The following is a 139,423-nucleotide window of genomic DNA, read 5'->3' as shown; positions in this document are numbered from 1 at the left end:
TTATCCTTTACAGATCCGTTCCCTCTGAAGTGAAATCCTTCGCCATAGGAATTCAATTTTTACTCATTAGAATAGTAGGTAAGTTGTGACTCAAACGTTGCTGTGTAGCTTGTATTCTCTAGTTGTTCTATTAACCGTGTGCAGCAGGGCCTCCGAAGGACAAGATATAACATCCTATCTTTTTTAGTCCCTGATGCTATGTGAAGTTTGTTTGTTTTTTACACCTAAATCGACACAATCTTAAATATCAACCCTATAAAATATTTCAGGCTTTCTACTGGCGCCGGTTTTTTTCGGGATAGCCATCGACACGTCATGCATCAGGTGGAGATACTTGTGTGGAAAGAAGTTAAGCTGTGGTTACTATGACAACAACATCTTCAGGAACAGGTGAGAAAGCTCGTTTTTCAGAATACATATTGCATGCAAAAAGAAAAAAAACCCCATCCACAACACCAATGCCAATTAAGTTGTTTTTGTGGACCCTGCAGGTACTTGGGCTTACAGATGGGTTATAAGATCATGGGCATCATCCTGCTGTTTATTCTGGGATGGAAGGTACAGCGGACACAGGAATACAATCTGGAGAAGAGGCCCGAGGGACTGCTGTGACCTGGTTGAGCATCGCCGTTGATCCGAGTTTTTCTGCGCTGCTGTAGTTCAACATGTACAAGAACAGTGTGGCAAGCAAAGCTCTGTCGGATGGAGAAGGACACAGCCGAAACGGGCCCACGCAGGACCTCGCTTTCTGTATCCTCCCTGTTTGAGCTTCACAGGCTGGAGAAAAGAGAAAATAAATTCTCACTGGGAAAACTTCAGATGCTTTTGAAAGTTTGAACATTCAGAATCAATCTGACATCCATGACGGAGAAACAGATAAATGGTTCTCTTGTGTAATACGTATCTCACATGTTCCACACGTCTAGAGAAAGTTCACGCAACAGATAAACGTCTCTGTGTATTACTCGTTCCGAGAAGGTAGGGATCTATCGATGGGAACATATTGTGGCGTTAATTCGTTGTATTGTTGGTATAAATCCTTGTTCATCCAGGGCATCTTCAGGGAATCTGAATCAATGAGTATCTCCACCTGATACATGACGTGTCGATGGCTATCCCGAAAAAAACCGGCGCCAGTAGAAAGCCTGAGAGGGAGAAAAAAAAAAAATAGTGTTCCCAGTAAAAGCATTTATAGCAATTAATAATGATAACCTTCATGCCCGCAATGTGCCGGCGACACATCTAGGGTGTACCCCGCCTCTCAACATACTGATTTAGATCATTCCTTTTTAGAATGGTGGTGCATGATGGGGCATTTAGTTTAAGTTCTCATAAAATAAACCTTAAACTGTGAGGTTAAAGAGGGAATGACGTTTTTATAGGGTTGATATTTAAGATTGTGTCGATTTAGGTGTAAAAAACAAACAAACTTCACATAGCATCAGGGACTAAAAAAGATAGGATGTTATATCTTGTCCTTCGGAGGCCCTGCTGCACACGGTTAATAGAACAACTAGAGAATACAAGCTACACAGCAAGGTTTGAGTCACAACTTACCTACTATTCTAATGAGTAAAAATTGAATTGAATCAATGAGTTGATTCAGATTCAACCTCAAAGATATTGGCTTAATATTTAAGTTTATTTTGTATCGATGTTTGTCTCACACATAGAGACATTTGTGATTAATATAATACTCGTTTCATGTATGATCTCATGTAACACATGTATGGTAATTCCATTGCTAATGAATTTTCACTACTTTTTCAAATTCAGTATTCTACCTACTGGCGTTGTTAGGGGATTATTCCCTGACAATGCAGGGCATTAATGTGTGAGGATTAATCACTAATAAAATTTATGATGAACTAACCGTGTGAGCGCCATCTATTTATGCCCTACTACTGGACTTTTGTCCCGTGAGCGGTCGCCACAGGAAATGAACCTTCTCCACTTCACCCTGTCCTTTGCATCGTCCTCCCCAACACCAGCCACTCTCATGTCCTCCCTCACTCCGTCCATGTATCTTCTCCTGGGTCGACCTCCTCACAACTGGCATTTGTGCAAACGTCGGAAGTGCCATCCGCTGATGAGGTTCCTGTATTTTTTAATCATACAAATTTTGGTAATATATTCAACAGGGGCAGTATCTCTCCAGTAGCCTCCCTTTTATTTGGGACAATTTTAATGACGGTCACATACGGCCAGAAAGTTAATGTTCCGGTGCTCTGTAATATCAACTTATTACATAGTAATTACTTTGTAATAACAGGGCAAGTTTCCTCACCTCCACGGTGGCATGGTTGGCAGCATTGTTGAGGGGGGCAAAATGGCCCTGGTATCGAATCCCACTACGGGAATGAGATGGAGCAGGGGCAACAGGGTAGGTCCAGGGCACACCTGAGCGGAGTGGAGTGGACCAGTGGCCCAGTTCACTCCGCCCAGGTAAGGCCCTAGGCCTACCCTGCCGCCCCTACTCCACCCCCACTCCCACAGTTGGATGCGAACCCAGTTCCTCTGGCAGTAGACCGGTAACCCTACCGACCACGCCACCGTATAGGTGAGGAAACTTGAGGTATTCTCAGACCACAGCGTGTTGTTGTGTTGTTCTGTGTTGCTGTGTTGTTGTGTTGTTGTGTTGTGCTTTTTCCTTTTGTGTTATGTGGAGTGGGCGTGTCTCAGACCAGGTGACGTCGTACTGGATTCAAAACCAGTGCCTCTGGTCTAAAGTCAACAATGCTACTGTCTATTTATCCTAATGTCCGATGGGGTGACACCTAGGTGGTGTAGTGGGTAGTGCCCTCGACTCCCTGCTAGAAGATCCTGGGTCCGAAACCAAGGCGTGCAGCGTTCAGGTTTTTTACAATAATTTGAGGTTCGTTGTTTGCTCCTCTGCAGCTGTATTGGATCAGCTGATTGATCCAGTCGTTCTTCGCCTCTGCACTTCCTGATAGTGCTGGAGAGAGACTGAGTTTGGGTGTGAGAGGCATTGCGTGTGTGACACTTTGAAAAAAGTGTTCAAGTGTTCAAAGCAGGCCCGGTCGCCTGAATACCGCAGCTAGGAATAATGGAATAGTCCTGGAACTCCTGTTCCAATGGCGTCTATTAGCTGCGTAAAAACATGTGAATCTCATCATTAGCCGGAGCAGCCAGTCACCGGAGACTCACTGACTCAGTGGAAAATAGCACAGAATGAATTTTTACCTGTTTATGTTATTTTCAATTTAGGTTGGATTTTTTTTTTTGTGTGCAACATAGATTTTCGCTGCGCGAAGACCGTATCAGCTGTGCGTAATTACGCACGAGCGCACCTTAGAGGGAACGTTGCTCTTAACCATTCAAACCTGTGTTTTATCTTATTATTGCATCAAACAAACAAAAAAAACATCTTAGAATGCAGACAAACGTCACATTTTACGTCTGCCTGCCCGTCTCCTCCAACACACATGACGTCACCTGATATCACGGCTGTCACGCTCACCGGAGAGCGAGGAGAGGCCGCGCATGCGCAGACACCATTGCAAAAAACCCACCCTGATCGTCACGGACCGGTGCAGCAGAGAGAGAGAGAGAGAGAGAGAGAGAGAGAGAGAGCCGGGCTGAACGGAGAGCGACTCCACCGCCCATTCCATCCAGCATCTCCACCAACACCCCCCCGAAGTCGTGCGGAAACACAGGACACCCAGACTTGTCCTACAGAGCCCCCCCCCCCTCCTCCTCCTCCTCCTCCTCCTCATCATCATCATCAAAATGTCCGTTGGCAGTGACTTTGGAAATCCTTTAAGAAAATTCAAACTCGTCTTTCTGGGGGAGCAAAGTGGTAAGAAATGTTTAATTCTCTCCAGAAGTTCTGTTTTGAGCGAGGGAGGGGGCAAATGTTTCGCCTGTTCGACAGAGGATGCGGTATCTGAGTTTAACAGCGTAACACAGAGATGATGTTTTCATGGGCGCAGGCGACTTGTTCGCTGCGATGGTTTATAGAGCATCGATCCGCCCCAGATGAGTAATGCTCCGTTATTGGATGAGTGTCCGTCTGTGGGAGGCTGTGATGCTGTGATGCTGTGATGCTGGGAGGCTGTGATGCTGTGATGCTGTGTTGCTGTGAGGCTGTGATGTTGTGATGTTGTGATGCTGTGTTGCTGTGATGATGTGAGGCTGTGATGATGCTGTGTTGCTGTGATGCTGTGAGGCTGTGATGCTGTGAGGCTGTGATGCTGTGATGCTGTGATGCTGCTGTGAGGCTGTGATGCTTGATGCTGTGATGCTGTGATGCTGTTGCTGTGAGGCTGTGATGTTGTGATGCTGTGAGGCTGTGATGCTGTGAGGCTGTGATGCTGCTGTGAGGCTGTGAGGCTGTGATGCTTGATGCTGTGATGCTGTGATGCTGTTGCTGTGAGGCTGTGATGTTGTGATGCTGTGAGGCTGTGATGCTGTGAGGCTGTGATGCTGCTGTGAGGCTGTGATGCTTGATGCTGTGATGCTGTGATGCTGTGATGCTGTGAGGCTGTGATGCTTGATGCTGTGATGCTGTGATGCTTGATGCTTGATGCTGTGAGGCTGTGATGCTTGATGCTGTGATGCTGTGATGCTGTGATGCTGTGAGGCTGTGATGCTGTGATGCTGTGAGGCTGTGATGCTTGATGCTTGATGCTGTGAGGCTGTGATGCTTGATGCTGTGATGCTGTGATGCTGTGAGGCTGTGAGGCTGTGATGCTTGATGCTTTGATGCTGTGATGCTTGATGCTGTGATGCTGTGATGCTGTTGCTGTGAGGCTGTGATGCTGTGATGCTGTGATGCTGTGAGGCTGTGATGCTGTGATGCTGTGAGGCTGTGATGCTGTGATGCTGATGCTGTGATGCTGTGATGCTGTGATGCTGTGATGCTGTGAGGCTGTGATGCTGTGATGCTGTGATGCTGTGATGCTGTGAGGCTGTGATGCTGTGATGCTGATGCTGTTGCTGTGAGGCTGTGATGCTGTGATGCTGTGATGCTGTGAGGCTGTGATGCTGTGATGCTGTGAGGCTGTGATGCTGTTGCTGTGAGGCTGTGATGCTGTGATGCTGTGATGCTGTGATGCTGATGCTGTGATGCTGTGATGCTGTGATGCTGTGATGCTGTGATGCTGTGATGCTGTGATGCTGTGAGGCTGTGATGCTGTGATGCTGTGATGCTGTGAGGCTGTGATGCTGTGATGCTGTGAGGCTGTGATGCTGTTGCTGTGAGGCTGTGATGCTGTGATGCTGTGATGCTGTGAGGCTGTGATGCTGTGATGCTGATGCTGTGATGCTGTGATGCTGTGATGCTGTGAGGCTGTGAGGCTGTGATGCTGTTGCTGTGAGGCTGTGAGGCTGTGATGCTGTGATGCTGTGAGGCTGTGATGCTGTGATGCTGATGCTGTGATGCTGTGATGCTGTGATGCTGTGATGCTGTGATGCTGATGCTGTGATGCTGTGATGCTGTGAGGCTGTGAGGCTGTGATGCTGTGATGCTGATGCTGCGATGCTGTGATGCTGTTGCTGTGATGCTGTGATGCTGTGAGGCTGTGATGCTGTGATGCTGTGATGCTGTGATGCTGTGATGCTGTGATGCTTGATGCTTGAGGCTGTGATGCTGTGATGCTGTGAGGCTGTGAGGCTGTGATGCTGTGATGCTGTGAGGCTGTGAGGCTGTGATGCTGATGCTGTGATGCTGTGAGGCTGTGATGCTGTGATGCTGATGCTGTGATGCTGTGATGCTGTGATGCTGTGATGCTTGAGGCTGTGATGCTGTGATGCTGTGAGGCTGTGAGGCTGTGATGCTGTGATGCTGCGATGCTGTGATGCTGTTGCTGTGATGCTGTGAGGCTGTGATGCTGTGATGCTGTGATGCTGTGATGCTGTGATGCTGTGATGCTTGATGCTTGAGGCTGTGATGCTGTGAGGCTGTGAGGCTGTGATGCTGTGATGCTGTGAGGCTGTGATGCTGTGATGCTGTGAGGCTGTGATGCTGATGCTGTGATGCTGTGATGCTGTGATGCTGTGATGCTGTGATGCTGTGAGGCTGTGATGCTGGGAGGCTGTGATGCTGTGATGCTGTGATGCTGTGATGCTGTGATGCTGTGATGCTGTGATGCTGTGAGGCTGTGATGCTGGGAGGCTGTGATGCTGTGGAGGAGTCGAGTTGAGACACACCCAGGCTGTTAGTGGCGAGGAGATATCTTGTGTGGCTGCAGCTTCTGGCCTGGAGTTGTGGTTTTGCAGGTTGCCCTGTTCTATAAACTTTTCTTCACAGACTCAGTCATGATTTATGCCTTTTTTGATTTTGTGTCTCTGTCTCAAGCTTGACTTGAGACACTGAACAGATTTTCCCTTTCAGTGTGGAAGCAAGACTGATTTGAGTCTTTTTGCCTGCGGTCTGAACAGGGGAGATTTGTTCTATAGCGTAATTCACAAGCCCTGAGCAACCGAATTAGCCATATTAGTCATGGCTCACTACTTCAGAAGGCCTTATTGATCATCCAGTGTCATGGGGCCATGCATCACATAGTGCATTGGCCCAGTTACAACAGTCCAGCTTATAAAAAATAAAGTAAAATGAAATGTTAATGTGCAACCGGGCATCGCCTGCATACCCAAATTGTCGCTGAACATAGAGATGCCTAAAGTGAATTTAAAGGAACACATGAATGACGTTATTTTTCACACGCATGGCTTCAATAATGACAATTGTGTAGGTGATCAGTGTGGAAAATAATCATTTGCTAACCAACCTAAGATTACTTTTAATGCATGAAGGATTTTATATTGTATTAAAAGTTAGTATTGTGATGCTTCAGAGCAGACACAACGCTAACCTATAATACCCCCCCCCCCCCATCACCCTTTCAGGATAGTTTTCAAGAACATTCAACAGCACCTGTCTTTCCAGGATTTATGACCCAGTTACTTAAGGCAGACCTTGTATCGAGCAATGTTCTCTAAGAATTATTTCCCATCTAGTTCTCAACATTTTCAGATGGATGGATGTAGCTTGCTAAGCTACTTCATGTAGCAGCTCATCCAGCGACCCCGTCAGCAGCTGGAGCCTCCCCTCCTGCAGCGGATCCTTCTGTGTGATCCATCCACTGTAGCTGGTTGAAAATAAAATAGTTCCTCTATGACACTCTGTTTTCTTTTTTTAATCCACTGGAAGAACTACGAATGATTGTAGTTCTTAGAATTAGAAATTGTTTCGCTCCTGCTTCCTGTAACCTTTGTGATGTAAGTTTACGATGATTATTTTACACTTATCTTATTTTCTTAAAGCATGTGAAGGAGGTCCCGGCTCAGACCCGTATTTTAAAATACGAAAACGTTGCCGTTATAAACTACTACTGTTTTTGTGCATTGTTTTTCTGTTTGTCTCAGAGGCCCACAGCTGTTTGTTCTGAAACCACCTGGGCGTTGGAATAATTCTAAGAAGCGGGTCATGATTTCTGGAAAGGGCTTCGCTGTTGGTTTTTTTCAGTGAATTCTTTTGGCACTTTGAGTAACACAAGTCAAACGTCATCTCATCTCATCGTGTTTGGATCACACCAAAGTAAAGTAAACGGATGACTGGCACCACAGCAAAATTATTTGATGACATATATCAGTATGTTTGTCCCACTGAAACATATGTTATGGCAGCGGTGTAGCGTGGGGTCCCAACCATTGTGACGTGGTGTTGTCTGTGCTATCTGTGTGAGGGGGGGTGGCAGTGGGGGGGCCTGCTTTGTCAACCAGTGCTCCTCCAGACAGTGGCAGCGCCCGCTTTGTGTTTGGCTGGCTCGTCTCCGGTAGCCGTGTCTCCCTCTGACATGTCGGCCGTAATTGGCAGCGGTGCCCAGGCGGCCGTGAATCCTGTCAGTTCTGACACTATCATTTATTAATGAAGTATGAAGTATGTCAAGAAGCAGGAACATGGCTGCAGAGGCTGCAGTAAAAGCACCGCTTGTTCTTTTTAAGCTTTCCTTTGTATAATGAAGGCCCTGGAATGGTGGGAGTGTGTGAAAAATGTGTCTATAAAGGGAAAGAAGGCACGATGTTCTGTTTTTCATCACAGAATCAGCTAATGTCAGAGAGGTGGGTGGAAGCAGGCAGCATGCTAAATGAGCTGTCAGAAGGTCTCTCTTCCTGCCTGCTTCTTTTGTTGTTTTCGACTCTGCCTGTGCAAAGAGTCTGGCTAAAGGTTCCCCCCAACAAAGCCGAAGTGACAAATGGCAAACCCCATTTGTTTGTTTTTATTTGCCGTGGGGGGAAAGGAAGCATAATATGACGCTACATCCAGGAACCTGCTCATTCCAACTGGATTGACCGGGTCAGGAAATGCTGCTAAACACCAGCACAGCAATATGTGGAAAATGAGCTTTTTTTTTTTACTGCTGTGTCTGGAGCCTCAGGTCTGTGAGGGGTTGTGGGTCGCATCATGACACGCCACTGGTGCTGCTCAACGCTCCGCTGAGCCTCATCAGCTCCCCTAATAGGCCTGGCTGTTCTATATCCACGCAGTCCTCTTACATTAAGGCCCCGTGGATGCCAGTGAGTCGTCACCAGACCCTCAGCCTTGAGCATCTTCCTTGATAAGGGTTTGAGGGGAATTGATTTTGACTCGTAATCTTGAAATCTGAAGCCTTTGGGATTCTGGGACACATTCATCTTGAGTGGCTGCAGTCTAAAGCCAACAGGTTATCTTTTCCATTTCACTTCCCATCACTCCATCCTGGCAGGTGATTTCTGATCGATAAAGGGAAACAACTCAGTGACGGCGTAATCTGCTACTGCTAAGCTCAGGTGCCCCTTAATGGACGCCGTTCATCAAGACGCGTCGCTTCCAGCAACATGCCAGTCCTGTTCTTTCCTCAGAACATGTGTGATCACTTCTGTTTACTGAACAGCATGGCAGCGTCAGAGACATGAGTTCACGCTGTTTTGTTCTATTTCGGACACAATGCTCCATGTAGTGTATTATGGACTTAGCATGAAATACAACAAGAAGCTAGACCTCTATCTGCATTTCCCATATAACCCATATTCCCATATATAATGTTGATGACTGCATAACACCAGGTGTGTTGTTGGGCTGTGCAGGAGCTGGTCTGCAGTGACTGTAGTCCCATGCATGTGCTGCACAGCTGAGTGGATTGCAAATGAAGAGACTGTCTGATTCGGTTCCACTTGCCTGTGTGTGTCAATGGAAAGCATCTGGCAGTTTTATGAAACACAAGAGACTTATTACAAATGCGACTTCTTCTCCGTCGTTGTTTTAAATCAATGTGGATGGAGATGGACTTCAGGAATAGATTCAGGGACTTTTTAAGTGTCTCGCATGACTTCACTGAAGACACTGCTGGTAGACCATTCTCTCTAAATGATGTGTCTTTAGAATTAGATTGGGCTCTTTCTTGATGCGAGATCTTTGAAGGGAGACAGACAGAGAACAACATTTAGATTTAATCCTGGTTTTCTCATACAGAACGACTTGAGTGAAATCACCACTGTGGAGGAAGGCTACCATTTACCCAGCAGGAGATGTAACACTTGAACAGGTTTCCATCAGTTTTTACCTTCTCCCCGGCTTCCCTAAAGAATCCTAATTACTGTGCCACTTTAGCCCAAGTGCAGCGCAATGGTACAATGATCAGCGGGCTTTAATTTATTGATCCATACGGTCAACATCATTGTAAGAATATATAGTGTCTCAATGAGGTGTAAATGTGCGCTCCACACTGAAGTTCTTGTGGGGATTAATGGCGTGGGGGTCTGCCGTGCATTAACTTAACATAGGGAGAGTTTTTCTTTAGCACCCCAGGAAAGCCATGAATCATTAGCACACGGCTAGCAGTGGAACGGGTGACAGAGATGCTGCAGTGCTGCAGCAGTGGAGGCCCAAGCAAAGCATCAGCATGAATGTAGTCGGTACTATTTTATGTTATATTAGCTTTTGCTCTTACTCAGAAGCCGCCTATTTCTCTTTGTTTGCCCTTTAGTGTTCTCATCCCGTCAGCATCCTCTGATGGAGAGGAAGGGCCTCCCCAGGGCCTTCAAACAGAATCATATTTTTCTTCATGGAACCAGAATGCTTCTTCAGAAAGACCACGTCTGTTCAGTCGAACGCTTTATTCCCACGGCATTAATGCATGCTTAGAAGACTAGCGCTCCATCTGTCTGTCTGTGAACATTTATTGTCGGGCATAACTCAAAAATAGTTCAATATTAGTTTCATGAAACTTGGCAAGTGCATCAGCCAATTTCTGGTCATGTTGTTTGCTATTCAGGAATTTTTAATAGGTCTGTGGACAGTGCAGGAAGGATCTGCTCCATTTTCTCTGCTGTGGAACAAGGATTTATATAGGAGGAGCGTTAATAGGATTTATTTTTAACTAGATTTATTTGTGGGTGGCACGGTGTTGCAGTGGGTAGCGCTGCTGCCTCACAGCAAGAAGGGTCTGGGTTCGATTCCTTTCTGCGAGGAGTTTGCATGTTCTCCCCGTGTCTGCAGGGGTTCTCTCCGGGTTCTCCGGCTTCTTCCCACCACCAAAAACATGCAAATTAGGTCCAGGTCGTTATTGAAAAAGAGAATTAATTCTCAATTGACTTACCTGGTTAAATAGAAATTAACCTGTTTTACTGTGATACAATTCAGAATAATTATATATTCACAAATAATTGTCCGTAGTGTATGAGTGCGTGCGTGAGGCTGCCTCTGGGTGTCGATGCACTGGCGACACATTTGGGGTGTAGCCCCGGCTCTCACCCCTAGCAAGCTGAGATAGTGACCCGCAAAGCGGAAAAGCTGAAGAAAATGCAGCATGAAATGATGGAAACACTGTTAGACAGAAACCCACAAAGTTTAGTGGAAGCTCGGACATGAGCCAAGAACCAACCAACTAGATCTTGCTGGAGATCCAGATGAAAGGATGCAGCCAGGAATTGGCGATGCAAACTATCATCAGTCCTCGGGTGGTATTTTCTCCATTCCGTAAGAATTTGCTTGCCTCTTTGTTTCACCCTTCTCTCCGCATTAAAATGTTATATTAAGGGAAATGAACCTGTTTTGGGAGTTCACATCCCCACTGCTACGTTCTCCAAGTGTCTGACTCGAGAAGGACCAAAGCCTGCCGTCTCATTTAACACCTGCTGTGCTTTTGTCTTGCAGTGGGAAAGACGTCTCTGATCACACGATTCATGTATGACAGCTTTGACAACACGTATCAGGTGGGTTGCTCTAATGATGGTTATAGCCTTTTAAATCAGAAATCATTTGTGTGAGTAAAATTGTGATTTTGCATTTTTGTACCATTTAACTCAACAATATCAAGAGCCCTGTAGACCCTCAGACCCACTTTGTCAATAACCCAACAGAGTACACTTCACAGAGTGCCTGAAATTAAACGTGCTGCTATGTTTTAGTTTATGAACCATTAAGGTGTCTGATATATTTCATAATTTTCTTTTACCAATTCTGAATAGAAGGTGAACGCAGAAGTTACCGAGTCATGGTAACAAATGCAACACGTCAGTGTTGCAATTGGCCAAAGGAAAGAAACCTTTCCCTCAAAGCCTCTCCAATCCTTTGCACAAGTGCTGTAATGAGATTTCAATGCTTTATTGTGTGTGGATTAAATTGTCTCTGTGATGCTGCACTTTCACACTGGCTGCTGAATCCTCTTATGTTACTACATTTGTATGTCATAGGACTACACACAACCAGACAAGCCACACTGACTTATTTCTGGATTGTATTCAGCTTCCAAATCTCTATGATTCATGCGTGTTCCAGCATGTCTGAGTTGTTAAGGAGCTGGCGCATGTTGGAAATTAGGAAATGTTTTACCGTATCAGAAATTAATTACCGGTAGTTATAAGATTCTCGTTGAATGGCAGCATTATGTTGGTTGTTTTTGTTGATTGGAAATCCATTATTGCTACTTCTATAATCCATATATTGCTTTAACACAGTGAAATCAAAATGAATGTATTTATTGACTTATCTCAGATGACTTTGTTCCTCCCAGTGTTGTCGTGGGAGTGTAGAAGGAGATACTTGAAGTTAGTTTGATGCATTGATTTCATTAACTTGTCAACAGTCCAGGCAGCGGTTGTGACAGACAGCTAATGGAGACCATTTTAAGCTCCTTTAAAACCCTCAGTCCTAGATTGCTGCAATTTACACACACACACAAAAGCGCTGCTCCTTTAGATCTAACCACAGAGACGTGATGCACGTATGAGAAGATTTAAAGCAGGGGTCCCCAAACTACGGCCCGCGGGCCGGATCCGGCCCATTTCCACATTTGGCCTGGCCCCCTGAACAATACCAGAGACCCAAAATAGAATTTACTTATTTTCCTTTCCGTACAACATGAGTAGCCTCCCTTTTATTTTTAATGATGGTCACATACGGCCAGAAAGTTAATGTTCCAATGTTCTGTAATATCAACTTATTACATAGTAATTACTTTGTAATAACAGGGCAAGTTTCCTCACCTCCACGGTGGCATGGTTGGCAGCACTGTAGAGGGGGGCAAAATGGCCCTGGTATCGAATCCCACTACGGGAATGAGATGGAGCAGGGGCAACAGGGTAGGTCCAGGGCACACCTGAGCGGAGTGGAGTGGACCAGTGGTCCAGTTCACTCCACCCAGGTAAGGCCCTGGGCCTACCCTGCCACCCCTACTCCACCCCCACCCCCACAGCTGGATGCGAACCCAGTTCCTCTGGCAGTAGACCGGTAACCCTACCGACTACGCCACCGTATAGGTGAGGAAACTCGAGGTATTCTCAGACCACAGCGTGTTGTTGTGTTGTACTGTGTTGCTATGTTGTTGTGTTGTTGTGTTGTTATGTTGTGCTTTTTCCTTTTGTGTTATGTGGAGTGGGCGTGTCTCCGACCAGGTGACGTCGTACTGGATTCAAAACCAGTGCCTCTGGTCTAAAGTCAACAATGCTACTGTCTATTTATCCTAACGCTTGATAGGATAACATCTAGGTGGTGTAGTGGGTAGTGCGCTTGACTCCCTGCTAGAAGGTCCTGGGTTCACAACCAGGGTGTGCAGCATTTGGGTTTTTTACAAGAATTGGAGGTTTGTTGTTTGCTCCTCTGCAGCTGTATTGGATCAGCTGATTGATCGAGTCGTTCTTCGCCTCTGCACTACCTGATAGTGCTGGAGAGAGACTGAGTTTGGGTGTGAGAGGCATTCCGTGTGTGACACTCGATTCATGTCACTGTGTGTAGTTGTGATGGTGAGATGAAGCCTAAACTACAGCCTGCCTCCACATTCGGCCCCTAAATGTTTAGGCACCCCTGCCATCGTCACACTTTTCCTACAAACTGGCCCCGGCCCTCCATCAGAGAAGGGAAAAGTGATGTGGCCCTCACAGGAAAAAGTTTGGGGACCCCTGGTCTATACCTTCCTCCATTTCTCAGTCAGGGGGGTGTTATGCATTAATTATGTGACCCTGTTCTTTTGACAAGTGCTTATCTCTATCTATCTTTAATTATGTTATTTCTGATTTATTGTTTTGATTTCCATTTTTCCTTATAGCTTACCTTATAGGATAAAGATCACACCACAACAAAGTCACTTCTGTGCACCTTCTGCATGTTTACACTGACCCAAACAACAAGTCAGCATGTGTAATTTTAATAAATGATAAAGAGCTCCTAACAATTAAATGGGGCAAATGACCCATGAAAACAAAACGTAAATTTGTCATCTTTGAAAATGGAAAACAAAAAGGATTAATTGATTATCAAACCAGTTTATTCATTTTCAACCTGTCACATTTGCCATCATTGCATAAAGCATACTTATAACCCTGTACACGTGGAAGGACACATGCCCCTAGTAATTAGGCCTAACTAACTAAATGAATAGAAGTCTGGATTCAGATGTGCAAACAGCCATCCATCCAGCTTCTTGTAGATGAAAAGATTGTTTAATCTACAGCTGCAGGCCACAGGCCTACTGGAGCCTATAGGAGGGGGAATGGTTCTGTGGATGGCTGGGGTGATCAGGTCTATGTGGAAATGAACCAAGTTCTGTCGGCATCTGGTGCACAGATGGAAAATGGCAATAGTAGGACCTGCTTAACAAAACAAGATGTATATTTAATATAGTCCTGCAAGTTTTGGTTAGCTGACATTACGGGTTTAGTGAGATACAGTTCATAGCGGTGCTGCTTTGATTATTTGGACTCGGCATATTCCACAACAATAAATGCTTGTCTTATCATATCAGTGGCATATCGAAATGTCAAGACAAAGTAAATTAGTGGTGACTTTAAACTTATAGGATATCTTCGGATCAATGTCTCACAGCCATTAAAGTTCTTATGCCAAAAATACATTTAACTTACTTGGTGAGTGGAGCCTGTCTGATCTGATAAAAGCATTTCTTGCTCCAGATACTTGCAGGATGGGCCTCAGGGCTGTGAGTGTCTGTCTTCTGGCGAGATGCAGGAGTTAAATACGTAAAAGGATTATTAATAATTTCTGTTGAGCTAATCTGTTCATGTATTTCTGTCTGTGTGGGATTCTATATTTAATATTAGGGCCAGAAAGAGCTTGCAGCACCTCTGCCATCCCCCAAGATACCCCCCCCCCCCCCAGGCATTTCTCTGCTTTCAAAGCCATTCTCTATTGGGTTAGAGATATTACTACAGATCAGCAGGTTTCAGTGTTTTCTCTGGTGACCCACTTGTTCAAAACCATCTCTAAATTCTAAATTATTTTTAAGGGCTGAAGTCGTCTTTCAGTTGAACAAGCACACAATCATTGTTCGTTGGGATTTTTCTGTTGTGCCTCCCCAGTGAGTTGTGAAATACATTTAAAGCAGATTCCTTCAGGACGGATAAGAGATTTATTTTGGGAATTGGTATAATGTTGGAGACGTAAAAACTAAGACTTTATACGTAATGAATAAAACTTTGCGTCAAGTCATTTGTACTTCTTTGAGGTTTATTTTCAGCCAGGCGGTGCTTGATGTGTGTGTAAAAGAAGAGTATAAATGAGGTCCGTTCTACATGCCAGTCTCTCTGAATTAGTCCTGTGCTAGCTGGGCAGCACAGAGGAAGTGAATCGGTCAACCTTCTGAACTCAGAGCCCACTTTCACATTGATTTCTATGTTTATATTTGTACAAGCAAGAGATATCATGAAGCTTACTACAGAACGACAACAGCTGAAAAGAAAAGGACCTGTGTCGCAATCAGGGAATTATAGCATTGTTATAAATGGAGCATATCAGATGCCTTTGAGAAGCTCAATGAGTGGAAAAATAAACAAATACACAACTCTATGCGTTTCTGATGAATGACATATTTACATTAGCATGCTCTAAAGGAAAAAAGAGAGAGCTTTGATCCACAGACATTGGAGAGTCAAAAATAATGTACAGTATTAAATTACATGTTATAAGCTTGGCTTAATTCTTTCATCCACTCTTAATAGGTTTAATTTTGTATCAGAGCTACTTGGGATGACGTGACTTGATGATCCAGTCTGCGGTGCTCTGTCGTTTGCTTCCGGACGTATCCCCGGAGATGTTGATCCATGTGTGTCTTCTCTCTGTAAACTAGGCCACAATTGGAATTGACTTCCTGTCGAAAACCATGTACCTGGAAGATAGAACGGTAAGAAGCCTGCTTAATGTCACAACAGAGCTGTTTAATGCTGCTAAATATGATAAAGTATGATTTCTGGATGTAGATGAATACAATCGTGTGTGTGTGTGTGTGTCTGTGTGTGCGCGTACCGGGATCCTTCTGTTTCAGGCTCTCTGACTATCTGAATCATCTGCTTAGCTTTCTCTTTCTGAACCTCAGGTGAGGTTGCAGCTCTGGGACACGGCGGGACAGGAACGCTTCCGGAGCCTCATTCCCAGTTATATACGGGACTCCACTGTGGCCGTGGTCGTCTACGACATCACAAGTCAGTACCTTGTTCGACGAGCGAAATGAGCATTGATCAAGATGTGATGGCCAAACAGGAGAGCTCAAGAAGAAAGCAACAGCAAATGATGTGGCCCGTTGGGCACGGCCTGTTAACTCCCAGCGTAACCAAATACACAGTTCGTTGATGGAGTTGCTTTGTTAATGTGCTTGTTTTTTGTCTTAAGCTGCAGCGTGTTGAGCTCTCAGGGCTCATCTGCTCAGCTGCAGAACATTAAACTGCGAGCAGTTTGCTCCCGAGACGCTGTCTGCCTCTGGCAGGTGGACAGTTTGTCAATCACTGAGAGGGAGAGGAGCAGCTCTGATGTTCAATCTCTTCCTTTCATTCATTTCGCTGCTTATCTGAATCTGGATCTCTGGTTACACTGGAGAGGAGGGCTACACCCATGACTAGTCGCCAGTTCCTTATAGGGCCACACAGAAAGAAACACCCACTTGTGCTCGCAGTCATGGACAATTTGTAACGATCAATTCACCTTTGTTTCAAATGTTCGGTGGTGGGAGGAAGCCGGAGAACCCAGGGAGAACATGCAAACGCCTCACAGAAAGGACCTTCTTGCTGTGAGGCAACAGCGCTACCCACTGCACCACTGCTGCCCTGGTCTTGCTTTATATAATAAAAAACTATGACTGATGCACTCACAAGATGACATTAGATTTAAATAATGACTAAATAAATAAGATACCCATTGTAACATGGATTCCTTTAGAAAACCAATATGATGGATTATCGGGCCTCAAAGTTCCGGCTCTATTTCCCACTGAAAAGGACAGACTCGATCACAGTCCCTCTTTGAGAGTACGTACCGCAAGTTTTATTCTGCAATCGGTCTGCAAGTCTGAAAACTCTAGTTCTGTGGCAAGGTGAATGTGATCGATGACACACTGTTACATTGGTTTATTATGCAAGTTATTTACTGGGTGTGATACAGTATAATGTATCAGAAAATATATTTTTAATATGATTTACCACTTTATTTATTTTTTGTCTGTATGTTCTTGCATCATCATTCAGCAGGTTTCTTTCTTCATTTCTGTCAGCTGTTATAAAAAGTCCAAGACTGTTTGAAATAGTTTGTTGGTGAAAGCAACAGCTGGAGTGGCAGCGTGCTGAATGTCACCGCTGTTTTTAACTGGCTTCTTCCTCTTTTAAACAGATGTTAATTCATTCCAGCAGACATCAAAATGGATTGAGGACGTGAGAACAGAGAGAGGAGGTGATGTCATCATTATGCTTGTTGGCAATAAAACAGACCTGGTAGATAAGAGGTATGTGAGTCGACGGCTTTGTTCACACTGCAGTGCTTAATGCTCAATTCTGATTATTATTTTTTTGCGAGTTTGTTCACATTTCTGTTTAAATGCGACTTGTATGTGATCTCCTGTGTTATACTCGCATCTCAAAACAAAAACTTTTGCACCAAAATAGACGTTCAGCTTTAATGAGAAACTAAAAATCAAAAATCAACTTTAAGATATTGTAAAAATGAACATGCAACATGATCTATTCAATGATGATCTATTCAGAATAGATAGAGTGATAATAGGATTAGATAGATAGTGATTTCATAGCCTCCTTTTTGAACGTAAATGTTCTGTCACACAAACCCCTCAGAACTAGCTGCTAGTTTGCATGGGAGCTGTTGGGATGACACATTTTACACATCCATGATGCAGGTTTCTTGCAAGCTGCCGAAAGAATAAGCCTCAGTGTTGTTTTAAGTTCTGACTCAGAGGCAAATGTCCAGAGTGGTGACAGCAGCACTGGTGCAGCTCCGTCAGAAGCTGTTATGTAAATGCATCTCCTGTGCAGTGTGTCCTGTTCTCGCTGCAGGAACGTTGCGGTCCTATCGCACCAAGGCTGGATTTTTATTTTTTCTCTTCTATGATGCCGAGCTGGGGGTTATTTCAGGAGCGGAGGATCAGTTAAATTTAACAATGCAGGATAACATGCTGACGTGAGCCTGTTGAGATGGGCTTTACACCACAGCAGTGTAAGTTGAGAGGATAGAAAAGCTTTTTGTTTACAAGATGCCACAACACCAGCGGCAGATTGACTGAAATCAGTCGTCTTAATGAACCTAGCTCCAGGACGGCACCACTCTTTCTGTTCACGTCCTTGGACACCTGTCAGTCTCTGCCTCTCAGCCAGAACAAAACAGCCACTGCCAAATCCATTAAGACTGTTATTAATATATCAGTGGACGATGTAATTAATCCTCCACAGTCATTAGCTAATAGAGTTTGTTGTATCCTCACCAGCCCAGAATAGCAGGAGCTTCATTTGTGAGTCTGTGTGTGTGTGTGTGTGTGTTGTGAATGTAAATATGACAACTCCACCACTGTTTGTACTCTGTACGCAGGTATCAAACCTGCAGACCCTGAGGTCACGTTTTTACTCCTCACATTCACCAACTTACACATATCACATATCAGGATGTTTATGTGCATTATATGCAAAAGCATAGGATGAAAACAATTCCGTCATAGTCTTCATCGCTCTAATAACAGACAGCCGACAAGCAAGGATTATGTTTTAAAGCGTCTGTGAATAAATCTTGCTTTTCTATGTCGGCTCCTCTCATCGGTTGGTGGGTGGGTTTTACTGAAGTGATAATTATGAATTATATACAATGAGCACAGATGGGGCTTAATTCAAAATGACACTCAACGTTCCTCGTCCACCTCAACGCAACGCTAAGAAAGACTTTAGCACGACAGACTGAGGAGAGGTAACCAGATGAAGCTGAATCGCTTCGCTCGCTATGAACGATGGAAACGTTTTTCACTGTGAACAACCGCCAACTCTTCTTCTGGTGTTTTCCAGCTGGCGAAACACTGCTGCCTCTTGTGTTTCGACGTTACTACTGCACGTTCACGATTGAACAAATAATCGGTGTTGCTATGCAACATCCTTAGTCTCTCTGTAATTCTCCTTTTTTCCACAGACAAATCACGATTGAGGAAGGCGAACAGAGGGCAAAAGAGCTGAGTGTCATGTTCATAGAGACCAGCGCCAAGACGGGTTATAATGTCAAACAGGTGAGTGTAGAATAAACTTCAAATATGTTTCAAAAATGTTTAACTGTTAAGCAAAAAGCAGAGAAAGGAAAGAAACATGTATTTTGTGGTGGAATGACTGTAATATCACTCCCCAGTTAGATGATGTTTCAAATTTAAGATTCAAGACATAAATGTGCCTGTTAGTCATGACAACTCGTGAGTATTGTCATAAGACCGCCTGGCAGCAGGGTTTTAATAATGAAAAATATCCCATATAAACACGCAGTGTTGTCTTTTCTTAGCTTTATCTAAAATTAATAACAATTTTTGGTCATTTTGGGTTGCATCTCAATTCATTTTCACTTTTATGTAAATGTTATTTTACTCAATATACTACTTTATATCCAGGTCCTTAGACTCCTTCAGCGCTGCCGCCTCTTCCAAAGGCAACCTCTATGAAAGAAAAACGAAATCTGTGAATCATTTTTTTGTGTGCAAACTATTACTCCAAATCCAAGCAAACAGACCGACTGAGAACGAATGAAAACGTAACCTCTTTTGCAAGGATAATGAAAACGGTGCAAAAACATCCCATCGCCCCGGTATATGATTTCAATGATCAGACATTTGTTCTCTACGTGACTTTATAGGTTTCCTTTTTACTGCGTTTTATGATTACACGGCTGATTTCATTCACAGTAATCAAGATGTCATTTTATTTTTGCATATGAAAAATGTAGAATGAACTTTGTAAACCAATCTGTAGATTATTATTACGTAGCGCTGTTGTACGGCTCAGGCACAATGTTTCAAAGTCTGTAAGTTCATAATTATCCCACTGTAGGAATATAAAAACAGGCATATGAAACACTCCGGTACATGTTGCAAACATATCAAACTCTTGTAAGGTCTTGACTCCTGATATTATATAAGTGGATAATATTTCAACCTTTTGGATTATCTGCTCCTCAGATATTATTCGCGATGTACCCTTGTTCATTCTGAAGACTCTCTTTCTGTTTCCAGCTGTTTCGGCGTGTGGCTGCTGCTCTTCCAGGAATGGAAAGCATGCAAGAAACAACCAAAGAAGGGAGTATCCTTTAATCCACTTATAGGAAAATTCCCTTTTTGATGATATGAAAGAACAAATTTAATCACTTGTGAACAGCGTGATATTATTTTCTCATTTTAATCTCAATATGATGGCATTTTCCACAGCTTGCCTTCAAATTAAAGGCTTGCTGCAGGCGAGCTGTGTGTCCTGGCATATATTTGAATAGTTGTCAGCTACCTGTCCTATTGAAGGTGTTATTAAAACTGGCTTTCTGCACTGGGCCTGGGCTGCAGGTCACTCAGTAGGTCCACACCTGCTGTTTTGTCGAGGTAGGTTTTCTCATTTGAACCCGTGACTCGAGTCTGAGCCTGCGGCGCCGCTGCAGCGCACGACTCTAAATGACTCCTCGTCTGAGCTGCAGTCATTTGAGCGTAGCACACCTCCACCGGTGGAGGATTCTCCAGGAGGTGGAGCACTTTTAGTAGCGTTTAGTTCTTTAGGAGGCAGCATTTGGCTGTCAGTCTTACACATTCTAAACACACATAAGCAACGCATTGCTGCATGTGTGTGTGAGGAGGTGCATGGCTCAGGTCTGCAGATACAGAGAGGCCTCAGGCTGTCTGGGCTCCTCTCACGCTCCTGCATTGATCTTTGCTTCTGTTAATATGTCCGCCATGGGGAACAGTAAAACAGCTTGCACTCTTTTGAATTATTTTTACAGCCTTTCATAAAAGAGGCGCTTCACACATAATAATTCTGCGCCCTGCTTTCATTAGTGAAGAGAAGAATTTTAGCTCTTTGAATGTGTTTTAATTTGTGTTATATTCACTGGGAAATCTTAAGTGTCCAAACGTAATTTAGGACTCTTTTATTCTGCACAGCGTCGCACTATCCTCTTTTAAAACCTTTTGACGACTTGTAAGGGAAAGAATAATTGAACAATAGATGCATAACGGATATGAAATATCGGCGGGAAAAAAGCAGCACAGATTACCCAAGATGACAGCATTGCATCATAGCGAGTTAATGCTAAATGCTATGATAGTTGGTATTTCTTATTATACAGGTGATGTGTTCTGTAGCGCCAGTAAACTAGCAGCAGATCTCAGTGTTCTTGAAGGCAAATAGTGACAATAGAGGTTAGCAATGTACGGTAAGTTTCTCCCAGCCCTTTAAGGGCTGTGTGTAGAAGTAGTACTTAGAAATCCCCTCTGGGTGTTACAGAAAGCTCTCTCCTCTTGCTTCCGATTTAATAGCTGAGCCTCATAAAATGTCATGTTTTGATTTGCTACCAATGCCAATGCAACAAAACGGGCCTGCAAGGGGATTATATATTAGACCTGTTTAGGGATGTGCATCAGAAGCGTCTCATGTTACTGTTTCCGCTCTGAACTAGAAGCACATCTCTGTGCTAAGTGGGTGATTTATGAAATTGCCTTTGATGCGTATCGTTAGTCCTTCCACCCAAATGAACACGGCAGCACGTACCTGCTCTAACGCGAAACATAAATCAGAGGCTGGCCTTGGTGTCGTCAAGGATTACCTACATTTATCTCTCTGTGCATATCTGATTCTGAGATACTCATCAGGCCTTTGCAGCCTGCATGGCCTCAATAATAAAGTTAGTAGCAGAGCAGCCCTCTGAACTTTTTATATTACAGTCAGCCATATTTCCTGATTGCAATGCATCACACATCACATCCAGCCAATTCACTTTTTCTGTTTCGCTGTTTCTTAATGAGGCTTAATGGGCGTGGGAGTGAGCTGTGTGAGCCGGCGGTGTGCTGATGGATGGCCCCGGTGATGACGGCTCCTCAACAGCTCTGTGCCTCCGACTGTCATCATCATTAATGGAGCAGCTCCTCTGTGTTTGTATTGTGAACAGTATTGATTTTACTGGAACAGCACAGGATATAGTGTCGTAGATCCTGAAAGTCCACCTGCACCTTTAACTAGCTTATTACATTCTACTTCATATTTAGGAACCATTCATTGACTATAAAGGAGATGACACGAAACAAGGAATATATGCAACAACAATGTAATAATGGAAAAGTTGCACTGCTTTGGGTTCATCTGTTTCTCAGATAGATTCAGGACGTTCAGTTCCGTAGCTTCGTAACTCTCTGCGGCATCTATGGGCTGCTCTTTCCCTTTAATTGCAGGCTTTAAACGAGAGACAGATGGGTCATGCTGTTAGTTGCTTAATGCCAGGGCCCGTGGCCACAGTCTTCTTCTTTTTCACAAAGTCACTAGGATTTATAACCACTGCAGCTCAGAGAGAGAGAGAGAGAGAGCGAGCGAGAGTGGAGAGGGTGCTTGACCCAGACGAGTACGAGGGTCGCCCATGTGAATAGGAGAATATCAAAGCAGAGCCACACTCACGTTTACCGCCGTCTTATCAGGCTGCTTCCGTTCATAACCCTTCAAGGTGATGCTTTCCAGTTTATTTTGAGACATCATGGAGGTGAGAATGGCGCCACGATTGCCACTTTGTTTGGTTCTGGGGAAGAAGTTCAAGTTTAACAGGAAGACGAAAGCTGACGAGGAAGAACGCTGTATTTGCCATTGAAATGTTGGCCACTACAAACACTGCAACGACATTTCTGGATATGGCCCAAGGAACTAGCTGCACAAATTGTATTTTTAAAATATGTGTGAAGTAAAAAGTGCACTTCATTTCCCCATATTCTTTAGTTCTTTAGCATTGTAGCATCTTTCAGCTGAACGTTCTTACATTCCGTGACTTATCTGTTTCGTTCTGGTCATCGGCTGCTTCATTTAAAACAAACAGAGTGCAGCATTTAGCAGCTAAAGAGACAGACAGCTTTTATGAAGAGGAAACAGGAAATGAGGGAGAGTGAGAGAGAGTGGGGGGGGGGATCAGAAACCGAATACGTTATTGATCCCAGAGTGGAATTCTGTTTGCAACAGCGCTCCGCTCAACAAACTTAGAAATAGGAAATGAGACTGCGCATAGATCATTGATATAAATATGATGGAAGCAATAGAAGGTGTACAGTGTATGTTTTTACTGCCACAGGAAGGAAAGACCTCAGTTTTTGAGGTGGGGTGGGCTCAATCTGTTTGTCCGTGTGTTGTCCAGGAGGCTTCGTAGTTTCTGAAGCATTCTCTCCATCACTGTCAGTTTCACCCCCATAACATCACCTGCTTTCCGTATTCCGTCGTCCTCAGGTCCAGCACCAGTTCCTTTTTCTTTGCCACGTTGCGCTGCAGGTGGTTCAGCTCACGCCATGTGACAAAGTCATTAACCACAGCCTTGTACTCAGACTCCCCCCCCCCCCCCCCCCAGATACATCCAACTATGTATGGCTCTGCAGACGTACATGCTATGGTCTGCCAGTCAGGTAGTAGTTGTAGTAGTATCATCTCTAGTTTTTGACGTGACCAGTGGACAGATGTTGAGATGTTTATTTCAGCTCTTTGTAGATTAAACACCAGTACAAGCTCCTAACCTCATTTACGACTTGCGTGACTCTAGATTTCCTTTTCATTCAATAAAAGGTACCTTCCAACTGTAACAGGATTCATCACTCATTGTTCAGCAGATGCTGTAGACAGCGCACGCGCGCACACACACTTACACACACACACAGGTATCAGAGAGGACTAAGATATTCAGCACTGTTCATTTGGTTTGCTAATGCTGACTGCTGAGATGAGGCCTCAAGATCCCTGATGAGATCTGATCCAGCTGGAAACCACCGTGTGTGTGTGTGTGTGTGCGTGTGTATGTGTGTGCATTAAAAGACTGCCTTTCAAATGATACCACACCATTCTTCTGCAGAATATGAAAACATGCAGCTGCTGCATTTCAGAGACAGAAATACAAAAATGGAGCTGCTTCCAGACTCGCATGCATACAACCTGCAGACCACAGCTTTTAAAGACAGTCCTTATTTATGTATCGTACAATAGTGAAATGAAAAAAATAGCATGGTTTCCTCAAAACAGAGGAGATGCACATATAAATATACTTCAATTGGAAAAAGATCCTCTGGGGGATTGACCGGGAAAGATTCTGTATCAGGTAATTGCAAAAAAAAAACTGCAGCATCATTTGGACTTAGCGTCTCATTGAAGCACCTTTTGTTTGCCAGCTTTATTTTTAGAGCCAACGTTGATTCAGTTTATTGCTCCACTAACAATAAAACTTCCTTACACCCTCCAAACATGTGCTCTGATGAATGGCAGGTTATATAACAGGTTATATTTGGAAGTATTTGAAACCATTTAAGTCGCCATTGTTTGCTCGCATACTTTTTGTTTGTTGACTGATCTGTTTGTTTTGTCTATTAATTGACTCATGGACCCATCTAGTGGTTGTGTAGTGGTACTACATTCTAGATAAACTGTTTTGGCTCTCTAAACACATGAACATTGTAAAATAACATAATATTCACATCTGCAAATCGATTAATTCAGCATAATGAACAGAATAATGTAAACTACTGATGTTTCCGAATCATCCTTAACGTTGTTCTCCAGTGATTGACATCAAGTTGGACAAACCTCAGGAGCCGCAGACTGAAGGTGGCTGTTCCTGTTAATATCCAGCGCCATCCTCGAAAGAAAACATTGCACCACATGCTTGTTATATCGCTTCCTATCGGTTAACTTGCAGTTGATTTTGCACGTTGAGAATTTGGGCTCCTCATCTGACTACTGGTTATAGTTTGGAACTAGCAACATGTGACTTTAGTTGTAAAGTAGTGTAGCCTGCTTTGTAAATGAAACTGTCAAAAAAAAAAGTCTTACAACTTGCACAAAAAAGACACACTATATTTGGAAAGGAAAAATCCCCAACTAGCTTATGTAGAAAACTGTTTTCCAAGTGGATGAGGAGGTTTTCCCACTTTCTGTTTTGTATATTTTTGTATATTCAGGGAAATCTCTCCAGAACGGATGGTTTTAGATGCATTTTTATGGGTCCCACAATTGTTACAGGCAACTCTGGAAAGTCCTCCCCACAGTACTCATTATTACGAGAGTATCTAATGCATGCCTAGTCTTTCCTGCATAGGTACTGTTTACCAGTGTGCACCAGTTTGAACATGTAAGTGCTCACGCCATGCACTCTAAAACAACTAGTCCAAGTCATAATGTTTCTGAAAGCTTCGACTTCAGAATCACTTTTTGTCGTACTCGTGTGTAAATGTGTGCTCTTCGTATAGGCAGCATTAGAATGCAGTTCCACAGAAGGCCGTCGACAGGCTGTGTCATTCCCTCCACCTTATGGCACCATTTAGTCACCATTTGTCTGCACTGTGTCATAGAGCCCCGCGCACTCGTGACAGCAGGGCTGCTGCTGCGTTGTGTGACGTGTCGTAGTTGTGGTCGTGGTGTTCAGTGAGCAGTGAGGGTCAAAGGTCAAAGGCCTCGCCTCGTGTCACAGAGGAATGCAGGTTCTGTGATGGAAACGGACCTTTAACTTTGTCAATTGTTTTACAATGTTTCTGACAAAAGTCTAATTTGCACATGTAGACCTTTCAGGTTAATACGAAGTTGAGAAACGCTTCATGTACAGTCACTTAATAAAGACCTGTCTGATTGTCATTGAAAGTGTAGAGTGTGTGCCCCCCCACCCTGAGGTGAGATTTCTTTTTTGCTGCTTGTCTTTACACTGACTGCTTACGTTTGGCATTATGCAATGTTGTTTAACTTGAGTTGACCTTTGTGTTCTTGCGGAGCCCGGTGTGATAATGTACCCCGAGTGAAGTCACAAAAAAAAGAGACCACTACTTTGCATTGACTTGTGTTTGAAGTGAAATATTACTGCACTTTTTCAGAACATGTTTCAGAAGAGAAGAAGGTGTTACACGTGTCTAAGAGGAGCACTCTTGTGAAATCTAGCGAGAGTTCCAAATAATAGCAGTAATACTCAGAAACAGAGTGCGGTGGTTGACGCGGGAGACCCTGACTGGAACGCTCCTTCGGTGTGTTTGGGAATGAGGAAGACGTGAAAATCCGTCCAAATAAAAAGGACGATGCGTCGACCCTTTGTGCTGCTGCCTACGTGCTATTTCCAAACAGGAATGTACTGCCCTCATTAGCGACCACACAGCCTTTAAAGAGGACACTTTTTTTCGATGGGTATTTATGTTCAAGTGAATTCTTGTTTACTGTGGATGTTTGTATTTACTCCTCTCACACTTTCAACTCCACCTTTGTATCCAGAAGGAATATTTAATATTCCCTGGAAATGGACCAAGTGATACAACAAACGTCTTTGCATGTTGGGGTTCTGAATGTTTGGCTTGAGGCCAGGGCCGTTCCCTTGTGTTGGTGGGGGGGGTAGTACTGTCACAGTTCTGTGCAGCAGAGCTGACTCTGCATTCACCTTGTACTGAGATCTAGCATGTCTCTCCAAATGATTAATAAAGATGTCTTATACCAAAGTCACGTGACTTCTTGTCTCCAATTTTCCTTCAGCTCACTTGCACGACAGAGGTGATCATTTCTGACACTAGAAAGACCATAGAGGTCATACTTCTGTCTTTGTTGAAGAAGAAGAAGAAGGAAAAATCTTGTACCTGATCTGGTTGTGCACCAATGTGTAAATTGATTCTATTAATATTATTATTATTGATTCCTCACTCGTTCAGACAGCCAACAACAAAAATACGGTGGTGTTGATGAATGGGTTCCTGAGCTCATCTGAATGTCCTGGTGGATTCGCCTGTTGGGAACCACTGAAGCAATAATTACACCAGTATCTGTACATGTTAATGCGTGAATGGTTTCTTCTGAATGATGAGCAAACATCCAGACAGGTAGGACAAGAGGCCACCTGGATTGAAATGGGAAACTGGTCTATTGAGTAAAATTAAATTAAACAAATCCTCAAAAATGTTTTATTTGTCTTAAATTGGAAAAGTTTAGGCATTATAGTGTTATTGTTGCGTTGTAACCAGACTGCTGTGGCTAATGTTAGCTAACTCATGGATGTCTAGCCGAGAAACCACACCTGTCGGTGTTGCAGTGTGTTTGTGTGTCCGTTACCAACAGCCTGTCCCTGAAGGCCTCACTTCCAGACCCTTACTGATGAACTGTGGTGGCGAGAAACAGATTTGGAGCTCATCATCTGTCACACAGGGACCCAGCCGACTCGGTGGATGAGAGGCTGGGTCCCAGAGACATGTTGGTGCTGAAGTCACGTCGCTTCATTCAACAGCTCAAAACTTGCTGAGCGAGACCCACATGATCATGAAGGAATGCACTATTGCACGATGTAATCTGCAGCGATGTGGAAACAGGCTTGCGTCATGTTTTCGTTGACTCCCTGCTCTGGTTATTACCCCCCCCATGAGGACCTGATGCTTTCGCCTGCGTTGGTTTGTCTGTCTGTCTGTCAGCAAGATATCTCAAAATGTTCTGGACGGAACTTGATGACATTTTCAGGAGATGTTGGGAATCCTACCAGGAACAGTTGATAGCACTTTTGTGATGGTCCACCTGGATTCTGGATCAGTTTGAAATTTGCGGTAACATTGCAGTCAGTGGCGTTTCAAAATATGTTCCTCAATATCTTGGTGGATTATTGACCAATATTTATGAAATTTGACACAGCCATGTAGGGCGGGGACCTCTATGTCACCACTGGATTTCATCTGGATCGGATCCAGAATGAGGTCAGGAACTTTTTATCATTAAACCCCGTTATTTGTGAGGGTTGCTATGGTGACTTCTGCTGCAGGTTGATTTCTGCCCCTGCACAGCTGCGGAGGCATCGTTGAACTGAACGAGACGCACCTGTTACATATCTCACCTGATCAGCTCCTGCCTCTTCTGACCCGGCTCTCTGGACAGTTCTCTGCCAGAACATCCTCTCTGTTACCGAGGAAACTGATCCAGTTGAAATCGGGGTAAATCTTTACAACAATCTTCGAAAGCTCTGGATCTAGAAGAACCCACCATTACTGAAAGTGTGCTTTTAGTGAATAACTTCTAAACTAATGATATTAATGTGAATACAATTGCTAAATGTCTGTTTTCATGGTTAAGGACTCTAAAAATATAGATAAAATGAATGTAGGGCCGTTATTTTGGCCGTAAATCTCAATATAGAGAGACTCGGCGGAGGTCTGTCTCCAACTCCGACTTCACTGTGGCAATGAACTGATCCGACCATCCGGCAGCAGTGAAGTACTGCAGTACCCATGAACTCAAGTAGAACTCAGAGGTACTTGTAGGTCTTGTGAGTATTCTCTTTCATGTGAACTTTGACCTCTTCTCCACCACATCCATAAGAAAGCAGTACTTTCCAGCTGTTTTTACTATTTAGATTATTAGTTTATCTACTGAATTTAAAAATGTTGCAGGGATCTTTTCCTACATAATAATGGAGTACTTTTACTACTGAATGTGGGTCTCTGATTTGTACTTTAACTTGTACTATCGTGGCATTGCTACTCTTCAGTAAACTGCGTTTGAAAAACAAAACAAAGAGGGACAGTTTCTTAGGGCCTGTGGATCAGCTGTATGTCTGGGGACTGGGGAGGAAGAATGAAGTCACCCTGCCTGGGGTGAAGCATGACAGTGGATCCCCTAGGCTCTGGGGCCGACTCGCTTCCTTGATCACTCGAAGCCTGCAAGTCGTAGAGGGTCAGGAGGATTCATCACATATCAGGAAACCCGAGGAGAAAACACCTCTGCATCCCTGAGGAAGACGAAGCCTCGTCATCAACGGACGTGGCAAGGAAGACAATGATCCAAGCAGACCTTTAAGTTCCCATGATTGCTTGGCTTCACAACATCCTTGACCAGGGGTCCCCAAACTACGGCCCGCGGGCCAGATCCGGCCCATTTCCACATTTGGCCTGGCCCCCTGAACAATACCGGAGACCCAAAATAAAATTTACTTATTTTCCTTTCCATACGACATGAGTAGCCTCCCTTTTATTTTTAATGATGGTCACATACGGCCAGAAAGTTAATGTTCCGGTGCTCTGTAATATCAACTTATTACATAGTAATTACTTTGTAATAACAGGGCAAGTTTCCTCACCTCCACGGTGGCATGGTTGGCAGCATTGTTGAGGGGGGCAAAATGGCCCTGGTATCGAATCCCACTACGGGAATGAGGTGGAGCAGGGGCAACAGGGTAGGTCCAGGGCACACCTGAGCGGAGTGGAGTGGACCAGTGGTCCAGTTCACTCCGCCCAGGTAAGGCCCTGGGCCTACCCTGCCGCCCCTGCTCCACCCCCACTCCCACAGTTGGATGCGAACCCAGTTCCTCCGGCAGTAGACCGGTAACCCTACCGACTACGCCACCGTATAGGTGAGGAAACTTGAGGTATTCTCAGACCACAGCGTGTTGTTGTGTTGTTCTGTGTTGCTGTGTTGTTGTGTTGTTATGTTGTGCTTTTTCCTTTTGTGTTATGTGGAGTGGGCGTGTCTCAGACCAGGTGACGTCGTACTGGATTCAAAACCAGTGCCTCTGGTCTGAAGTCAACAATGCTACTGTCTATTTATCCTAACGCTCGATAGGATAACATCCAGGTGGTGTAGTGGGTAGTGCACTTGACTACCCGCTAGAAGGTCCTGGGTTCGAAACCGAGGCGTGCAGCATTTGGGTTTTTTACAAGAATTTGAGGTTTGTTGTTTGGTCCTCTGCAGCTGTATTGGATCAGCTGATTGATCCAGTCGTTCTTTGCCTCTGCATTTCGTGATAATGCTGGAGAGAGACTGAGTTTGGGTGTGAGAGGCATTGCGTGTGTGACACTAGATTCATGTCACTGTGTGTAGTTGTGATGGTGAGATGAAGCCTAAACTACAGCCCGCCTCCGCATTCGGCCCCTAAATGTTTAGGCACCCCTGCCATCATCACACTTTTCCTACAAACTGGCCCCGGCCCTCCATCAGAGAAGGGAAAAGTGATGTGGCCCTCACAGGAAAAAGTTTGGGGACCCCTGTCCTCGACTGATCAGAAGCCTTTGCTTGAGGAGTGGGCTGAGATTGGTATCTGGATGTGCAACATGTTTACAAGCAGGTCATGCAGCGAAATGGCCCCTCAAGGACTAGAGATGCCTTTAAAGAGTTAAATACTTCTGAGATTGCAGAGTAAAAGTAGACTTTGAACTTATATTTGGCAAAAGCAGTTGTATCTTCTGTTGTACTGAGCTTGTCTTCTCAGTCATCTGGTTGTTTACATGGACAAAATCTATTTAATGCGATCAGAGTAATTGGATGCACTGTGTTCATGGATCCTAAAAATATTGATCCGATTAGGACTCATGCATCACACTTTCGATCGGAAACAAATATTTTGACATGCGCAATTTATACCAAATATACCGGAAATAGTAGAACAAGAAGCCGTAGCGACTTCCGTTGTGAACAAAACATGGCTCCGCCCTTTAATGCTTGAAACGTCGGCGTTATTTTGCTAATTTTCCCCGTTTGTTACTTTCCTCCTTTAATATCTCCGGTAACGTGTTTGGCTCAGATATTGACCAGTTCTGTCTTTTGCTCGCTCTGCTTCAACTCGCTTCCGAGAATAGCAGAAGCGCGTATAGCTGTCACAGACATGCGCTGTAAAGCCGGTGTTTTCATGCGCCCTGATCGGAATAGAATCTTGAACGGATTGATCTTGGGTCAGACTAATCCGATTAAATGTGTCCATGTAAACGCACACACAGCCGTGCGGCAGAGGCGGCCTGTTTCGACTCGTTTGTTACCAAACCAGCACGACGACTAACGGCTCTCCGTCTTCATCCAGCGTGTCTCCAACGGAAGAATAACAAACACTGAGACGCTGAACAATGACCTCGAAATGAGATCTAGTTCTCCTTTACCTCAGATCCCGCTGTGTATTTTTGAGCCTATATTTGCGCATAAGGCCACACAAAGGAATTAAATAACGATTCTGCAGACGTGGAATACTTCGCCAGATGCTGTTTGAAAGGAGTTCATAATTTGATTTCACGGTTCAGCAAGTCTATTGTGACGTGTTTTTGTCGCGTTGTGCACAGCAGAAAGTAATTTTCGCTCTTCGCAGATCTTCTGGCCCGTTTTGTTTTCACTAACTTGAATATTTAATGTGTCAAAAATGACGTAGAACAGAGGAGCAGGAGCTTTGAGCTCGTGATTCGCGGTAATATCAGCATTCATTATGAGACAGAGGCAGAAATGTTCCTCCGAAAATAGTTTTAATATAAAAGCTTTTAGGAAATATCATAAATAATGGAAAAAAGAAGGAAAAAAAGGCTGAATTGAATGTTCAGCAGCGGCTATCCGACAGGGAGCATCCTCTGGAGACCATCTGTTGAGAGGGGGTCTTCGGGTGCGAGTCCTTTTGGGAAAGCTGAACCAAATCCCACAGCACCAGCTGGGAGAATTAACCCCAGAATAAATAATGAGACAGCTTTGGCTGAGCACAAAATAAAAAATAAAAAAGTCCTGATGGGAGCACAAAGGCTTACTCAGTCCGAACAGCCTCAATTCTTTTTAGGTTTTCTCAGATATCCTGAGGAGGAGACACCTGGCGCACCGTCCGTCGTCCACCTCTCGTTATACTCGCTCTGCAGCTGAAAGCCGGCGCCAGGATTTCATTTCTCTTCACAGAAAAGACAAATAGAAACGAATCAGTCCACACTGCAAATGTCCTCTTGTTGTCTCAGCCAGTTTACGCCACAGTAAACTTACACATTGCTGCCAGGCACAATCCTCTCTTGGTGTCGCTTCGTCAATCGGAACCTTCGGAGGAACACGGGCAGTTTGAGCTTGGTTCTGCTCGAGCCAGAGGAAGCACTGAGAAGTAAAAGCTCCAGTTTTATTTCTTTTTAACTCCAACAGGGAACTGATGCTCTGCAGAGCTTCAGCTCTAATGAAGCTCTGTGGTGTGAATGGGTAGGTACGGATGAAATGTTTGGGAAGCATATTAAAATTATTCAAATTCAACACTGTTTTCAAGCAGAGACTATTTTTTAGTTTCTTTTAAACTATCAACAACTTCAGGGCCTTATAAGGAATCAATGAGGGGAAAAACAAGAAGTCTCAAATATAGATGACATCACAGTCCTGAAAATGCCTTTTTAAAAAAGAGACTGGTCATAGGATCACAGAAAAGCATCCGTCTGTGACAAAACTCACCATTCTGCTTTAATCTCCATCCCCTGCTCCTCAGCTTCTTGTTTCAGTGCATCCTCCTCCTCCTCCTCCTCCTCCGGTATCTGCTCCCACAGCTTGCTGTTGACCCACAGAGCTTGTTGGATGCCGAGGCCGTGTCCTACGCAGGTCACCCGACGACACAGCGGGCAGCCCACGGTGAGCAGCCCGCTCCCGGCCTGCGATATGGTTTCCAGGCAAAGCTCACAGAAGGTGTGCCTGCAGTGGAGCATCCGGGGGATCCTGTCCATCCGCGAGTAGGGCAAGAGGCAGACGCCACAGTCTCCATCCTCACACAGCACCATGGTCGAGATTAACCAGTGGACCACAGGATGGAAAGATTTGACTGCAATTATATAAACAAACAAAGTCCCGAGACATCCGGATGAAACACACTTACTCTCTACCAGATGTGTATTTTGAGCATGGTCCGTGTTGTGCTGACAATAAATAAATATTAGGTAAACTGCTATTCAATTATATTGAAACTGACAAGCAGTATCAAAAAAAAAAAAATAGATTTTAAGAAAAATAATGACATCGAATAATATGAATAAGGAGAATTCGTTTCTGTAGCGATTACTTACAGTAATGTATAAAAATGAAGTAATTCCCAGGACAACGCGACAGGACTGTCCCCCCCCGGAGTGAACAGCACAGACACACGGCCGTGAGCAAAGGAGGACTCGTCTGCCGCCTTGTAGGAGTGTCTGTTGTATTTGTGGGGGCGGGAGAGACTCGTCTCCCTCCCCACAACCCACAGCAGCTGTGGCTGGAGAAGCCCTTTGTCCGGTGTTTGACGTGGGACAGGTGGAGGAGTGGATCTTGAAGACAGGGTTTACTTTGCATTGGTGGGTGCAAAAGATTATTCTTTCAAAATGTGGCTGTTCATCAACGAACCGAGGAACGAACAGATCCGACGCGACAAAACGCTGGGCTCGTCCGGGATTTGAACCCGGGACCTCTCGCACCCAAAGCGAGAATCATACCCCTAGACCAACGAGCCGTGTTAGTAGCAGGCAAACGTCGATTTTAAGTAGATTTAGGTAGAATCCATCTCAAATATGATTATATTTCCACGAGGCTTATAAATAAACTCGTTTTAAAACACGACACACGTCGACACAGATTCGCCCAGTCCTTTACTAAGGCGGTAGCTGCTCGTTCCGGATCAGCGCTAAACGTCGCTTACAAAACAACAAATATTAGGATCAGAGGTAGGACAAGCAGGCGCATAAAGTGCCATTGCAGTTGCAATACGTCTCAATTACACAACGGTAAACAGCAAAATTCTATGTTGGTTTAAAAAAAAGGCAACGGGCTCGTCCGGGATTTGAACCCGGGACCTCTCGCACCCGAAGCGAGAATCATACCCCTAGACCAACGAGCCACGTGCTCACCAAAAGAAGATGTTAATATATAAGAATGACAATATAAAGTTTGCACACAAGTAAAGAGAAAATGGGAGTAGTAGAGTATATGAGCCTCGATACGTTTTACGAAATGATCAATACGGCAGCATCGTAACACAACGCTATGAAATCGTTATAATTGATGCTCCATGTGTGTTTTAGTAAAACCGGCTGCCCATGTTTGGTGGCCATTCACCGTCATCTCTTTGTGACGCACGGCGTGATGAGGTCACAGGTCTGCTGTGGAGTTACCGCCTGAAAAATCCGCAGGACAGGAAATACTTTAATGCGGTTGTAGTTCTGAGTTCAGGAAGCAATAAGCAAAACATGAACTAAGTGACGTGGTACAGCAGGAGACGCGATGGACGTCGCTGTCGGTAGCAAGCCACACATTTGTGCCGTTTGTTCGCTTGGCCTCAACTACGTTTCTAAATTGCCATCATTCGTTTCAGCGTTTTAATGTCCCTGCAGCTGAGTTTGTTCGAGATTAGCTAGTTGCTAACCGTGAACAGCTGCTGCAAGGTTAGCTGTTAGCTAACGTGGGACCACAATAAAGCCTTCCACGGATTCACCGGGCTTGTTCAGCATCGCCTCCAGATGGAGGCGTCTCCGGGAGCGCTTCGCAACCCGGACATCAGGTAACACCGACGAGCTAAACGCGCTAATCAGCTGGAGCTGATCCCTGCCTTTAGCCTGACGTCAACCTCTGGGTTACCTGCTGTTCTAACGCATCGCCCATTGTGTGCTATTCTGCGTTCTAGCGCGGTGCTGTCGTCCTGCGAGCCGGAGCTTCAGGAACTGATGAGGCAGATCGACATCATGATCGATCATCAGAGGAAGGAGTGGGAGGCTGAGGTGCAGGCCGTGACGCTCAGGCTGAAAGGTGCTGAAGAGGAGCTGCTCACTTCCAGGAATCTAGTAGAAAGAAGGGACCTCGAGGTGCAGACGCAGATCCTTCAGCTTTCACTGCTCCATGGATGGAGAGACCTGCAAGGTTTCTCTGTTTCTGTCACGAATAGTAACATTCTCTTCAGTTATCACACGAAGGATAGAACCAGAGCATTAAACTTGATAGAACTATATTTACAATCATTCACCAGAAGTGATCAGTCGCCTTTTGGTTTATTGCCCTTACGGGTTAACTTGCCACAGTGGATCATCATCATCATCGTCTTCTAATACCCTCTGGCCCCTCCTCTCCTCACTTCTCTTCCTATTCCCTTCTTGCTTCTCCACCCTTCTTCTTCCCTACATACCTATCATTTCCTACATACCGTACGCGTGCAAACCGTCTCAGCCTCGTCTCTCTCACTTTCCCCTTGAACCGATTCCATAAAATAACTTGTTTTGTTCTATGGAAGCAAGATTGTTTTTTGAATGAAAAGGAGAGATGTTATCTTCAGTTTTCAAATATCATTACTGGCTGCACCCCCCCCCCCCCCCCCCACTTCAGATCGGATTGCTCTGCGATCAGCTGGAAGCGGCGCAGCCGGGCCGACGGGAGGTAGCTGCCAAGTATGAACAGCAACTGCTCAAGGTCAGAGAAGAGGTGAGGCGCTTGCATTTACACAATGAAAAGCAAATGGAGGACATTTTGTAAATGGTCATTTAGGTTAATTTCATGAATCTGTGATTGACAGTTTTGCATTGTCAGAGTTTAGTTTGGAGGATCCTAATATGATTGTAATAATGTGTTCAGCCCTTTTTGACATTTTAAACCAACATATTTAATGTCTTTCTTGACTTTGTTAGTCTTTTGTACATGAACTCGTACGTCTGAGCTTCAAAATGAATTGAAGAATCTTTCACTATGACGATGTCCTGCAGTTGGATAAATTAAAGAGAAATTATCTCAAGCTTCAGCGCAAACATCTCAAGAACAACAGTGGAGCAGCAAATACTAAAGAGGCAGATCGATCTGAGGGAGCTGGACTCGAGCAACAGACTGAGGTACGGCAGCCTGCAGAATTATAGCGTTTCATTTTGTTTTACAGTTTTAAGGAGTAGAATGATGCGCGTCTCTCCGTGCAGGAATACCAGCAGCGCTCTGCAGAGTGGGAGCAGCAGCGCATTCGTTACCAGAAACAAGTGGCGGCACTGGAGGCCCAGAATAAGAGCGTGACTGAGGAGCTCTTACACGTGAAGGTAAAAACACCATCGTCATGCCAGGACAGTTTAATGCTGAGTTGACGGTCAAGGTGGGAGATTTTTCACACCTTTTCTGTCATTTCATTCACAGGCTCAGCATGAATTGTTGAAAAGGGAGAAGGAGCACAAGGAGTGCTGTTTGAAGGTGCAGCGTCTGCATACTCAGCTGGAGGAGGCTCGGGGAAGCCTGCACTCTCAGGAGCTGGAGCTGGAACGCCTCCGAGCCCTCAAGGTTCGGCTGGGACAGCACCAGAGAGAGCAGCAGGTTGGTGTCTGCAGGCGGGGGCCTGCTCGTTCTAATGAGTAGTGGGTGGGTTGTGTGGATCACTGCGTTTGAGGGGAAATAATAGCTAAAAAAAAGGGGGGGGGGGGGGGTGTTCTAATCAAGCATTTACATTAATTATTGAGTACTGAGCATTAAATGTTCATTTACCTGGGCCTTTGAAGTAAAAAAAACAATTTAAAGCATGCGAAGCATCCGTTTGATTGTAGTTCAATCAGTGATGGGAATGGAGGATTGAAGCGGGTTTGTGCAGCAGAAGCCGACATTAAGCGGCTGTTTTAGGAGCCAAAGGTATTCACTGCTCCACAGGTCCTCGCAGAAGAAAGGCAGGAGCCCCATGCCACACTGGATTCCCAGGATGCATTTGTGCAAAGAGCCAGTCTGGAACGTCAACGGCTTCAAAACAAAGCCGCCACACTCGAGCAAGTTCTGCAAGCTAAAGACCAAGTGATTCGGTGGGTGTAGTACAGCAGCCGTACACCGGGGGGCCACCTAGACCCTAAAAACCGGTGTGCAGCGTCAAAAGCGCTTTAACGGAAGTCATACGAACGCCATACGAACGCCGTTTCCTCAGCTCTCTGGAGGACTGTCTGGCAGCTCAGGGCTGCGCTGGCGTGGAAACCCTCAGACGAGATCTGGAGAAGACCACAGCCAAGCTTCACGGTGTCCAAGCGTGTGAGGCGCAGCTCAAGGCTGAGCTGGCATCTGTCCAGGGCAGGTGAGTGTGGAAGGGGACAACGTCGTCCTTTGTGCAGAAAGTGTCCCATCTTTGTGGTTCCAGCATGGGTCCCCCTTTGTGTTTCTGCTGTTTGTTCAGAGTGGAGCGGATGAGTCGACAGAGAGCTGACCAGTCGCAGGCGGAGGAGCTGAGGAGCCTTAGAGCAGGACACGATGCCTCAGTTGCTGAAAGGACAAAGGTCAAAGTTACCTGACTGGCTGGACGCTTTGACGTCCGTTCTGCGTCTTATAATTATCATCTTGTTGTTTTGTCTGCAGCTGAGAGACGAGCTTCAAAGGGCCAAGCAGACGCACAGCGGGGCGGTGTCCGAGCTGACTGCCGAGCTGCGCCGGCGAGACGTCACCATCGCCACGCTGCGGGACTCCGCCGCCGACATCAAGCAGCAGCTCCGCGGCGAAGAGGAGCGAACCGAACGGAAGGCCGCCGCGCTTGACGTAAGCCGCGTGAAAGAGCGAGAATTTCACTGAACGTTCAAATGTGCCTCATTTTAGAAAGTTAAAAGGGCGAACGGAAGAATCCTGGACACACATCTGCCCTCAGTCCATATCTGTATTACGGGATGTGACAGAGACGCGTTGCCCTGTAACTGTTGCATAAAAACGAATGACAGATGTGTTTCTTTGACTTCTTCTTTCCTTAAAGGCTGAGCTGATGCCCACGCACGTGATCAGTGCTCTAACAACATGCTCTCCATTTTTCTCAGACGACTCAGGCCCAGCTGGAGACGCTGCAAGCTGAGATCCAGCACCTGAAGGGCGTGATGCAGAGGCTGGAGTCTCAGTCGCCTCAGGTTCGTCTGCGTTGTCATGGTTATTGTTTAGTCATTTCACGACCCTGCAAACAAACCATCAATTAAGGGAGCTTGTTTCTGACTCTGACTCACCCCTCCCTGAATCACTCTGCTCTCCTCAGAGGGGGGGCTCCTCTCTCGCGTCCTTGAGGGAGAGTTACGTGTCGTCTCTCAGCGGCCTGGAAAAAGAGAATCAGCAGTTAAGGCAAACTCTTTCTGCGATGCAGAGCGGCGCCGTCGTTGACCAGCCGCGGCCTGCCCCGGACAGGTGCCTGGCAAATACGTGGGATGAGTGCCGTGTTTGCACGAAAGATTGGAACTCTCGTCTGTCTTGGTGTTTTATCTGCAGCAGCGACGAGCATCCCAAGCAGATGGAGGAGGCGCAGACTTCCACCCGCTCTGAAGGGGAGATACAGCGGCTCTTCCAGCAGCTGCAGACCCTGTCCCACTCCCCTACAGAACCCTCCTGCAGCCAGGACCATTCATCAGCATCCTCCTCCTCCTCTGGTAGCACGAGACTCTACAGGAGAAACTCCGTGCCAAGCGTAGCCTCCAATGAAGGTGCTGCTGAGGGGCAAGTCTCCCCGGCTTCATCCTCCAAACAGAAAAGCACCCGCTCACCCTCCCCAGTGGTATATAAAAACCTTCCCATAATAATCTCATGTTAAAGGTGATGTTTTCTCCGTCCTCCGTTAGCAAATACCTACCGTTGTGTGTTTCTCTCCCCCCCGCCAGGAGGCGTCGTCGGCGTCTCCTGTCGACCACGTGGTCTCTCGGTTCCTGCAGGAGGAGGACTTGCGTTCCTCGGAGCTGCTCCTGAGACTGGACGGCCACATCCACGGTATGATAAAGGACAACGTCCGGACGGTGGCCAGGTGCCTTCCTAGCGGCTCAGAGCCAGAGGCAGCCCAGAGTTCAGCGCAGAGCCTGGAGCAGTAGCACCAAAGACATTTCGTGTGACGACGTGTTTCACTGAACAAATGTGATTGTTGCCTGTGAACCTGTTTTTTTTTTTTTGTATGTATTTGACCTCTGCTGGTTACAGTTCAGTGTTTCCATTGGAAGAACACTTTTATCTCGTTTCATCAACGAGCCTGACTGATTAAATGTGTTGCTTCAGTTTACGTGTTAAAAGCTGCATTTTATTTTTTACACAAGGAACAGATGACAAGACACGGTCGATTAATGTCTGATTTATAACGCCAATATCAAAATGATAAAATCACTCAGGGAGCACAGACCTCCACCGAGCAGCTCATTCCCCTCATGGTTAGATCTACACCGTCCACATGGATCTGGATCATCAGCAAATGGTTCTAGATTGTTCTTGGTGTCTTTATACACCAACCATGAAAAGTAAAACGAGGATTTATGAATCCTTAAATGGGTTTTCAATGTTAAAATGTAATATTTTTCCTCATGTCCTTCTGGATCTGATCCAGATGTAATTCGGTGGTGAGATAGAGCCCCCCCCCCCCCCCACCCTACACGATGTCAGATTCCATAAACATCGGTCAATAATCAACCGAGATGCTGAGGAACAGATTTTGAAGCTCCATTGTCTGTAATGTTGATGAAAATGTTTTTAAAATTATCCAGAATCCAGGATCTCTTCTGGATCATCACCAAAATGTAACCATCTGTTCCTTATAACATTCCCAACATTTCCTGAGTTTCATCCATTTCCGTCCAGAACTTCTGGGGTTATCTTGCTGACTGACGGACGCGCGCCGATTAGATAACCTCCACCTCGCCTCGGCGTGGATTCTTCTGTATTTGAAATTTAAGGTTGCCACATTTGGCTCTGGGAATGTGTGAAACATTTATTTACATTTTCTAGATGCATGACCCATCTATCTTTTGTGATGATTGTTTGTTGGAGCCTTACTGTTGCTCCTGTCAGATACACTGTGCAGGTTCTGTTACCTGTTAAAGAGGTAGCAGAAGTTCAGTCATTTGCGTGAGCCAAAATAAAACCCTGCAGGATGACAAACGAGACCCTTTCATATCGCTGTGAATCTGTTTCAGATCATCTTGGGCCTAAGAATGTTTAGAATACCTTCGCTTTATTAGCATTTACCGTACTGGACGCATTCCTTCCTTCGCCTTTCTGCCGGTTTATCACAGAATCCTTTCAGCTCTGATCGGCTTGTTGAAGAAGAAAAGGGAAGTGAAGACGGCATCCGGTGTGAGTGAACGCTCACTGATCATCTCCACGTCCAGTTCCTTACATCCAGCAGGATGAAACATAGTCAAATACTGGAATAATGACGAGTGGCTCTTCTTTTTTTAAGTACTAACAGTTCGTCCACGTAGTTCTGCTCGGTAATCAGCATGGCTGAAGTGCAAAACATGTTTGATGCCGTTTCATGGCTGGGAAAAACATGGCGCAGGAACGTCTGCCTCATTAATGGCTGGAGTTAACTTTTACACTGCAGGAGTCTCTGCAAGTAAAAGTTTTATTACCAACTAAAGTTGAAATGTGCCTCCAAAGTGGGTTTTTGTTGTTTTTTTAGCATTTCAGAGGAGTTGCGCCTTCATGCTGGATTCTACCCTCCTATCTGTCGCACACGTCTGACCTGCTGAATTCCTCCTGAGCTAATTGTCAGAGTTCTGCCATGAAAGTGGAGCTCCCTGGGCTTTCTTTTTTGTTATGTTTTTTTCCGAGGGTGCGCTCTATCTTCCCATTTCTCAAATGGCCTGGAACGCAGCATTAATACAAGCTTTGCATTTACGTCCAGAGAAAGGTATGCAGCCGTGAGCCAAAGAGACGTCCATCCGCCCTGCACGTCTGTCATAAGCGGGGATAATACCACATATGTACATGTCTGCCCAGACGCCCCAGACGGCTGGGGAGGAAGAAGTCAGCTTTTCTCCTGCTCTCGTTTTCACCACCACCACCACCACCACCCACCCTACGGAGGCCCTCTGGCTCGTCAAGTGCAGGAATGCGAGCGCCGTGCCAGTGCTGTCATGAACCCTCCCCTGCAGCCTGATTTGTCCTCATCATTAGAACGCTGATGGAATGTTAATATCAACCATGTGGGGCGCTCACCCTCAGCAGCCCTGGAAGGCCAGAGGGAATAATTATACGTTCCTGCTTCCCTATTGATGGGCATGGTTTTAAATCAATAGGATCAAATCTCAAGAAAAGTGTTTTTTTTGTTTTTGCTGTCGTACAGTTACAACAACAACACAGAAGTTCACCTCAGGAGTCCCCCGAGCCCGGTGACTTCTCACTTTGGTATTTGTTATTAGGCTGTGTAACTAGTGCTGTAAGTCCAACAAACAGTGCAGAGGTATTTGGCAAGGCAGGCATTCCTCTGGCTCGCTCTGGAGGGAGGTGAAAATGTTTTTTATGTGTGGAGATTCTTTGAAGGGGCCTAGTAGGAGGGAGGAGGGCTGAGGCTGACTCCAGTCCAGAGGGAGTTCAGGATGGCTTATTTATGCAATGATTTGCAGGCAAAGTGATGAGTTTAATCAATTGAATTGCCCTGATTAAGTTTTTAACTCTATTAGGAGAAATGCTACCAGAGCATTACAGTGTGGTGCAGACAGAGGACACCACTATGAAGGAATTATCCTGGGTAGGCATCACTGTCAATGGAATTTTACCCTTTAACAAGTTTAATTTTCAATTTAAGGGGAATCCCCGCAGTTCAGTTTTGCACTTCTATAACCTCGGGTGACTTTTCCAGAAACATCCATCCATCCATCCATCCATCCATCCATCCATCCATCCCTCCATCCATGCATTCTCTTCCACCTTTCCGCTTTGCGGTTCTCAGGAGTTGCTGGAGCCTATCCCAGCTTGCTATGGGTGAGAGGCGAGCTCACCCCAAATGCGTTTCCAGCGCATCGCGGGGCCACTTTCAAGAAACATTCAAAAATAAATTCTCAAAAATTGATTTCTCAGGTGGTTTCTAAAGAAAGTCAATCCTTTGTACCGAGTAACGCAGATGAGCCACTGTTTCTCGTCTAAGCCGTCCATCATGGCATTTCCCTTCGTCCTCGCTGACACTCTCCTATCACAGAGCACACCTGATACTTTCCTCCACCCCTTCTAGCCTGCCTGCTCACGATTCTTCACCTCCTTTCCACATTCTCTTCATCACCCTGCGCTGTTGACCCAAGGTACCTGAAGTCCTCTCCCTTCTTCATTATGCTAAATCACCGTCGTTGCTGTAAAACTGACATAATGGAGAAAAAAAAAGATGATATAATGACTGTCTGGTCTGATCACAGATTAATGGATTTAATCAAACACAAGCAAACAGAAATTACTAAAGTTTAGAGAAAATCATCTTTAAAAAGTTACTAAATTGTTTAATGGTGTGTGAGAATATGTGGTCCTACATATGTCCCATCAAACCAGTCCAGTAACAATCAGATCCATTCCCATCTCACCCGACACCCTCTGTTATAACCTGCATTTGGGGGGCGGGGTTACGCACCGGTGCGCAATCAAATAAATGGCTGCGCCTCATTGAGAACTGTGTGTCGTGTCCATCTGCAGAGGACGCAGAGTAAACATGAGGAGGTCTATACAGTTCTAATGCGGCTGTCGGATGATAAAGGTTTGTCCTTTGTCATGACGCCGCTGCGGATGCTGCGCGACCATTACGCGCGGCGCGGGGAAGGGGAAGTCGCGCGTAATCAGTTTGTACACGGAATTTATTTCCCTCCAGAGAGGGGTGCATGAGAGCGTCACAGATTATATCATCCGCGCAGCGACTGATGTCACGGCGCTGCGTAATTCAGGAGACGGTTTGTCGACCTGCCTGATTTTTGCCGAGTTTAAAACAAAAACCCTCCGAAGCTGTGGGAAGTTCAGACATGCTTGGTTCTTCTAGCTCAGGAGATGACCGTGAAAGGCGGAGACCACTGGAGCGTAGAGCTCGCGCGCTCTGCGGCCAGAAAGGCCACGAAGCCGCGGCGTGCGCGTCAGATGGAGGGCGCACGCAGAGATAATGGTGCAGCCTCAGCAAAAGCGCCACGCGCAAGGACGCACACTGTCGGCGGGATGAGGTGAAGCCAGCGCTGGACGAGGGGGACCACACGTTCTCATTCGATGCCCTGGTCAGCGCGGTGGAGGTCAAGGGTCAAGGGTCTCATGGTTGACTCGGGGGCGACGAAGCACATCATCACCGACATGGAGAGGTTTGAGGAGTTTGACCCACGTTTCAAGCCCCGGAGCCACATTCTGGAGTTTGCTGATGGAGATCCACGGAACCGGTACGACTTTTGATATCAACACCAAGACAGACGATTTAAGTACCGTCAATGTGAGGCTGATAAATATAATGACGTTCAGACATGGCATCAAATACTGGGTCACTGTATAATCAGGTTGTCGTTCTACGATCGAGAGGTTGGCGGTTCGATTCCCGGCTCCGCAACATGTGTGGATTCCCGGCTCACCCACATTGCCTTTGTGAATGTCGGTGATGGACAGACTAACAGATGAGGTGAGACAGGAAGCTCCTTGGAATATGATGTCTGCAGATGACATTGTGATCTGCAGTGAGAGCAGGGAGCAGGTAGAGGAGAATCTAGAGAAGTGGAGGTCTGCTCTAGAAAAGAGAGGAATGAAGGTGAGAGTACATGTGTGTAAATGAGAAGGTCCCAGGGGGGACAGTGAGGTTACAAGGAATCGACGTAAAGAAGGTCGAGGGTCAACAAAGCAGAATACTGGGGAGAATGTGGAAAGGAGGTGAAGAATCGTGTGCAGGCAGTCTGGATTGGAAATGAGGCATTAAGAGGGACAGAGAAGGTCAGATGTTTTGGAGACAAGGTCAGAGAGACCAGACTTTGATGGACGTAGTGCTGGGGAGGACGATGCAAAGGACAGGGTGAAGTGGGGAAGGTTGATTTGCAGTGGCGACCCCTCAGTAGTAGATTACAATTAAACTCTAGTATAAGTTATTGTACATTGTGGCATGTTGGTGCTCATTTTGCTCTGCTTTGACTTTACATACAGTATATATTAATTGTTTTAAGATAAATGACTTTGTGGTCTTGGTTACCTGTTGTCTCGTTATATAGGAAGGTTTCTGCTTTATAAAATCAATCGCTCAATAAAAACAAACTCCTGCGGCAACTTGAATTACATGACTAAACACTAAAATAATGATAAACATTTCAGCTTATAAAATCCAGGATGACCCTGCTGGCATACACTAAATAAATATTTAAGACGTACTCTGAGGACATGCAGCATGTGTTTTTAAAACATTTTTCCACAAAATATAAAATAGAGTATGATTTGTAAATAGTTTTATTATAATGTTAACCGTCAGTGCACATAGTCTGGAGGTTACAAGATTTAAAAGGTTGCATGATTTAAATATTGGCTCCTGCAACGATGAGGTCAAACTCCGGCCTGGACATTATCTTTCTCGCCTCGAGGCGAGATGAGGAGACGCGTTTCCCCATCCAGTGGAAGACGAATGAAACGCCGTTCTGCACTTTATCATCACGGGAGGATAAAGTGAATCTCTTTCACTTTAACTTCAGGAGAAATGTGCAAGAAGAAAAATATTTATATTCCCTTTGGTTCCAGAGCAGCCACATGACGGGTGTCTGAGATGCTGTCGCCTATTAGGATTATTCCATTAACATTATCAGAGAGAGGAGAAATGGTTAAATGCTCTTAAATGCCCGGGGCTCCATACAAATGAATCTGCCTCGGCGTTGAACCAGTACTTCGGGGGTTCTGTGTTTGCAGGGTGCTTCACATGTAATGAAGCAGGGATGGGGTGATTGTCACGAAGCACACATCTCAAACGTTACAAGAATCCAAATCACTGGCTGGGTGAATGAAACACGATCAGCCCATCTTGAATGCGGGCGTTGTGTTAAATGTTTTTCTCTCAGTAATGTTTTTTTTTTTACCTTATCTCTGAGATCATGACTTTCTGTGGGAAGAAATATGGATTGTCTGCGCAGAGGCCTGATTAATCTGTGGGGTGGATGAAAGGTGGTGGCGGTTGGAGGAGGGGGGGGGGGGGTCTCAAACCAGGACTGCCAGGGGAGGGAAGAGCATCCGATCCTCTGAGTGATAATCCATTAAAACCATTCGGCAACAATTGTTGACATGATTGGGAAACGTGTTGTTTTTTGTGTGCCAAAGATATTATGGGCGTCAGACACATGAGAAATGTCTATTTAGTATAAATTGTCCCCATGGTGATGAACGTCTGCTGGTTCGTTGTAGGCGCGATGTTTTTAACTGCTGCTGAACTTCTTTTAACCAGTTTTCTGAGAATTGTGGCAGCCTCCGTGCATTCTTTGTTACGCATTCCATCGAGGACATGCCTGTCGAGCTTTGAGCGTGTCCACGTCCCACTTCCTGCTCTAGAAATGTCCCTTATTTAATTAATGAGAACATTTCATTGTTCGTGAGTCTGTGCGTGCTTGGTGAGGGCGGGGTTGAGGGAGTGGGAACAGGTTGTATCCAGACTTATGCAGTGGGACTCCGGACGTTCGCTCCAGCCTGCCAGGAGGCCGAGGGGAAACGCGACGGACCGCATGCACGCGCGTCGATGTCCCGCTTCCAGTGTTCCGTGTTTGTTTGCACACTGAAGCACATTAATCGTTGCGGGATAAGAATCAAGAAGAAGAAGAAAGGCAAAACATTTCAATCGGGCAGTAGGCTACGGTCCATCCGGACCAGAACCTCCCGCCACAAGAACAGCTTCTTCCCCTCGGCTGTAAGACTCATGAACACTTAATAATTCTGTCCCGGACTCCTGAACATTTTACTGCCGGTAACTTGCACTGTTCCATTTGCACTGCGTGATTACGCTAGTTTTACTGGTGCTAATATACATCTGTGTATCCACTCCTGATGCTGCTGTTTTGTGATGTGTCCGTACTTGTATGTTTTTTTGTATTTTGTCATTACTGTTATATGTTGCACGACTTCACCGAGAAACATTCCTAGTCTGTGAACCCTCATTGACAATGGCAATAAACTACTTCTGATTCTGATTACAATTACTTCCAATTAGATCATTCCAGGTTTACGTGTACATGCATTTGCCAAAGAAAGAACACACAGTTTGTACAAAACAAATCTGATGATGCAGTTTCCATCAACAAAATCTAATAACAGAATATTAAATTGTTCGCCCTAACCCTTCCTCTCTTTAGCTCTCTGTTCCTGATCTCTTGTGCCAGTTGGATGGCCTCCTCAACGTTTTACTGAATTTTGAAGGATTTTTATTTATTTATTTATTTATATTCTTTTTTTTGGGGGGGGGGGGTAAATTTCCTAATCCACTCTTCAGTAATGCTTTACAGCAGTTTCTGTAATTTCATCCTCACTGATGGAACGATCCGGTCTGTGGAAGACGGTGGCCGTGTTGTCAGTGATGGTTCCTGACAAAATGAAGATATAAAGCAGTGACAATAAATAGAACAATAAGTAGAACCCTGAAAGTAAAGGAACTAATTAAGGTGGACTCTGGACGGGACACGTGGGGGACGGGACATCACAGGGGAACTCATGCAACTGTTAGTTTCATATGTGTGCTGGTTTATTTTTATTTTTTTAACCACTGTGAAGGGACTTATGATGGAAGATGAAAAATAACATCAGAGCCACACCTTCAAAAATTACAGAGTCTCCAGGGGACACGTAATGAATGTAGTAATTGTCTCTGGACTGAGGTAACTAGAGGTCATTTACTGAGGCCGTCTAGATGGAAGGATTGTTTTCCTCCAGATCAGACTAATCCACAGGTTCTTAAATGTAACGAAGAGCTGAATTTGGAGAGCAAAGGAGGAATCGGCAGATTAGAGCTTTAAATGGACAATAACGGCAGTCCTTCTGAAAAGAATCAGCATATTTCTGTTCAGATAGATAGATCTTCTGTTTTTAGGATTGTGGACAAATGTGTCTTTTATATAAATAACACACTTTACTGTTCTATATCAGGTTAAACCATATCTAATAATCCAGAGTATGTACGTACCCCTGTACACTGCAAAAAGAGCAGCTAACATGCAAAAGAAACTGAGTAACTTTTAAAACTAATTAATTTGTGTAATTGTGCAGGATTTGCAATGCACAACTCGATTTGTTCTAATGATTTTATTTCACAGACTCTTGCACTGAGTTAATGCTGGAGTGGGGGGGGGGGGGGGGGTCACTCTGAACTGTTAAAGAGGAGGACATCTAGTGGATGGAAAGAGAATGGTAAAGTCTGAGGCTGCCCGGTCATCAGGATGAGCCGGCGGTGGCCTGAGGGTGCTAAATGCTGCCTCCTTCCTAACAGACTGGCGGGCTGACATTTATTTTGGCTTTCTGGGTATTTGCTCGTAACACACATCATGGAAAACTTTGAAACGAGGTGATTTCTCTGCCACAACACAAATAAAAGATAAGATTTGGAAAATTAAACTCATGCGAAGCCTTGAAGCTCTTCAAAAGTCATTAAAGCGCAATAAACGCCAGTATTTTGTTTGTTTCAATCGTATTCAGACGTTTTTAATGTCACTTTGACCCCCGGACCCAAACCCATGTCATATTATGATAGCATGATAATAAGACTATCCTGCCGTCAGACGGGGTTTATCTGCTGCGGTTCCTGCATGCACACTTTGATGCTGGTGTCTGTTGTGTAAGAACTATTTCCTTGTTCATTAATGGCTAATGAGGGCGTCCATTCGGAACGTCTCTTGTAATTAGTTTCCAGATTTCCCCTGCAACCGTCCACATTCCAGTCCAGCCTCATCTGTTCTGTCTTACGTAATGACGTGCACAAGTTTTATTTTGTGTTACAGACTGTGCTGTAACTTCACGTTAAATATATAAACACATGAAGCAGATGCTGATTTATCGCATTATTCCTGCAGCCTCAGACCGAGACCAGTCATGTTCTACACAGCTGTCACATTCTGGCTGGAAAAAAAATATTTATGAAAATGGTAGGTGCCATTCAGTCTGAGAGTTTTGGTGCCTGAAAAAGAAATTCCACTGTGAGAAAAAGAACCCCCCCCCCCACGGCAGGACTGATTAGAATCTGAGCCACGCCAGCATCCCGGGATACACCGAGGCGTTGTTGATGGAGGAAGTCAGTTTACATTCTTACAATCATAGTGACACGAACAGCAGATCCTGTTTGTTGAAAAAAAAAAAATGCTGGAGGAATTGATGTCTTCATTATTTCCATTTCTAAATCCTTTCCTTGCAGAAATATCCTCACCAAACTACAAAATCTGAAATTCTACCCATGCTTAGATTAATATTTTCTACTCGACACAGCACAATACGATTCTTCTTTTCCAGTAAAGAGTCAGTCGGCCATGCAGCCTTTCTTCCTCTGACTGAAGCGCACCTTTTTATATTTAGCAGCATTTCACCATTTAGTCCACATTTCAGACAAAGAATCCTTTCGGTGATGACAAAAGTAATTTCTGCAAGTGTCGAACTAAAGATGGTGCGTGGAGCCAGGGAGGAGGATCTGATCACAAGGGCCACGAGGAGCTGCATTTGAATGCCAGGTGTGAACAAGCCGGCTCATTGAACTGTTCCCTGTGATTGGATTATAGACACCAGATCTCACAGAGCTGCCGCCACAAACTATCAAAATGTTGTTTTATCTCTGAACACGTCTCATGCTTTCATCATCTTCTCCCTTTAGGAGCACGTTTAATGTAGAACAAGTAATCTTTCATGGAAGTTTCCTTTTTTTAAAAAAACCTGAAAATTCGTTAATTAATAGCTGCTAGTTGCTAAAGGCTCAAAAATGTGATTACTGTCCTGCTGTAAATTTGCATTCTGCCGTTTGCTTCTTAAAGTTGCTGAAATGTTTTCCTTCTTATTCAGATTCCAGAGGCTCGGGGGTAAGATTCCTGACTTGAGCCTTTCCTGTCTGGTTCCCCATTACTCACTAAAACACGCTGACAACGTTGCTCATCCAACGATGCCCGGCTGTCTGACGTTCCTGTAGGAACATGGCTGTTCTCATGTGAGGCAGACACGCTGCCCAGACACTCTAGTCATTACTTTGAGGAATCAGTCATTTCCTGACGAGGCGGCGGGAGCAGATAACTTCAGTGTGAACAGAAATGTCAAATTGATTTCTTTATCGGTTCCACACCTTCTCGTGTGCACTCTTATGTAAAGTCTCTCCCCTCTCTGGAAACTTCGCTGACATTTAACAAAGTCGCAGGTTCCTCATAAATAATGTGCTGCATCTTTAACTTTTCTCTGATGCCACCGCCTCAATCTCCTTCAAGCAATTTAAATACCAGAGCCAGATTCCAGCGGCGCCGCCCCTTAACAGCTTCCCTTCCGTTCATGCTGGAGTCAACTTCGGTGCTCGTGTGTTCACGTCTTTAATTACATCGGCCATAAAATTGTCAGTGCTTGCTGGAGGTCAGAGACTAGCCTGTTGTCACCTGTGGGGGGGGGATCACGGTGTCATAAATCCACTGGCTCTCCCCAGCTGCTCTGCAGAGCTGATTCAGCACATCTGAAATATGCAGATATGGTGGAATTTATGTGCGCACTTTTGAGAACACTGACATTATTTAGAATAAGTGACGAAGCTTGAGAATATGCGATAAGAGGCCAAGAATCTGCGGCATCCATTCATTACATAAACAGGGTCGCCTTGTGGCGTGGGGCTGTTTAAAGTCCTTTAATGTGAGCCGTTCTTCATGTGATTTATCTAATCGGGCTGCGTACATTGCTGTCAGGATAATATGCAAAGGCTTCTGTGGGATTATCCATTTATTTATACGAGTTATGTTTTTATCAACTGCAGAAGTTTCCAATCAAAGGTAAATCAAAATGACTGGCCTTAATGTAACGGAATTGAACCCACGCCTTTGAGTCTGTGCTGCTTCCTGACTAGAATAGGCCAAACCGTTCATTCAGCCGGTCTCTGGTTGAGCTGAGGGGGACTCCTGGGCTCCGCATGAATGTCTCCTCTTTATCTCCTCGCCTCCTCGCCCACAGTCTGGCTCTGTGGATGTCATCAGGCATGCACCGTCCACATGACAATGCACTATCGGCGATCCGCAGGTGTCCTCCCACGCTCTGAACACGCTCACCCCGAGCTGCACATGTTGCATCACTCAGGGTGATTTTGTATGCAAATGGGGCGCTTCCTGTCCTCTATCTTGCTGGGGCCAGGGTGGGATTTCCTCATTCCTGACATCTGACCCCTCCACTCCCCTGTCTCGCTTTTCCCTTTAACTCCGGTCTGCCATCTGGACATGGAGGTTATCACAGCAGGCCTGTGGCATCTTTCTGTTTGTTCCGTTAGATCTGGACTTACCAAAGCACACTTTCACAAATATCAACAGAGTCCCCCTTTATTCCGGAGTCTACCTGTAGATGCACCGACTAACGGCGATGACGAGGAGCGGTTTGCAATACAAAAGTAAATGTGTCAGAGAGGAAATTATAACTTAAATAATCTAATAATAACTAGAAAAGCCCTCAGCAAGCGCAGACCTCCGCCAAGCAGCTCATTCCCCTCCTAACTGGATCTCCACCGTCTACATGGTCATCTGGATCATCATCAAAAGGTTCTAAATTGTTCTTGGTATCTTTATACACCAACCATGAAAAGTAAAAGTGAATCAGAGTTAATGTGTATTTTTAACTGAATGGGGTTTTCAATGTTACTTTTCTTTTTTTTTTTTGGATCAGATCCAGATGAATCCATGACTATTTCAAATTTCATAAATCGGCCAATAATCAACCCATATATTGAGGAATAAATTTTGAATTTCCATTGACTGCAATGTTACCGAAAATTTCAAAGTGATCCAGAATCCAGGGTCTCTTCTGGATCATCACCAAAATATAATCATCTGTTCCTGGTAACATTCCTAACATTTCCTGAACATTCCATCCAGATTCGTCCAGAACCTTTTGAGTCATCATGCTAAATTCCGACGGACAAACAGACAAACACAGGTGAAAACAGAACCTCCTTGGATGAGGTAATAATAGTGGAAAGACCACATACCAGGATAAAAAAAAAAGTCTAAAATGGATTTAAGAGGAAGACTATAAGGATTAAAACTGTATTCTCATCGTTAGGAATGATAAGTACTGAAGCCATAAGCCAGAGACATTTGACAATTTTATAGTGTCAATAGTAAGTTCTAATTTTATTCATAAATTAAAATAATGTATTTGTAGTTTATTTATTGTTTTGTTGGTTGATCGGGTCCCCCCCCACTGAGTGTAACGTTCTTAATTTAGGTCAAAAGAATGATAACAATCTGCACTGGACTCTAAATGAAGGCTTCCTGTTGGAATCCATCCGTCTGGCTGCACACTCTGTGTTCACGTGCACGTCTGTCCAGAAACACTTTCTCTGAACACCGCCGGGAAAATGACACAAATCGACCTGAGAAATCCAAAGACGCATCCGTAACTTCAGACGGGAATGTCACATTCCTTTACAGTTGGCTGAGCCCAGTCTTCCAGAGGGCCTCCCATCAGGAAGTGCCGCACAATGGGCGCAAATTGCCAGAATCACAAAGTCAGACATTTGGGACCGAGGTTGGGGGCAGACAGAGGGAAGTGTGTCAGGGCGCTGCTTTCAGACCGTTACTACAATTATACCTATACGAAGAGGAATCAGGAATAAAGTGGGGATGAGTCCCAGTTTAGAGCGATCCAATCAGCCTCGTCATTTTAAACAGTGTTGATGTAAACAACAGTTTCCATGCAAATAACTGATGACGCTACAATCAATGCTGTAAACGGAATTTACAGCATATTGGACATTTTGGGCACAAGAGAGCAGATGAGCAGGCTCGGCCCGGCGTAGCCGTGTAGGAGACGTCTTTATCTGGTGTGGAAATGGCGGCTTGACTCAGCCATCTGCTTCCACTGAGTCCACCAGGCCAGCACGGATGCTGTTGGAGGCCGTCGACATGCGTGCGTTCAGAAGCACGCCGGCGGTTTGTTGCCCACATTTGTTATGGCTGTCATTTTAGATCCACAAATGGTGGCGCGGTTTAGAATTGAGACTTTATGAGACGACCAAAAAACAACAACAGCTGCTCTGCTAAATATTGTTTGTCCGTTGTAAGTGAGCTGCAGCTGATGGGACAATAATTGGTTCTCCCACCTGCTCCGACACAATGGCTTTAAGAATCCGAACAAAAGAAAGGGGTGTTTGCTCTTGAGTGGGTCCTCTCGGTCTGGACGGCAGGTGCTCGGTTTATTTTCTGCAGAATGCAATGTCATATTTGAAGTTTCTCTCTTTGTGTTTCTGAACTGTTGACTGTACGCTCTGTTTTGCACACACTGCATTCTTGTCACAGGCCCCCATATGGTGGTGGTGGGGGGGAACAGATGCATCTGCCCCTGAGCTGGAGGGCAGGAGGCAGCATGCACTGTGCTTTGTTTGCACCAAACATCTGCCCTTCAGCCTGAGGCCTTGTAATACTCCAATAAATCCTAAATGCATCATTTAATCCGTGACAATCTAGCTGTGCTTTTACTTTGAAGGCGGTTTGTCATCAGGCGGTATGTGAATGAACCTGCCCATAACACCGGGTGGAAAATGCATTACATTAAAATGCGACTGTGCAGGTTCTTGATACTTGCACCCTCTTTTAGATGAGCTATTTTCCAGTAAACACAGAGCAGCGTTCAGAAGAGTGTGTTTTCTGTTGACACAAGATCCGTGTTGTGATCTTAAACACAAGTCGCTCGTTTTTCCTGAAACTGGCCAAATTCAGCCGAACACCTTCCAACGGTTTCTGCAACAGTGGCCGAGAGGAATGTTTGTGCATCAGCTGCTCGGCGTGTTTACACAGCAGCGGTGACTTTTATCGCATTAACAGCCTGACTTGTCTTGTTCTGTCTTGTAGTGTCTCTCCATTACGATCCTCCATGATCAGAGCGACGCATTCGTTTTTACACCACGTTTTCTCCTCAGGATCGCTTCCTGCTTCCTCCACAGAGTGAGTCTTTGTTCATTGTGTGGACGTGACGCACATGAAAAGCGGTTTAATCCGCTGTCTGCCTGTGAAGGTGACCGTCGAGACATTTTGCCCACAGAAAATATGTCCAGAGGCTCATTAGGACAAGGAGCCCTTTAACGTCTTCTTGGAGTTTTACACCTGTTCCACACCTGCAGGAATGCTTCCCTTTCAGAGGGGAGCCACGATGGCTTTCAGTTAAGCCAGAGATTCCTTGAATTAGTTCCCCCGCTCTCTAGTTTCGGTATCTTTGAGCAGAAAGTCCGGGTGATTGATGCGGTTGACTGCGAGCCTCCTGATCAATACTGGAGCGGCAGGAGCGGATCTGTTGGGACAGATGAGGCAGCAGGATGTTGGCGTAGCTGCAGAGATAGCCATCACCCCAGCAGCTGCAACTCTGACCCCAGGATGGGGCAGATGACCCCGGCCAGAAGCATGCCTGTCCCTACTGGCCTCATTAGATTAGGCTTTAACATGCAGTAGCCATCGTTCAAGAGCAGATACACACGGAATAAACGCGCTATTTTAGGTTTACACATGGGTTTAATCACATCATACATGATTTTACACAATAATGCAACTTAAACGTATGCAACCCACAGCTGTTTCACTGCGGGTTGAACTGGGTTTCTTGTCTGTGTGTCCAGAGGACAATCTGCCGTGTGCTGCGTTAGCTTGACTCACAGCACAGGACGGGACGGGGCAGGACAGTGAGGTCTGGATGTGGAAAGGGCAGCCTTTAAAGGTCACACAGGCTGTAGTAATAATGAAGCTGCAGTCACCGTGTAATCTTAATGTAGTAACGTTACTAATGCTTTTATTTTATTTATTTTACTTTTTCAATGAGAAATAAATGACGAGTCCATTATTGTATTTTTTAGCTCCCTGGCTGAGCCCTATTTGAAATGCGGGTTAAAAACATCAACATATAATTGCAGCATTAATAATAATCAAATGCAGGACTTGAACATTTTCATACATTAACTCATACTTTGAAGGTCCTCAAGTATTCTAGATACTGGAAAAGACTCTTCAAGACAAAAAAAAGAAGAGTTTTTGCTGTCAAGGCAAGGCAAGTTTTTGGAAGGAAAGAAAAAAAAACGTAAAACAATATAAATACAACGAACAGACATTCGACAGAGATTTATTCCAGTTTTTAAGGTTAGCGTCGTAAGCCGTCATCGACACACCTCACATTTCACACTTCACAATATCTGATGGTGCTGCGTTGGCTCGGATGTTCAGCCAATCAACAATCAGCATATCGGTGCCATACTTCAGTCAAAGTTCTCAGCCGAGTGGCTGAAAAAGCCACGTAAAAGTCTCTCTTTCACCGTTAGTTAGCAGTAAACTATGTTCTCATGGCTTAATAGGACATTCAGTAACAGCTGGAATGTGCAGCCGCTTTAACTGAGATAAAGTGGGACGGAGCAGAACCGCAGAGAGATGAACATGAACAAATCCTGTCCTTGTCTTATCTGTAAACAGAACGACACCCCCGCAGGCGTAGTCCTGTTTACAGCCCCTCTGGAACTGTGGGACTTGTGTACCTTTATGGTTAAGTGAGGAATGTCTTGTGTCAGCAGGTGTGAAGGGACGTTTCTGGCTCAACGTCCCAGTCAGTCTTGTGTAAACACTTTTTTTTTTTTAATCTGTCCTCCTGACGAAGCGTGTCATGCTGCTTGCTTTCCTTTTTTCCCCAAAATGTGGGAGCTATTCTGATCTGTGTATTGATCTATTAGCCACTCATGATCACTACTGCTGCTATAAATCAGGCTCTGTTACTGCAAGGTGGCCACAGTGAGCTGCAAGAGAAGTGATGGACAGCACCGCGATCCATCGGGTGCCCTCCTGCCGTCCCAATGAAACAGCAAATGGGGGGGGGGGGTCTCGGTCCGACCCCATGGACATGGTAATGTGAGGAATGTGGCCATTTCCGCCTTTGCAGGAAAACAAAAGGAGCTGCTGAAGCGCCCGGCTTGTCCCACCTCACTTAACAAGGCTGCTGCTGCTGCTGCATCACGGCCTTCATTCTGTGAAGCCAGTCAGCCCAAACCTCGATGACTCCGCCTTCAAAGGGATCATCATCGGAAATATCATTCCTGTTGGACAAGACTGTAAAGTGTGCAGTTTGAGTCTCCAGCGTGTTGGACGGCTTTATCTGCCAACCGTCCAGCGACCACAGAAGCACAGACTCTACAGAAGGGTCCTCACTAGGCTCCTCCTGCATCGTCGTAACGACGCACGTGAACCATTGCTAATCCATTACAATATGTACCGACTGGAATAATCAATGCCCTTAATGAGGCTGTGGATCAGAGAATATAGGTTTGACATTTGATGGGGTATGATATACTTTTTTTTTTTTTTTTTGAGAATTAGAAGTAAGGGAAAAAAAGAAACACAATAGTTCCATGTCCATAAGAACATGATTAGTTTCAAAACTTTCTACTCATATCTGATCGTAATATTACAACACATAGACGTATAGATTCCCTGCGACTTGAATATTGTGTCATTATCCTTTCAACGGAAACAAGACTGCAAGGGCACTGTACCTGTACGGTAATACATGCTACTGTTTGAAAGTACTTGTACTGTAATACATGATATTGTTTGAAAGTACTTGTACTGTAATACATGATATTGTTTGACTGTACCTGTACTGTAATACATGCTATTGTTTGACTGTACTTGTACTGCTCTAACATTCTATCTAATAAATATTTCATCATCATCCATTCTCTTGTCAGTAAATATCAGTAGAATCCTCAAATGAGACTAATTTGCCAAATGGCTTGAAAGAGAGGCGACGGGGGAGTTTCTCAGTTTTGATTCACACGCTTCAAGTCTTCACATGAACTGATGTTGACAGACGAACAGGAAATCATTGAAGCATCTGCTGAGAATGGAAGGAACACGAGTGAAGTCGGGCCAGTTAGAGCAGACGTTTAACAAGCGGCTGAGCCCCGCCCTCCATCCCTCAGGTGTCTGGCAGCCAGTGTGTGATCGGCATGAAGCGGCGTCATCAAGAAGTTGTCTCAGCAAGTTTCAGCGGCTCAGTGTTGGGGGGGGGGGGGGGGGGTATTTCCCTCTGAATGGGACACAGCTCTTGACAGGACACAAACACGCCTTTCTGCCAGGTGTCTCACCTGCTGATGACGTGCAGACACGGTGACGTCGTGTTCCCACTGCATGGGCACGGTTGGTGGGGGGGGGCACGGCTCCAGACAAACACTACAGGCCGTGTGGTGAATGTGGCCCATTGTTGTCGACGCGCAGCTGAAATTCCTCAGGTGTATTAACCTTTGAAGGAGCAGTTTGGCGTTTTAGTGAACGTCAGGTAGGGTTTATGTGCCGTGAATGTGAAACTGGCTGGTGAGTGGAAGCAGACGGAGCAGCCTCGCTGTGTCCGAAGGTTGAGCTGTTATTAACATGTTGTAACATGTTTGGTTTTCATGCTCTGGATCGCATCCCTGTCGGGACGCTTTGGGAGGCCTCTGCCAGTGTGCGGATGTGATTAAGCTTTTAAACCACAGCTTGTGGCTTTTAACATTTCGATTTCAATGCAAAGTAGTGAATAAGATGCAGAGAGTCATTTGGACGTTTTTGGCGGCGTTTTTCTTCCTCCCATTTTAATCGGCTGTTTCCGATCTTCAATCTGCAGCCGGGTTCACACTAGTTCAGCTCTCCTGATTGGGAAGAACGGGTTTCCAGAGTCCTCGGCGCTCTGCTTCCTCTGACGCCAGATCCTTACTCACATTCTGTCGAGTGTGACGCCTCGTTATTTCGTAGTGTGTATGTTTGAAATCTCAGAAAAGATCACCTGTGGAGGTTCTCTGTGTGTGATGAAACCTGATTGCAAAATGGTTTAGCATTAATTTATCTCCCGTTACGTTGGCCTGGATTAAACGATCTGTCTTCTGACTGGAATATCATATAGAGACAGATTATTGAACGTTGAAGAAAGCAGCCGAGCGTATCAAACTAGCCCATTAGCCTCTCTCTACATTACCCTGTAATATAAGGAAGGCAGGTTCCTGCTGATACAGCGGACGTGCATGCCCAGATACAGAAAAGGCAGAACGTATTGATTCTTATCAGCAGGTTTCTGCATTCTTTAGCGACCGTTAGCCTTCAGCTGCCATGCAAATCAGCAGGCGGACATAAAGCAACCTGCAGTTTGCCTTCCTGGTCCAACAACAGAGGGTTTGTTTATACCCCACAGCCTCCACCATCACATTAGGACCATCCTTTTCATGCAAAAAAAAAGAAAATCCTGCATAATACAAGCCATTAGCTGCCCCTACCCCCACTGCTCTATAGGGTCCCCATCTACATGTGTGTTTTGTGTGTGAATCCAGGGTATAGTTGGTGCTAGTGGCGGAGGGGAGAACAGCAGATGGCAGGGCTGCCCCCGTCATGTCTGCTCTTTTGGGGAGAACAATGCATCTCTCAGAGCTCTTATTAAAGGAGGGGAAGGGGATTTCAGTCCACAGACAGCTGGCAGGCAGCGTGCCTCACACCGCCCCCTCTCCCTTTGGGTCCACACAGAGACACACACTGCAATTAACTGGCACGGGCCACGGCTTAAATATTGACCAGGCACATGCAAACAAAAGACTGTTCTAGAAAATAATGATTAATCCATGTCTGCAGCATGACGGTCTCTTTCCCGCCTCACCAGTAGTCTCAGCCTGTAATCATGGCAAACATTTGAGATTCAGAGCTGATCGTCTGTTTATTACATCGTATCTGTAATTACCAACAATTAAAGAAAAAATCAAATGCACATTTAAAACCCTTTAGCAAATGTAAAAACACATTTTTAAAGCACTTCTCATGATGACACAAAACAAAAGACGCAACCTGAGGTGTCTGCGAAACTCTTATTTTATTATAATATTTATTATTTATATTGTAAATGGTTCAATAGATAATAAATCAGTCATTTGTTGCAGGCCTTATCTTTTTGTCATTACTTGCCACCTTTTGCAGGGAAGGTTTAAAACTTGAGTGTGTGTGTGTGTGTGCGTGCGTGTGAAGTTGTGCATGTTCTGTAGAATATATCAAGACCTGGAGGAAGATCAGGATATTTTTTATTCTCCTCCGCAGGAAGCCAAACATCTCACCGGCTGTGTTCCTGGGTTGATTTCTTTATCGCATCGAGGTGGTAATGTTTTGTAATCTCCTTTATCTTCCACAGTCTGACATTCCTGTCTCACTCCTACAATTTATTCCGTCGGAGCAAAAGCATTCCTTAAATTACAACAAAACCATCAGCAAGCTTTTTATTTATTGTATTGTATTTTTTTTATTTTTTTACATGACACAGGCAGCCGCTGAGATATTGCTGCCGCTCCGAATCCAAGTTGCGCGCTCTCCCCCCCGCCTCCTTCTGTTCCGCCTCCGCCTCCTTCTGTTCCTCCTCCCCTTTGCGCTGCTTTTGATCCCACAGATTCGGAGCCTTTACATTCCAGTCATTCCATCCGCAGCGAACAATCGGCCCTCAGTTATTTATGCGCAGCTCCAGCTCCGCTCCAGATCAGTCTGCTTCTGCTCGTCGGCGCGCGTAAAACGGAGACCCGGAGTCGAGCTGGGCGCAGAATATTGGAGAGGTCGCTCCAGCGTTCACTAGTTCCCAGTGGGATGAGGTAAATTTCACATTTTGCTCTCCGGGTTTTCGCTTCTGGTTCGGATTGTATGTGGAATTTAAATCCCACTTGCGCGGATTATTCGCGTGGAGCAAGATTGATGCGATCGTTTCCGAATTTGAATGCTCTTTGTTGTTGGAACGGCCTCTCGGAACAGGTTTAGTTATTTTCTTTGCTTTCTGGCAGCATTTCTCTTATGATTTCATAAAGCGTGAGTTTTTATTTTAGTTTTAAAGTAGCGCCGTTTTGGACGGATGCATGGGACTCTGTTAACGCAGCACGTGTCATGGGAAGCTTTGTGATGTTTCTTGAAGCTGGGGAAGGGGGGCAGTTAAATTGAATCTATTCTGACGTGCCGGGGTATTTCTAGCTCAGGTATTTGGAGCAATAGAAGTGTGGAAAATAAGAGAGGAATAATGTTGGTTTTCTGCTGCCTGTGTCTCCACGGATCTTTGAATGATCCCGGTAATAACTGGAGACAGGGATCCCGATAACAGCCTGACATGTATGCATTATTTAGTCATGGTAATCAATTGCTTTCATTATTTCTCCGACAGGTTTGTGATTCGTCAACTGCCCTCTCTCGGCTGTTCATTTTCTTTACTCTTCTCTCGTCGACTGAAATGAGAACCTCTGAAGACTCGTCTGGAACGGTCCTGCACCGTCTCATCCAAGAGCAGCTCCGCTACGGGAACCTGACGGACACTCGCACCCTTCTCGCCATCCAGCAGCAGGCCCTGCGTGGAGGCAGCAGCGGCGGCGGCGGCGGCGGGGGGGGCACAGGCAGCCCTCGCTCCTCTCTGGAGAGCCTGACTCAGGAGGAGCCCCATTGTGTCCAGATGTCAAAACGGCAGGAGCCTCAAGGCCAGGAGCACCAAGGGGAATGCATGTACTCTGAGAACCAGGTGTGCCATCTGTACCAGCTCCATGGAGAGGACCTGCCTACGTACGAGGAAGCCAAAGCCCACTCCCAGTATCTGATCTCTCAGCAGGGGCAGGCAGAGCAGGAGAGCCCCGGCATGGACAAAATGGGGAGTCACAGTGAGGGACAGTGGGATCTGAAGAGGGAGCATGCCCGCTCCCTCAGCGAGAGGCTCCTGCAGCTTTCTTTAGAGAGGAACGGACGTAGCCACAGCCTGGCTATGAGCGCCTCTCACAGCTTCCCACGGCTGTATAATAATAATGGGACGACCTCTATGGTGCCCGGCAGGCAGCAGTGTGCGGACCAACGAGGACCACCCCCGGAATACCCCATCACTCCCAGATCACCTGGATATATGGTCAGCCACCAGCTGGAACAAGTGCAATACTGCAGAGACCCCCCTCCGCCCTTTTACTCCCAGCATCACAGGTAAGATGGAGGACCCTATGGCGCCGTGATGCTGCTTGCCATCGGATAAATGTGGCTAAAGCTTTGACTCACATGTCTTCGGTGTCGCCCCTCGACAGGTATGTGTCTGCTCAGTCCCAGGTGGCTCACAGCGGCATCACCAACCCGGATCAGAGCGCCGCGTTGATGCGGGAGAATGAGCGTCTCCGGACGGAGCTGGAGGTGTATGTGGAGAAGGCAGCCCGGCTGCAGAAGGTGAGAGCAGGAGGTGGCGTTGTCCGAGGGTGTGACTATCATGAAAGCGATGCTTTCCTTCCTGTGCACGGGATTCCCGTAAGCTTGCTAATTCATGGAGTGCTTTGAGGGAAACGTATCTTTTACGTTGATTGAGTGGCAACACATTTAAATTTAAAGACATTTAAAGTCGTGTTGATTTTATCGTTTTCATGCCAATTTGGGAGCTTCCTTTTCATCCCAGTCCTTCAACACGTCCTGCCCCATTCTTTCAAGAATGCCGGCATATTGCCCTGAAAGGAAATTTAAAAAAGCCTCGACACCTGGGATTCGAGTGTTCACTGAGGAATGTTGATTCCCACTTTTTCACTTGCGCATACAGTTAAAGGGCCATTTGCCTGCAGGCAGTAAAAAAGAAAAAGAAGAAAGGCCAGCATTTGTAAAGATGACTGATGAGCTCCATTCAGGCAGTTAGCAGCAGAGACCCAGAACAATGACGGCGGGTCCCTCTCAAAGGCTGATCGGCTCACCGTTTCTTCTCAGCTGGAGTCGGAGATTCAGAGGATATCTGAAGCATACGAGACGCTGATGAAAGGCTCGGCCAAGCGGGAGAGTTTGGAGAAAACAATGAGAAACAAACTGGAGGCTGAGATTAAGAGGATGCACGACTTTAACAGAGACCTGAGAGGTACGCCTCCATTCTGACCCAAGCAAGTCTCGTTTTAAACAGAGCCCAAGGTGGATAACTGTCCCGCTGCATCTTGTCCCCTTTACAGAACAACTCGACACGGCTACCAGACAGCGAGCAGCCAAGGAGGCCGAGTGCACGGACCAGAGGCAGAACGTCTTTGTTAAGCTGCTGGAGCAAAGTGAGTGTCTTTATTATCTCGGGGGGGGGGGGGGGGGGGTAGACCCTTGTTGTTTCGGTTGATTACGTTGCCCTGTGACAATTGATCAATGACACAATGACAGGAACACAGCCGATCAGGGACTGGTTTCCTTACCTCAGTGAGGTGGCACTTGTTTCAGGACCCAAATGGGTCCATCTTTAAAGTGAAGAGCAACTCCTGGCACCTCGCTGCCAGTCATTTGTTCATAGCTCTAGTAAATATGACCTGGATTTCCAGGATTTGGGGGGGGGGGGGGGGGGGGATATTTCAGACTGGGAGACTTAGGAGTTTTGCAACACTGCTGACTTCCCTCTTCAAGTGGAACTAATAAGTCGGGTACTGCAGGTCATCAGATCCGACCCGAGAAACTCACTCGCACTCCTTGTTTGGGTGTTTCTTGTCCTCCTGGTTGAATCAGTTGCCCAGTTCCTGTTCCTTTATTAGCTATAGCCTCCTGTGGCTATAGAATAAATGCTCGGAATTCATTTTTGAAACTTTCATTGATTCTAAATTTAAAACTCATGCATCTTCCTGACCGCTTCGCCCGTTACCGGGTCATTCTGGAGCCTGTCCCAACAGTGAACGGGCAGGAGGCGGGTCACACCCTGGAAAAGCCGCCAGTTAAAATAAAAATCCCTGGAGTTTCATCATTCGACATAGACTGCAACCTTCACACAATTCCGGTTGCAGTAGAGACGTGTGGGATTTTGTCTCAGAAGGACCACTCAAATTATGTTTTGAGCTGTTTGTTTACTTCATGTCCTGAGAAGCATTCCAGAGCTTTTCCCAGTACAAAGCTACGCCTGTGTGTGTAAGTGGATAAGAGGAAGTCTGTACTCCCTCTGTAGGCATGCCCTTGTGTTGTGTAATCACCCCCCCCCCCTTTTAAAGTGGCACAACGGATAGACTGCCACTCTTTTTATGCACTTTATAAATGAGTCGATGCAACATTTAGTTTTCTCTTTAATTGCTAATTTGTGGTGCAGCAAACTGGTTGGACTTCTTATTCACGGTAGAACACTGAGGCGGTTGAAGGGTACAAATATCTCTTGTTGCAGCGCATTCCATCCCAGTCTCATCTAAAGCTGCTGAATACCGCTGCTGTCGATCCACGGCAATAACCGATGACAACTCCCCAATCCTCCAGGATTACCTCCTTGTGACTCCCCACCTCCATTCACCCAGTTTTCTCCTTTTGTGTGTCCTTAGATGAGGAGCAGCAGCGGGAGCGCGAACAGATGGAGAGGCAGATAAAGCACCTGCGTGTCTCCGGGGAGGAGTGCCAGCGGAGACGGGAGCTGCTGGAGCAGGCCCTGGTCTCGACGCAGGCCCGCAACCGGCAGCTGGAGGAGGAGCTGCAGAGGAAGAGAGCCTATGTGGAGAAAGTGGAGCGTCTGCAGAGTGCCCTGGCTCAGCTGCAAGTGGCCTGCGAGAAGAGGGAGACGCTGGAGCTGCGGCTCCGGACGCGCCTGGAGCAGGAGCTGAAAAGCTTCAGGGCGCAGCAGGTGAGGAGAAGTCAACACGGAGACATGTTTGATGTCATCTTAAATTGGGTGTAATTTAATCCTGCTTTTGACCATCTAAAGGTCACTATTTCTTTTGTGTGTGTGAAATGTTGTATTCTGAATCCCTACAAATGGGTTTTATTAATCCACGGCTCGAGCCCAGCTCGATGTTTCCCCTCTTTGCTCAGCAGCCTCTGTGACATCATTGATTTTATTGTGGTTGTTTTCTATCGTTTCAGTCCCGGAACCAGTCGGCCAACCCCCCGACTTCAGAGCTGAGCTGCTCCACGACGCAGCAGCAGCTGCTGCGAGAGAAAGAGGAGCGCGTTCTGGCCTTGGAGGCAGACATCACGAAGTGGGAGCAGAAGTACCTGGAAGAGAGCACCATGAGGCAGTTTGCAATGGATGCAGCTGCGACTGCTGCAGCACAGAGGTACCAGCAACTGGATTTTTAGCATGACCCCCCCCCAAAAAAATCAGATAACAGGGCAGTTTTTTTTAGCTAATTTGTTTTCTTTGCAGAGACACAACCATCATCAATCATTCTCCTCGACATTCACCAAACAGCAGCTTTAATGGAGACCTGCCTTTGTCGAGTCATCGACACCAAGAGATGGAGAACAGGTATTCATCATCCACCATTGCTGGTTTCAGCCTGCTTCCCGTGGCTGTGATCTAAAGGTTGTTCTGTGTTTCAAGGATCCGTGCGCTCTACGCTCACCTTCTGGAGAAGGATGCTGTGATCAAAGTCCTCCAGCAGCGCTCCAAGTGGGAACAGGGCAAGCTGGAGAAGCAGGGGCTTCGCCTCGCGAGGTCCGTCCCCTCCATCAGCACGGTGTCGGTCTGCACAGAGACTAAAGGTGAGTCCAAGATGTTTTCCTCCACGTTTGCTGCAACACGAAGGAATCTTTACTCTTTAATGACACATGCTAGCAAGCGACAACTGGCAGACTGCTCAGCGCCGCCAGACAGAATGTACACGTCCTAAAAAAAAAGGCAGTTCGAGACAACCACCTCAAATAGACAACGTGTTTTTAAACCGGAATGCATATCATCTCTCACTCCAGAATAGCCCCATCCAGAATAGTCATGGGAAGGACCCGCGGGGCAGATGTTCAGAATTGTGGATGTGAGCGGGTAATTAAGCAGCCGCTTTGTTTGCATTTGCAGTAAAGAGCCTCTCCGATGACCAGACAGGTGCTGCTGGACTGCAACCCGGACCTCATGGGGTGTCTCGGGGTCAGAGGGAAGACCGGAGCATCCAAAGTGAGCCGTTACAACAGGGTCCCGAGCCCACCGCAGCGCTGGACAGGCTAAAGACGTCTGAGGCGACCTGGGCGGCTTCCACTGGTAGGTTAATGGTTGTTTAACATCAAATCAACAGCAAAACGCCGGCCTTGGCTCTTTCTTCAACTGGATCACAATTTAAAGTGTAACCAGACCCTGGATCAATGGCCTGATGATGCTGTCGATGCTAATAAGTTAAAACCCTGTAGGTAAAATTAAACAAGGCCGTGTGCAGCTTTACAAATAGGCAGCTTTGCAGCTGTACTTGCCAGCATAGTTAACATGCCGCCCTTTGCTTTTCTAATCTTCTAATTTTATCTCGTCTGTAGATGTCTCGGAGGAGCCAACGGCACCGCTGAAGACACTCAAGAGCATCAGAAGCTCAGATGCAGAGGTGGTGGAAATCCTGATATGAACGCTCCCAGCAGCCCAAGTGACTGAAAAGTGATGGCTAGCTGATGGCAGAGACGTTTGACTGGGGCGCGTCGGGCCTTTCTTAACGCCTGGCGTGAATCTGAACACTCTGGAGATGGAAGTTGCCTCATAAGTCAGAATTATTCAAGGTACCTGGGCAGTACGCATTGTGATAGGAACTGGGCTGCTGGTGGTGCATATGCATGTGTGGTGTGTGCAGGATGTTGTTGTTTTTTTAAGTAACATTTTGTATTTATATGTATAAATGCTGCTCATGTTGCGATGTCTGAAAGGTGAAACGGATGAGGGTCTCTCAACTTCACTCAAATTCTATATAGCTATAGTTACTTATTCTGGATTAAGTGTGCAACACATGCATGTTTTATTTGGCTCATTTTTAATTTCCAGTAGCAAGCCTGTGACCGTCCTCTCTGAAGATAATTGGAATATTTATAAAATGACTATAAGTATCCTCTTAAATGTTCTCATGCCACGTTTGAGGATCATTCTCTTAAATGGATCCACTCAATCCCAAATTAACAGTTGCTCCTGTCTTTAAAATACACTCGGGGGGGCTGCTCACAGCTCAGCAGAGGATTTGGAAGCTTCCTTTGAATGCCGAGCCGGCAGAGTGTCTGCTTGTTTCTCTCTTTAAAAAAGAAAAGCCCAGAGGGCCAACATTGTTTCAGGTGGGGGTCTGATTCTCCAGATCTCGGGTTAATGTACGGGGCCTCAGATGCTGACTGCCCAGCATTTCCTCCACTCCATTTACATGCTGGAGCTAATCTCCTCGCGCTCCCTCGCTGAGGGAATGCTCCCGTTAAAGAAAAAGGCTATCTAAAGTCTGACCCCTCGCCCTTGTTAAAATGGCATGCATTCTCCACATGATTCCTTTTCTGGGGTTGGTTATTTCTTCTGAGCCATGGTAGCTGGTTCTACCGCAAAGATAGAAATGGCCCAACTATGATTGGCTTGCAGTTGCTGCTCTATTTGTTGTCCCCATCAATGTCAGACTGTCCCGAAGGTGGAATTCTCTATTTATTTCTCCCTGCAGACGGTAGGATTGCAGAGCAATGCTGAATGTAGACTTGTGCTGTCCAGGACTGCATTTAACCGGAATGTGCCACAATTCAGATTTGTTCAGCTCGTCAGAAGTCGGAGTGCAGCCAAATTTGACATCGGTGGACTTGTGAAGAATCTAATGTATGATCATCCATGTTTGAAATGTTAGCAGTGAGGGTAAATTGCTGGTTAAGGACATTCAAATTCAAGCTCTACACTATTTTCAGTCTGAGTATTATTTAGGGGGACAGAAGTGTCGACTTCTCTCGTACGCCCCTTGACGCTTGTCCATCGTTTGTCCCATCACAATGCATTGCTGGTCAGTGCAGTGTCCGTTGAGTCAAATGTCCTTTCACTTTGTTTGAATTTTGTTTACATGAATGACTATTTGAAGTGAGAGAAGTTAATATATTTTGTAGTTCGTTCCTTTCATTGATACACTTGTTTTGTTTTCTGATGCCAAAGATGTACTCTTCATTTAAGTTATAGCCCATGTCAAATGCAAAAGGCTCTGTCCAGGCGCCTTGCTTCAGCTGGTTGATCCATTTTGATGTGGCTGTGGACTTTTGCAAAGGAAACATTTGTGTGTGTGTGTGTGTGTATGCCTTAACATTTCACTATAATAGATTAAAATTCTTAATATATGTCCAATACAAGGCTTTCAGTTCCCATTTGTTGCACTGGTGTAATACAGCATGTGAACTGAGTACAGTTATTCAGGTTGAACATGCACGTCTTTCAGCTGTACTGATCGCTGAACCTGAGGTGGAGACGGCCTGTGTAAAGACGTGGACACAACCGATTCTGATATTCAATTGTTTGTCTAAAGCCCAATTTATTAATTTATCATCCTGGAGTTTTATCCTGTCTTCCTGAGAAGGTTTGTCTAATCAAAGGGTGCCGTGGAGAGTAACCATCCTAAAAGATGCACTGCTTTTAATCCTAATCGGTTTAGCTGAACCCCCCCCCCCAAATAAAACGGGGCTATTTTGAAGTTGTTGCTGGCCTCTGCATGCACGACAGATTTCACCTCAAACCAGGTGACATCCAATCCCACTGTGTTAGACAGAGAGCCGACATCTCTAGCTAAAACTCGGGGCCTCACACCGAAACCATCGATAGACCAAAAGCAAGACTAGAAATGAAAGTGTTCCTGGTTTTGGGATAAACTGTGAGTTTTAAGAACAAGCAAGACATTTTACATTTAAGGCATCCAACCACCATGTACAGTACGTGAGGAAATCCTTCTGACCGTATTCCTCCAGGAGGGTGATTCATTCTGTGTCTTCTGTCTGTGTAATCGCTAAAGAACCGATATTTAAAATGAAAGCTCCATGACTGTTCCATTTGTTTCCCCGTTCTTCAAACCAACATGCATGCGGCCGTCTCATGACAAGCGCCGGTAGCATTGTGTTTAAAGTTGTCACTTTGAGTTGGGCACAAGCAAATGGAGAACTGCATGCAATTTTTGTACTTGATGTAAAACTCCAAACACTTCTCAGCGTCACAGTAGACACTGTTCGGCGGACTGTGACCGAGCACACATTCAGAGAATGTGAGCCTCTGATGTTAATTGAGTAAATGCATAACGGCACCACACATAATGCAATGAACTCGGGACTTCATTTGTGATGTGCATGATCGGTCGACAGGAAGAAATTCCTCTGCAAATGCCGACTTCTAATGCACGGTATATATTTCTTGCCTTCCTGGTTCCCCCGTGCAGAGCTTGGGAAGGCATTTGACTCCTGCTGCTTTTACTTGTTGGAGCCGAGTGACACTTTTCTCAGCTCGGAGAGGCTGAAATAATAAATCTCCCTGTGCCGAATACCATTTCAGCTACGACACACGCATCACTGTGGGATCTGATATTAATGATTATTTTGGTCCCATTTGTGCTCAAACGGATCATGTTTCCAATGTTTCACTCAGCCTGCAGCATAAAAGGAGCCCCCACCAGAGTGTGAGTGATGTCGGGTGGGGGGGGGGTCAAAGGTCATGATTATGTGCCAAGTTTGAACAGGGGGAGATTTTCTTCTCAAGTGTAAATTCATCAGCCAGGATGGAGAAAAATGCGATCCTATGCAGGCACATGCATTCCACACACATCTGGAGTTCTGCAGGAATGACTGTGATTGGTGCATTTATAACCATGATTTCCCCACTTTGACTCCCAGAAACTGTGAATGGTTCTCAGTCGACCGCAGCGTCAGTCATGGGGTGGATTGAGAACAGATGTGTCAGTGAAGGAAGTCAATGTTTCTTTATCATGCTAAGTAGAGTAAAGTTAAAGTGTTGATGCCACAATGTGAGTAAATCCGTGTGTCGGGCAGCAACAAATCAAGCGTCTCCTTTTGGAGGCCCTTGAGCACTTTTTTTTTTTTACTAAACGCCTGTGTGAAATTCTTGGAAACATAACTGTGGAGTTCTGTGTTTTGCCTGAATTTCCATGGAGATTCCAAAACTTCCTGCCTACAGCAGTGATGGAATGTGCCCCCACCCCCTTAACTTTTTCCACATAAATCAGCGCATCGTCCTCTAACTTTAGGGCTGTTACTGAAATGTAGCTAGCCTCACAGATAGCAGGCAGCATTTTCTCTGTCTGTCTCATTTGCAGCGTTCAGCAGCTAAAGCGCCCCCCCCTGTCCCAACACCTCCTCTACAAGGCATCTCCCACTTCTCATGTCTTTGCATTGCTTTATGTTGCTGCGATGACATTTTCAGGAAAGTATCGATCACCGTGTTGAACACATGGGATGTTAATGGCAGAACTGTGGGACAGATTTCCATTAAACCTATTAAAAGGACTGGGGACAGATAATCACTTAAATGTTTCCACGGTCAAACAACGACACAACGTCCTAATTATTGGAAGTGGACATCCCTGGACTTTTTACATTTCATTCCATCACTGCATCTTATTTATAATTCGTCACACTCCAATTTCCAGCGAGTGACCGTCACAATTATCACGGTAATTTACATCGTACCACTGTAATGAAAGTTAAAAAAAAAACTCTCGCTGAGTTCGGTGGGTTATTTCGGTGGGTTTACGTTTGAGTCAAGACATGTTCTTATTTTGATTCTTCAGTCAGAAGAATAAAGTAACGTTTATACCCACAGACACGATCGAGAAGGTGAAGAGTTAAATACTCCAGATCTCCCTAAATCCCTCTTAAAAGTAGGTCAAATTGGCGAACGCTGATTGGTCACATTGTCAAAACTTCCGGCAACAGTCGATCGTAGCTTGAAGAATTATTGGTTGGAAGACAATGTTTACATTCATAGCCACGCCCTCGTTCGCGCATTAGACAGCGTGTCTGTCTCGTAATCTGAAGGGTCGTGGGTTCGCGTCTCACGCGGGGCAGGCTTTTTATTTTTTTATTTTAATGCGTAACCTACCTATGAGCTGAGATACAGTCAGTGACGAAGCTATCATTCAACTATAGCAAAACCATCGCCATTTATTTCTAATCTGTTTATTTGAAAGAGATTTGATTCAGATTTTTTTTTTTCTTACATTCTGGCCTTTTTGCCTCCACACATTCATATTCATGTTTGTATGTGATCTATTCTACATCAGTGTGATCAGAACTCTACCATGAACCTGCATTTATAACAAACATGGTAATGAATAGAAGAAAATGTTCTTGGGGTTCCATTTGATTATCAAAAGTTATGTTAAAATCTAACACTAGAAAAGCTCCTATTTTTTTCCATTCTGGATCCGATCCAAAGGAAATTTGGTGGTAAGATAGAAGGAACATAACCTCCTCGGCCTGGTAATAAAAGTAAGAACAATCCTGCTCCGAGTGCATTTAATTTTTTTAAATATTTTAATTGGAGGAATACACTCACACAAACACAGAAATATAGAAACAAACATATAGAATCAATGATGCCGTGTATGTATAGATTGAATTCAACAAGTGTCGGTGTAAGTATCAGACCTGTGATGAGCTGGTGGGGGGGGGGGTGGACTTGTATTTGTAATGCTGTTTTGAATGTTATCTTTCATCATTTGCTCATATCATGCAAAGGTTTAGGGAGAAATGTTACAACAAAATGAACAAAGTTCACCGACGGTCAAAAAAGACGGTGACGTGCTTGACAACTCCAACTGGCTGTCACGAACAAGCTACATAATAAATAGAGGCTTTTTTTTCTCTACGGATATTTGTTCGTTTTCATGTGATGAACAATTCAAATGTACAGAACAGATCTGTCACACAAACCAGAACTTTATTTTCAACATGAAAAATAGACAGAAGATCTCAATGTACAATATCTGCAAACTGTGTTTTGACATTTTCCAGAACTTTGCATTCCTGTCTTCCTCTGGTTATATATATATATATTATGCCTTTATCTTTCTTACACCAGACATCATGTGTTTATGTTAATGGTCATACCCATAAAAAATAGTATACTGTACAATCAAATTTTTTGACACACAAGTCTCAAACACATTACAGCACACAGTACAAAAAGGACATTACTTGGGTCGATGGGTCAGTGATTCCGTGCAGATGTTATGCAAGCGGCTTACAAATACAAAACAAAGTCCATGCCCAAACATCAGCTGCTGTTTTCATCATTAACCGGTTTTAGTTAGTCACGCTAGTGGCTTCAGGGCATCATCCAAGACCTTCGCTTTACATTCTAATGTGGTTTGAAGGAAAGAAAACATTCCTGCTCTAGCTTTTTGAGGGTTCATTCCTTCTTTGTCCACTTCTTTGAAGTTTGGCTTAATGATCTCGGCGGAGACTGAAACACAACTGGCCTTCTTTGTACGTTCTCCCCGTGTCTGCGCGGGTTATCTCCGGGTTCTCCGGCTTCCTCTCACCACCAAAAGCATGCAAATTATGTGAATTGGTTTCACTATTTTTGCTTTGACCAGTGTGTATTAAATTTAAATTACATTTGTGGTTGGACTAGTAGTTATTTCAAAAGTCGGGGGACGTAAAAGACTTTGAGATCAAGTTAGTTGTTCTCTTTAGGAGCCTTATTTCAACAATAATACCTACATTTAACAAATTAACAGTCTTCATTTGCCTCCTTAACTGACTTTATTTATATATTTCATTAGTGACTGACACCTGAATTTCAAGAGAAGGGGATTATTATTATTTTTAAATCAACGTGGTGGACACACACTGTTCTAACAGTAAAACACAATCATCCACAGGGACGAGTGCAGCAGCAGGAGTTTAAAGTGGGTCCTGAAAGAGACACACAGTCCATCTATTTCTTATTCTAATATTCGGTTTTAAAATCTCCAGATGGCCATAAATCCTCGGGTGTTAACTGAGAGGTGGGAAGAAGGACAACTCATGTCTATCATTTTGCACCACAGTTAGATATGGTAATATAAGAAAGCTAAATTGTTGTCATGGATACTACAAGAGAACAACAACAATTTATGACATCCTCAACCCCTGCTACTTTCCACAGGAGGTCTATTGTTTTAGATTTTGTATTTGAATGTCAAACTAACAGCTGCCTTAAAACGGTTTTTGCTGCACACACACACACACACACACACACACACACGCACACACGCGTGCTTTTATAATGTTTTGTACATCATGTTTGATGAATGAGATCTCAGGAGGGTGAAGGACAACATGCTGAAAGCTCTTCTTCCCACCTCCGGGTGCCAAGGCAGTCATAGATTCTATTAAAACGAATTATAGCTGCAAACACCTGGCAGTTTAATGACAGCAAGAACGCTTTTAAAATACACAATATGTGTGTGTGTGTGTGTGTGTGTGTGTGTGTGTGTGTGTGTGCTCACAGGCACAGGACTATTCACTAGAACTAAACTGCAATTTGAAATGCTGAACATCTGAGTCTCATTATTGAGTCATCATAACAGAGAATCACAATCCAAGGATCGGCTGCTGAAAGGACAATAATGGCTAATCAGAGAATTAGGTCTGCTCTCAGGTTCCACATTGTTACTTGATGAACCAACATACTTTTGTTTTTAGATAGGAGGGAAAGGTTTTACAGAAAAATATGGAATAATTGTCGCTTCTTTGGCAGGAAGTTCATGAACATTTTTAAAAGGTTGAATATCAACTCAATGCCTTTTCTTTTTTTTTTGACCCAATCTGAAAACATGCTCTCTACTTAGAGACTGGTGCATATACATACATTTAGAACAAGTTTTATGTTCATTGTCAATTTGCATCCAAAAAAACCCACAGATGACCTTTCCCTTATTAAATAAACCCATGCAAATAAAAGGACAAGAAGACGGGATAGAAGGTGATAGGATCGTTTCAATAACCCTAACAGAAGGAATTCTGGGAGATGTAACGTGACAGGGATGCTGTGACTGTGCCGGCTGGCATGATGGGGACGGCGAGTCCCCTGAGATGATGCCGGGGCTTTCAATGCTGACTGCCAGAAAGTGAGTGAAGAGGACAGCCGGGGAATTCAGTGATCATGTCTCAACATGCAGGAACGTTTTATATAGCCCTTTATGGCCCAGGTGCGTGCAAATGAAGATGTGCTTTGCCCCGTGGAACTGGATTTGGCGTTTGTCTTCTCAGGTGCTGAGAGGTATTCATGACTGAATCACGACTTCGGCTAAAATGCATCGAGACAGGATGAATGAATGAATGAATATATTTATTAGATAGAATGTTAGAGTACAAGTACAGTAACACAGTAGCATGTATTACAGTACAAATAAAGTCAAACATCCTGTCTAAGAGGAGCATTTCAAAAAAGCCCTTGCGGTCTTGTTTCCGTTGAAAGTCCTTCGTACATAAATCATCCACAATTAACAATACAAATTTAACAATACAAATAAAAATATCCTTGGGAATTTGGTTGGTTGGTTGTTTTGTCAAGAAAACAAAAAGCCTGCCAACCTTCTAACCCTGTCACCATGGCATGTTGACATGCTGACAGTTTTTCTAATGTGGTTAAGCAGCACTTGAGAAAAAAAGAGGTTATAATTAAGTCAATTGACCATATCTTATCATAGTATTCATAAGACATTTTTAGATTGCTTTTAACAATTATGAATGCTTTTGTTGTAGATAATATATATTTAATATTCAGAGCAGTTTTTCTTTTTTTGGGGAAAGAGTAAACTTCACGTGTAAATTTGTACATAACAGGATTTAGTAAAAAAGACCAGCTTTTCTTCAGAAGCACTTGTTTCATTGGAGGTCAACATTTCAATTATCGTCCTGCACATGCACTCACTCACTCCCTGAAGGAAGGGAGTCTTCCTCGCTTGAGCTGCTCAGATGTGCCTCTGAAGGGTGACAGAAATACAGCAAAAGGAATTTGAGGTTGCAAATATGAAAAAAAAAAATCAATGCAGGATGAAAGTCCTGTATAATTTTTTATACATTTGGACAATAAAGTATCCCGATTTTGATTATTGAAAAGGTCCTGTTAGGGATTATGACATCATTGTAGCCTGTGCAGCCTTTAAAAGTGAACAAGCCACTCCCAGAAAAGCACCAAAAATATTCATAAAGTGGAAACAGCCATTTCATTACTGTAGTGAACAGAGCACATATGTTACTCAGAGCATTATTAACAATACACAAAAACAACATGACAATGAGCCAGCACACAAAATACCAGGAGCCTGACAGAGAATCCGTGAAATGAAAGTCATATATCATTAATTTTATTATTTCCACCTGTTTCTTTAGCCAGTTGTTCTGTGAAAAGATCTGTAAACCAATTATCTTGTACTCATCTCAATAATAATAATAATAGCAATAATTATTACAATGAATTATTACGTTAAATTATAATAATACTCAATATTGATATTCTAATACCTTAAGAACCCAGAGCATTTGTGTAGTTGGATACTGCCACCTAGTCTTTCAGAAAAAGTATTGCAGCATCTGCTCCGAGCTCACATTTTACTATAATTTCATTATCATATGGAGTTGGAGCAAAGCTTAATTGCCACTATTAAAATGTAACCCTTTTACAAATACTGTAAAATACACTACCGACCCCCGAGCACGCTAATCGGTAGCGGTGGAAGGAAAGAAAGAAGCAGGCGGTCGCCTTGCCATTCACTTGACTGGAAAACAGTCAATGTTGATAATGGTTTAGGCTTTTTTAGCATTTTACTGTCAGTAATAAGCAAAGAAATGTAAATCTTAAGCATTTAACTTGTAACTGAGTATTTCCGCATCTCATGGATAGATGGAAACACATGTAGAACTTCATGACATAGGCTTCTAATACGGATCAATAATCGATTATGTACTGCACTAACATAGTTTAGGTGCTCGCTCGGTTGGTTCCGTCGGCCAGATGACCACGTGACGTTTTGCAGCTTTGAAGCGGTCCCTCGATATTACCCAGCCCCCCCCCCCCCCCCCCCAGCCTTTGTCAGGATGGGTGGGTCCAGAACTATTGGTCTAAAAATATCCAGTGCTCTGATTGGTCAAACAAACTCGCAGTCCCTTCTTCGATTGGCGGAAGGAAACAGCTTGCGCTAAACGTTCTTCCGGCTTACATGTTGGGGGGGGAAAAAAGGAAAGGCGAATGGAAAAAATTCATATCCACAGAACGACCACTGCCTAGTAATTCCAGAATAACGGTAACCTGTGCACACACGTCTACACGTTGTCGTTGTGTCGTCTCCGATTTGTACCTCGTTCAGTTCAGAATTTAGCATGACATGCAGGGATAGCGATTCAAACGATAGCCGTCTGCTAAGTTAGCTAAATAGCAGGCTAACAAGGTAGCTCCTTTTTTAAGATTTACCGAACCGAAAGAACTGAGCACAGTGAATATTATGGCTTTTAAATAGACAGTCTAAAAATGAGTTTTGTTACTACCGGTACGTATCTGGTATTTGTAAAAACAAGTAACGACACAGTTGTTGTCGGAACAGTTTTGTTATGCTATTACTCCTACAAGTTACCGTCAGACAAAGGCCCAACCGAATGTTGTCGTCTTATTCTCAAAGACACAAGTATTTCTTGCGTAGTCGATTTTTGAACAACACTGGTCACTTAACAGTAATGCCAGCGATCTGCTCCTCTTGACAACCATTTATTCTGCAGTGCTCCATCAGCCTGTTCATGTCGCTCCATCAAGGGTTAAATCTTTTGTCGTCGTTGCGCATGTTTGACATTGGAAATACGATCATAAACTGGCTTGAGAAATATTATTAATGTCTTTTCTTGGAATGAATGTACAGTCTTGGCAGTCCTCCGGATCATAAACAGCTGCAATGAGTTCCCAGCAGTTTCCCCGACACCTGCCTGCTTCCGGCGGGGGGGCGCCTCAGATCTCTGCTGTTGGAAGCCTGGTGTCTGTCAGTCAGCCGTCAATAGTGACCGGTAACTTGCTTTTACTCAAGCTAGTCGGCGGATTCTTTATGTGTGCCGAGGGAGACACCTGTAAGTCACGAATCAAACTATTTTCTTAGGTGGTGTCGATGTGGACGGCAGCAGGGATGCTGAACACGCTCAGCAGGACCAGCCGCCTGTCGGAAGCGGGGCGACCTTGGCCTTCAGAGATGACAAGCAGGAGACTATGGTGGTCAGACCTTACCCACAGGTGCAGGCGCATGGCCAGACGCACGCTACTCCGCAGACTGTGCCCATCCAGCCTGGCACACCTGTAGCCGTGCCTGCTGCCTCTGTCCACCTTCCACAGGGCCAGGCTGCAGTCCTCACCGAGGGGCAGATGAAGGTGATGCTTATGTCTGCAGCTGTACCGACGCATGCATAATGGATTCATTGACTATAGTCTCTGGTTCATTTTAATCTTAACTGTTACTGACTGTTTGGTGGAATTATCAATGGTTACGATCAGAACTCAACCAGACTCATGTGAGTGAAGGCTATTATGTATAATTACTTTATGGAAGCCTATATGTTGTACTGCGTCATGTATTTTTAATGTTGTCAGATGTTGATTTCAGGATTAGTTGTGTTTTTATTCCCCTTGAAGTAAAATTCAAGGCTTAAATCAAATGAAATGTATTTTTGTCTTTTTAAGGCTGTCCTGAAGTCGCCCATGCCGAGTCGTCTTATCGCCCCGGCACCGTCTTCCAACCAGGCTCATGTCCCCATACCCCCCAAGGTGCCTGGCCACATTACTGTCACCATAGAGAGCAGCGCTACGACCCCGTCTATTCCTGTGGCAACCATCAGTGGTCAGCAGGCGAGTGCAGCGCTGCGTCGAATGTCATCGTATGCCTTTGTCTCGTTGGTGCTCACCGGTGCTGCCGTCCTTTTTGTTTCAGGGTCACTCCAGCAGCTTGCACCACCTGATGCCAGCCAACATTCAGATTATTAGGGGCGGTGCCCCTGCGCTGCAGATAGGGACTCCTGCAGTCCCACCCCAGAATTTCACATCTCATTTACCTCGAGGTATTCATACATAATGCATTCAGAATAATACGCCCAGCCTGATGTTTCCTTGTCCTCGAAACGCTATCAGTGCATTTCTTTAGCTCGGTCTGCTTTGTGCCTCGCAGGGGCTGCAGCGGCTGCAGTTATGTCCAGCTCCAAGACTGTCCTCCGACCAGCCACCGGTGCAGGTGCAGGCCCCGGACAACCCACGGTGCAGCACATTATCCACCAGACCATCCAGGTGCTCTGATGCGCTCTCATCTAAAGAAGTGTTGACATTGTGCTAAGAAGTTGCGTGTAACTTCCCGCCTGTCTGTCCACAGTCTCGTCCTGCTGTAACAACATCTACAGCCGTGCTTCCGACTGTGGTAGCTCCCATTTCAGCCACTAGAACTCAGTCCCCAGTTATTAGCCCCGCAGTCACGCACTCTCCAGAGGTGGCACACGGGTGAGTAGAACCAGCGTACATGAATTTTGACAGGCGCGTACGCAGAGATGTTGCAGGTCTGAGTAATAGATGTAACGATAGCAATAGTTTCTCGCGTCACGATGTGGGGAAAAATATATTTTTCAAATACACTTTAGATTTGTACTAGCCAGTGGCCTTAATTGTCTGATGCAGTAATATTTCCTTCCAGGCGTCCGGGGTTGACCATTCACCCCCCTCCTGCTACCGTGAGCATCCAGCGGTCTCAGACGTCCCGGGACACCGCCACACGGATCACACTGCCGTCCCATCCAGCGATCGGCGCTCAGAAGCCTCAGCCGCCACACACCATGGCACAGGTCACTGCCACGTCGAGGCTGCCTTGTAATGAACAGACCTTCAAGACAGCGACTGAAATAAACTTTTATTCCCCACAGAAGCCCATCTTTAGTCCCGTGACTCCGGTCGCCGCGGCAACTGTGGCACCAATTGTTGCCACTAACACTGTGCCAGCAACCACCACAATGGGTATAAATGTTTTGCCTATTAACATCTATAACAAAATCATAAATGCTTCACTATAGTAAAACTGAAAGTGCCATTTGATCTTCTATAAATATTGATTATCTTGTCTTCCTGATGCTAAGGCGCTGTTCCACATGCCCAAATGACAAGCAACACTATTGTCACCATGACGATGGCATCGCACTCCTCTCATGCTGCGGCGGTGACCACCTCCACCATCCCCGTCGGTGAGTCGGTCCTCGTTTGTCCTCTTGACTCATCCGTCTTGTGCTCCACAAGCGGGCAGCGTTTGCAGTAACGCTATCGTGCATCCTGACGTGTTCTTTTTTGCTCACAGCTAAAGTGGTCCCTCAGCCCATCACCCACTCTTCATCCCGGGTGCAGCCCGACTACTCCGGAGAGAGAACCAGCCTCATCCCTATCCCGGGCCATCGGTCCTCTCCCAACCCTGTCACCATGGAAGCTCGAAGTGACAACAGGTGAGAGAGTGAAAAATGTGCGTGCAGTTATACCAATAAAAAACGAAAAAACATCACTAGCGTCAGACTTTAACTAGCTCCCTCTCTGTGGTGCTATTAATTATACATGTGTAATCTAAAGTCATCACATTAAGCAGTATTTGGCAGTTTCGTGTGTCGGTAACCAGAGACGTGAATATTAAGTATTACTAACATCTCTGAGGTTATTGACGGCTTTAAATGAACATTATTCATTTATAATTTTCCGATTCTGTCCACTGACCTAATAATCTGACATTGTTGTCCCTGGAAGAAAGCAACACAGTTCGGCTGTTCTGTAATCGTGTGTTCTGTATGGGAGCCACGGAGCATGAATGAGAATATAATGATGGAATCCTTTCCTCGCGGCTATCAGTAATAGCCTTAAGACTGTTTTTAAGACGGGAAATAAAGTATGTTGATTGTGTGTTTGTTCTTTTTGAGGCCCCCTGTTCCGGTGCAGTTCCAGTATTTCCTGCCAGCCTACTCCTCATCATATCCGCTGACACACACCTACACCCCCATCAGCAGCTCTGTGTCGACCATCCGCCAGTATCCGGGTAGGCACCGCTAGCAGCACGGTTTGAACGGCGGCCTCGCCTGCGTGCTCATCAAAGCTTATTTTCCCTCTTAATTAGTTACACCTCAAGCTCCGAGTTCAGCTCTGCCCACCCAAGCTGGCGTTGGCGTGGCAACCACTGTCCATCTGAACCACATGCAACTGATGGCAGTGGACAGGATTGGCCTTCCATCTGCACAAATCAGCACCCAAGGGATCCAGCCGGCACCGATTGCAGCACAGGGCATTCAGCCCGCGCAGATAGGCGTGCAGAGTCTGCACACGTCTGCACCAATCACCACGCAAGGAATACAGCAGGCTCCAATAGGCACGCAGCAGCAGCAGCCGCCGTCTGACGCAAAACCTGGTGATGACTAGCTGGCCGGTTTCTGACAACCGTTTCACCCTAAAACTGTCGCGTTAAGCTAGCTCTGGGCTCCGGGCTGTTTGTGATGCTCGTTCTTTTCATCCAGCGGTTGTTTTGGCTGACGGCTTCGTAGCCAGCCCCATCAGCAGCACGTTCGGCGCCACGCAGCCTGTAGCTACTATGGGGCAGGCTCACACCCAGGGAGGAGTGGGAGGAGCTCCCACCCTTGTCTCCTCCCCGAGACCCAGCATCCTCCGCAAGAAGCCTGCGAATGAAGGGTGAGTATAACAGCAGCTGGTGAGATGGAACAGTTAGCGTCCGCTAAGCGTTTTTATCTTTACTTCCTCTGACGAGAGATTCTTCTTAAACAACTTGTTTCAGTCGCAAGTCTTTGTGTGATTGGATCATCATCATATTAAATGAGTATGATTAAATTGGATGCGATGGGAGGCAGATTCTTGCAAGAGCTCAAATGCATACTTGAGTATTGGTGACTCTCTGGAAGCTTCAGGGTTGCACGGCATCGGTAACTTCATGGCAGGCTGACGACCAGCCCTCCATCCGTCACGTAATGTTTGCGTTGTCTGCTGAAATGTCCTTTTAAATAAATCCGTCCTGTTATTGTGTTTCAGTTGTGTCCGTAAGAACCTGATCCCCACCCAACCCGGTGAATCCGGTGGCGGCAGACTAGAGAGCGGCGTGAGAGGAGCAGGTTCCCCCCGGCCTGCAGGGTGCGCCCCTCGCCACTACGCTCTTCTCACACCCTGTCCCTTCTTTCATTGGGTTTGAGTTTGTAACCCAAAGATTTTGATTCTTTTCAGTGCGAAACCCAAAGCGGAGGTGCACATGGCTGTGGCCCCCCCTGTCATGGCTACAGTGGAGGCTCTGCCCACCCAGGGAGGAGAGCAGCAGGCCGTGTCTTCAAACACCCAGCACCTTGCCCACGCCATTCCCACCATGCTCGCCACGGCGGGGCCAGTTCCTCCCTCTCAGCCTTCCGGTGTCCTCTCTGCCCTGCCGGCAGCCATGGCTGTAACTCCGCCCGTCCCTGCTTCCATGGCCAACACTGTGGCCTCCCCCACCCAGCCTGCAGCCAGCAGCACCGGAGCCTGCGCTCCCAGCGCCGCCTGCCCAGATTTAAAAATAAAGCAGGAGATGGAGGGCATGGACACCTCCCAGCCAGGTGGGGAGCACATCAGCCCTCAGTTGTACAAATATTCTGTACACAAGTAAGCACTGTTCATCCTTTCCCTCAGACGCCAGTGCACACTTGTCATCAGCCTCAGCCCTCGCCAGCCAGGCCTCCACCCTGAACACTCCTGCCTCAGGAGATCTGCTCCCAGGAGCCTCCCCGAGGAAGAAACCACGCAAGCAGCAGCACATTATTTCCACAGAGGAGAGCGAGATGGTGGAGACCAACAGCACAGACGAGGAGAAGGCCCCAGGCAGGTCCATCACTGGCCGGGCCGAGAGACGCGAATCTCCACCGAGGGAATATGTCGGTGTGTAATTCGGCGCCGTTCCAGCCGCGATGTCGCCTGCGACCGCCGCGCGCTCAGCGCTTGTTTCTGTCCTCCAGATGAGGAAGGGGTGCGCTACGTGCAAGTCAAGACCCGACCGCCTGTCACACTTCTGAGACACTACCGGAACCCGTGGAAAGCTGCCTACCACCACTTTCAACGGTACAGCGACATCCGGGTCAAAGGTCAGTGGCTCCCGGCTCTCCGAGTGTCGTACTGTTGGGAGGAGGAACGAACATCGTCGTTTCTTCTGCTTTCCTTGCAGAGGAGAAGAAGGGCAGCCTGCAGGACATGGCCAACCAGAGAGGAGTGGCATGCAGAGCACAGGGCTGGAAGATCCACCTGTGTGCTGCGCAGCTCAGGCAGCTGGTGAGTGCTGCGCCGCACTGCCCAGACGCGCCCCCCCCGTCCCCCCGTCCCCCCCCGTCTGTTTTTAAATCCAATGTTTCTCTGACCTGATCTGTAGTCGGGTTTGGAGCACGATGTGTGCAGCCGCCTCTCCACCCTGCAAGAGGGCCTGATCCCCAAGAAGAGAGCAGGAGCTGATGATGACCTTCACCGAATCAATGAGCTCATACAGGTAACACCTCAGAATGTTCTGTGGAACTATGTGCTTCGCAGATATATCGAATATAAAGCCTTTATCACAATGAGATTAGGAGCGCTGCTCCGTCCGGTACGTAATACAACAGTATTACAATATAGTAAAGTAACGTTAGTTAGTGGCCCAATCAGATCCACATCTGTTAGGAGTGTAACAAACATCATCTTTGAGAATTCACCAGGAAGCTGACCTTATGACCGACTGAAAATAAAGATTCATTCATTTGGTACATAAAGCGGATTATTCATCAACGCCAAACCCTTCAACATCTGTGCTGAATGATGCAAGTCACTGGAGTCTTAAAAAAGCTGATTGTTTTTACCTGAGCCTGATAATAATGCAGAACTGTGACCTCAGGGTGGCAGTATTACGCCTTTTCTTCTGTCTGCGCCTGCTTTAAACGATATAAATTCAGTGTGGAGCTCCTTAAACGAAAACATGGTGCAGGATCAACCCTGCCAGGTAAAGTCTGCCATAACGGGGCACAATCATTTTAGAGCAAAGCCCCAACAGAAGAGGATCCACCCCCACTTCACCCATCAGATGTCGGATGTGCTGAATAAATATCAGCCGTCATTGATTAGAAGTCGGATAATGATTGCCGGAGAGTATTTTGCGGTCATAACCTTTTAAGATGTGGCTTTGATTAGTCTCACAAAATTTGCACTCTCAATGCTCAAAAGTCCAGACCGTTGTCTTTTAGGCAGCGATGAGGGATTATATAAATCGGTGACATCGTGAGGACGTCTGCGTTTGTCTCCAGGGTAACATGCAGCGCTGTAAGCTGGTGATGGACCAGGTGACCGAGGCCAGAGACACCATGATGAAGGTGGTCGACCACAAAGACAAAGTGCTGAAGCTGCTCAACAAGAACGGCGGCGGCAAGAAGTCGTCCAAACTGAAGCGGAAAGAACGGACATGAGCGTCTCCCCTCTGAGGAGGTGAAGGAGCGGCGGAGAACCTGGTGCTACGATTCGCCTGCTTACAATCTCACGCCAACGCCAGTGAGTGAAGGAGGCGGAAAAGCTCACCTGGAATAAGTTCTCATTCAGCACCTGGCGTGCCCATCGAGCGCTTGGGGGGGGGGGGGTCACTTCCCCTTTCATCTTCATTTTATGAAGAGATGATTTTTATTCACTGAATTTCTGCCTCTTCTTTTTTTAGACGACGTTTGAACTTGGTACCTTTATGTAAATGTGGCGCCGAATGCCGGTGCAAGTTAGTGATGGAAATGATTCAGCAAAGATCAAGCCCCCGAGCGTAATCGAATTAAACGTTTTAAAGTCCTTTAGTGAGCTGCGTGCATCAAGCGAATCTCTTTGTGCCCTTCTTATTAAACTGTGCCTTCATTAAGCCGGCGGACGTGAAGCCGGACCGGGACACGCCAGCGCCATTTCACATGCTGTCACAAACGTTCAAAGGAAACGCATCGGTGTCGCCGCTTCTCCTTCCTCATTGAGCGTCCTGCAGCTGGACTTTTATATTCAACTAGCGTGGTTTAGCAGTCCACCTGTAGGTGCAACCTGAGGCGGCCTGAGGCAACTTGTCCTTTGCACTGTTAAAGGATCGGTGACGTGTTTAGACGAGCCTGACGTTAGGAGCGCTGTAAATCGTCTGCTAAAGTAAAGCGATGTCGTGGTAAAACCATGTTTCGGTTTGGTTTCAGAGAGCGCTTGAGAGCGGCGAGGATTCTCCTGTGACTGTCCTGGCGGACTGAACCCATGTAAATCAATGTAAATGTGCTTTTGCTTTTCCATCCACATGTTCTTTTCATGTTTTGTACTCAAATGAAGCAATTTTGTGTCGTGTTTTGTGTCGTGCTGCGTTATTTCACGGCGTGAGACGACCTGGACAGGAGCCGGGGAGGGGGGGGTCACTGGGGTGTGGACGCTCCAGTCTGCGTATACGCTGTATTTGTACCACATTAGATGCTGGGATCTAATGTGTACATGTAAAACGCACCCCATCAGACCAGTAGTTCAACCTTGTGCTTCTGGTCTGATGCGTTGCCTCCCTCTCCACACGGCCAGTGTGGACCTCTTTATCTTTATCATCTGTTCTTTACAACATGATAGCGCAGAAGTGCCCGTAAAGCGGCATCAGCAGCGCTTGGGCTGAGTTTCATTCAGTTTGGATTTAAATTCAACTCACTGAGGTTTAAGCAAACATGTCTAGATAGAATCCACACGTTAATTCTGACAGGATTTGAAACAAATGAAAAACAATATAATGACCTGATTTTATGTCCAATTACCCGTATCTTCTAGTACTTTACTAGAAGTATCTCTTCTAGTGAAGGAATATCTTATCTATCTAGATATTTCTTTCTGTTTTTGTACTACTACACGACTAAGACAGGTGAAGGTAAACCATCTGTATTTACTCAGATTTACAGCCGATATTCCAGTGACGTGTTTTCCCGGTGGTTGTTGACACTGGGTGGCTCTTCCTAAGCCGGAGCAAAGTCAAAGGGCCATAAAGACTCTGCTTCCTGCTTCGAGTGAAAGGTCCTTCAGCAGCAGCAGCAGCAGCAGCCGGGCCTTCCTCAACGGAAAGACGTTTTCTCAGGTACGAGCTGACACCAAACACACACCACTGTCTTCACCGATGATCCCTCGGAAGATTAAGAAATTAAGTTTTTTGCACACCATAAGACTTGCATTAAGTTTTCTATAAGGTATAAATGCTTTGCTTTTAAGATGCCTCTTATATTGATTTGGTAGCAGGTATTTGTTAATAATTGTTGTCTGGACTAAGATATACATTTTTTATTTTCTCTTCAGAATTATCGCATGTTTCTGCTATGCTGCCTTTGAGTAAGGTGAGAATAAGTATGATATATTTGCCTCCGCCGAGGCAGGGGGGGGGGGGGGTTATGTGGTCGGGATCGTTTGTTCTTCCGTCCATTAGGGGGATAACTCAAAAGGTTCTGGATGACTATTGATGGAATTTTCATGAAATGTAGAGAATGGTACCAGGAACAGGTGATTACATTTTGGTGATGATCCGGAAGAGATCCTGGATCATGGAGCAGTTTGAAATTTCTGTGAACATTGCGGTCAATGGAGCTGTATATATATATATATATATTGTTTATATATAATATATATGTTATATTATTAAAGCTATGAGTCTTCATTTTTCCATATTGAAACCTCTGCTTTCTCCATCTAGGGGGATTTCGTGTGGCTGGACTCCGGTGGGCTGGCAATCGGAGCGAAGGTCGCGGTTACAGACGCTGGACAGCTTGTGCTGATCGATGATGAAGGAAAGGTACACCCCCCCCCCCTTCCCCTGCTTTAGTGGAGGAGAATGAGCGTAAGCCTTGTAGATGATGTCACCGCTTTCTTCACGCAGGAACACCGGGCCAGCCAAAATAAGGGCGCCATCCGGCCCATGCACCCCACCTCTGTGCAGGGGGTGGATGACATGATACGGCTCGGTGATATGAACGAGGCGGGGCTCCTCAGGAACCTCCTGGTGCGACACAAGGAGGGCATCATCTACGTAGGTTTCTCTTCTGGAGCTTTCACCAGGAACCACCTTGTTTTATGAGGTGGATAACCTGCTGGTTTGTGTCTTCCCTTGCTGTGAATGGCTCTATAACTTAGACTTTGACCTGTAGTTCACGCTGCTGCTCGTCTCCATAGAGATGAATGAGCCTCTGTTGAAAGAGAACATCCCATAATTTGTATGTTACTGCAATTAAGCTTCACAGTGTTTGTGCTGAAGTCTGAATCAGGCCATTTTGTTATATTTAAACTCATTTTTGTCCACGTATATTTGTGTGTGTCTCTGTCTGAAGACCTACACAGGCTCCATTCTGGTTGCAGTCAACCCTTACCGGCTGCTGCCCATCTACACCACCGAGCATGTGCACATGTACACGGACAGACGGCTGGGCGAAATGCCGCCGCACGTCTTTGCGATCGCAGACAACTGCTTTTTCAACATGCAACGCAACCGGAAGAGCCAATGCTGCGTCATCAGGTCTGTCCACGTGATTACACAACACGCAGGCTGAATCGTCATCATCATCAAGATCAAGATTAAGATTTTTATTGTCATTGTATGTTCACACATTTTACACTGCAAACGCACAACGACATTCTGTTTTCACCCTAGTATAAGGGCCCCTTGAAACAACCACACACACATGCAGGGGCCTCAAGCATGCGGAGATGAAGGCTCGGCCAGAGCAATTGGGGGGGGGGGGGTGCCTTGCTCACCGGCACCTCGGCAGTGCTCTGAGGGTCGCACACCAGCACACATTCCTCATTTTGTCTGGGCTGGGACTTGAACCGGTGGATTTCTCCGCTTCCCAGCCCAAGGCCCAACCTACTGAGCCACTGCCGCCCCGATCATCATCATCATCATCATCATACTGCAAATACAGTAGTTTGTCAGTGTACAGGGAAGCGTACTGAGTCTGTATGCAAGCGATATCTAGTATATATACTATATTTAATATTTATAGTCACACAAAGCACCCAACTTATATTATACAGAAACGTTTTTTCACTTTGCCATGAAGTGATGCTCCTAAGATAACCACAACGATTTGTTTCTTAGTTAATCGAGAAGTTTAGAGATCCCAACCCAGATACCGAATATTAGCGCAATCAGGTTGAAAGATTAGTCGACTGTAATTGCAGAGGGTTGCGGCAGGAATGACGTAAAACGTTGCCAGAATGAAGCATGCAATCGACTGGAAGGTTGATTTGCTGTAGCGACCCCTGATGGGACAAGCTGGAATAATAATAATAATTTCTTGAGGAACATATTCAAATGAATGTACTGAACATGTTGAATTTGTGTCACAAATCTTATCTCGCAATTTTAAAGAAAAATTCAAATTCTGCTCTTTTTAAACTTTTGTTAAAATAACTTCCTGTTAATTCTGAAAAATGTGTTCTCACAAGAATGTGCACGACAATAATGACAAATATTCTGATTACAGACTTGAACATTAAAAATGAATGACAATGAGGACAAAATCAGTTTTAATGTTTGTATTGAACTCGTGGAAATGGAATCGGTGAATGAGTGACTTGAATGCTCTAAGTCCATGAGCTTTAAATCCAAGTGTGAGATGTTGAACATTCTATGAAATGCAGTTTCACACAGCATCAGTATAAACAGACACAGCAGTTATCAACACACAGGCCCGAGTTCTTCTCATAGAAAAAGCAGGACCTAATACGGATCTGTGTGGAACCCCTCATCAGCTAAACAGACATCGGAATGTTAGAACCTCCTCAACCAGACAATCCAATATCTGTAAGACCCTTTTAGACAATCAAACCAAAACAGCAGCTGGGATGATACCTGCTCAAAAATAAAGGCTTTTCTAGGAAACTATCAAAAAAAACTCTCATCAGCCAATGGTAGTTCTTATTTAATGCATTTTATGTGCACGCTTGGCTTGTTTCTCTCAGTGGGGAGTCTGGAGCAGGGAAGACCGAGAGCACCAAACTCATGCTGCAGTTCATGGCTGCTGTGAGCGGCCAGCATTCCTGGATCGAGCAGCAGATTCTGGAAGCAAACCCCATCCTGGAGGGTACGAGCAAAACACACCCCAGCACAGGGTTTCCTGCTTCCCATGACCCGCGTTGATAAAAAAAAAAGCATCAGCTTGTTGTTGTTGTGTTTTCTTCTTCTTCTCAGCTTTTGGTAATGCTAAAACAATTCGAAACGATAACTCCAGTCGCTTTGGGAAATACATTGACGTTAACTTCACCGAGGGCGGGGCCATTGAAGGGGCCCGGATTGAGCAGTACCTGCTGGAGAAGTCCAGAGTTTGCCGCCAGGTGGGAGAAACGTGTGGATTAGTCATTATCAGCAGTGACACTACTGTTGTTGAAGAACGTGGACTTTGATGTGCAGGCGCCCGAGGAAAGAAACTACCACATCTTTTACTACATGCTGACGGGAATGCCAGCCGATCAGAAGAAGATCCTCAGTCTCGGGAACGCTGCCGAGTACAACTATCTGACCATGGTACTGATAAATATTTCTACTGCTCTATTTTCAAAAGAAGTGCATACTTTGAGCCGTGTCTTCATGCCACCAAGGGCGACTGCACCAGCTGTGAAGGTCGGGACGACCTGGAGGAATACGGCCACTTCCATTCCGCTCTGAAGATCCTGACGTTCAAAGAGAGCGACTCCTGGGAAGTCTTTAAGCTGCTGGCAGCCATCCTTCACCTGGGCAACGTGCGGTTCGAGGGTGCGTCTGCATCGTAAAACAGTCTGTGGGTGTGTCTCCATGACGCCGTCTCTGGAATCACTGAACACTTTGTCGGGGAATGATTTCAGGCACCGTCATCAATAACCTAGAGTCTTGTGATGTTGTCTCCTCGCCCCATTTCAACATGGCCAGCCAGCTCTTGGAGGTATGCAACGTTTTCCTGACAGATGCAGAGAAGAAGGGGAGAAGATGGCCTGACTTTTTTTTTCTCCCCTCTTTAGGTAGCTCCAAAAGAGCTGGTGAAAAGTCTGACTCAGCACTCGTTCATGACGACCAGAGAGAGCGTGACCAAAGCCCTGACCTCTGCCCAGGCCCTGGAAAGCAGGGACGCCTTCGTTAAAGTAACTTCACACACTCTCTGAGCTCTCTGTAGATCCCTGAAGAACACTTTCAGGTGGCTTTTCTTTGTTTGAGCAGGGCGTGTAAGAAAATAGGGACACATTTCATCGTTTTAGGTCAGTTTTCAAAGCACTTTGTTGATTTGATTTCTGTTGTCTGTTATTTTCAGGCTATTTATGGGAGACTTTTCCTTTGGATTGTGGCCAAAATCAACACTGTCATTTCCAAGCAGCCCAAGGATTCCGAGTCCCAACAGTCAATAGGATTGCTTGACATTTTTGGCTTTGAGAACTTCAAGAAAAACAGGTCAGCAGGGATGAAGCAGGAAAATATGTTGTTTCAGCTGAACTAATAATATTGAACCACCGATAGGGGCTTCAGGGGGCGGAGGGAAGAGCTTTTCAATCATTTGTAACAGATTTAGAGTGAAATTATTGATGAGAAAAACAAAATACATAGACTTTAAATAAGCCAACACTTTTAAATATATATATTCAGTCACTGTTTTTGCACCCCTCGGTCTTTCCTCCTGCGCTGCTGGATGTGCTGAACGGACGTAGCTTTGAGCAGCTGTGCATCAACTTCGCCAACGAGCAGCTGCAGCAGTTCTTCGTCAGGCACGTTTTCAAGCTGGAGCAACTGGAGTATGCCCGGGAAAATATTGTGTGGGAACACATTGATTACCTAGACAACCAATGCACCCTGGATGCCTTGGCCATCAAGCCTCTAAACATGCTGGCTCTTATTGACGAGGAAAGCCACTTCCCCAAGGTCTATAACCGTCCTGCAGCTTGTTAATTATATTCTAATAGAGCAAAGCAGGTTTTGAATGTCTTCTCTTGTTTATTTTTAGGGTACAGATACTACCATGCTGGGAAAGTTGAGTCAGAACCATGGGAAAGGTGGCGTCTACACCCCCCCAAAAAACAACTACGAGACTCAGTTTGGAATCCAGCATTTTGCTGGAGTGGTCTACTACGACTCAAAAGGTATCTGCAAGCCCTTTAAGAGCTGCACGCCCTTCTCATGCGAGCCACTTGTGATGTTCTCTCTTCCTGCCCGACGTGTTTCGAGGTTTCCTTGAGAAAAACCGAGACGCTCTCAGCTCGGATCTGATTCAACTGGTGGAGATCTCCACCAACAAAATCCTCAAGCAGACCTTTCACAAGGAGCTGTCCTCCAGTACGCTCAAGAGCAGAGGCAACCCCAGGATGATCATCAACAAGGCCTCCAGCAGCCTCCGGGTCAGTGCCACCACTAGCGTCGGGCCGACTGCAGTGCCCGTGAATAATGCATTGAATGGAATGCATCTTTGTGTTGGACAGCAGGTGACGGACACAAAGAAGCGCGTTCCGACTCTGGCTGGTCAGTTCCGCCAGTCTCTGGATTCCCTGATGAAAACCCTGACTGTGTGCCAGCCCTACTTCATACGCTGCATCAAACCCAACGACTTCAAGAAGCCCACGGTGAGGAAAGAGTCGCTCACGCTGGATAAAACCGACTCATGTCAGACACAGACACAGTGAACATGATAAAGATGGCTTCCCTGTGTGTCCCAGCTGTTTGACAGAGAGCTGTGCATTCGCCAGCTCCGTTACTCCGGTATGATGGAGACCATCAAGATCCGGAAGGCCGGCTTTCCTGTACGCTACACGTTTGACGAGTTTCTGGTTCGATACCGCGTCCTCCTGAAAACCTACGTCTGTGATCCTAAAACGGTGAGTTGAAGGAGTTAATAACTCACCGAATTTCTTGCTTTGGTTGTTTGTTTGTTTTTGATGATTGGTTTGCTGAAACAGGAAAGTAAAGAGAAATGCTGCGAGAGCATCTGTGAGACTGTGATTGCCGAAGAGGGGAACTGGAAGACTGGGAAGACAAAGATATTCCTGAAGGTGCTGTTAATAATAATAATAATAATAATGTGCGGACACACTTTGATATCTTGCCCAACTTCAGACCTCATTTGTGCATTATGCTGAAATTTCATTGCTCTGAAGAACATCTGTTTGAGTTTGGAATCTCAACTTTTTGATTTTCAGTAAATAATTTCAGTAAATTAAGGTAATGGTTAATTTTTAAGGTTGGCAAATTCCAATTTCTGCATTTCAAATTTAATTGAGCAACGTAAATGTGGCTGGAGAGCCGCCGGAAGCCGCCCCGTTTGGATAATTGAGGTATTCCATGGAAATATCAATCAAATCAAATCATTCCATTTTCTCTCAGGACTACCACGACACCATGCTTGAAATGGAGCGAATGAAAGAACTCAACGTGAAGGCACTTATCATCCAGAAAGTCCTGAGAGGTTACAAATACAGGTAAGCGACAAAAGGCTGTAAAAAAATATCCTGGCTGTCCGATTCTATGACTGGTAACATCATACATGTGTTCGTGCCCCTTAAAGGAGGCAGTTCCTGAGGAAAAGGGCAGGTGCTGTCGTTGTTCAGAAGTACTGGAGAGGACACAAAGGCAGAAAACTATACAAAGTGGTGAGTCACCTTTTGATATATAGCTTTTTATCAAACTGAAAACACAGGAAGGATATTTATTAAAGTGCTTCCATTGATTGGCACTCCATCCTGAAGGGTTTGTCTTCGCGTTGTGTCCGTCTCGTCTCTGTCTCCTTCACACTTGTCCTGATTGAAAGGAAAACGTTAGACAGTCTCGGTCCAGTTTTGGCCATTGCAAGAAGATGGATAGGTAAAAGTTAAACCCCTTCAATTACGGTCTAATCCTAGGTCCAGCACGGCTTTGCAAGGCTGCAGGCTCAGGTTCGCTCTCGCCAACTTCACTCCCAGTACGAGAGGAAGCGGGATGCAGCCGTGCTCCTGCAGGCACAGATCCGAGGACGCCTGGCCAGGAAGGAATGGAAGCGCCAGAGAGACGCCGTGATCCTGCTGCAGGCACAGACCAGGGGGTTGCTGGCAAGAGTCACCCTCAAAAAGATGAAAAGAGATGTGAGTTCAACTTAAAGAACTATGAAGAGCATCCAATGGCCTTTCAAGATGTTCAACAGAAATTAAAAGAAGTTTGAAGGCCCTGCATGTTTTGTCTAAATGGCCCCTCAATCACACCATGTTCAAAATGTCCCTCATGTTTCACCTGATTCAATCATAATTAGCCAACAATGTATTGTAATTAGGTCTATATTCCAACTAGCCTGTTGTTGCTGGACCCTTAAGAGATTATTTATGATTACAAATGGACAAAATGAAATTCTGCATTCCTGACCAATTGGAATTTAGCCAATTAAAACGCCAACACCAAAGTCACTGCTGCATATAAAACAGTTTATTTTCTTTTTTATGTTGCTTGGTTATGGTAATTCATTTGAAAATCGAATCTTCTTTTTTTTGTGTCTCTTTTTCAGATGTACCTCTCAGCCAAACAGAAAGAAGAAGAACGGCAGGCTATTTTGGCAAAACAGTTACACTTGGAGGAAATACTGATGCAGAAGAGAATGATGGAGGCCAGATCTCACTCCGACCCCATCACTGACCAGGAGGTGGACAGCATCTTTGACTTCCTCCCTGACATGGCCAGAGGGCAGGAGGGGCAAGCGCCTGTGGGATTCGAGGTGAGGTCACCAAACGTCTGCACACTTTGTAATCGTTCTACAGTCGCTCACTGCCTGTCACTATCTGTCCCCAGATTTATGAGGGGAGAAGGACGGTGATTGAAGAGATAGACATCGACGACCTTCCAATGGAGGAGGATCTTCCCGAAGAGGACAATGATGATCTGGATGAGTATGCCTTCTCCAAATTTGCCTCCATGTACTTCCAAGGTGCCGCCACCCCCACCCACATCCGCCAGAGACTTCGGCAGCCCCTGCTTTACCACGAAGACGAGTCTGACGTCCTGGTGCTTCTCCTAAAACACTTCAGTTAATCATTTGGACACGAGGGGCGTTTGGTTTGAACATGTTAACTCTTTTGTTTCCTGCTATTCTATCACCAGGCTTCTGTGACGGTGTGGTGGATCATCCTGAGGTTCATGGGAGACCTCCCTGAGCCGAAGAAGCCGAGCCAGGGGCCTCCTAGAGGAGAACGCCTCCTGCCACAAGACCTGGTATCCAGGCAGGACAGACGCTTCAGCCACACGGTCGGCCTGGATCAGGTAAATAATCCTCACAAACCTCGGAGGACAGAAATCCGGAATGTTCCCTCATTTTGTAGAATGCATTTTAAAATATGCCCGTGACCGGCAAGTTGGATAAACAGCTGTAGAAGAGACGGTTGCAATCGTGCAATCGTCTCGTCTACAAGGTTGCTGGATGGATATTTAAAACATGCTTTTGCACTGTTTTAGAGGGTTCTGAGGAGTAAAAAAGAGAGACGGCCTCCCACAAGACCCGACGAGGCGACAAAACCAAGGAAGAGCTCCATCTTCACGGACCTTCTGACACGGAACAAGAAGGCTTCTATTGTGCCCAATGAGATTACTCAAAACCCAAGGGCGTACACTGTCCCAGAGAAGAACCCTCAGGCAAGAAGGGGGTCCACATTCACTGACCTGCTGTCCAGAAACAAAAGAGCTTCTGTGCAAGAGAGCGTAACCTCAAAATCCATCTCGGGCCTCACGGAGCCCTCTATCATGGAGGAGGTGAGGAGGCGCACGGAAACGCTCGTATTTCAGCGTTGTGGGTTTTTAACATATTTAATCCTCACGTGTTGTTTCTTCCTCCAGCCGGATGATCTGACCGAGGAGTCAAAGACGCCCACCCTCCAGACTGTGAAGGAGGACAGTGATGTCATGATTGGAGAAGGACCCACGCTGGACCGGCCGCTGACGTCGCTCGAAAAGCTTCACATCATTGTGGGATACGCAATCGTCAGACGGGACCTTCGGTAACGGAAGACACATTCACATATGTTTTTAAAAGGTATTTCTCATACAACTCCCCCCCCACCCCACCCCCCTGCTTGTCTGCGCAGGGATGAGATCTACTGTCAGATTTGCAAGCAGCTTCAGGACAACAACAATCGTAACAGCTACTTCCGTGGCTGGATCCTGTTGTCCCTCTGTCTTGGCATTTTCCCACCTAGTGAGAGGTTTTTAAAGGTTAGTTCAACCGGTAGCTTGGCTCTCATAAACCCTGCACCGCCTGCCGTCGTGTTTTTAACCACTTTATTCCTCGGCAGCACCTGCAAAGCCTGATCCGTTTCGCTCCGGGAGGATATGCCTCCTATTGCGCTGAAAGGCTGCGACGCACCGGCGTGAACGGCGTGCGGGGGGAGCCGCCGGCCTGGCTGGAGCTGCAGGTACGGAGGCTGCTGCTGATGAAGTGATTGGAAATTGATTATTGAACATATTACCAGCATTTAGAATAATAATAATAATAATAAATATTTTTTTTAATTATTGGGATCCTAACAGAAGCACGCAGTTCAGTCAGGGTTTTGAGATCAGTCTGTTTCTGTTTCTGATGCATCCGATAAAACAAAATCAGCACCTCTATCGAGAAGCAGCATAAGCCACACCCCTCACTGTCACTGGCTGGGTGACTCTCTTGTGCTGTTGCTGACAGGCAACCAAGACTAAAAAGCCCATGATTGTTTCCGTGACGCTGATGGATGGACGCTCCATCAACCTGCCTGTTGACTCGGCGTCGACGTCCAGAGAGATCTGCCAGCTCCTCTCCAACAAAGTCAAACTCAAGGACACCTTCGGATTTTCTATTTACGTCGCCTTGTATGAGAAGGTACGCGGTTCCGCCCACAAGGCGCCGCGTGTGTTATGCATGTCGGACCTCTATAGCAGCCAGAGCTTGAGCGGTTCATGTTTCTGAGAGGAAATAATAGAAAACAGCATTGAAAAGATATTATTCATATAATAGAAAAGCACCCAGAGAGCGCAGACCTCCCCCAAGCAGCTCATTCCCCTCCTAATTGGATCTACACCGTCCACATGGTGATCTGGATCATCATCAAAACGGTTCTAGATTGTTCTTGGTATCTTTACACACCAAGTATTTTTTACCTGATTTTTTAATACATAAATGGTGTTTTCAATGTTAAACCAAAATAAAAATCTCCCCACCATCATTCTGGAACTAAACAGTCCTTGTTCCAACTTCCATTCGTCTCATTAATTAATTAGTCAAGCTGCATAATCATAACTGTGTAAACCGCCCAGCGATGAGCTGGCGTCTCATCCGTAGACGCCTTGCGGGTCGCGGGTCAGGTGGCTACGTGACCCGCGACCCGCAAGGCGGATAAGTAGAAAGAGCAGATGAATGAATAAATAATGAACCATCTAACCTTATAAACTATTTTATGTGTCAGAAATATCAAATGGGTGCAAAATAAAGCCTAATTTCCATGATAAAGATATTAAAGACAATAAATACAGATTTTACTTTACAGGGGGTCAGACGTTTGTTGCACACTGGGGAAACTAACTGAGCTGAATCTGTAGTCGTGTCCTGAAGAACACAGTGATGTCTGTTGTTGTCGTTAATAATAATGAATGCTAACCTGCCCTGAAGGTGTGGGCTCTGGGCAGCGGCAGGGAACACGTGATGGATGCCATCTCCCAGTGCGAGCAGGAGGTAAGGAAGAGAGGAGGGCAGGAACAGCACGCTCCCTGGAGGCTCTTCTTCCGCAAGGAGATCTTCACCCCCTGGCACGATTGCAAAGAGGACGAGATCAGCACGGACCTCATCTACAAACAGATCATCCATGGTCTGAAGTTTGGAGAGTACCCGTGTGGAAAGGTTGGCTCCGTACTCTTAGCCCCCCCCCCCGAAGCTGCTGCCATATGCACAGGTATAAATGTCGCATCTCCGTTCCCCGGGCAGGAGGATGATCTCGTTCAGCTTGCTGCCAAACATCTGTACGTCCATCACGGCTCAGACAGCAGCCCAGCGCACGTGACGGAAGCCGTTCAGGACTGCATCAGCGGCCCTCTGCTGGAGGCCAAGTCGGAGGCCAAATGGGTGCAGATGGTCGGCAGCGCTCACGCTAAGGTCAGTCGCAATGCTGATCGCTCACCGCGTGCATCCAAACACGCTACGAAGCTTTGCCTGCTGTTGAGGCCACGCTGTCCTGCAGAGTGAAACGCACGATTGAGTAATTTGCTTTATCTTGACATTTTTCTGTTTACCACGTGATAATCATGAAAATAAATATACTGTTTATTTCCTGAACCCAGAATCAGAGCTCTTATTTGAGCTCAAGTCAAAGGGCAGATTCATTGAAGGCGGAGATGGTGGACCACGCCCGCAGGACGTGGCCCATGTTCTTCTCCAGGTTCTTTGAGGTGGTCAAGCTGTCAGGTAGGGGTTTGTTTCAAAACCACGTTTCTATCCTCTCTTTTTGAAGCCTTTATAATCTCTTTTTTTTCTGTAGCAAATACAAATGTATAAGGAAACTATATCAACGGTGTTTGATCATTTGTGATATAAAAGCTGATTTTAAATCTGAATTAGAAAACAAATAAGATGGAAAGATGAAATTAAGTCCATTGTTACCACTAAACCAGCGGTTTATTTGTCTGACAGGATCAATAACATACTATTTGTATCTTGATTACTTTTGATTCAGATCCAGTCGCCCTGTTTGGGTTATCAGTTCAAGGCCTTGCTGCAGTGTTTAGAGCAATCACAGCGACATTTAATTTCTGCATCGCTAATTTATTTTCTTCCAAAAATGTTAAAAAATGAAGTTGCAGCAATGCCGCTGAATCCTTTCCCTCCTGACAGCGTGTTTAAAACGCGCAGCACAAACATTCGTCACTTTCCTTGAGACTACACAGACAAACCATTTTAATGATCAGCAGCAAAGCTGTTTTGTATCTGTGCCAGACTGGAATATACAAACACTATTTATAGACATGTTATGCCACTGGGGTGAAAACTTGAACACAGTAGATGATAAGGAATGAGCAAGTGGGCCAGGAAAAAAACAACATTATCTTCCGTCCTTAAAGATTTGCTGCTGAAACAACCAATTTGCACCAAGGATGAACTCCGACTCACCGACGTACTTTGTGTTTTTGCTAAGCAGATCGTATTTTCTTCCTCAAAGAACTTGAATTGTTGATGACATGCTGGTAAAATAAAAGCACCATAATTATAGGTTCCCAATTCCTCAATATAACCCAACTAACAGCATCTCCCATCGCAGCGTGCCGCTGTCAGCGCTTCAGTTGTTCCAACACAGACTGCATGCTGTTCTACTTGAGGCCACGGACTACAAAGTTTTTTTTTTTAACTTGTAGTATACTGTATATGATAAATGTCGTCGTACCATTGTGTACGTAGTTAAGTGTCACATCTGAATGGTTTCTGTCGTTTTTGCGTTTTGTGACATTATAAACTGAATATCTTTGGTTGAATTTTGGTTTAGCGTGTCAATAACGTATCTCACTATTTTGTGACAGTTCATGGACTCAATGTAAAATGAAGAAAAAAACTGGGGGGGTTCTAGTTTTCAAAATGTGGGGAGAGTTTCCTTTAAGATCCCCTTAAAGCCTGAAAATGATTAGTTTGAATATCATTAATATCAACAATGAATCATGCTTGTTTTCGGGGGGGCGGGGTCTTCTTCAGGACCTCCGCTCCCAAAGAGCAGCTTCATCGTGGCCATAAACTGGACTGGCATCACCTTCCTGGATGAAAAAGAGAGGAGGCTGCTGGAGCTCTCCTTCCCTGAGGTGGCCGGCGTCAACGCCACCAGGTGGGAGGCACGATCAGGGCGGGCGGCGTGGCCGCGTCTCTTTGCACGGAGGGTTTGCCCCCGTTACATGAGTTCTGGTGCCCTTTTCAGGGAGAGCAAATCGTCTGGCCTCGCCGTGAACCTGCTCACGCTGAAGGGAGACTTCGCTCTGACTGGGGGCATGGCCGAGGACATGTCGGAGCTGGTGACCATGTTCCTCAGCGGGCTGACAGAGCGATCTCGCTACGCCGTGGCCCTGAGGGACGCCGACAGACGAGGTCGGGGCATTTGTTTCATACGTCACACGACAGCCGAATGATTGCGCGGAGATTAATGCCCGGTGGTTAATCTCCGAATCGTCTTCCACGCTCCGGGCAGATGACCCAACTTTCCTCAGCTTCAAGAAAGGAGAGCTGCTCGTCATAATCAAAGACGACGAGTTTTCTCAGGAGCACGTCTGGATTAAGGGAGAGAATGAGCGCACGAGGCAAACGGGAGCCATTCCCACCGATGCCATCTTAATCCTCCCGACGCTCAGCAAACCTTCCGATGAGGTCATGGTACGGAGACGTCAACAAGCACGTCCTCTCAGATGAGTTATCCTGGCTGCGAGGGAATTAAATGTGTTTCACGCTTCTTTACTTCAGAGCCTCCTCAATTTATCTCCCAACCAGAGGAAGAACATCATGGAGACGAGCCTGAAGGAAATGGGAACGGTGCAGAGATTAGCTCCGAGCACTCTGAAAGAGTTCTCCCTGGAGTATTTCAGGTACTTGGAAATGTTTGACCAGGGTTCTACCTCAGTGGAGGACATTGTTTTGCTCTTGACCCCACAGGCAGCCCACTAAGGATGTGAGCCGCCAGGTGATGTCCAGGAACAGCGCTCCCGAGAGGCTGTGGATCAGCTCCAGAGAGCCCATCAGACAGCCCCTCCTCAAAGCCCTGGAGGGCAACTCAGACCTGAGCCACAAAGCCTGCCTGGCCTTCACTGATATCCTTCCACCCACCGCTCTGATAACAAAAGTAGTGCCGCATGCCAATGCCCCTTATGGCATGAAGGCTGAAACTCTGAATTGATCATTAGATATTTATGGGTTTCTAGTGTTTAGTTTTCTTTTAACTGGAACTAAACCTCTAATCAAATATATACACAGTGTTGGCCTGTCCGTAAACGTGTTCCCCCCCGTGGCATTGGTTCATAACGCGCACGTGCTGCCTGTCAGAGATGTATTTTATAGGGGCAGGTGGGATGTAACTTCTCCTGAAGGTTCGCGCTTCCTCCACCTGCCGTCTGTTTATTTAGCGAGCCTGCATTCTCTAACGTTTTTTAGAAATCTGAACTTTTCTTCTAAACCTACTCTGAGAAGTTTGCTTCTCCTTGACTGGTGCGCACCGATCCTCAAATATATGGGCGATTATCCCACCAAGCAGGCGCCGATTCCAATAGAACTCACCGACCAGATCTTCGAGCCCGCCACCGACCACGAGGCTCTCAGGGATGAGATCTACTGTCAGATCATGAAGCAGATGACCAACAACAACAACCGGTACGATCGAGTTGTCCCGCCTTCGCAGACATGAGATGTATTTTCGTCAAATGGAGCCGTTTGACTTTTGTTTTTACGCATGTGTTGTTTTTCTTGATGTAAATGAGTACATAGAACGTTTTTCAATTGCGTTGGCCATGTTGGTAATCTATTATGAATTATATTGAGGAATTGACTGGTTTTCTCGGATGCATCAAAGGCTCATTCTTACTCTACAAATCCATTGTTTGCCGCTGAAGTTAAACAATTACAGATTATTGCTGTAACATTTACCAACAATTATTGGGATTTTATCAGAAAAACTCTTTTTCATATTTTATAGATCTTGTGTTTTATTTACGAATCAAGAAAATGGATAATAAATATATTCATTATTGTCCATATTTAGGGTAATAAATCAAAGCCTGATTGGCGAGTTGCATCACCGGTCAGGCCATTTCCTCACTGGGTCTCTGGTTTCCACTGTGGATTCTGTGTTGTGTTCTGATCCAGCTTCAGCGTGGAGCAGGGCTGGCAGCTGCTGTGGCTCTGCTGTGGCCTGTTTCCTCCCAGCCAGTCTCTCCTGAAACACGCGCAGCGTTTCCTGGAGTCCCGCTGCAGAGAGCCCCTGGCCGCCGACTGCCTGCAGAGGCTGCAGAGCTCGCTGAGGTTAGCCCCAACGCGTTCCCTCATGCCTCAGAGAAGCGTGCATGGAGATCAAGAGAGTGTGATTGCGGCCATTGTTGCTCTGATTTCAGGGACTTGAAACGAAATGCATAAAGCCTTTAAGCCAAAGTGTGTGCGCTTGTTTCTTTGCAACTTATTGTCAAATCCATTTATAAAAAGAGAGAAAACGCTGCCATCTTTGTGCAGGATGGAGCCGAGGAAGCTCCCGCCTCACCAGGTTGAGTTGGATGCGATCCGGCTGAACAGCACCCAGATCTTCCACAAAGTCCACTTCCCCGACGACGTAGAGGAGGTACGACCGCAGATGTTCAAACGGTCAAATGTTCCTACAGCAGTGCAAGTGATCCAGAGACTCTCGTTTCCTCCCTCGTCAGATATTTGAGGTCACGACGAACACCAGGATCAGGGATCTCATCCTGAACATCGCCAACAAGCTCAGTTTGGCTTCAGCAGACGGTTTCAGCGTCTTCGTCAAAACAGAGGACAAGGTTTCTAAACTCATGTGCTTTGTTGTGCTGTTGAATGTTGTTCTCCGCGTGGATGTAAAGAGAGTGTGCTTGCGTGTCTGTCAGGTTCTCAGTCTGAGTGACACGGACTACTTCTTCGACAGTCTGAGAAAAATAACCGACTGGTCCAAGAAATCCAAGAGGATTAAAGAGGGTAAAACGGCGCGAAAACGGCAATCAAAACGCTTTACATGTCCCGATTGAAACCTGTGTGTGTGTGTGTGTGCTGTACAGGCGGCCCAGTTAATGCACCCTACCTGGTGTTCTTCATGAGGAAGCTGTGGTTCAACGTGGTCCCTGGCAGAGACACGGAAGCCGATCTTATGTTCCATTTCCCTCAGGTACATTTTAATGATGCAGATTATTTTTACCTAGATGAGGTTCAACCTCATTTTACCTGCGCCATCAGCGATAACAACAGTAGCGCCATACGGCTCCCGCTGGTTTCACTCGAATGCTCCATATTAAAACGTCACCCAGATCCGTCTGAAATGCAAATCCTGCGGTATCAGACATGAGGAAATGCCTTTTTGTCCTCTAGGAGCTTCCTAAATACCTGAGAGGCTACCATGCTTGCACCAAAGAGGAAGTGATCAACATGGCGGCGCTGCTCTTCAGGATAAAAGTCAGCAGTGACAACAGCCAGTTTGTCATGATCCCCAAGATGCTGAAAGAGCTGCTTCCTGTGGATCAGCTGAAGGCCATGTATGACAACGACTGGAAGAAGGTGGGAGGGGCTTCGGTTTTAACTGCACGTCGAAAAAACGCAACCGACAGCCGGAGTCGTCTTCGACTTCCTGATTCTGTCTGTGGCCCGGCTCCAACCTCATGTGTTCAGGAATCCGGCGAGGTCAGCCTGTAAGCAGGCGAGCTTTTACTGGCTGGCTGTGAAACGTACCCGTCTCCCTTCTAATCTGTTTTATTCCACCAATTTAAAGGTCGCTGATTTAACAACATTAAAAGCATGGCCTTTTCAATTTAACTTTTAATTGAACTTCTGCAGTCAGCAGAGTAATAACTGTTAACGCGAGCATGCTAACACAGTGACACTTGCTTATACGGGTTGAGCAAATGATGTTTACCCAGATCTCCATCCTGTTCTGGCACGTTAACGCCGCCGATCAGCACCAAACGCCAGAATGCGATCAACAGCACTGGGTGAAACGGGACGAGGCTGCAGTGTTTTTCCAGTTTCTTTGGTAGCAAAGAAGTTCTTTGACCCGCAGAAACATAAAAAACAGACACATGGGGGGGTCACGCTAGTAGGATTTATGATTTACTGTAGTCTTTTTGTGGACATTAACTGTGGAATGGAAGCAGCCGCATGCTTTTAAGCGTCCACAGGAACAATGTCACCAGTGTGTGTGTGTGTGTGTGTGTGTGTGTGTGTGTGTGTGTGCGTGTGTTCATGTGATTCCCCCCCGTCTCAGCTCAGAGCACTGCCTGAAGGCTGTGGGGGTGTTAGAAACTGATTAACCTCATTATAGCAGTGCAAATACTTAAGACGAGAGTGCCGGGTCTTTCTGTGGTGAATCCTTGCGTTTCATGTTTAGGTTATTGTCGCTTCTTATAACAAACAAGCTGGAATGACTGTGGATGAGGCGAAGGCGGCCTTTCTGAAGATGGTGTACCGCTGGCCCACGTTCGGCTGCGCGTTTTTTGAAGTGAAGGTAAGGGCTGCTTTACGCCCCCCCCCCCCCCCAACCACGGTAGCTTGTTGACACCCTCTGTCACCGGCACGTGTGAACTACACGTCTGCAGAGCACAATCGCGGCTGCAGTGTGAACCTTTCTCACTTGCCAAACGAACTGCTTTCAGCAAACGTCGGAGCCAAACTTCCCAGACATTGTTCGAATAGCAATCAGCAAGCAGGGACTCACCATCATGCACCCTAAAACCAAGGTGAGAACAGTCCTCGGCAGCGGCCGTTCAACACTTTCCTCCTATTTTAACACGAACGTTTATTTTTGTCTCGTAAAGGTCGTGCTGGCGAATCATCCCTTCAACCACATCGCGAACTGGTGCAGTGGCAGCACCTACTTTCACATGACTATCGGCAGCTTAGTCAAGGGGAGCAAATTCCTTTGTGAAACTTCGCTGGTGAGATCCATTAATAGACATGAGAGCTTGGGGGCGTGGGGGGGGGGGGGGAGGCTAAAGCGTCAGTTGGTCAAATTCATTTCTTTCATTTCCTCTTTTCGTTTGTGTCTCTTTTTTTTTTTTAACCAAAAAAGGGTTACAAGATGGACGATCTTATAAGCTCCTATGTCAACATGTACTCCAGAGAGAGGAGGGCAGTGCAAACCCGGAACCGGCGCTTCAACATCTGAGCCTCAGCGGCGGGGGCCAGCAGCATGTAGCCCCACACCTGCCAAAAAGCCAAGCAGGGACCGCTTCTGGTTCTGACAGCTTGATTTCTGCTCCGTGCAGAATGACGTCGTGATTCCTGGCATGACAAGCTTATGTTGCTGCCATGTGTGAACAAGTAGTGAACATCTCATGTTGTTTGTAGAACGCAGTCTGTGCACATCTTCGGAAGTTAATTTAGAATCGTCAACCGCAAAGAAGAGCAATATTTATAAATGACAATAAATGAATAAACAAAAGTGTACGCCTTCCTGTCCCTCAACACCCAAGTATTCCAAATATGATCCACGTATCTAATGGCATTGACAACACACACACATGCACACGCACACATGGGTGAGGCTGTGTCTGATGTTTTTCACACCATTAAGTGACAAACCCACATTATTCAACTTTTAATACATTCATGCTACATTTTCTTTTCTTCCAAATGAGTTTCATCCAAAACTGGGGACCATTTTGGTCGTTATATATTTTAACAATTATTTATTGACAAATTGTCAATTTTTAAATCAGAAATGCATTTCTGTGGACTGTTGATTTTCATTAATTTTTTTAATGTCTTCATTAATCGACCTGGCTACAAACGCCCGTCCTTTTTAATTTCGGGGCGGCGGGGGGGAGATCAATCGGTGAGAAAGCACTGTGGTACCAAAAGTGGCGCCATCATAATGCCTGCTCTGCTTCCCAGCAGTATTTTGGGATCAAAACTGCGACTTTATGATGGAACGATCACATTCATGAAAAACATTCATTGTTGACATTTGTCTCTGTAGAAATTGCCAAATTAAACATTTTCACATTTTCTGTGCAAAAACGTTGTTGCCATCTAAGTCGCCATCACAGCCTCTTTCTGTCGCTGAAAGGATGACGCGTTTATGATGGCGAGCACCAACACAATGCAGTGTTGCTTCGGGGTTTGAGACGTACAGCAGACAGAGCTGAGCAGCCAGACAAAAGTAGGAGGGGGGGGGGGGGGGGGGGGGGTCATCCCAATTAGCAGTTGGCAGTATATTAACAGGGTAGCGATGTCAAAGCGTCTCTACAGACACATAAAGGCTTCTTTCAAGGCGGCAGACATACATTTGCATATCGATGAAACATGGAGGAGAAAGCGCTGATTTGTGTGACACACAGCTGTGATCTGCTTGTATAAAAGAAATATTATCCCCCCCCCCCCCCCCCGCTCCCCTCAACCAGTGGGACCTCTCTCCACATCTGTCCGGTGGCTATGTGACTGATTATTTTGGGCATTTCTGAAAGGAATCCCCCAGGAGGCGAGAGACCAACAAGGGCCTCTGTTTGCTCCAGTGGTCCCCCCCCCCCCTCCCTGCTCTCGTTTGTCCCTTGCTGTCCTACAGGGAAAGGGGCCCCTGTGTGGACCTGAAGAGACCGTTTACATGTCATAAACTTCTCAATTAACAGCACAGTCCATCTTCTATCTATCAGTGGGGGGGTGGGAGTTCACGGTAAAGGCGCCGGGTGCGCTGCTCGGCCCGGTTTCCATGGCGCCATGCCCAACGACTCGTGCGACTGAGGCATGCCATTCTTCTTCCCGCCGCTCAAATGTGCAGCTTATTCTGACTCGAGCTATTGTGAAGCGCACAAGTGGCTCTCTGAGGAGAAGGGGATGGAGAAAGAAAGGGCGGGGTCAGGGTTCAAATGAAAGCCTCTCGCTGGGACTCCCTGTCTGTTATCAAATTTGTCGAGACACAAAAAGAGCAATAGTCTCATTTCCCAAGGACATCGTGAGGGAAAGGCGAGAGTTATAGGACGACATCCTTTGTGTCAGCGCCTCAGCTCGTCCATCGCTCAGCAGTCCCACTCCCAGCCGTCACGCTGCTCTCCTCTGCTCCTCTTTGCTCCTCTTTGCTCCTGCGCTGATTGGACTCCACTCTTTGTTAGCAGCCAGACTTCTGTGAGGAGTCCACTTTGAAGAGCTCTGCAGCTCAGGTGAGCTTTTTCTTCTTCTTCTTACTGTAAACGAGATTTTCATGGAACATTAAATAGAAATTAACCACCGTGCTATAACTTGATTTAAAAACCTGGATTAAGTTTGTCATTATACATGTAAATATAAACTATAGTAGGACTGGAGCTTCCACGTTCTCTGCACAAGAATCACTCTGTAAATGCATCGTTTCTTTCTTTCTGAAACTTCCCTGCACGATGTCAATCAAACGCTGTCTCTGATTGGAAATGACCACGAACAAATGAGTCAACCGGATTTGACGTGTTTACTTCATTTGTCTTTGCAATGACTCTTAAAAATGAGATGTTGTGCATTCACAGCCGTCAGAGCTCAGATGCAACGTCTGTCACCGACTAATCTCTGAGAAGGAGCCACGCCAGCGTGATCGCCGCCCCTCCGCCGAAGCTTGTGTGTGACTTCCTGCACCGATCTGTGCCCCCCCCCCCCCAAGATCACTGATTTCAGGATCGCCTCTCTTCAGGGTAATCCCTCTGTTTATGGGAGGCCTTTCCAATCATCTGCTTGGGGCTGCAAAGCCTCTTCTTTAGGGGACATGTGAAGAAGGCTTTATGCTTTAACATGATTTCGTTTCACTACATTTGCAAGTTTGCATTGTGTATCTGGGAGCCGCCCTTCAGTGTGAAACATCTGTGGGACGACACGTTTCCTCCCTGCCCACATGTTATCATATTGTTTCTGGATGCGCCGCAGCTTTCAAAGCAATCCTTCAATACGAGCTTTTTTTCCTGAGATGAATGATCCCAGTCATGGCCAGAGTGGCCTGCGTGGGTGTGGAAGCAGAGGAGAAGGAAATGAACACGAAATAAAAAGGCGTGGACGGTGGGAGCGCGCCAGAGTCGGAGGAGGGATGGCGTGCCGTGGGCGGTCATTTTAAAGGTGTGTCTGAATAGTTTCACGAGGACCGTTTGGTGATATAACACAGCAAAGAGGAGGCGATAAATTAGGAAATGGGGTTTGTGTGCAGCCGGGAGCCTGCGTTGATGATACGAAGCTGACACTGATGTACCTTCAGTAATGGGAGTTTACGTCAGAACTGCAGTAAAAGTGCAACAACTTCAGTTTGTCAGGAGCATTTAATACAAAGCATCACTCAGTCCAAGGTCGGGTTGTGTTGTTGTTGTTGTGTTGCTCTTTCTGCGTGTAATGCGTGAATGGATTCTTCTGGATTTTAGGTTTAAAGTTGTTGTTGGGGCTAAAATGACTACGACCCCAATAGACTGATGTTTCCTCATTTAGTTTGTGTTGTTCCGAGAGGAGTTAACGTTTCAGACCTCTTCTTCAGCCCCTGGGGGGGGGGGGGGGGTCCATTCAGCGCAGATGAAAGCATTCTTGCTGACCAATCGGATTACGGGGCCAGAGAGGCTGCGGCGGGAGGCGGTGGACTTCCTGAGTGTGTGGAGGAAATGTAACGCTTGTCTTGGTCAGTAATTATCCGCTCTGAAGCCATGTGCAGGGAGAGTGACTCCATTGTTACCTTTGTGTGTGTGTGTGTGTGTGTGTAGCCTTGTTTCCTGTTTGAATACCAACAATGAACTACTTAAAATATTTAATAAAATCACCCCATAACAGAGGAACGCTCGGAGCTGTACCTGACAGTGTCCTGCACAATGCATTTACAGCCGTTTTCGCTGTCTCCTCAGCCACCCAAATGGAGACTTCTACAATGGAGCTGCCCTCCCTGCTGTCCAACCGGTCATTGGAGGCGTGCGCGGCGGTGGACTCAACAGCTGAGAACACGCTGTTCGGGTGCTTCTACATCCTGGTCTTCTTTCTCGCCCTGAACGGCAACGGCCTGGCTCTCTGGATCTTCTCTCACCAGCGCGGCTCTTCTTCTCCGGCCAACGTCTTCCTGATTCACCTGGCTGTGGCTGACTTATCGTACGTGGCCATCCTCCCACTGAGGGCCACCTACCACCTCGCCGGGGGCCACTGGCCCTTCGGCGAGGTGCCCTGCAGAGTGGCGGGCTTCTTGTTTTACGTCAACATGTATGCCAGCCTGTACTTCCTTGCCTGTGTGGCGGGGGATCGCTATCTGGCCGTGGTTCACGCTGTGAGGTCGCTGAAAGTCCGCCGCACTCGCTACGCTCACATAATCAGCTTCTCTCTGTGGGCCCTGGTTACGGTGTCCATGGCGCCGCTGCTGGTCACCCACCAGACTGCAGAGGTGGACGGCACGACGGTGTGTCTGCAGCTGTACAGAGAGAAAGCCTCTCTCAATGCATTGATCTCGCTGGCTGTTGCCTTCACGCCGCCCTTCCTGGTCACGCTGTCGTGTTACCTGCTCATCATCCGCAGCCTGCACGGGGGCTCCAGGTTGGAGCCGGCCCTCAAGCTGAAAGCCCTGCGCACCATCGGCCTGGTCATGCTCATCTACGTCGTGTGTTTCTTGCCTTATCACGTGAGCAGGGCTACTTTCATCCTGGGCTACAGTCACCCCGGCGTCTCCTGTCAGACGCGCAGAGGCCTGAGCTTGGCCAATCGCATCACCTCCTCCCTCACCTGCCTGAACGGCTCCATGGACCCGCTGATCTATCTGTTTGGAGCGGAGAAGTTCCGCAGCACTCTGATGCGGATGTTTTGCAAAGACGGGGCTGGAGGGATCGGAGCAAGCAGTGGGGAGTTAAAGGGGACGCGCGAGAGCTCGATCACGGCCAGGTCTGAGTTTTGAAACGGGGAAACTTGGGATCGGGAGTCCTCTGGGATTTTTGCCTGGCTGGGCCCGACAGCATCGAACCCTTATATTGAATTCAAGGCCGGCTTTTGCTCCCTCGAAACCTGATTGGGTACCGTTAACTCTTCAAATACCGATACCTGGAGTTTGGGACCAGTTCTCTGTGGTATTCCTTTTTTGGTGTTTTTCTCTCTGTGCAGTAACAAAAACTTTTCTTTCCGTTATTCTGTTAATAAAACGCCTCCAAATTGGCCCTCGGAACCACTGGAAAGATACAACTGCACAATTTAGTCAACCTGGATAACTGGACTAAAATGATGACACTGATGTCGTATCAGAATCGTGTGGAACTAAACGGAGAATATCGATCGCTGCCAGCGGGAGCATTAATAGCAAAACCAGTCGGCCTGTCTGCTAATAGACGCTTGTAGACGTTGTAGACGCTTCACACTAATGAAGTTATAGAAGCTGACGTAACATTATGGTATATAACGTAAAACAAAATAATAATTACATGTGTTTATAATAACCAGATATATTTGTCAGTAACATTTATGTTTGAGTGGGAAACGGTCAACAGATGACAAACATCATTATCCAATACCGTCAAAAGGCCCGGCTGATTCTGGAACCAGAACCACGTCTGTCTTGAAAGCGCCGTTGTACATATTCACCACTATCATTAAGCTCCGCGTGGCTTTACTGCTCTGCAGTTGTTGTTTCGTCGATATGTATGTTATAATGCACAACTGCAACACAAAGTATGATTTCTACAGACGCTGTTCATAGTCAGGAATTAATCATAAATAATCTTTGGATGTTTAAGTTGTAAGTAATTTGTGATTGCCAGTACAAAGTCACTCTTAAAAAGAAATGTTAAGCCTGAATTATTTACCATCTTAATTATCGATGTATAATGAATCATGCTTAAACGTTAGTTGTTTTTGTATCAGAAACATTCACTTTTTTTATTGCTTTTATATAAAAAAAAAAATGATGCAACATTTCACTTGTGTTTTCAAAGCAAACGCATCCTTGAAGTTGATTCCAAAGTCACTGCAAGTCTTACTGTGTGAAAGTGTGAAGCTTGTTTCAAGTGCAGGACAGAAACCTCCAAGCCAGCAATGACTTGTCAAAGTGTACTTCCCTTTTTGCATCATGTGACCCACGTTGTGGTTTGTGAGCAGCTTTTTTTTTTTTTTTGCAAGACTTCCTGTCCATCACATGAGCGTGGCAAACATTCTAAACTTGGATTTCCTGAAAGTATACGCGATATTCTCTAAAACACTAGCTCTCCTGATTCATATTAGGCTGTAGGATAAAGTGTTAGCAGACAGACTCAAGCCAGGCCTGGGTTAAATATGACTGCCTTGCCACAGGGCATGTGGCAGAGATGATTTGTTGAGCAATGCAACGTTGAATCAAATTAATCTTCTTATGCTTACATTAATTCAAAAGCAAATATTTATCAGTAATGCAGAAGTCATTGAATGTTTCCCCACTTTTACAGGCTTTAAAGACATGCCTTTGTTATTTTATGGACAACACAGCTGTAAGGAAACTAAAGCAAGCGTGCTGTTTAATCACTGAAAATGTGAAAAAGACTCCTACTCAGCAATGGAAAGTTCTGTCATATCGCAGGCAAAAGCGAAGGCACCATGGTCCTCCTCTCTTGACTTCACAAATGAGGAACTTCAGAGCTGCAGCAGCTTCATTTTACAGTTTGCATGCGGCAGGGGATGAGCAAGAGAAATAAAGGTCATAATAGCGCACGCCACAAAAAAGATGGAAGTAGCCAGAAAGAAAAACTGAGTCCTCTCTGGTTGCGGTGGATTGTAGTTTGACAGCAGATGCAAAACGCTTGAATTCTTGTGAGAAACAGGATGCGAAGTTATCAACCTTGGTATCACGGTAATGTAACTCGATCCAGAGCCGAGGATCTCCTTTCCAAAGCGGCAAGAGATGGAAGCTTCCTTATCCGGGACAGTGAGTCCATACAAGGAGCATTTGCCCTTTGTGTTCTGTAAGTTGGCTTTTAATTCTTTCGATAATAGGATAGGCTTCAATAAGCATTGCTTCTGCCTATTCCTTTTTTGGTTGTAACGTATATTTAGTTTTGTTTAAGTTGTATTTATTATTATTTTTTGTCTTAATCTGACAACCAAAATAAAAAAATCATCATCATCATAATACCGATGCAAAGAGAACCCACCTTGACGTATAGAACGAGCTCTGTTTAAGACTGAACAAAGATGACATGGCTGTTTTTGGAATTTGGTGTGAGAAAACAGAATCAAAAACTTTTAATATGGTGTATTTAATATAACACAATTACAATTTACTCCACACACCACCATATTATAGTGTATTATATTACATGTTTGCAGCCTAGTTCCTCTTTATTTGCATAATGTGTTGCCACTACACAAGACGCTCTCCCTTCTGCAACTCGTATCACTATTCAGGGGACGGCCTTCATATAAAATGCCACTCAACCAGATGGGAAACATCATCGTGTATATTCCTTTACTCTGCGTACATTTACATGTATTTATTTCACACACACACAGGTACCAGAACTGTGTGCACACATACAGAATCCTGCCAAATGAGGATAAGAAGATCTCTGTGCAGGTGAGTTGACAGTTCAACCCAATCAGATTTATTTTTGATTAAATATGCATGTTGTGGCATTTAGTGGTGTTGCAGCACATGTCAGAGTGAAGGGTTGTTTCTTGATGACATTTTCTGGGTCACTTTCAAATTTTTCGTGAACATTGCAGTCAATGCAGCTTCAAATTTGTTTCTCAATATCTCGGTTGGTTATTGACCGAATTTGACGTAATCGTATAGGGTGGGGGCCTCTATCTCACCGCCGAATTTCATCTGGATCGCAGATATAATCGAGATTGTTTGATAATATGGGGGTATGCTTGCGTTTCGTCCTACTCAGCATTTAATATTAGAGACAGAGATTTATAACAAGCGTCGTCTTCGAGCTGAGTCGATTCCACATCGGAGCAGGTCTGGCCTTTACTAAGACACAATTAATGATATCAATGGGATTACTTCTTTGAATTTAGCAATAGCACAGTCAGACAGACATTTAGTAGCGGCAGTTCTGTTTGATGGTGTGTAGTCCATCAATTTGTGGTCAAATACAAAAGGGTTCAGTGGAAATACAATTAATTGATCAATATCATGTGCGAACCAGATCCAAGGTGTGATTAAAGCTGTGGGTTCGGCACGTTTTCTTTCTGGGAGAAGCTAATTGAGTCTAATAATGAGACGTCACAAAGTACAATGCAAAGCATCGGGCGCCGTGGTGCAGCGTTCTGTGGAGCGATACGCCATCGTTGGATGAGGCTGGGTTTGGCGGTTCGATTGGATTATGCATAGTGTAAAGTTTGGTGGGATCGTGATGTTGGGGTTGTTTCTTTAGGGGTTGGGCCTGGCCCCTTAGTTCCAGTGAAAGGAACACACAATGCTTCAGCACAACAAAACAGTTTGGACAATTTCATGCCCCCAACTTTGTAGGAACAGTTGGAAAACTGGCCCCTTCCTGTTCCAAAATGACCACACACACACACAAGTTCACAAATCAAGGTCCGAAAAGATATGGAGTAATGGTGTGAACTTTACTGGCCAGGACAGAGTCCTGACCTAAACCCAACAGATTACCTTTGGGTGAAAAAGGGCAGAGAGTGCAAGACAGGCCTTCTCGTCAGTGCCTGACCTCACAACTGCACTTCTGGAAGAATGGTCAAAACATCTAATAACCCAAATCCTATCTTTCAACATGCAGACAAGATCTAATGTAAATAGTGATGTTTGCTAGAAGAAGCCTCAGAACCTGAAAGCAGAATCAGACATTATATGGGAAGTAAAACATAAAGATTGTGTCACCTGCCTTACAAGCAAAAGAAAAAGGAAAGCATGAAGAAGTGTCTGCTCTGATGTGCTCTTCAGGCATCGGAAGGAGTTCCAATCAGGTTTTTCTCTTCACTGCCTGAGCTGGTGGAGGCATATTATAGTCCTAACATGGGCCTGGTCACGCATCTGCAGTACTCAGTGCAAAGAGAGGAGGATGCGGATGAAGAGCAAGGTCAAACAACTTCACTTAATTTGAAAATTAAGGTCAAATATTTTTAACTTCATCTAAATCCCAAATGTCATTGTTCTTCAGAATCCAATAATCTTCCACCACAGCTACCACCGAGGAACATTGCAGCCAACGATGTGAAAGACAGCGACTCCAAGTCTCCTGAACAGGCCTGCAAGCCCTTATCAGACACCTTCCTGAAAAGACTGCGGCACGCTGACTTATCAACGTATGGTCCCCTTTTGGTCAACCTAATGCAGCACAGGAGATTTTGAATGTCCTCAGACATGCACTCATGGATCAATCAATCTAATAATATATAGAGTACAGCGTGCACAACCAATAGTTACTATGACCCATTTACTCTTTTTTTTTGGTCTTTGTCTACCTTGACTTGGATCGTAGTGTTATTGTATGTGTAACATTCATTCCAGAATACCAGAAGAGCATCAAATGGCTATCCAGGAATACTTCAGGACCTCAATCTGCTTGGACGTTGAACAAGTTCAGAATGGTGGTGCCAACCTCCCAGGGCTGCAGAAGCTAACTATGGCAATTTGCAATAATCTATACAGGTATAATTACCAGTCAAAAAAAGATTTATCATATATTATTCAATATATTGGGATCATTTAACCCTGGTCTGACGTTTCCTCTCAAACAGTGAAGTTTCCCGAATCCTGCCCACCTTGGAGGTCTTCCACCAAACGCTGGACCAACAGATCTCTGCAGGGATTGGGAAACTCCCAAAACACGTTGGGTGATACTCTTGATACGTCGTTACTGGCAAAGCGGGTCCTTGCGTTAATGGGAAGTTCCTTTATTTTCAGCTGCCTGCCGATTCAGGTCAATGCGTGTCATTGAGGCTCGAGCGCCTGACTAAATTGCTCTACTCAATCGAAGATAAGGTAAAGTCCAGGCCCATGCCACTTGCTGACTCTGCATAATTATGGTTCCAGGCATACACGCGGCAAAGCCCCTCTTCTCTTCTCTCTTTTTTTTATAGGCTAAAAGTGCAATGTTCGACTCTGTTGGAAATCGTGGCTGTCAGAGAAAGTCTCTGATCCCAACAGTCGTATTCGAGGTGCTTCCATAAATCAGTTCTAGTCTTGCACTGCGACAGAATACGTCCGGAGAGTTGAGGTTTATTTGGACTTGTCTGCTCTTTCACTTCACTGCTCTTTCTCTTGACCCACAGGTCAAGCAAGAATCTTTAGGTATTTCCACTAAGATGTTCCTGAAAGTGGACGTTGAAAGTGGAAAGCTCTACTTCAAGAAATCAAAAGATGGACCCGATGAAAAATACTTTGCACATAACAAAAGTAAGGAATCGTGTTGTTCTGCATCATCAGGCTCGATAAAGAGTTTCATGCTGATGGGATTTTTCCTTTACTGTTTTTGACAATTATTGAATGAATTGAAAATAAACAATAAATAAAAAATATATATCTTTATTGTTGCTTGTATGCTAAACCAGGTGGAACATTAGCCTACGGATGCTAAAATTTTCATGTTGGCATAGGGACGTTGTACCCAAGAACACCTTCACAGAGTGCTAGCATCTATTCCTGTGATCCTTTTCAGTCTTACAGCTGGTGAAATCACAGAAATTCTTCAAACTTGTCATTGTCTTGGAGACAGAGAAAGAGAAGATTTTACGAAAAGAATTTGTGTTTGATAACACAAAGGTAAGTAAACGAGCTTCTGATTTCGCTTAAGATCCTTAAAGACTTTCCTGAAATGAAGTAATTTTCTGCAAATGTTTAATATTCATTTGTAAACCAGGGCGTCGCCACAGTGTCAAAACACTGAACCAACATGTAATGTGCTTGTGTTGAACCCCATCAATACAGTTTAAAGATTAAAACAATGGATCAGTACAATAAAGGCTTTGGTTCAGTGTCTAAATGCGCTTTTGTTCGTCTCCCCAGAAAAGGGAGGGCTTTTGTCAACTGCTTCAACAAATGAAGAACAAACACTCTGAAAAGCCCGAACCAGACATGATCACAGTGTTTATTGGCACCTGGAACATGGGTAACGATATGAACATCCTTCACGCTTCACGTGTGGATGCCCTTGAACTGCTGGTAGATGACGCTAAGACTCCTGACTTGCAGGAGGCGTTGGCCCTCCCCACAACATCAGCTCCTGGTTTCAGTGCAAGGGCCAAGGGAAGACGCGAGACGACACGGCCGACCACATCCCGCACGACCTTTATGTCATTGGGACTCAAGAGGATCCTCTGGGCGAGAGGGAATGGGCCGAAACGGTGAAAGGCGTCTTGAGGAACGTCACAAGAATCCACTTTAAACAAGTAAGTCATTGTGACAAAATGATGAAGGCAGCGCTGAACGCAGGAGCAGAAACGCGCCGCGTGATCTTCCGACACGCAGGTGGCCGTCCACACCCTGTGGAACATCCGGATCGTGGTTCTCGTCAAACCGGAACATGAAAACAGGATCTCCCATGTTTTTTCGAACTGTGTGAAGACGGGAATCGCCAACACGTTGGGTAAGCTGCCCCCCCTCCTCCTCTGTAAGGAATTTAATGAATGACCTGCTCTTCAGTTCGTTAAATAGTTACCGCATTTGTTTTGTAGGGAACAAGGGAGCAGTCGGAGTGTCCTTCATGTTCAACGGCACATCTTTTGGTTTTGTTAACAGTCACCTGACCTCTGGAAGTGAGAAGAAGCTCAGGTGAGCAACACTTTTTGTTTGTGTGTCGGTTTGGGAGCGCCACATGCGTTTGAGAAATAGCATGCAGTAGATTTAAATGCACGTTTAATATGACACAAGTGGCAGAACGATGGAATGCATGCATAAGCTCTTTTTGTTTAGGAAAGAGTAGAATATAAGTGCGGTTAACGATACGATGCCGCCATTCATTTTTGTATTGTTGTACTTTTATGACAATATTTTGTTGAGGAATCTCACAAGTCTCAAAATAGTCCTAATGATTATTTTTCTCGCGTATTTGCAGACGTAACCAAAACTACACCAACATCCTGCGATTCCTGAACCTCGGCGATAAGAAGCTCAATCCGTTTGACATCACACATCGCTTCACGCACCTGTTCTGGTTCGGCGATCTAAACTACCGTGTTGAATTCCCCTCCACGGTGAGTTCGGAAGAATGTAACACAATCAGTGCGTTGCATCATGCGCAGTTGAATTCCCTGACGTGGCAACTTAGTTTAGCTCCGTTCCTCCTCACAGGAAGCTGAATTCATCGTGTCAAAGATCAAACAGCAGCAGTACCACGAACTCCTCAGCAAAGACCAGCTCGGCCTGGAGAGGAGCGACGAAAAGGTCTTCCTGCATTTTGGTGCGCCTCATGGAGGGTCCATCCATTTTTAACTTTCTCTATCAACCGTGTTGTTTTTGATCAGCTTATATTAAAAATGATACGCTTTTATTTTGACTGTAGATGAAGAGGACATCACGTTTCCGCCCACATATCGCTTTGAAAGAGACACGCGAGAGAAGTATGCCTACACCAAGGCCAAAGCCACGGGGGTAAGCTAAAGAGGATGCGTTAGGCTTCATGGAAATGTGGTACGACTCCTTTACAGGCACAAAGATCAGTTTAACTAATTCCCTTTTAGATATGCTGCTCAGAACCTCATGAGTTTTATAAATATATGTGTATGCAGACTAAATACAATTTGCCATCATGGTGTGATCGAGTCCTGCGGAAGTCGTATCCTCTGGTTCATGTTGTCTGCCACGTCTACGGTGAGCACCCCCCCGAACATGTTAAATTATAATAACGAGAGTCTAGAAATCATTTTTGTAATTGCACGTTAATTTAACTGCTGGAGCTGGACTCCTAAGACAATTCAAATTATCAATTATTATCAAACATGTTGTGAATATTGATTGGGTTTGAGGCCAAGTGCTCAGGCAGACATATTGTTCAGCCTCGAAGTAAATATTTTGTTCAACAGAGAAACAAAAAGGAGAGACGCTAACACGAACCCTAAACCCAAATTCAGAAGGCTTTAATGGCATTTAAAGAGACAAACTCATTCAGGACAGTTTTCTAACCTGCAGGCTGCACCACTGACATCACGACAAGTGACCACTCACCAGTGTTTGCCTTATTTGAAGTTGGAGTAGCGTCACAGTTTGTCTCCAAGCAAGGTACGATCGCCATCTGCAAGCAGGTGACGCCACGCCACGCCACGCCACCTGCTGCACCAATGACACGCCTTCTCCTCCCAGGTCCAAACAGCACGACTCAAGGTGGCATACAGCTCATGAACTGCGTGGCCACCTTGTTGACAAAGTCCAAGACCAAGTTCTTCATTGAGTACCATTCCAGCTGCTTGGAGAGTATGTATCATCTGGATGATGGACCCGCCTCACACTGAACTCTATGGAACCTGCTTTTAAATGGGCGGGGCTGATCCAAACTAGTATTCTGCTAAACGTCTACAGAAAAAGTCAAGACTTCAGAGGGAGAAAATATGGAACACTCAGTTGGGTCCATTAAAGTTCACTTTGGCAACCAAGTTGAGGTACATTTAGGCTGTAGTTTTATTTTTGGACGACCTGTGTGGACAGAAATCCTCATTTTTCATCTTTGTCTATCCTTTCAAGCTCACCCCAATCATCTCTGACCCAGAGTACCTTTTGGACCAGCACATCCTCATCTGTGTGAAGTCGACAGACAGCGACGAGTCGTACGGTAATGACGTGCGTGCCAGCCTGAGGTAGCGACGGCTTGCGGAGTCGCTTAGCGGTCGTTGTCTTGTTCCCACAGGGGAGGGTTGTGTTGCGCTGCGAGCTGCCCAGTACTGCTACACGGAGTTTCAGATCACGCTAACGCACCACGGAGAGAAGACGGGCACTCTGACCGGCGGCATCCAGCTACACACCTGTGAAGGAACGCCCACTGAGAAGTTGTATGGTCAGTCTGGGAAATCAGCGCAGAGCTGACTTATCGAATTCATGCGGTTGATTCTTGCTGCATCAGTTCTCGTCTTGCTTTCAGATTTCATCAAAATTGAAAGGGATGACGCCGTCGCCTCTAAAGGCAAAAGCAGCGACACAAAGAAGTGAGATATGTTTCGCCCGTGGCTACTTCAAGGTGTCGCCGGCACGGCTTCTGGGTGTGACATTTCTTGCGTTGTTTTTTTTTTTTTGACAGGTCTTTGGTCATCCCGAAACACGATATTTCTAACCCCAGTTACATGGGCGTGTCCTTCCAGAGGGGCAATGTGATAGCTAATGGCTGGAGTTACAGTATGCCGCCAAAAACTCTTCCAGTGGCTGGACAGGGGAGCAAAGAATCCAAGAAGGGTGCTTATGAGGTCGGCGCACACAGTCCCACGGGGAAAGTTTCAAATCCTATGTAAGTGTGTGGGGAACACAAACGCCGAATCGCTGAGCAATAAAAGCCTCACTGACTGACCCGTTGCCTCCTAGAGATGAAACTCAAACGGGGTCGGAGATGTTTGACAACCCGTTGTACGGCTTAATGGAGAAGTCATCTGGTCATCGCAAGGACCAAGACCAGCAGCAGAGGGACGTCCTCGCACCGCCGGATCCCATCACTAAAGCAGCAGAGGGAGAATCCGACCGACCCCCGGTCCCCTGCCCGCGCAACCTCTCCTGCAACTTCTCGGACACCAAACCTCAGCCTCCAACCCCGACCGGCATTCATCCCTCAGTGCAGAAGAAACCAGCGGTGCCCTCCCGCCCGGAAGGGGCGACGGCGCTCAGCCGGCCTCCTCTACCCTCAAAGGGCTGGCTGGGCATGCCCGAGCCGCAGACCTCCAAGCCCAGAGACTACAGAGACAGCGCTGAGCTCCCCATCAAACACAGACCGACCGCCCGGCCTGCCCTCCCACAGCCTCACAGAGACGGTAAGGAAGAGTCTGCTTCTCTTCGCCATTAGAACAGAATTACCCTGACCCACTAAAAGATGATAACTCTGTTTCTTTCTTTAGCTCATCCTGAAGTTCCCAAGACGGGGCGCTCTGTGAAGTGAGACGCCCCACCTTTGGACCGAGTCATGCTTCCTGTTTCTGTTTTCAGTCTTAATGCTGAGCCAGGCTAACGCTTTCCTAGATGCCGCTTCATGTTTCATCTAGTAATTCTGATGAATGCCAAGACCATGTTTTTCAAAATGTGAACACATCCTGAAGCGAAGATTGGATTAGAAAAAGAACATTTGAAATCAAATTCTTCTTGAGAGCTTTACGCTTTTCAATCGCTGAAATATGTTTAGTACACAGTGTTATTATCATCGGCGTCAGTGCCACTCGTATCATGCACAGACGTCGACACGGTTGCCTTTGTACAATAGATTCTCAAATAAATGAAAATATCATCCTGATTGGACCTGGTCATTTTCAGTACTGTCTGACTCTAATCATTTACTTCCATCCTCCATTAAATACAGTAGACAGAGTAGACAGAGCGTCAGCTGTGCACAAACTCCCTGAGAATTCCTTGGACCACTGTGAGCAACGTGAATACACCTGTCCAAAACCTCAGGGTTCAAGGTCGGAGAGGTCCTTGTCTAGAGGGATGTTGGTCTTTCCTCTTTAGACATGGAAACTGACGAGCCCAGCAGCGCTTTAAGGTCCTGAATTTATTTTTATGGCGCTTCTGAAAAGACAGAGATGTCATATTTGATTGAATCTCCAAAGGTCTTGTTGTGGGTTCAGGTGGCTCACTGCGCCCCCTAGTAGAATTTAAATAAACAGAATTTATTACATACTGTTTCTTGAGTTAAATGTTTTGTAACTAAAAAGGCAATTATCTGCATCATAATGCAATAGTAGGTAGCACTCTTGTCCTATGGTAAGGAAGTTCTGTGCTGAAGTCCATCTGAGGTATTGGGAGTTTTTTGTGTGGCGATTGCATGCGTCCTCCATTACTGCATGGGTTGCCTCCGGGTTATTCACATTCAAAATGATTTAAAATGCAAGCCTTTTTTGCTTTGGGTGAATTATGAAAAAAACAGCATGATTGTACTTACTATTTTCCTAAAAATCAAAGCGGAAAAAACAACAAATTACTCCATACAGCTTGTATGATGTAATCAAAGAAGCTCAAGTTCTAATATGTTATTATCCTGTCAAAGTTATGATTTTAACAAGAATAAATCATCACAGTTATGATTAAGTCTACAGTAAAGAGTTTTTAAAAATGGATGCCAATAATGTCTTTTCAATGCCAATTGGGACCTCTAACAATTCAGATTTAAGGAGTCATTTAATTATTCTTATTTTCAGAAATATAAAATAAATCAGTGTCGTCGTGCCCGCATTTAGCGTACATCTGGTTCCCCCATGTGGAGATCGTTAGCAATTGCACCCTGGTTTGGCGTCGCAGCAATATTACGCATCTAAACGACGTCATCAAGACGCGACTGCAAAAATAAAAAGCAACCGCAATCATGGTAAGAAATGGTTACAATTAATTTCCTTCCCATTGGAAGTCAACGCTCTAATCTCATGGTTCGTGGTGGGGTCGTCGGTTCACGCTATCATTTACTCCGCGGCTTAGTTTGCTCATTTACGTCATGTTCGATGTTTAGCGTGCTGCTAACGTTAGCTTATCGCGCTTCTTTTCAGCTTTTCTACTCGTTTTTCAAGTCTCTGGTGGGGAAGGATGTGGTGGTCGAGCTCAAAAACGACCTGAGGTATGTTCGGGCGACTGGGTCTTGTAAATTCGTATCATATTATGTTTTTAGTCATAGTTGCTACGATAATCGTCGCTATTGTGGCTCAATGCGTGCAGCAGTTCGATTATGCTTGCATCGTTCCAATCAAACGTGTGCATTCAATACAACAGTATCTATCTATCGAGTCACAAAATGATTCACCCCCCCCCCCCCCCCCTTAAATAGCATTTCTAATGCATTGCATTTCAAATGAGCTAAAACTGCAACATCTCTATCAAATCCTAAACTGGATCATATTGGCCATTTAATCTGAAGGATCCTTCAAAGAGCCCCGAGGCATGGTCTCAGGACATCTAGAGACTGAAGGTAGCCCGACTTGAATCTCATAGATTTGAGGAAGGTGACTGGAGTGGGTAATATTCCACAAATGGGGGTGTTTGTCTGTGAGGAATGGTCTAAGATTCCTTTGGAACTCTGCTGTCTGGAGTGCAAACTACGTCTCTACAAAATATTAGTCGCTTCTCGTTACGGGCTGAATCATTTAAAGACTGCAGTAGTTATTAAAAGCGCTGCTAATATCTGTTGTATTGTTTGAAATAGTAATATGTACCTGATTTGTCTCTGTCCACAACCACCTACACTATGTTTTATCTCATTACAGCATCTGTGGAACTCTTCATTCTGTCGACCAGGTGAGAAATAATTTTATTTTCTTTCATTTGAAAAAGGCCATTCAGCTCCTGCGCTCTTTCCAACCGCTCAGTCATGACTTTTAACGTGACCTTTCTTTGCTGTTTTGTTTCAGTACCTGAACATTAAGCTCACAGACATCAGTGTCACCGATCCAGAGAAATATCCACACATGGTGGGTTTAACTATCTACTGTCCTATTTGAGATTCCTGGATGTCCTATGAGCTCAGAAGCTAGCTCTAAACACAGACCATATCTACATGGTCTCTGTGTGTGTTATGATTCCCGGCTCCACGAAAGCATCCATCCATGTTTTACAGCTCATACAGAGCATTTAGTATTTACTTTTCTTCCTTCATCACATTTGTGTTTGTAGCAAAGGCATTAATAATTAATTAAATTACATTTCAGAATAGTTGTTGTTGTTGTTGTTGTTTTTGCCACGCCTCAGCAATGAGAGCATAAACCGTGACTGTTTGTTGAATTCAATGACGTTTTCTCTGCCTCACTTCAAGCGTCTGAAAGGCTTTGAATGTTTCTCTTTAAAACAAGCAGTGTCTGGTTTCATTTTCTTCAGCTCTCGGTGAAGAACTGCTTCATCCGTGGATCGGTGGTTCGCTATGTTCAGCTACCAGCGGATGAAGTGGACACTCAGCTGCTTCAAGACGCTGCCAGAAAAGAAGCCATTCAGCAGAAGCAGTGATGGGCCTCCAGGTGGGGCCTCCAGGTGGGGCCTATTCTGGGGTGGGGAAGGTGGATAATGAGTAGTTTGAGTTCTTCATTTGTTTTAAGATTCCACGGTTTGTTTTGCTCTTGTAATTAAGCAGTTTGTCATTTACCTCTGCTTTGACAGATAATTTTATTCCATTCCTGATATTTTTGATCAATAATTTGCATCATGGCGAATATTGGAATCGTTCTTCACCTCAGGCTGTGAAAGGGGCTAATTTCGAGCCTTAAAAAAAATCTGTCATTTTTTTGTTATACAAGCATTTTTTTATGCTACTTCAAAATAAAGTTATTTATATTTTGATCGTGATGTTGGCATTCATGCTTTAATGTGGTTTTCGTGTTGCACTTGCTGACTTTCTACATGTTAATGCAGAAAGACATGATCATACCATGACTGGATGGCAGTAAAAGCAGATTACATGCATCATAAAACACTCTTTACTGTGCTGCAGAAGTTTAAACCGTAGTTTATCTGCAAAGCAGCGTGAACAGTTTCCGTTCTTCTGTATAGTCCCTCTCATTAGCAAACTGGATTTTCATGATGAGGCCTTGAACTGCTCAATGAATCTACAGCACTTGAGAGAAAAGTCAATACAATACTGTCAGAGGATGCTGCATTACAACAGAAAATGCCATCAAAGAAACAAGAAAATCTGGTGGAGCTGATGGGCGGGGGGTGAACAGGCCTCACCTGCCATGAGCAGTAAAAGAAAATCACATGATAAAACAAATATTATTTATTGTACAATTTGATCTCTAAATTTCTTTAAATGTTGAATAAAATAAAGTTGCGGTTTAGTAATTAAAATCACTGAATTTGCGTATTTCCGGTTCAAATACAAGCGGAAGATGCGGCGCTGCCGCACCTCAGATTGGGCGATCACACGCACGCTATTGAGCGTGTGCTGTTAGCGTGTGAGTCGCTGTCTCTCTGTACGTCACCAATATGATGTTTGTAGACACTTTTATTCCATGTTCTTATTTGTTATAGTCTTAGTAATGCATTTTTATAACGTATTTAGTCTTAATGGTTTGACATAAAACCGCAGTGAAACATCAAGTTGAGGCAGACAGTACCTCTTCCTCAAGACGGAGGCGAGCCGGTGTTGATCTATTCTAGCCATGAAATACGCGAGTTACAAAGAAGAAGTGATACGAGGAAGTATGGGCCTGATTTACAAGTAAAGGTAAGACCATACATGCACACTGCTGTACGGTACATTATATCTGTATAGTAGCCTGTGTTACGCCCCGTTACCGGGGAAAATAGAGTGAGAATCGCGTGAATGAAAACTACGACACATTTACTTTCATTCCATGTATTCGTCAAACTGACCGCGCACTCGATCACTGTGCGGTACATACATCGCAGATTCGCCACAGAAATTAAAGACACAGCATCGCAGATTCGACACAGAAATTAAAGACACAGCATCACAGATTCGACACAGAAATTAAAGGACAAAATCAGGGCTTGAAACATAACTTCTGCAATGGTATAATTATAACTGATAAATAAAGGTTGATAAGAAAAATAATTGAACACTCCTTATCCTATGTAACGTGAACAAGCATGAACCATATTTTAATCCATCATAACCATGACATACTCCCCTTCAACACAGATGTCGTCCCCGACATCACAACCAAGTGAGTAACCAATGAAAGCACGTAATGACCACAGAACGCCACGAAATCAATCACACAACAACCCCTATACCGTCACTCAACTTATTTAAAGTTCAGGAGTGTGTGTGCGTGTCACATGTGTAGCGGCGATCTGCCCGTCCGGGGACGGGCACGACATCTGTGTTGAAGGGGAGTATGTCATGGTTATGATGGATTAAAATATGGTTCATGCTTGTTCACGTTACATAGGATAAGGAGTGTTCAATTATTTTTCTTATCAACCTTTATTTATCAGTTATAATTATACCATTGCAGAAGTTATGTTTCAAGCCCTGATTTTGTCCTTTAATTTCTGTGTCGAATCTGTGATGCTGTGTCTTTAATTTCTGTGTCGAATCTGTGATGCTGTGTCTTTAATTTCTGTGTCGAATCTGTGATGCTGTGTCTTTAATTTCTGTGGCGAATCTGCGATGTATGTACCGCACAGTGATCGAGTGCGCGGTCAGTTTGACGAATACATGGAATGAAAGTGAATGTGTCGGAGTTTTCATTCACGCGATTCTCACTCTATTTTCCCCGGTAACGGGGCGTAACACCTGTACAGTCCACAACAAAGTACTATATGCAGTGTATATACTTCAGTGCATTAATGTGGTGTTTCAATGGCAAATTAAGAACAGAGTTCAGAGCAAAGGGGCTCTCAGCTGCTATGAATGTAACATTGTTGCTGGGTTAAGCATGTATGTGTGTAAAGAGAGCCGGTATGAGATATGAACATAACCTCCTGACAGTCAGTCAGTGCCTCACCCGCCACAAACCTCCCCACACGTCACTACATGATAGGTTCTGCTAGTGTTGATGCTGTGATCAAAGGACAGGTCATTTAATTGTGACCACATTTGATTTTGATCTGTAGAAACTGTGACTTCAGTTTTATGTTTGTTATATCCTGCAGTTCTGACCGCAGCCATCCAATAATATTCATTTCACATCAAATGTGTGTCCCTGAATGTTCAGCATCAAGTCTTTAATATGACAAACTCACACTGGGCTTAATACATAGAAATCCAATACGTTTATTTTACATTCATACATCTAAACATTGTAGAATAATAATTGTAATGCAGTTTAAAAAAAATCCAGACCCAAAAACAAGTCCTGGCGATATACAACGATGATGCTTTAGGTTTGGTGACGAACATTACAAAATATATACACACAGACCCTCACTCACACAATCACACAGGGACGGAGGACAAGTTGTGTCCTCGAGTTGTACCTTAATACAGCTGGGCTGAATGGAGAAGAGTTCAGTCAGCAAAGAGAAAGGCACATTGAATACACAGTGTATGTACAACCGAAAACACGTACACAACTTTACTACAGGATCTCTAGAACAATGACCAGAACTGTAAACCTTCACTTATGGAAATCAAAAGAGAGAGAGAGAGAGAGAAAAACAAAAACAAAATCCACATCTATACAAATACATTTTGAAGCAAAATATTTTCTTGGGTATAACCAAGCAGTACTTCTGAACTGAGTTTCAACACGTCGATTGGCTCCGCCAGCAGAGAGCAATCCCACAGATATAATTACACAACGTGTCACAATATTTATGCAGTTGCCCCCCCGTCAGCGTTCACCGAGCAACTCATGCAGATCCCCGTCAGACGGCAGTCGCCTGACACGCTTTACATGAGAACCAATTACCGTGCCCCCCCCCCCCCCCCCCTTCACGAGTATGGCCACTTGAAGTGGTGCAACATGTACGCACATCTACGTAAAAATGTAAAGACAAATCTGTACAGCCTTAAAATATATGTACCACCCGTCGATCAAAATGTTCAATACCTTCAGAAAATTAAGTCTCTGATATAAAATATTATATTTTCAAAAAAAACTGATTGTTTACATTCTATCCTTCTCACAAAATAAAGCTTTATATACGTACCGTCAAAGCTTAGAAATGCTTTCAGCATCCTTCCATTTATATAGAAACACCAAAGTGACGACGACGCCGTACGTTCACATGTAGTGGAAACCCGTTTCGAGTGGCATACACAGCCAAGTTGTTTAAATGAACACAGTGTGGCACTACAATTTCGGATGATTGTACAAGTCGGGGGTCTTCAAAATGCCAAGGTCAAGATTGCCTCCTTTTTAAAACCGCTCCCTTCCTCCAGCCTAGCATGCTTTCGTCAGGTCAGTGGGCATGTCTGCCGCCGACATGCGGTACTGGATCTTCGTGTTGGTGATGGCGCCGTGCTTCTGCCGCAGATGCAACCGCAGCTGACTCTTGTGGCGGAAGTGCAAGTTGCATTTCTCGCACTGAAAGGGAAACGTAGCGCGTTATTTCCAGGCGCCTTTACAGCCTGCATTGTACATCTCACATCCGATCCCGAGGGAGGCTTTAACGCAGCCGAGACCTACGTGGTAGGGCTTTTCTCCCGTGTGGATGCGCAGGTGACTCTTCAGCGTCTGCAGGTGACGGAAGCGCGTTCCGCAGATCTCGCATGGGTATGGCTTCTCACCCGTGTGGATCAACACGTGAGCCCGGAGATGAGCAACCTGAACATGAGCAAAATGTCAATATTATTCACCTCCATTCACCTCGGTAAATGCCACGCCCACCCTGAGTGTCATCAGTGTATCCGTGCTACTAGCGCAGTGGGTGAAAACGTGGTGCAGGTTTTCACCTAGGTGTGCCACCTACCTGTACAAAGCGAGCGCCGCACGTCTCGCATTTGTATGGCTTCTCTCCTGAGTGGATGCGAGTGTGAGTCTTGAGGTTAGCTGGTCTGTTAAACTGAGCACCACAGATATTACAGCGATACGGCTTCTCCCCTGGAAAGACAGAGTGAAAAACATTCCAATCCGTGCAGCAAAGGTTTCGTGCGCTTTCCAGCCGGCGGAGGCGACGCCGTCAGGTCCTACCTGTGTGAACGGTCTTGTGGCTGGCGAGGTTGCCCTTGTAGCGGAACGCGGCCTGGCAGCGGTCACACTTGTATGGCTTGTCGCTGTGCACTTGAAGCGTGTGTTGCTTCAGGGCTTCCTCTTCAGCGAACTTGGAGTCGCACTCATTACAGAAGAACGTGCCGTTTTCTGTGCGGGAGAAGTTACGGTTAACTTTCAACCACAAGTCCCCCCAAAAAAAAAACAATACAAAATCTTTGATTTGTTTTTGCCGGTGACGTTTAGTGCCGTTAGATACTCACCGCAACTGGAGTCTGAGTACTCTGAGTGCAGCTCCGCCATGTCCTCCGCTAGACGGGACCTGGGCGTGTTGGGACAGATGCCCGAATGCTGCTGGGACAGCGTGCCGCAGGAGGAACAGTTCAGACGGCTGGGGTAGTGCGGAGGGTGGCCTTCGCTGTTCCTCAGAGACCCCTCCAGCGCACTACAGGCAGAAACAAAAAAAATATTTCAAATGAAACGTAACTCCAAAATCAATTTCCTAAAATTATCCTGAAGAAAATACAAGAATCCACAAGAAGAAGAGGGATTTTGGGGGGAAATGTTTGGACCGCACTAAAAACAAACAAACACAAAACTCCCAAATCCTCCTCCATCTTATAAAAACGAACCATTTTCATGCGGCTGTGAAGCAACCGATGCAGGTAAGCACCCGCGTGAGCCTCACCTGTTAATTATGTTGTTCAGGCGGCTCGCCTGAGGCGCCGGCAGATCCTCGCTGTGATCGCTGCTCTTGCTCGTGGCGTGTGAGTCGAGGTTCTCGGAGTCGCTGGGGTGGAGGTAGGGTTGCAGGCCGAGGCGCTGAGGCGAACGAAAGCCGGGATCCTCGTCCTCCTTCGCGCTCTGATTCAACACAATGAACTTGTACTTCTTCCAGTTGCGCGCTTTGGGGTCCTGCGTACCTTGCGGGACCTGCGCCCCGGCGGCTTGGGACAGGCCGGCGTTCTTGCTGCTGCTGGACTCCGTCGGCGAGTTGGGCTGGCAGTCGGATTTGAGGGGGCTCTGAGGGCTGCTCATGAGGCTCTTCCGTCCAGCAGAGGAGATTCCGAGGGGGTAGTGCTGATGGATCAGGTCTTCCTCTGCCTGAGGAGCGTGATCTTTGCCTGAGTCTTTCTGGTGCTCCGGGGTCAACGCGGGGAACACGCGCTTCCTCGTGCCAAGAGCCATTGACTGGCTGACCCCCTCGTGGGTTTCCCTCCTCGCCTCCTCGTCTCTCCCTACCTCTCTGGAAGCGTAGGTGGTGGAGTGAATAATACTGGAGGAGCTGCTTCCCACCGCCCTGGCGTACTCTGCTCTGCTGATGTTGGCGGCGTCGTGCGGCGAGCAATGCTTGTGGTGGATACCGCTCTTAGAGAGGTCCGCAAAAGCGTTTTTGGTATCGGTCAGCTTGCACAGAGGGAAAGGGAATCCTGGCATGGGAAACTGCCCGTAGAGATGGTAGTTGCTGGGGGTGCTTACCCCAGCGAACATGTTCGAGCCGTAGGGTCTCCCATCCCTGAATGGAGCCACGCGGCCGTGCAAACTGTCCACGACATCGTGGGGGCGGAACACGTGGACATCCTGAGGTAAAACCAGGGGACTGACCAAGAACTCGTCTCTGGCCAGCTTGAGCGACGGGTCACTGCAGAGAGAAACGAGACGGTGAAGGACAAGACGAGGCAACGACCCGACTGATCCGCAACACGCCCCCCCCCGCGCTGCCAACCTGGACTTGATGAACCTGTGGCACGTGTCCACCACATGGTCCATCTGCAGATAGATGGCCGTGTTCATGATCGCCATGATCAGACTGTCTTTCAGCGTGAGACGGGAGGTGTACATGAACTCCAGCAGGATGGCGAAGCCTTCTGGGTCAACCTTTGGGTCCAGGCTGATGGCGTTGAGGTTGCACTTGTGGGAGTCGGTAAAGATGGTGTAAAACAGCCCACTGCAGCCACAGAACAGGATGCAGACAGAGCATGCAAGGATCAGGAAAGCCGTCTTCACGGTGCGACAGAAATCTGGCTCGAGCACGAGCGACCGGCACCCACCTGCAAGCCATGAGGACGGTCTTGTGTGCACGGAACTGCTGCCTGTTAACCAAGATGGTGACGTCCGTGAGAACGTCTCTGCTACGCAAGCGGTTCAGGTTGAGCAGGACGTCGCTGGCGTGGCGTGTGAATTGGATGCAGCTGTCCGCTGCGACGGCCATTTTATCGAGTTCTGCAAAGGGAAGGAAATAAAGGGTTAATTTAACAGAAACAGGCACATCGGCAGGTTGTTTTTTTTTACACTTGAACTTACACATGATCCTCTCATCACGAACGCGGCATCTACAGCGATTCCTCCAGGAGGGGGCGCCATTTATTAAACAAACACCGTCTAGACGCATTTCTCCATTTACATTATTATTTTTGTTTTTGTTTTCCCTTTCTCTTCCTCTGTCTGACAGCCACATGATACGTATTACAATAATTATCAATGAAATCATTTTTTTCCGGAAGTACAAATTAGTTATTGACCGATTTAAATAAAATCCCGCATTTATTTGCGTAGTAAACACAATTGGATGTACCGAGCATTATTTAAAATGCATTCCTACTGGTCGCATCTGAAAAGGAAAGTCTAGTCTGCGGGCTTTCTCTCACTTTCACTGAGAGCTGCTGATAGAATAACGGGGCGAGCACTTTGAGCGAGCTAATGACGGGAAACTTTGTGTTTTTTTTTTGGGGGGGGGGGGGGCTCATAAAAAGTCAAATCAGAATTTTAATTTCAACCGCAAAAACCTGCCACGGGCGAGTCTTCAAAACAACAGCTTGAACAAGTCTTCCGAGTTTGCTGTGATAAAACTTGTCACAGCGTGTTGTTGGGCTCTCTCTCTCTCTCTCTCCCTCTCTCTCTCTCTCAACCTCCAATAAATAAAAATAAACACAATATAGTCAATTACTTGAGGAAAACCTAATAATGAAGTACTTTAAAACCCGCAGTCAGACGAATGACAAAATTCACGCAACGTAACCCACGGAGTCTGTGACAGGACACGTCCGAAAATGGAATCAGGCCAAAACGCAGCCTAACTAGTTCCGTAATAACAATAACAACCAACATATTTACAAATTATGAACACAACTACACAAAGAACGCTGTAACGACGCCTCGTAAGTATTTAGTCAATTTATTTGTATTTTAAGTGATACTTTTTACAGGTCCTGAACATCAATGCAGCTTAAATTGCAAACTCCGTGGACAGAAAAGACACAGTTCTCGTGGAACCCGAAGCCTCGACTGAAAGGGCATTACAGGACGAGCGTGTCACGCTGCACGGCCACAGTGGGAACACAACAGGCGCGTCAGATACACGCACCGACGCAAACGTTTCCGCTAACACGCTGCAGCGACGGGAGTCTGCGGAACCTGAAGCTGCCGCGCTGCCCGCAAAGTTCGCGCCGCACCGCGCCGCGCCGCGCGTCGACACATCGACGCGACAGAACCGCGTCAACGCAGTTAACTCGGCCGAAGCGATAACTACGCGGGCTCTGCGCGGGCTCTGCGCAGCGCTGACAGCCCGTTACACTGCGTCCGAGCGTTACTACGGGTTTACGACGTGAGCGCGTCAGAGCGCTACGCGGGGGGAAGGCTGCCGTCTCTGCGGGAAACGCTCCTCCAGCGCAGCGCCGCGCCGCGCAGCGCGGAGCCACGCGAACTGTCAAAGACCGCGCCGCGCCGCGCCGCACCGCACCGCACCGCGCCGCCTGTCACTGCCGGAGCGACTTCAGAGTCGCAAGCACCGCCGGGCAGCCTCAAGACACACAAATCAGCGCAACATTTCAAATAGTTCTGTGTGAACTTCAATCGCCTCAGAACAAACAAATTAGAGCGAAAAGGGAAATTATAAAAATCACCTGGTAGCGCGTTCCTAGAAACTTCTTGCATCACCACTTCTAAGAACCCCAGTTCTAAGAATCAGACGAGCTCAATTCTCGGAATTTGAGCCCAGGACCGTACCACTTTATCGCTGCGGGGGAGAGACGTTTTTTTCACGCGTGACGAGGACGAGAGATTTTTAAATGGGTTATTCCAAAGCGCGGAAGCCACCGCGGTTCTCGTAGAACGTAAAGTAAAACACGACTGTTTAAATTAGCGCAATAAGAACTATTATATTTGTTAAATATAGTTGGAAATTGTTTCACTTTGCTTTAACCCCCCCCACCCACCATCGCTTTTGGTAGAGCCCACAGTCACAGGACGTCGAGCCGTGACGTCACTAGTTCCTTAAACCCAACCCCCGATATTCTCAGAACTAACGTATATTCTGATTTAAGCGATGTCTCGTCTCGCGCGCTTCTTTCGCATCGAACACGCGCACCGGTAACAGAAATCACGGTAAAGGCCCACGCGGGACGCGCCGTGGCAGAGCCGCCTCTCTCTCAGACATCCGGCCGCTGCGCGGACTGCACAGACGGGCAACGCTGCGAATCATCACCGGGGCTCTGTCGAAAAGGAAAGATTTATTATAACACATTTACTTTTGTCTGCAGAGTCACGAGCTTGTGTCTCGTGGACGTGAATTCCGAGGATGAGGTTTGCGTGATCGATTTGGCGCGTGTCCGGTGGAGTTTTCTATTTTCATCTGCGCGTATAATAGAATAATATTCGCTTAATAAAGGATACGGTGCCAAGAGCGGGTCAAACCAACAGTAATACTATTTGCAGATTCGTTCTCCTGTAAAAAAAAAATGAGTTCTGGATTATTTATACTTGTTGCGTGAAAGTGATCGGATTGACCTGATCATGTGAATGTCATCAGCGAGACAAATAAAGCTTCGATATTCAGTGTTATTGTGACTTGGTGCCGTTCAGAGCAACTCATCTCACCTGCCTGTTATCTGTTTTGTAAAAAAAAAATGTTTTCTCCTTTTCCCGAGAAAAACCCACAAACTTTTCATTAGAATAAAAACATGCTCAGGGAGAGATTCCTGGGAATAATAATGGCATTGCTGTGATTTTCCTCCTTCCTGTTTAATATAAGCCATGTGCGTGTACTCCCTGTTGCATCATTTCTCACAGTTGCAAGAATAAAGTAGTGTTTTTTTTTTTTTTTACTTTTAAGGGCTCACTTTGAGTTTGAAACGCATCACAAGTTCAGAGATGAGAATTGGTCCACATTGACACGTTTGTAATAGATGGTTATGGGATGTGTATGACATGTGTAATAAACGCCACGAGTTTTATTTGCTCTCAGTGAGTCACCTTGTAAACGTTGCTTGTGGTGATTCCACGCCACGGATTCCCCGTCTTTTCTCCTCACGTTCACTCCGTGGCACAGGAGGAGCATTTGTTGAGCTGATAACATAAAAACACATTTCTTTTTACAATCAGTTCCAAACTGTAGTTATAAGATCACAATAAAATAAATAAAGTGTTCAGTCAGTTTCATTCAAGATAATAAAATAAAATAAAAAATCATCCATGATGTGAAATTCATGTAACTCCCTTCAAATTGTGCAGTTTATCTTCTGCTGTTTTTGTTATTTCTCAGTTCCATGCAGAGGCTTAACATTTCAATAACCTGGTGAAAATCTCTGAATTTAATATTTGAATAAATAAGTTGATATTCATTCAATCGGAAGGATAAATTATCAAATAGAATAAAGCTTAAACTTCACCTCAGTGAATATTATTTAACAATAAGTAGATTTGTATTTAATCCATCCAGATGGAGACTTTAAAAACATTACTTGCATAAAGAAATAATTATATGTATATTGTAAAGTTAGGAATACTTTCTATATTTCCCACCGTAACATGTTTTGTTTCCACAATGATGGAAATAAACAGCAAACTGCTGCGATTAGCTACATCTCTATTTGTCTCATGACTAAAATAAAGAAAATATTTTTCTCATTTGTTTACACAAGATACATTTCCGAGCAAGACTAATGCTTAAATAAGGTTAAAGTGCCATAAATCTTTGTTACTCAGATTACAACCGACTGCTAGAAGCGCTCCAAACGAATCGGATGCGTCGCCTTTCTTCTGTTTTGTGTGTGTGTGACCCTTTATGTGACGACACACCCCACTGTAACAGACGTCTCCCTATGGATTGCCCGTGCATCCGCCCATCTGGATCAGGCATCCCACTAAAAAACACTCCAGGTGTTCATGTGCCATTGGGGGAGGGGAGAGGGGGGGGGGGGGGGGTAAAAAGTCTCCAAAAATAATTAAGACGCACGCTTTTACAGCAATCTCCGATTCAGCACTGCCAAATAAAGACTATCTTGAGCTCCAAACAAAGAGCAGCGTCAACTTTATTTCAATCCACTTGGGGGATGTTTAAGGCGCTCCGGCGCACTTATGCATAATGCACGGCCGTAAAGCATCCAGGAGTTAGGAGGGAGATGTGTAATTTACCGAGCCCCATGCTGCGCCCAGCCGCAGAACCACGAGATAATTACTGCAAATACTTGACAAACTCTTACTCAACCAATTCCTAGCAAAAATAAATGACCCACTTACTCAGGACAGGGAAGGAGGGCAGGGTCGCTGATTGTTGCCCCCCCCCCCCCAAATGAATAAGAGCATCTCACGGGGCACATTGTCACATTATGCACAGTTTATCCACTAATCCTTTATCTCCATTCAGGATGTATGATTGAACAACAGGTCATGACATCATGGTCACGGCCTCTTTGTCCGGACGTCACGCTGTTCAGAAACGAGCCCAAGCTGAAGCATGCTGTGACAGGGATTCAAGTCTGCCCGCTCTGGAACAGCTGCACATTAGAAAGTACACTTCTGACAGAGGGCGAAACGTCTCAAAGCCGTGGCATTGCCTCCACTCGGTGCACGATGGGTCATTGAATAGAAATGCCCACTGACAAAAGCCCGAGGGCCCGGAGGTTGCCTCACTTTTTTTTCATAAACTGCACACTTTTGTCTCGTTTCACAGCAAATTTCTGCCAACTTCAGTGTTCATTGTCAGCAAAGATGTGAGCGTGGAGTTTTGTTCTGAGAGACATGATGCAACCCCGCTGTAACACCAAACAGATAATGCTGGTAGCTACAGAGGTCTTTTTTAGTTCCTTTCTTTAAAAGAATTTCTTTTTATATTGTTAAGTTTCACTTTTCTTTTTTTTTTAAACTCCATGCATCCCAGATGCATTTTCTTTCTTGTATTCTCCACAATGAAGTGGCCCTTTTGTTAAACAATAAACCTCGCTGCATGTCTTAATTTTGACACAGCTACATTGTGCCTAAATAAAGACATTTTTTTCACACTCCAAAACATGCCTATAATATGTCTTCAGATGATTGTCTTTTTAATTGCTGCACGCATATGTCCTGTAGAATTTAAAACAACAGTTAAATAACACCATATGAAATAGATAAACACTGTGGAAAAACAATTCAATTAGATTTTCCGTGCAGGTAATGAGGGCCACATTGTGAAGCTTCCCTCGCTTTATTTAACCGACAAACAGGCGAATCATGATCTGACGTCAAACGGAGCCTGTTTGAAACAGCCTGCCTCTGTACAGAGACTCTCCGGCTGAACCATCATCCCACTTAACAAAGCTGAACACGCTGGAAGTTTAAACGCAGCACTGAGTCAAGGAGACAATGAGCTGACAGATGTTTACAATGATCTAAATGGAGTCCTTTGATTTTAAACTGTGCTGTTAATTGTGCATTTCTGCAATTTGGCGATGTATTTTATTACAGATCGTTTCAGAGTGCCCCCCCCCCCTCATCTTTAATACTGAGATAATGCACTCAAAAGCTATGCATGCGCCATTAAGCAGCATCAACGGAGCAAGTGCTCCGGCTCTAGTGGATTGAATGAGTCTCCGTTGGCATTTAAAGGCTTTTTAACTGTTTTCTTATTATTATTTTTTGCTTTTATCAGTAATTTCAAAAGGAAAATACACACTTACCAAAAAAAAAAAGAAAAAGAAAACCTGCATTCAAACTTGGGAGGTTTCTGCAGTGTTCCTGCGTGGATGCAACCTCAGATTCACCAGCGCGTCTGTGCAAGATGCACGTTAAGGTTACAGTTCGAGAAGGGCTGTGTCACTGGGCTGAGAATTCCAATTTAGTCAAATCAAAGCATGTAAGATTCAGGACTTTCTCGAGGCCAGCTGAGAGGAGCCGGGAATGCAGCCTGCAGAGTCCAACGTGATGGAATTTTCCACACATATCAGAAACAGACGGTTGTCAGTGTGCCATCTGCTGGCTGACGGGTCAGCTAGCGCCATAAAGCATGGGTCTGCAAGCACGGCTGTTCCAGACGAGAAACACCTACCATCCTTACAGATCTCTTTTACGACAATATGAGTGTTTGCGCTGCCTTCCTCTCTTCTCTCACATGCCCAGGGCTGCACATTTGCTGGTGTTCCGAGAGCGCACGAGGAGGAGTTGTTAAATTTGGGACAACTTCTGCACGGATTAGCTTCAAAGCTCTGCTACGTGTCTCCACATGGACTCCGTTTGGTATTTTAACCGATGCAACCACTCTGGGTGTCGAGGAGCTTTGGTGCAGATATTCAGATAGTAAACATGCGGCTCTTATTTCTTGCACCACCCTCAATGGTGATTCAATAAGAATCCTGCGTCTGGATCAGCCCCCTTCCCTGCACTGCTTTCACAACACCTACCAGTAGTAAATATTGGGTTATACTGGGTGCGTGTAGGTAAGGTTGTAAGGACATATCCCAAATGTCACAGCATCTTACCTTTCTAGATTTTGCATTCGTTTGTTAAAAATGTGGCTGCATTCTACAGCATCTGACCCCCCCCACCCCCCACCACCAAGAGCACTTATACTACTTTACAAACGGACAAAAAGGTTTCAAGAAGAGTTTGCTGAGAATAAAGAAGCCAAGGCCTAATATCTGATACAACCAAAAGTACTGCATAAACGGGTTTTTGGTCGATAACGAGTTGATGAATGGTGAAATGGCTCAACTTAATGCAAAGATGAGAGATATCAAAAGTGTGTGGCTAAAAGCAGTAGAGAAACATTTGTGAGGGTCTTAACTGGTAATATATATTGATGAAATGCGTAATGTGAGGAAAAAATAATTTGATGAAGACGACATAATTTGAAAGGTATTTAAATACAGTTCAAATGGGTAGCATTATCTCAAGGTAACAGGCTAACGGATGCAATAATTTGATTTCGATTATTAGCATTCAATAGAGGAGACACCGCCACCAAAGCCCCAACAGCCCCCTTTCATTTTGTTTGGTCTTGTCTTCAATCAAACCCAAAACCCCGTTAAAATAATTTGCAAGACAGACTACCCTCTAAAAAAAGATTGAAATTAGGTTGATTCTTATATTCATCCACCCCACATTTCACACATTTGTAGATGGACATAATTAAGGGAATGTAATAAACAGTTTATCTTAAAATGCTACATGAAGAAAGAAAAGAAAACTCCTGCATCCACGCTTTCATACAGGTTTGCACAAAATCCAGCCCATCCTCCCAGATTCATTGAAATCTGTCCAGTTGATATTTACGTAATCCTTGACAAAGTGATCAACCAACCAAATGACAAACATGATCTACAAGCAAATGCAGCTCACAAACCACAGGTTATATTTATTTCCTATTGAAGTTTTCCATTTGGATTGCTAAAGCAATAGCGGTGACATTTCTACTGCATTTCCATGAACTAGTGTGATTCTCCATCATCAAGGCTCAAAGTTGCCGGACGAGTTTGAATGCTTTGTTTACAGACCTGCATATTGCTTTTGGACTGTTTGTGGAGGATGCAAAGACAAAGCACCTGAATGCTCAGTAGAAAAACTACAGAGAGGTTTAAAATTCAAATGATCAGAGTTTGTCAAAGGCGCAGCTGCTGCAGATTTCTACTGGCTCCAGTCTCTGTCATGCTGTAGCCCAATTTTGCTGTCAACTATATCAAATTCTCCTATGTTGCAAATGCTCTCGCTGCCGGGCCAAAGTAGGTGCATGCCTCTAATGCCAATAGCGGATACTGGCCCACAGGGCTGGTTCAACAGGAACTACAAACACCTAGCTCCAGGCCACGGTTCAAGGAGGACAAAGCACAAAGCAGCAGCGGTGCACATCCACCGCCTCAGCCCTCTGTGTCTGAAATATCCACCAAAAAAATAGCAGCGTAATCCATGTAAACACACATTTACTTTGCATTCTTTAACTATCATGTAATTAAACTGTTTCCAATATTGTAAAACAAGCTCTAGATGAGTTTTTGTTGAATTCCGGAGAAATCCGATCCTCCATATATCTGATATTCCATCTGCATCAAATGCTCACTGCCTCTGTAAGTTGATGGGAGTAGCTTCACGTCAGCTCGGTTTGGTTTCCTCCAGCCAAAGCAGCAAATGGACTTAAATCCAACATGGAAACATGCAGGATTGGTGAGGATGAAAGCAACCCCACGAAGCCCCAGAAGTGAACCCCCCCCAAATAAAAAATAAAAAAACCTCTGGGCACTGACTTGAAAATATAGTCCAGCATTTTTATGAACGATCAGCTCACGACATCAAAGAGACAGAATTAGATTGTTACTTTAAATAAATGTTATTCTTTATGTTTTTATGGCGAAACTCTGAATGATCTGTGTTAGTTTGGATCAAATATGTAATTATAAACCGAGTTTTTCATGAAGCTGACTTTGTCTTCACGCCTACACCAGCAATTCCATATGAAGCCAGGCAACGCTTCCTCCATTCACATTCTAGAAAACCTCCCACTCTCTGTGTTTGATAGAAACAAATCAAGTCATATAATCATCAGGTCTCATTAATATGCATTTATGCTGATTTGAAATGTGAAAATGAGCATGCCTTTGATTGAAATGCACTCTTGCTGTTGTATAAACAGCTACGGATCCCCTGCAGACCAGGTGATGCCAGGCGGACGCTGCGTTACTCCTCCTGCACTCGTCACATTCACACAAGCAGCTGCTCTTTGAAATGTTCTGAGCTTTGCATGCATTTGTTGATCATTTATCGACATGCTTTTAACAAAAATTCACCCTGACATGTTTCACCATTCACAGAGCAGATAGATCACTCGTGTTTGTGCGTGAAAGTTGAGAAGACTGCTTGTGCTTTTGCTTTTTTTGTTTTCCAGCGACTTTTGTGCAGATGTGAAGAGATTCCCAGGGTGATCATCAGCATCCATAAAAATCAAAAGTGAATCAAAAAGGTCTCTCAGATCACTCATAATGCTATCTTGAAGCTACATGTCTACTTTACGTGTTTTACATACTGCAGATACACCGATGAGAGCATTCCTCATTGCATGCTGTACTCTCATCTGCTTATCAGAGGCCAGTCGTCTTATCGCAGCCTGTGCCCGCCGTATGTCCTTTCATGTTTGCGTGTTTGGTTCTGTCTGAGCTCATCGATTTGATCTGTGAGATCAGCAGCATGGAAACATACAGATTGTCATTATTGTTTAAAATCTCAAGAGTGGACTGATTTCCTCATCTGTGCGATTTAGTCGTTCCTCTTGTGGAGGTGTGGGGAAGTTTATTGTCCAGCTTGAGGCTGATACGCAAAGTTAGTCTATGTTTATATTTCTTATTTCAGAAAACAAACTGCATTAAGAAGATGTTGGTTAATTAATTAAACTTCATATTTGTACACAGATTTGAATATTATTATTATTATTTTATGCAATTATTTATTGCATTGAAATGTTGTCATATCATCAGGACAAGCGATGACAAACGGAGGAAAAAAAGCTCACCTTTTTTCTGAAGGAAGGAGTGAGGCATGTTGGGATCTGTGGTGCAGAACCTTGAGTTCAAAGCCGTGAGCTCAGTTCGGGAAAAGAAGGGGCCTCTTCTGAAGTTCCAAAAGTGTTTTGTAAAGTAGCAGTGAACTTCTCTACCTGTCTCTGGTACGATCCAGAAGAAGAACACAAGCCGCCTTGTTGTTTTCACCAGAGTTGTATTTGTCTGGCAAGTTGCTGGATGATCCAGGACGCAGAGTCTGACTGGTGCCCGATCCGCCCTCTGAGTGGCAGCTAAAGCTGGAAGGATGAAGCTGCCCTCAGTGCAAAAGGGCGCCGAGTGTGTCAGAGCAGCTCTGGTGAAGCCTCGTGTCTGTCATTGTTCTGCAGGATAGGGATGCTTCTGGAAAGGCGGCCCCAGCTGAAGTGAGTCAAGTCGACGGAGCACGCTTCATGTTAAAGAAACGGTCCACAGGACATCTCCTGCTCCTCCGAGCTGATAGGCCGTCTGCACTCTAGCGTTCATTGATTGTAGCACTCGGTCACTCTACTTTTCCACGAATGCTAAAACTGTGGTGCAAGGCTTGGTTTGGATGCAAAAAAAAGAGAAAATAGGAGAGATTAAACAGCCTGTAAAATAATCCCAGTGTTTCTATCTATAATTCATTTGAAAGAAGAGTCTGAAATCCTGTTAAACCTCAGGAGAACTAGCCACAGAGCTGCAGTGCCTTTAGCGTGGAGGAGCTCTTGGAGCTCAGGCCATCTGTCAGATCAGCGTTTTTCATATATGGTCATGACACATTGTTTTCTAAACAGAGCTTTTATACAACAAACATTTCGGTGTCCTAGAGCATTAATCTATCCAAGCTTAACTCAATCCATGGAACTAGATATTGCTCTTTATGACTTGTCCAGTGGAGGGGGCGTTATTATTACATCACACCAGCTGTTACTTCAACCTGGCACAGCCAATGGGAAGATCAGTTGTGTGGCTGTGGGAGAGGAAATTAGGGAGGAGATAAAAAAAACAACAACTTGGATATTTGTGGAAATAAAACCTATATTTGTTGTACATTTGAACAAATATCAAATAATTAGAGTGGATGCACTTAGATTTCAGTCATTTTTATGATTAGGTTAGGAAAGCAGAACCCATGTCCAGGGATGAAGCACTTTACTGCACATGAATCCATCCCGTCGGTGTAAGAGTATCAGTCCATAATCGTTCCTGACACCTGATGTTGAACTCAGATTAAATGAATACACACGCTGTCTGTGCGGATAAGCTCACCTCAGTGGGTAAGGACTCCCAAAGCTCTCGCTATTAGCGGAGTTACACGGTGCACAGATTTACTGTGTCAGCATCAGACGCCATGTTGCCATCATCACAGAAAAATAAGAGGCCTATGCATTGGAATGCGCCCTTATTAAAGAAGAGCTGCGCACTGGAGGAAAATGAGATGCATGTGGGCATTTGACAGATTTGTACAGTATGTCCATCGCAGCCGTGGGGTAATCCATTGGCTGAGTGGACTAATATTCAGGAAATCCTGCTAAAGCCAAATTAGTCCAACACATTTCCATCATAATTTCAGAAGAAAATAGCCCCAACAATCCGAGCTCTTGGGATAGCCACAGCAAATGATCGGTGAGCCCTCAGATCCCTGTGATCCAGGGATGAACTTCATATAAAGAGGCTTAAACCTCTGAACTGACACACAAATAAAAGCCAACAACAGGTCACAGCGCCTCGGAGGAAAGGTTTGATTACTGTATTGTCCTCTTACTGTCACTGGCAGCCACAGAACCGACAGAACCTGGGCAACGGCAGCGAGGAATAACAATAGCGGCATGGTTCGAGTCCGTTGCACAGACCCTCTCCTACTCCGGGAGGCTTATAAGAGGATGACTTCTGCAGAGCAGTGTGAGTGACCTTAATCATCAGAGGGATATTTGGGTTTTATTCGGCAGCGATGCGATGCACGCGGTCATCGCTGCGTTTGACTGGCAGGCATAAAAAAAAAAATGAAAGGGGCGCAAGGTCGGTTTGCAAAGTGCAATCCATATCATCCCGTTACAGAGGCTGTGCCGCCATCGGCCCCGGGCCAAGCATTTTGGATGTTGATAATGATGTCGGATTATGCTGTCATCTGATGTAATTTCAGCCTGCATTAAATAAACAAAAGTGGGATCAACTGAATTCTTTATGAGGATAAAGGAACCATTTTTAACGTTGCAACCTTCTAGATGCAAAACTTCATTTGAATTCATGCTTTTTTCTTGCTTTTTTTTGGGGGGGGGTATTAGGCTCTTTAGGTTTCTGGCTTGGCCTTTCACAAGGAAATGAAAGGTCAAGGATTCACAGCATCTTTGCGCTCTACCATCCGCCCTGCAGGAATTCACATCAGTGAGGTCTGGAGGTTGCAAACAGTGACCCTACACGGTCTGCACACTAATGTAACACAAATGTTTAAGAAAGAATGTGTAGTTTGAGTCATGTAACTGAAATTAAAAGCTCTGTATCAATCGATCCATCAATTCTGTCGATGCCACTTGAATTTTTTGCAGCACTTATGGATGTAAGGTCACACCTCCCATAAAAACACACACGCTCTATCAGATTGATGGAGTTTCCTGGAGCACTTCCAGGGCATCCGTCTCTGACCTTTCAGAGGCGGCAGATCGCAGGTAGGTATCACACCAGTAAAGGATAATACCAGCTCGTCATTTTCACTTACCTGCTATCAAGTGGGCCGGTAATATAACTCCAGTCCTGGCCGCTGTTGTGCCAACATGGAGCTCATCGGTATCCATGGCAGCCCCTATCAGCTCTAATAAAGGTCACAAGTGTCTAATCTGCTTTTTTGCATTAACTGCCATTTATGGCGTGAAACAAATTACGCACGGCCTTTAAATAACAGATCATTTAAAATGACATTCTGTTTGATGTTCTTCATCAAACACAGTAAAAAGAAATCTGTGATTTTAAGAAAGTGTGATTTCAAGGCGCGATTAGAGGAAAGCAGAAGAATCTGCCTCTGTTGTTTCTGTACTTGCATCACGTAAGTACAGGAGCAGTTTGCACGTTCTCCCCGCGCGGGTTCCCTCCGGGTTCTGCGGTTTCCTCCTACCGCCAAAAACATGCAATTTAGTTGAATTGGTCACACCAGGTTGTCCGTAGGTGTGTGTGTGAGCGTGTGTGCTTGTCTTTCGTGTGGCCCCGTGATGACCTGGCGTCTCATCCGGGGTGTGCCCCGCATGGAGATAAGAAGATTGCGTACATCTCATCTACAAGAAAACACACACACACACACATTTTAGTCCTCTCAGAGTTTGGTTTACAACGCTGCAGCTAAAGGAGGTCAGTGTGTCAGTATGTTTCCATCACGCCATCTTCCACCATCCCTGTAGAGACCTGTGATGTCACACATAACGTAACCCCGCTTTGGGACGCCCTCTTGCTGAGAGCGGTCGGCCAATGCCACCCTTCAAACGTGGACAGAACTCTCCATCAAGTCTGCGCAAGCTCCAACGGCTCTTTTCATCTGGTGACGCTTGCCTTTCGCAATGAAACTGAAAATGTCAACTGTTGCAAAATAAAAACACAGTTTGCACGATGCCGTTTAAGAATATGACACCCCCGTCCCCCCCATTTGCTCACCTGCTTATCGCTTAAGACGGTAGAGAGGTGGGCTACGCGCTGAAGAACTGGCTAAATTCCTGCGGTTGTTTAAGGTAATTGGAGGATATTAACGTCACCAATTCTATCATAATATCACCGTAAAAGACATCAGCATCTAATCTCGGCAGGGTGAGGGAGAGGCTCGGGGTTAGGCTCCACCCACTTACTTTATTGCCGATTCAACCTTTGTATCTTACAAAATGATCATTTACACTCAAAACCTTTTACTTACACTGCTTTTGACTTTGTATAGTTTTAGCCTTATGAATTATTAACATCTGACTTAATTTTGTATTTGCAATGCCGCTCTTTGATTATCGACAAACATTGTATGAATAATTTAGGACATTTGGAGCTCGAAGCAAGCCATCAAATTGAGCGTGCTTTATAACCAAACAGGAAAAACAAATGGTGGCATCTTTTTTTTATATATATATATGTGGGCATAGTTACAGTTAGTCCTTTTAAGGTACCGGTAAGTGATGAGAATGTATTCATTATTACAAGCTGTATAACAGGAACATGTTGTCTCTGTCTCTGCAGGTTGAGTGCAGACTATCAGGACTCACTTTCAGTAATACCTCTTTTTTGTGTGTTTGTAGGTTCACAGCACAGGATGTTTATGATCGAGAAATGCAGCTCGACTTGTCTTTACCTCATACGGGAACAGACTCAGACACAAGTAGGATCTGGATCCTGAGCGGAAAAACAAACAGGAAGCGATTCACTGAATTCAATGTTTCGTCCAACTGTGGTTGGTATTCAATAAGTCAGGCATGTCTGACAACATGTCTGACTTATTTAAGATGTTACTATCTATCTATCTATCTATCTATCTATCTATCTATCTATCTATCTATCTATCATCCATCGATATTTGTATAACAGTATATCTAAAAACCACACAGTTTAAAATGTACTGATGTACAAACCCATAAATGTACAAGTCAACAACAGTACAAAACGAAGAGCAATGACAACAATGATTATTATTATTGTTCATTGACACGTTTGTGTGGAAATGCTTCCTTACTCCGGCACCTTGTTCCAGATCAGCTTGGAAAGACCATCGCTCTCCATAATGTCACTGAAACCTAATTTCAAAAAGCAACATAATATTCAGATATTCTGCTAACGATGACTCAAACACGCAGCCAAGCAGTGATGAACAGAACTCCTCCATAACTCCATAACCCCCCCCCCCGCCGTTAGAATAGCTGCTGCTGTTCTGCCTGCAGACCTCTGCTCCCGACAGCGTCTCCCATGTTGCTGTGGATTTGGCTCAGAAAAGATCAGCTGTTCTGTGATTAACTTTGTCATCTGCTTTACATTGTTATTGAAACCGCTGTGATGTCTGCATTCTACAGTTTTTATTTTACTCTTTTTTTTTTTGGTCGCTAAAACCAACCAGACAGAGCGCTAAACTACTCTGTTGTTGCTGAGGAACAGGCTGAATCCATTTTCCTCAGAGGTAAGACAGTTGATGATGCTCATTGAACACAAAATAAATGCCATGTTAAATGGCAACCCCCCCCCCCCCCCCAAAGA

At 45.4% G+C, this 139,423-nt stretch overlaps 11 protein-coding genes and 2 non-coding genes across 14 annotated transcripts in view; 9 read left to right on the top strand and 4 right to left on the bottom strand.

The window, feature by feature from the left end:
- The window catches only part of slco2a1 (solute carrier organic anion transporter family, member 2A1), a 12,838-nt gene extending 12,217 nt beyond the window's left edge, over positions 1–621 (top strand). Inside the window, exons 12-14 of the mRNA XM_068743230.1 lie at positions 14–78; positions 270–390; positions 492–621. Of these exons, the coding sequence (XP_068599331.1) occupies positions 14–78; positions 270–390; positions 492–612 (307 nt within the window). The 3' untranslated portion in view covers positions 613–621. The remainder of the gene's footprint in view (positions 1–13; positions 79–269; positions 391–491) is intronic.
- Positions 622–3,750: 3,129 nt separating this feature from the next.
- Positions 3,751–24,578, top strand: rab6ba (RAB6B, member RAS oncogene family a). The gene is made up of 8 exons (XM_068743172.1): positions 3,751–3,820; positions 11,156–11,214; positions 15,579–15,632; positions 15,825–15,930; positions 17,108–17,219; positions 18,899–18,992; positions 19,980–20,046; positions 24,517–24,578. The coding sequence occupies exons 1-8, from the start codon at positions 3,751–3,753 to the stop codon at positions 24,576–24,578; spliced, it is 624 nt and encodes a 207-aa protein (XP_068599273.1).
- Positions 24,579–31,166: 6,588 nt separating this feature from the next.
- Positions 31,167–32,785, bottom strand: im:7152348 (uncharacterized protein LOC559250 homolog). 2 transcript variants are annotated; one of them, XM_068743890.1, is made up of 4 exons: positions 32,724–32,785; positions 32,122–32,482; positions 31,675–31,779; positions 31,167–31,585 (listed from the first exon to the last, which is right to left on the bottom strand). In XM_068743890.1, the coding sequence occupies exons 2-4, from the start codon at positions 32,439–32,441 to the stop codon at positions 31,540–31,542; spliced, it is 471 nt and encodes a 156-aa protein (XP_068599991.1). In that variant the 5' UTR covers positions 32,442–32,482; positions 32,724–32,785; the 3' UTR covers positions 31,167–31,539. The 2 variants fall into 2 exon arrangements, with proteins under 2 accessions (XP_068599991.1, XP_068599992.1); XM_068743891.1 differs by having other exon boundaries at positions 31,675–31,725.
- Positions 32,786–33,070: 285 nt separating this feature from the next.
- trnap-ugg (transfer RNA proline (anticodon UGG)) lies at positions 33,071–33,142 on the bottom strand. The gene has a single exon. It is a non-coding gene; the product is annotated as a tRNA-Pro (tRNA).
- A 312-nt stretch (positions 33,143–33,454) lies between these two features.
- Positions 33,455–33,526, bottom strand: trnap-cgg (transfer RNA proline (anticodon CGG)). Its single transcript has one exon. It is a non-coding gene; the product is annotated as a tRNA-Pro (tRNA).
- A 619-nt stretch (positions 33,527–34,145) lies between these two features.
- Positions 34,146–38,632, top strand: cep63 (centrosomal protein 63). The gene is made up of 14 exons (XM_068743816.1): positions 34,146–34,186; positions 34,310–34,487; positions 35,002–35,097; positions 35,376–35,466; positions 35,575–35,693; positions 35,794–35,961; positions 36,289–36,434; positions 36,554–36,697; positions 36,797–36,896; positions 36,976–37,152; positions 37,422–37,508; positions 37,631–37,776; positions 37,858–38,140; positions 38,244–38,632. Exons 1-14 carry the CDS (start codon positions 34,146–34,148, stop codon positions 38,445–38,447), a joined length of 1,980 nt encoding a protein of 659 aa, XP_068599917.1. The 3' UTR covers positions 38,448–38,632.
- Positions 38,633–58,752: 20,120 nt separating this feature from the next.
- Positions 58,753–63,813, top strand: amotl2a (angiomotin like 2a). Its single transcript, XM_068743408.1, has 10 exons — positions 58,753–59,480; positions 59,579–59,714; positions 60,237–60,381; positions 60,470–60,562; positions 61,793–62,088; positions 62,328–62,521; positions 62,611–62,712; positions 62,788–62,948; positions 63,259–63,438; positions 63,705–63,813. Exons 1-10 carry the CDS (start codon positions 58,753–58,755, stop codon positions 63,788–63,790), a joined length of 2,121 nt encoding a protein of 706 aa, XP_068599509.1. The 3' UTR covers positions 63,791–63,813.
- Positions 63,814–74,086: 10,273 nt separating this feature from the next.
- On the top strand, positions 74,087–81,516 carry sap130a (Sin3A-associated protein a). The gene is made up of 20 exons (XM_068743225.1): positions 74,087–74,195; positions 74,285–74,550; positions 74,860–75,024; positions 75,107–75,233; positions 75,341–75,456; positions 75,539–75,663; positions 75,854–76,001; positions 76,080–76,170; positions 76,290–76,394; positions 76,505–76,646; positions 77,109–77,224; positions 77,303–77,590; positions 77,697–77,868; positions 78,223–78,321; positions 78,412–78,773; positions 78,847–79,092; positions 79,170–79,295; positions 79,376–79,479; positions 79,577–79,690; positions 80,478–81,516. The coding sequence occupies exons 1-20, from the start codon at positions 74,087–74,089 to the stop codon at positions 80,634–80,636; spliced, it is 3,180 nt and encodes a 1,059-aa protein (XP_068599326.1). The 3' UTR covers positions 80,637–81,516.
- A 1,001-nt stretch (positions 81,517–82,517) lies between these two features.
- LOC137899205 (unconventional myosin-VIIb) lies at positions 82,518–100,262 on the top strand. Its single transcript, XM_068743224.1, has 47 exons — positions 82,518–82,535; positions 82,889–82,987; positions 83,072–83,221; positions 83,520–83,704; positions 85,153–85,274; positions 85,382–85,524; positions 85,601–85,714; positions 85,789–85,942; positions 86,032–86,108; positions 86,185–86,304; positions 86,472–86,608; positions 86,863–87,073; positions 87,156–87,291; positions 87,377–87,546; positions 87,628–87,768; positions 87,862–88,020; positions 88,102–88,194; positions 88,526–88,620; positions 88,707–88,791; positions 89,041–89,259; positions 89,673–89,879; positions 89,954–90,166; positions 90,263–90,421; positions 90,614–90,907; positions 90,992–91,152; positions 91,240–91,366; positions 91,447–91,566; positions 91,833–92,006; positions 92,793–93,020; positions 93,105–93,272; positions 93,464–93,581; positions 94,857–94,983; positions 95,074–95,240; positions 95,341–95,522; positions 95,610–95,731; positions 95,799–95,953; positions 96,356–96,509; positions 97,002–97,157; positions 97,362–97,467; positions 97,550–97,663; positions 97,748–97,835; positions 97,916–98,022; positions 98,223–98,408; positions 99,235–99,351; positions 99,500–99,583; positions 99,662–99,781; positions 99,916–100,262. The coding sequence occupies exons 1-47, from the start codon at positions 82,518–82,520 to the stop codon at positions 100,009–100,011; spliced, it is 6,678 nt and encodes a 2,225-aa protein (XP_068599325.1). The 3' UTR covers positions 100,012–100,262.
- Positions 100,263–103,689: 3,427 nt separating this feature from the next.
- Positions 103,690–104,709, top strand: gpr17 (G protein-coupled receptor 17). Its single transcript, XM_068743874.1, has one exon. The coding sequence runs from the start codon at positions 103,690–103,692 to the stop codon at positions 104,707–104,709; it is 1,020 nt and encodes a 339-aa protein (XP_068599975.1).
- A 1,886-nt stretch (positions 104,710–106,595) lies between these two features.
- inpp5d (inositol polyphosphate-5-phosphatase D) lies at positions 106,596–115,115 on the top strand. Its single transcript, XM_068743112.1, has 27 exons — positions 106,596–106,735; positions 107,283–107,346; positions 108,682–108,817; positions 108,899–109,043; positions 109,249–109,389; positions 109,479–109,569; positions 109,645–109,722; positions 109,821–109,898; positions 110,013–110,136; positions 110,399–110,502; positions 110,746–110,848; positions 110,932–111,128; positions 111,208–111,325; positions 111,414–111,510; positions 111,794–111,932; positions 112,030–112,138; positions 112,241–112,329; positions 112,467–112,548; positions 112,867–112,956; positions 113,038–113,148; positions 113,254–113,333; positions 113,416–113,503; positions 113,579–113,725; positions 113,810–113,873; positions 113,966–114,169; positions 114,244–114,683; positions 114,768–115,115. The coding sequence occupies exons 1-27, from the start codon at positions 106,596–106,598 to the stop codon at positions 114,806–114,808; spliced, it is 3,300 nt and encodes a 1,099-aa protein (XP_068599213.1). The 3' UTR covers positions 114,809–115,115.
- Positions 115,116–116,164: 1,049 nt separating this feature from the next.
- On the top strand, positions 116,165–118,157 carry smx5. The gene is made up of 5 exons (XM_068743743.1): positions 116,165–116,227; positions 116,403–116,470; positions 117,114–117,144; positions 117,258–117,317; positions 117,721–118,157. Exons 1-5 carry the CDS (start codon positions 116,225–116,227, stop codon positions 117,844–117,846), a joined length of 288 nt encoding a protein of 95 aa, XP_068599844.1. The 5' UTR covers positions 116,165–116,224; the 3' UTR covers positions 117,847–118,157.
- A 3,104-nt stretch (positions 118,158–121,261) lies between these two features.
- Positions 121,262–126,392, bottom strand: bcl6aa (BCL6A transcription repressor a). The gene is made up of 9 exons (XM_068743386.1): positions 126,362–126,392; positions 124,511–124,682; positions 124,186–124,407; positions 123,148–124,101; positions 122,723–122,904; positions 122,442–122,609; positions 122,221–122,351; positions 121,938–122,075; positions 121,262–121,835 (listed from the first exon to the last, which is right to left on the bottom strand). Exons 1-9 carry the CDS (start codon positions 126,390–126,392, stop codon positions 121,692–121,694), a joined length of 2,142 nt encoding a protein of 713 aa, XP_068599487.1. The 3' UTR covers positions 121,262–121,691.
- Positions 126,393–139,423: the final 13,031 nt, after the last annotated feature.

Source organism: Brachionichthys hirsutus, chromosome 9 (genome assembly GCF_040956055.1).
Source record: "Brachionichthys hirsutus isolate HB-005 chromosome 9, CSIRO-AGI_Bhir_v1, whole genome shotgun sequence".
Taxonomy (NCBI): Eukaryota; Metazoa; Chordata; class Actinopteri; order Lophiiformes; family Brachionichthyidae; genus Brachionichthys; species Brachionichthys hirsutus.
This window is presented reverse-complemented; position numbering and strand designations above follow the sequence as displayed.

Coding starts and splice junctions, on each gene's coding strand:
- rab6ba (XM_068743172.1), top strand. CDS start 3,751: ATGTCCGTTGGCAGTGACTTTGGAAATCCTTTAAGAAAATTCAAACTC. Junction 11,215..15,578: donor GCTTTGACAACACGTATCAG/GTGGGTTGCTCT, acceptor TCTGTAAACTAG/GCCACAATTGGAATTGACTT. Junction 15,931..17,107: donor GGTCGTCTACGACATCACAA/GTCAGTACCTTG, acceptor TCTTTTAAACAG/ATGTTAATTCATTCCAGCAG.
- im:7152348 (XM_068743890.1), bottom strand. CDS start 32,441: ATGGTGCTGTGTGAGGATGGAGACTGTGGCGTCTGCCTCTTGCCCTAC. Junction 31,780..32,121: donor ATGGAGATTAAAGCAGAATG/GTGAGTTTTGTC, acceptor TTTACTTCTCAG/TGCTTCCTCTGGCTCGAGCA. Junction 31,586..31,674: donor ATTGTGCCTGGCAGCAATGT/GTAAGTTTACTG, acceptor TTTTCTGTGAAG/AGAAATGAAATCCTGGCGCC.
- cep63 (XM_068743816.1), top strand. CDS start 34,146: ATGGAGGCGTCTCCGGGAGCGCTTCGCAACCCGGACATCAG. Junction 35,467..35,574: donor TACTAAAGAGGCAGATCGAT/CTGAGGGAGCTG, acceptor CGCGTCTCTCCG/TGCAGGAATACCAGCAGCGC. Junction 38,141..38,243: donor CCCGCTCACCCTCCCCAGTG/GTATATAAAAAC, acceptor CCCCCCCGCCAG/GAGGCGTCGTCGGCGTCTCC.
- amotl2a (XM_068743408.1), top strand. CDS start 58,753: ATGAGAACCTCTGAAGACTCGTCTGGAACGGTCCTGCACCGTCTCATC. Junction 60,563..61,792: donor TGTTAAGCTGCTGGAGCAAA/GTGAGTGTCTTT, acceptor GTGTGTCCTTAG/ATGAGGAGCAGCAGCGGGAG. Junction 62,713..62,787: donor CACCAAGAGATGGAGAACAG/GTATTCATCATC, acceptor CTGTGTTTCAAG/GATCCGTGCGCTCTACGCTC.
- sap130a (XM_068743225.1), top strand. CDS start 74,087: ATGAGTTCCCAGCAGTTTCCCCGACACCTGCCTGCTTCCGGCGGGGGG. Junction 76,002..76,079: donor CGCCACACACCATGGCACAG/GTCACTGCCACG, acceptor TATTCCCCACAG/AAGCCCATCTTTAGTCCCGT. Junction 79,691..80,477: donor GAATCAATGAGCTCATACAG/GTAACACCTCAG, acceptor GTTTGTCTCCAG/GGTAACATGCAGCGCTGTAA.
- LOC137899205 (XM_068743224.1), top strand. Junction 86,609..86,862: donor GAGAACTTCAAGAAAAACAG/GTCAGCAGGGAT, acceptor GAACGGACGTAG/CTTTGAGCAGCTGTGCATCA. Junction 99,352..99,499: donor GCGCGTTTTTTGAAGTGAAG/GTAAGGGCTGCT, acceptor AACTGCTTTCAG/CAAACGTCGGAGCCAAACTT.
- gpr17 (XM_068743874.1), top strand. CDS start 103,690: ATGGAGACTTCTACAATGGAGCTGCCCTCCCTGCTGTCCAACCGGTCA.
- inpp5d (XM_068743112.1), top strand. CDS start 106,596: ATGCGAAGTTATCAACCTTGGTATCACGGTAATGTAACTCGATCCAGA. Junction 107,347..108,681: donor ATAAGAAGATCTCTGTGCAG/GTGAGTTGACAG, acceptor TGTGCTCTTCAG/GCATCGGAAGGAGTTCCAAT. Junction 112,139..112,240: donor AAAGGTCTTCCTGCATTTTG/GTGCGCCTCATG, acceptor TTTTGACTGTAG/ATGAAGAGGACATCACGTTT.
- smx5 (XM_068743743.1), top strand. Junction 117,145..117,257: donor CTCTTCATTCTGTCGACCAG/GTGAGAAATAAT, acceptor GTTTTGTTTCAG/TACCTGAACATTAAGCTCAC. Junction 117,318..117,720: donor CAGAGAAATATCCACACATG/GTGGGTTTAACT, acceptor CATTTTCTTCAG/CTCTCGGTGAAGAACTGCTT.
- bcl6aa (XM_068743386.1), bottom strand. CDS start 126,392: ATGCAAGAAGTTTCTAGGAACGCGCTACCAG. Junction 124,683..126,361: donor TTCTAGGAACGCGCTACCAG/GTGATTTTTATA, acceptor TTCCCTTTGCAG/AACTCGATAAAATGGCCGTC. Junction 121,836..121,937: donor CGGGAGAAAAGCCCTACCAC/GTAGGTCTCGGC, acceptor TTTCCCTTTCAG/TGCGAGAAATGCAACTTGCA.